Below are 144179 nucleotides of genomic sequence, written 5' to 3' on the forward strand. Positions count from 1 at the left end.
CTCAGGTATTCATTAATGCAAAATACCTACAAAACGTAAAAATGTTTGAATGGGATACCCTGATGTTGGTATGCATGAGACCCCTTCTGTTTCATTTGGTTTAAATCCCCCCTGCTTAACACTATTCTATTTACATAACCACTTCATTCTATTTACATAACCACTGTTAACAAGTTCCACTCTCCCTCCAGGGCATTTGTGGTTCAGTGATAGGATTCTTGCCTGCTCTGCCCCCTCTTTGTCACACTCTGATTTTCACCAGTCACTTTTCTCTCCACCCTCTCTATGTCACATCCTGTTTCCACCCTACTTCGCAAGTATATATAAAGACAGCATTGTGAGTTTTACGGTACTGTACTTTGAGTTTAACTTAGCTCATCTTAGATTGTGCTGCGTCCTGCATGAATAAAGAGATACTGCCTACAGCTCAACCATGAGTCCCTGGTCGTCTGTTACCTGCCCGTGAAGCCAGCCCGGCGAAAACAACATAACCCATCGAAAACAACACCCTGACTTTATAAATTACCCATGTGGTGTCATTACAAATCGTACACACAACTATGCATGACCTCTGAGTCATTTTACTGAGTGAAAAGTAGCCAGATTTTTTTTTTAATTTATATATTTATGTTCCCTTTTGTTGCCCCTGTTCTTTTTCTTTGTTGTAGTAGTTATTATTGTTGTTATTGATGTAATTGTTGTTGGATAGGACAGAGAGAAATGGAGAGAGGAGGGGAAGACAGACAGAGGGAGAGAAAGATAGACACCTGCAGACCTGCTGCATCACCTGTGAAGTGACTCCCACCAGATTTTTACATGAACTTTGTGCAACATCATCTATATAAAGTTGAAGAAAGATAAAACTAAAAAAGTTATATTTAGAAAAAACTTCTTAGGTTGTAATAAAAAAATATATAAAGAAGTGATTACCATGCAACTTTTACTAATAGGGCGAAGGGGAATTTCTGAAGTTGTAGTAGTGTTGTATTTCTTCATTTAGTTACTGAATATTTTGATTTACCTTATGCAATTCCTTGCTAAACTGAATATATATGTATACTAACTATATATGTATTTGCTGAACTGTCTTGAAAGTTTTTCAAATTGGAGGTTTTAAAACTAGGTTTACTCAAAACATTTAATAAAATGACAGAATGAAAAAATGGCAGAAAATACTTCAAGTGAGAATAGATCTTATATTTGAAAACTGCTTTATTTAAGATTTTCTTATTCAAGTTTCCTTATGAGATGACAACCTTTCTACAGTGTAATAAAAGTATTTTAAAATAAAGTTATAGAATAGAATTATTTAGAATGAAAGTTCTTATTTGGGAAGAATATTGGTCATGAAGCATCAAAGTCTCTTCAATTTCAGTAATAAACCAATTAGCTCTGCTCTTACCTGACTCAGCCCAGCAGAGAAGGCAAAGGGACTGAAAATGCTCATAACCCACACCAAAGCTGAAGGAAGTAGTCGGTAATATACGGTGAACCCTATGCTTCCCCAAAAGAGATTGAGGAGAAATATAACCAAGTTGGTGAGGACAGTTTTCTTTAGCAACACAGTGATGAGGAATGTTAAAGCCATCTAAAAGAGAGAGAAGACTGTTACAGCTGTTGTGTATATTTAGCTTGATAGGAATCACTGGTAACACAATAAAGGTCTTTATGTCATAACACATTTACATCAGTGATACTTTAATCAAAAACACTAAGTGCAATTATATACAGATCATCAGCTTTCAGCTCATTTGTAAAAAGGACTCCCCCTCCTCTCCCCAATAAAGAAAGAACACTCAAATACTCTTCAAAGGAAATAACCTGGAATGTGGAAGAAATTAAGGCTCTTGGTGAGAGAAGGAAGATGGGAGCGACATGGGTATAGCAATATATGACATTATAAAGAATAGGAGAGATGTGAAAAACTACCCTATGAGAGCTGGGCAGTGACACACCTGGTGTAATGTACCCATTACAGTGCACAGGGACCCAGGTTCAAGCCCTCGGTCCCCACCTGGAAGGGGAAAGCTTCACAAATGATGAAGCAAGGCTGCAGGTGTCTGTCTCTCTCCCTATCTTCCCTACCCTTTCAATTTCTGGCTGTCTCTATCCAATAAATAAAGATAACAAACAAACAAAACAACTGTATGACATGATTTTGAGGGAAAGGGATTATACAAGCCTCAAGAACCCTCATTTTTTCTAGAAAGCACTTAGAGTTTTTTAAAGTCAAGTATTTTTCTTTGTTCATCCATCCATTAATTTTTAATTTCTTCTTTTTACTAATAATTTAATATTGATTTAAAAAATTATGGGACAACAGGAGTATAATTCCATACCGTGCCCACCACCAGAGTTCTGTATTCCCAACCCTTCATTGCAAAGTGCAAGAGTTTTCCCAAGGTCACAGGTGTGAGTTAACTATTATTTCTATAATTATCTGTCTGTATTTATATACATTTGCCCATTTTTTCCTATGGTTCTGCCTTTTCTTCCTTTCTGAAACACCTCTACACCTATTACTACTTCTAAATGTCTTTTTTTCTCTTCTTTCTCTGGGCCCTGATGGAAATGGAGTTCAGAGCAATCTGGCCGTCTTTTCCTAATATTCTTATCCCTCTGGGAGTATGAACCAAAGTTCTATATGGAAAGCAGAAGATGGGGAATCTGGCTTCTGTAATTGCTTCTCCACTGTATATTTTGTTTGTTTGTTTTGTTTTTAGAGTCAACTAGCTTTCTTTTTTCAGTTTTAAGTGAAAATTTATTAGAAAAGGATAGCACATCCTTCAGAAAGGAAGGACAGACAGACAGTGGGCCTGTTCAAATATTTTTTCTTTTCTTATCTTTATTTATGGGATAGAGACAGCCAGAAATCAGGAGGACGGGGAGATTGGGAGAGAGACAGAGAGACACCTGCAGCCCTGCTTCACCACTTGTGAAGCTTCCCCTTGTAGGTGGGGACTATCTTTTCTTTTTGATGCATTACTACATTAGTGCAGGGTTTTATATATTTTTTTCACACAAATATAAACATACACAAGTAGACATGATGGAAAGTGATTGTATAACTTAATGAGTTATTAACTTGCATATATATATATATATATATATATATATACACACACATATATATATATATGATACACAGTAGATCATATATGATACATACAAAATAAAGTAGGAAAAATGAACTTACCAATGATAAGCCATATAAGAAAAAGAGTGAAAATATCACCATGAAACCAGTCATGACTATAGTTTGGGTTGCTGTGATTATAACTGAAATGAATATGGAAAAAATAAACAAGATGCCACCATAGAGTAAACCCCAGGAGAGCCTAAAGAAAGAAAGAAAAACCCAATTTCAATTCTCTCAACTTTACTGTGAAATTTTTTAAACACACACACATATGTTTAATTAATTAATTAATTTATTTATTTATCCTACAGGGTTATCGCCGAGGCTTGGTACCTGCAGACAAATCCACTGCTCCTGGCAGACATTTTTCTTTCCATTTTATTGGACTTGGACGGGACAGAGAGAAATTGAGAGGAGTGGGGGAGATAAACAAGGAGAGAGAAAGACAGACACCTGCAGACCTGCTTCACCGCTTGTGAATCAACCACCATGCAGGTGGGGAGCCAGGGGATCGAACTGGGGTCCTTGCTTCATACTATGTGCACCTAACCAGGTGCATCAAGGCCTGAGCCCCTATTTTTTTCTTTTTATCATTTCTACTGGAGACGTAAGTGGTTTACAGTGCAGTCATTGACACATGGGTATAATTTCTCACCTCCCTGCCAAAGTTCTCTGCAGAACACTCTCACTCACAACCTAAGTCCTTTTATATAATTATGTATCAGGACCACATGGTTCTCTTCAGCCCTTGCCTCCCCCTTCTCCAGAGTCCTTGGTTTGATGCAATACACCATGCTCAGTCCACATTTCACTGTGTTCTCCTCCTTGTCCCTACTTATATTAAGTCCTGTCTATAAGTGAAATCATTCATTATTAACATACAAAACTTTAAAGAATAGTGTAGTACTTACCACCTAATATCTACAATATTCCTGATACTATGACAGTGTAGTTGTTCTGTTGCACACTGACCAGGCAGAGCTCTGAATTCATGTATGATATAAATATTAGAAACATTAACTGAATAGTAATATCATGTAGATACGGTCTTACGCAACTCGCCTTTATCACTCAGCATATACAGTAGTACGTATGTACTGCTGGATAAAAGATCTCTGTATGAATACACCAACTAATTTTCTCAAGGGTCCTTAGCTATAGTTGCGTCCGATTTTTCTTCCTTTTCTTTTCTTTTTTTTATTTTCCCCACCAGAATTGTCACTGGGGCATAGTTCCTCCACAATGCCACTGCTCCCAACAGCTTTCTTTATAGAGGTTGAGAGACAGAGAAAGAGAGAGAGAAATACCACTCCATGGCTTTTGACATCATGACTAGACTTTATAAGTCTTCTAACTCCTTTCCAGTCTTGTTATTTCTATTCATGATTTCTTTATTTAAAATAAGCCAATTGGCACACATATTAACTTTTAATCAACTAATGATATTAAATTTGAGTGTATTTAATTATATTTGATCACATTTAATATAACTGCTACATTTAATTTATTGGCAATTTTAAGTAATACTAAATGTAATATAGCTGTATTGCTTTAGATGCGCCAGTATTCACACTTTATGAAGTTGTTATTAAAATGGAATTCAGTCTGAAGCAAGTATATAGAATGCTTTAATTCTGGGAGCCGAGTGGTAGCGCAGCGGGTTAAGCGCATGTGGTACAAAGCACAAGGACCTGTGTAAGGATCCCGGTTCAAGCTCCCAGGTCCCCACCTGCAGGGGAGTTGCTTTACAGGCGGTGAAGCAGGTCTGCAGGTGTCTGTCTTTCTCTCCCCCTCTCTGTCTTCCCTCCTCTCTCCATTTCTCTCTGTCCTATCCAACAACAACAACAACATTAATAACTACAACAATAAAAAACAGCAAGGTCAACAAAAGGGAATAAATAACCATTTTTTAAAAGAATGCTTTAATTAATGCTCATATTTTATAAGTGATTAAACTTCAGTCCCTTCAATAGTTAACAAATCCATTTAGAGTCAATAAAGCAAATCAATAACAAAGCTAGAAAACACCTGCAGGTCTATCATTCAGTCCAGAGTTTATTCATCTACATAAAATTATGTAATAAGAAATTTCATAGCTGGAGAAAATAGTAAAAGTGTTAAAACAAGGAACTTGCAACAACAGCATACCAGCAGAACATATTTGCTGCTTATTTGGCTCTTTTTTAGATGTCATACAATTGAAAGAGTTCAGACTATTTGAAACATCATCATTTTTGAAAAAGTATGCCACATTTGCAGAATCCACTTCCTGAATACAGAAGGGAACTGCTATAGGTAGGAATTTAAAATATTATCTAGGAAAAGGAACTTGCTGTAGGGACTAGTGCACAATGAAAAATGTTACTATACAGATGAAAGACTGCACGACAAAGAATAAGGCAGTTCAGATACCACATGCAAAGAGTGAAATCTGTTTAAAATGTATATTTATTATAGTAGGTGTTTTTTGTGCGTAAAATATGGTTGTTACATAATATCACAGATGCCCTGATTTTTATAAATACGTTCACTTTGGAAAACTTTAGGTTTTTTGTTTGGGTTTTTTTTTTTGTTTGTTTGGGATATGGCTGGGGCTTTGTGAAGGCACTAGGAACCCACAGCTCCAGGGAGCCACTTTGCCCCGTTTTTTTCCTACTTTGTTTGATAGGACAGGTAAAAGTTGAAAGGAAGAGAGAAAGAGTCAGATCTGCTTCACTGCTCATAAAATTTCCCACCTGCAGATGGAGAGTGGAGGTTTGAGCCTGGGACCTTGTGTGTGCTCAACTGGGTGGGTTGCTGCCCAGCCTTTAAGTTTTAGGTTTTCTGCATACTAAAAGGCAACAAACCTGAAAAGAAATCACATCCAAATATCCAGTGACATCCTGATTTTCACTTAAAATCGGAAAGCCTGATATATGCCTACTTGTTCTAGGTGTGGGCAGGGTTTCTGTTCCATGGGAAAAGCCCTGAACTGCTCTTTTCACACAGACTCCATCTTTCTTCTCTCCTTGTAAACTCCCTGTATATTTCCCAGAGTTCCACTACAAAAAGGCATTTATTATTTCTCAAACAAAACAGGGAGCATATCTTTTGTTGTGCCAGTCTCTCTGTCCTTGCTCACTGTATTCTGGGCTTTTTTTTTTCTGTCTTTCTTTGTTATTAGTCTCCCTGGGCTCAACACTCATTTCTATGCTAGCTTTCTGAAATTGTAGTTTCTGTTGTGATGGTTTTGGTAAAAGAGAACAAAGCTTGCTTGTCTTATGCCATCTTGACCAGTTCCCCCAAATTAAAATCTTCAGTCAGAAGGGGGAAAAAGTGACCCACATATGAAGCTTACACCACACTCTTTAAAACATTTGTTTTCTGATATTTAATTTTCCTGTACTGTGTTTAACTACTAGAATCACTCACCAGAATGCTGAATCTTGCAGACCCATCATTTTCATCAAGGCTTTGCTCCTTTTTCTTTCTTTTGTTACGTTCAGTGACACAAAATATATCAGTGGAGAAAAGTAAAGCAAGCAGACTAAAATAAACATTTCATTTTGGAAAAGGTCTTTAGAAATAAAGGGTAAGGTCCTCATAGTTGTAGCAGTAATTGACATCAGCTCTTCTGTCACAGAGTGACTTGTCATGACCTAAAGTAGGATTTAAATGAACAAAACCATCATTGAAAGTACAGAAACTGCTAATGGATGAATTTATTGGATTTCATCATTGTTGATTTCCTGGTTTTAATCTTGATCTATGGTTATAAAGGATATATTCATTAGTTTTTAAAAGGGGGGGGAGGTGGTGAGGCACCTGTTTGGGTGCACCTGTCACAATGCACAAGGATCCAGGTTTGAAGCCCCAGCCCCCACCTGCAGGGGAAGCAGGGCTGCAGGTGTCTCTGTCTCTCTCCCTCTCTTTCACCCCTTTCCCTCTCAATATCTATCTCTATAGAATAAATAAAGATAATTAAAAATTTTTTAAAAGTTCCTACAATCTCCTGCTACTCTCTTACTACTAGAAAACCTGAAGTTAACACCAACTTTTTTAAAAAATTAAGATTTTTTATTATCTTTATTTATTTATTGAATCAAGACAGCCAGAAATCAAGAGAAAGCGGTGAGGGAGAGGGAGAGAGAGAGACACCTGTAGCCCTACTTCACAACTCTCAAAGCTTTCCCCCTGCAGGTGGGGACCGGGGACCTAAACCTGGGTCCTTGTGCACTGTAACATGTGCACTCTACCAGGTGCATCACCACCTTGCCCCGAACACAAAATTAATGCATTCATTTATCTAAATCCAAGTTAAGCAATTGTGTATCTGCTTCATTGTAAACATATGGAGACATGGGTGTGTGTTTATGTAAGTATATAATTTTTCACAAAAATCTTGATGTTTCTGGAACAAATTTACATTCATATTAGAACTCCCCTTACTTGTATAATAGCAGCGTTAATTGCAGTTTGTACAGCCACAAATCCTCTATTCCAGTATTTTCCCAGTAAACATGAAACATATAAATTATTGAAACTCCAACAATGAGCTGTAAACACATGAAAGAGCACATTCAGTATTGTCAGGGGAAAGAAACACAGATCCATGAAAAAAACATTTTCAAGGGAGCTTTAACAACCAGAACTTTTATCTACAGAGGAGAGCAACTACATGCACGCTGTAGCCCTAACCCTGCTTTATCTTTGACTGCTTTTCTCACTACCTGCCACAGTATGTGGTTTTCCCTTTGGGCCTGGTTTAAATAAGTCAAGCAGTTTCTATCTTTAGTTCACTTTAACCCCCAACTGTTAACAAAAATGTAGATCTAGAGTAGATGTTCAGTGAACAAGTGGAAAAGAATCAGTTATATTAGGGACATGAATTCTGCATTTGGAAAGATCTTCAAATGTATTCACCTCTCTCCTGGTCAGTGGTCTGTACTCTGGTCCAGGTTACTATCAGCTAATTTTGTTGTTCAGTTTTTGTCCTTTTTTCCCATTCTCCACAACAGCTTTGTAGTACCTTCTTTGGCCCATATCAAGAATGTTCTCTTAGGATATATCCCCAAGAGAGAATTGCCTTGTCAAAGACTAGGTCTATTTCTAGCATTCTGAGAGTTCTCCAGAGCGCTCTTTGCAGTGACTGGACAAATATACATTCTCATGGAGTTAATGTTACAAAACAGTTGTTAACAGATGGGTACAATTTCTCATCTCACCATGATATGTGTCCACAGAGCACTCCTATTCCCAGCCTAGGTCCTCTTCCATCATCATGCTTAGGACCTCAAAGACTCCCTCTCACCCCTTACTAAAGTTTCCTACCCAGCATCATGGGCTTTTGGTGTAATAAGCCAAACCCAGTCTAAGTATTACTTTGTGTTTTGACTTTCTATTTACTGTTTCATAAATTCTGCCCAGGAGTGAGATCATCCTATATTCATCCTTCTCTTTCGGGCTTATCTCCTCTGACATGATTCCTTTAAAATGAAAGAGGGAGAGGGAGAGGGAGAGGGAGAGAGAGAGAGAGAGAGAGAGAGAGAGAGAGAGAGAGAGAATGATTCATAGATATATAGAGAGAATTCCCTTGGACTTAGAATTCAAATTACTTCTCTACCCAGATTAAAGTACCTTTGTGGCTCTCCTCCAACCTAGGCTCACAAGATACCACAGCATCTAGTCCTCGAGTAACTTCATCCTCAATCTCCAGTCAAATATTTTTAGTGTTCCCTGTTCAGTTATACTGATATTTATCCATGTATACTAACAGGTGCCCCCTCTTTTTTACATGAAAGTCTTCATCCCTCTCCTCCTGTCTGAAACACAATACCTCTATGTCTCACATGTGCTATTCCTACTATGTTAACCTCCTCCTGTCTGAAACACAATACCTCTATGCCTCACATGTGCTATTCCTACTACATTAACTTAAACATCCATTCCCTAGATAAGACTTCTCTAGTCGTAAACTTATTAGGAATCCCTGGTCTAAGTCTCCTTGGACCTTTCCATGCACCTGTTATCTGATCAGCGTCTGACTTTCCTGTTGAACTCAAGTCTCAGAGGCTAAGCCCTATTCACCTCGGCTACCACCTATATCCTTTGTAACATATACCTGTGAGTTTGTTCTATATATGTTGGATGACTTGGTGATTTTTTTTGAAAGTCATATTAATAATGTTTCCCAAAATCATTGGCTTTGGTATAAGTTCAGCAATAAAAAGTTCTTAGTTAATTTTTTCACCTGTGCCATTGAAAGTATCTCTGTTGTCCGACTCGACCTACAACTTCCATTGAAAACAAGGAAAATGCTATAACGATACTTTACATAGAAGTACCTGAAAAAAGATCTTCCTGTATGAATGGAATGTTATATCCTTGGAAAAACTTTAAACTATAAGAGAGAGGGTCTTTAAAAATGATTCCTGCCACAAATGGAAAATGTTCTATTAGTAAATTATCCATATCTTTTTGATTTGGTGCTCCGATAACTCTTCCTTCTGTAAATTACAAAGTAAAAACAGACATAGACTATTGTTACAGAGGTTGACCAAAATACATTATAATAAAATAAATTATAAAAATAAATATATATGTATATTTCATTGGTATTAAACAAAAATTCATTTCTATTAAATTAAAATAATCCAATATCCCAAAAGACAAGGAAGAACACTTACTTTAATTATTTAGCTTCTAAAACCTAGAGACATGCATGAAAAATATTATCTTTTAATAATGACAAATAGTAAACTAAGTTGAAGGAACATAAAAATATTATGCAATGATAAGTATGCTTGAGAGAATTTGTAAACAAAAATAGATAATTGTAGAAGGCCTGGTGGTGGCGCACCTGGTTGTGCAAACATATTGCACTGCACAAGGACCCAGGACCCAGGTTCGAGCCCCCAGTTCCTACCTACCAGGAGAAAGCTTTGCAAGTGATAAAGCAGTGTGGCAAGTGTCTCTCTGTTTCTCTCCCTCTCTACCATCCCTCCCCTATCAATTTCTAGCTCTCTCTATCCAACAAATAAATAAAGATCATTAAAAAAAAAACTTAAAAAAAGAGGTAATTGTAGAAGTCACTACATAGAGAACTCCAAATGGCAGATTTACTGAAACAAAATACCCAAGAAGATTTTTGCCTTATTCAGGAACCAAAACCACAAGGTGACTCTTTCTAACAAACAGAAACTGTGTCCATTAGAAATCGAAAATCAACCAGTAGAAGGCTGCAATTTGGTAGTGGCTGAGATAAAACAGCATTTTTTTTTCTCCAATAAAAGGACTAGAAGGCAAGAGTGTATCAACTTTGCTTGCAAATAAAATACATGATTTGGTCAGCTCAGTTATGTAGTAAGCTCAGGCATAATACAGAGCAGTAAGAATATTAACAAATGATACTGTATGCTATGCAAAACAGAATATCTTTAGAGTGCTCATCCTGGGCCTGGTGGTGGTACACCTGGTTGAGCACACACATACACATCCCCATGATCAAGGACCTGGGTTTTCAAGCCCCTAGTCTCCATCTGCAGGGGGACGCTGCATAAGCAGTGAAGCAGGACTGCAAGTGTCTGTTTTTCTCTCCTCCTCCTGACTTCCCTTTATACTCTCAATTTCTTTTTGTCCTATCTAGTAAAAAAGAAAAGAAAAAAATATAAAAAGGGTCACAGGGCAAATTCATAGTGCTGGCACCAAGCCCAATCAGTAACCCTAGTGGCAATTCAAAAAAGAATACCCATCCTCAGTTTTCACTGATCTAACATTGTCTAATGACCATGACCTAATTTCTTGTTTAGATGATTTTCAATGGATTGTAAATTTTAATCACTGCATTTTCACATTACAGAAAAACCCATGGGTATACCAATGGCATATTCCTTTTCATGGGCACTATTCCACAAATCTGAAATTATAAATCTATCATTGAACTTAAATCCCATCAGGAATGCTTGTCTTCCTATATCACACTACAATTTGAAAAAATTTAAAAGACTAATTTATGTGAAGAGAAACTAACCAAATATGTGTCATCTTAATATCTACACAATAGTATAGTCAACCACCATCATTTCGATTAGACACATATACATATTACAAAAATATCTAAAACAGTAGCAATAATTCATTTTTTGACAACAGTATTCATACCTTTCCAAAAAGAAGCAAATGCAGTATGGTTCATTATTTGCTGGGTTATATTAGTGATCGGTGTGTATATAAGATAAATAGTATCATTAAATTCATCTACTCTTCCAAAGTTGTGAGGTGACATTCCAGGAAAATGGATATTTTCTTTGAAATGAGCAAATAGTCCCATGTATAGACCTAGAAGTATTGGGAACAGCAATTCCTATAACACAGAAAGGAAAAATAAGAATGAATTTAAATTTGTATCCCTTTAAAGAGCTCACCCAAAGCCTAGGTATTTTCAAGACAAATTCCAATTTTTAGTGCTCTGAAGAACAAAGAGAATCCGATGAAAGTTACATACTTAGATAACAGTCACATATATCATACTCAAGTGCCATAACTTCTGCATATAGTATAAGCTGTAGAATTATTTGATCATAGGACTTACACAGATGACTAGTAGGATGAATATCTAGGCATGAACATCTGCCTCTGACATTTACAATACAGACATGCTAGTTGAGCTAGATAGATAGCAAATAGCAACATATATATATATATATATATATATATATATATATATATATATATATACATATATACATATTCCTTTTTGTTGCCCTTTTTTATTGTTGTAGTTATTATTGTTGTTGTCAATAACAATATCATTGTTGGATAGGACAGAGAGAAACGGAGAGAGGAGGTGAAGACAGAGAGGGGGAGAGAAAGACAGACACCTACAGACCTGCTTCACTACCTGTGAAGCGACTCCCCTGCAGATGGGGAGCCGGGGGCTCAAACCGAAATAGCGACATTTCTTTCAGTTGTCATAACTTCCTAATGAAATCAAAGGAAAAGAAACAGTGACAGAGACGGCCTAGTGGTTTACCATTAATAACCTCTTCCTGCATTCCACAATGTTAAGCTACATTCCCGACCTCTGGAAATTAAGCAAATTAAAAGTTGCTACAGGTACAATATATGGTCAAAGTTTGACTTACTTTCCTTTTATTGTTTTAATATGAGTAATAATTCTAGTCTTTGCAACTCTATTACTTTTCAGAAATGTCTGTGGATCAATTCAACAAGTATAACTAAAGGCAACTACAAAAATCAATAAATCCAGTTCACCATTTAAGATATAAACTGAGGGGGTCCGGCAGTAGCGCAGCCGATTAAGCGCACATGGTGCAAAGCTCAGAATCGGCATAAGGACCCTGGCTCGAGCCCCGGCTCCCCACCTGCAGGGGAGTCGCTTCACAGGCGGTGAAGCAGGTCTGCAGGTGTCTATCTTTCCCTCCCCCTCTCTGTCTTCCCCTCCTCTCTTGATTTCTCTCTGTCCTATCCAGCAAAAACAACAGCAATGGCAACAACAATAATAATGACAACAACAAGGGTAACAACAAGGGCAACAAAATGGGAAAAATGGCTTCCAGGAGCAGTGGATTCATAGTGCAGGCCCTGAACCCCAGCGATTATCCTGGATGCAAAAAAAAAAAAAAGATATGAACTGAAATCATCATTAGAAAATCAGTAAATGAATAGTAATAACTCTGGTAAGGGAAGACTTTCGAAACATACCATAGTGGTCTCTTTTTTCATCCTCCATTTCTTAAGAAAATTCTTGCACAGAAGTGCTTGTGTTTGCTGATACACACTTTTCTGCTTCATATGCATATATCCTCATTAAACACACAAGGGGAAACTAATCAAGAAATTAGAAAAAAATAAGTATATGAAAAACGCATGTAAGGGGGAGTAAAAAAGGAAAAACTTTGGTCATATTTTGAGGCAAATTATTTCCTACATTTGTAAAATGCAGTGTGTGTGTGTGTGTGTGTGTGTGTGTGTGTGTGTGTGTGTGTGTGTGTGTGATTTCAGTAAAGTGGATAATGGTGAGGAGAGCCTATTATCACAATTTTACAATAACATAGAGCATTAAAAAAAGGTTGTTTCAGAACCTGTAAGACATTTCACATTTTGACATTTTATAGCAGAAATTCAACTATATCAGTAAAGTAATAAAATTTATCTCCTCTAACTAATAATAATGTCATCCTTTACATTTCAATAGAAATTCAGGACTAATAAAAAACATAAAAATTCTGATTGATCTCATCTGAACAATTATATTTACTAAGTATAGCCCTAAAAAAATATTTACTTGCAGTATTTACCTTCTATTGACAGATTTAACAGTTCTTATAGAAGAGGTAGTCCATGACATAACAACCAAGACAGAAAGTATTTGAAACTTTAGTTCACTAAAGAATAAGAACAAAATACCATATCTCAAGTTTCTGAATTCAAAGTCCATAAATAACTGAAGAAACAAAGAAAGTAAATTTAAAAAGAAAAGAAAAAGAAACTCCACAAGAAGTTTGTTTTGCCTAAACATTTTCAAATAAAACAACAGATACTATTTTTGAGATTTCAAAATTGTTTTAGACTTGCATATCCAAATACTAAGAAAATTCTCCCTCAACTAGTAAAAAATTAACTTTACTATTTTCCTAAACTTTACTTTTGTGTGATATAATAAAGTTTTATTTGAAAAAAATAGAAAAATTTTATCACTAGTTCTGTACTAGAAAAGATGCAAATATATGGAAACATCTGAAAAACAAATTGATTTTAGCAAGGTCCACCCACATATTTGAAATAGCATAACAAAACAGAACTTTACTTACTGTCAGGAAAATTAGAACAAAGTACTCTGGACACACTGTCAAAGCAAAGTTCTCTTTTAGTCTATGACAACAATTAATTTTTTTTATTATCACTTTTTCATTTAGTCCATAAAAAGCTGCCTCCTCCTAACAGTTCTGATGCCAGGCTGCTTTCTGAAAAGGGTCTAGTCAACCAAGTTGCACATGATGAACTTGCTTCTCTGTCTTTTTTCCCGTAAGCCAATTGCTATGAAGGGATATAACTGTTCCATGGTTGGTTGGAAACAAAACAAACCCTCTGTTTGTGCACTTGGCCTTTCAACTCTGGGATGAGGGGGAGAAATGGTAAACAAAGAAAATTGAACTAGCCTACCGGACATAATGAGGCCAAGATGAAAAAAAAATACAATAAATAAGGAAAAAAAGTAAATTTGTATATGGAATCTAGAGACGCTTTCCAGTGTTAATGCAATGCTTTAATACTAATGCTAGTGGCATATCTAATTTACACTAACTGATGGAATGCACTAAAGTTGAATTTTCTTTGTACCTAATAAAAATAAGTAATTCATAATCTGTTTTGGAGAAACATCTAAATTGGACAAATAAAAAATTGTGATCAAAATTCCTTTTTCCTACTTTCTTAATAATGGGTGAAAGATGTCAAACATCTATTGATTAGAATATATTCAATAACTGCATAGACTATCTCTTTCAGAAAAGAGTTACAAACTCTTCTCGGCCTGCCAAAGCAAAAGGCAAAACAGGAAACTAAAGTCCAGAATTGGGAAATCTCAAATATTTGACATGGCTCCCAAGCCACAGATGTTAATAATCATAAAGTTGAAAGTTATTCTGGAAGAAAGGGGCATAATTGTTTTTTAAAAGCATTTAAAACCTTAATATTATACACATACATTCCACTAATTGGTAACTAATTACATTTTTTAAAACAGTCAAGAGTGTAATAATAGACATTTTGCATAAAAAAAAAATCGGCAAACACTAAAGCAATACAAGAAATCCTAAAGCCCTGGTGGTGAAGGGCTGTGGTGAAAGTCAAAATTCTGTATTAATCACACTTCAATGGTCCTACAAAACTTTGAAGGTTTTTGGAAGCTCTGAAAATATACTTTAGAATTTTAATGGTATTTTTGTTTGTTAGCCTCTATTTTTAGACTTGCATTTGCTCTGCCTTTCTTAGAATTTCATTAAATGCACACCTACAATATCAGTATTTAGAATAAGTATACCTTATTCTTCTCACTTCCTATTGTTGCTTCTTTTGTAAGCCTTCTGTTTCTCTTTATTGATTCCTTTCTTCTGATTCATTTGTACATGGGGGAGCACTGTCTTTATTTAAATCTGACTTCCCACATTTGGTAACCTAATAAAATGAGGTAGTGTCCAACTTCCACAGAGAAGCCCATTGAAATGGTAGGCAGAATATATCCTATAAAAAAAGAAGTCCAGGTACATAACTAAGCTTTAAAATAGAGGCAAAAGAAAAAGGAACTCAGAAACAGGGCTAATGAAATAGTTCACCTGAATAGTGAGCTCCCTTTATCATAAACGTAATCCAGATTCCAACCTGGCCTCCATAGCATTTAAGGAAGCTTTTGCATAGTAATCTCTTTCTTTCTCTCTTTCTATCGGAATAGTCATCCCAGAGGGATGAACCCCCGGTGACAACAAAATTTAAAACAAAATAAACAAACAAAAATAACCCCTCAGAAATCACTGAAGGATCAAAGAACAAAAGGAAGGTACGTCCACAGATACAAAATGAAAGAACAGAGGCATGAATGTTGTGTCAAAAACTCAACTGTTCAAAGCAGTGTTTTAATACCCTATGGCCTAGACTTGGTCCTCATAGGTTATGAAGTTGAACTTCAAATCTTTGCCAGAATCCATAGGTTCATAGGATTAATCCATACTAGAGAAACCATGAAGCCTCCCTCCATACAGGATGCTGAAATGGAGTAATCAACTGAGAAAATAAATGAATAGAAATGGTTGCTTAAAATTACAAGTGTTTTTGGACTACTATTTAGAAGTATGGTAATGTTTTCGTGACTACATCTATACAGAGATTGCTTAACTTTTGTTTATATCAATCAGTCCATGGTCACAGTCACAGTACCAAACTATCTATCATCAATGTTAAATGAGGATTTATTGTATAGTTATTGCTGTTATTGTTCCCATAAAACAGTTTTAACATCACTCCAAATAAAACACTCCACATTTCCCCACTTTGCTTCCTTCCTCCATCTAATAACTACCAGAGTTATCTTTTGTTGTTACTGTTGTTTGTTTTGTTACCACTGGGCTTTGCAGCTCCAGGATGCTTTGTTTTTTCTCTAGAAAGAGTCAGAGGGAATACCACAGTACCAAAGCTTCTTCCAGTGTGGTAGATTGGACTTGAACCTGGATTAAGTGTATTGTAAATCAGGCAGACTATCTAGGTAAATTATCCTATTGGCCCCATAATTTTCAGAGAGTCTAACAGTTTGGCTATTACTGTTTTTTGTTTGTTTGTTTGCAAGTTTGTTTGCTTTATACTGTTAAAGTTACATCTGAAAGACAAGGAGAAATTGGAGATAGCATACTCCCTGACTTCAAACTACACTACAAATAAATAGTAATTAAGTGGCTGGGCAGTAGCTCACCAGGTTAAGCACACACATTACCACGAGCAAAGATTCAGGTTTAAGACCACTGTCCCCACTGCAAGAAGGCAGCTTCATGAATGGCGAAACAGTGCTGCAGATGTCTGTCTCTTTCTCCCTTTATAGTTCCCTTCACTCTCAATTTTCCTATATCCTATCAAATAAAATTAATTAGTTAAGTTAAAAAAAGAATAGTAATGAAAACACTATAGGATTAGGGGTTGGGTAGTGGTGCACCTGGTTGAGCGCACATGTGCAAAGACCCAGGTTTGAGACTCCAGTCCCCACCTGCAGGGGGAAAGCTTTGTAAGTAGTGAAGCAGTGCTGCAAGTGTCTTTCTGTCTCTCCCACCTTTATCACTCCCTTCCATCTCAATTTCTGGTTGGATCTATCCAATAAATAAATAAAAATAATTAAAAAATTAAAAACACTATGGCACTGAAACCGTCTCAAAGATTTTGTAAGAACTATAGCATAGGTTATGGAATGTCACAGAACTCTGGTGGTAGGAACACTATTATAGTTTACTACTTAGTGTACTATTACCTCAGTTATAGTATAATCTTGTAAACCATTACTAAAACACTAGTATATTTTAACTAAAAAAAATATGGTATTAGTGGAGTAAAAACAGGTATTCAAATGAATACAATAGAATAGAGATCCCAAAAATAAACCCCAAAACATATTAACATATATAACAAAGGAGGTAAAACCAAACAAAGGCGAAGAGAACATCTCTTCAACAAATAGTGTTGGGAAAACCAAAGAGCCTTACATTAAAGGAAGGAAGGAAGGAAGGAAGGAGGGAAGGGAGGGAGGGAGAGAGGAAGGAAGGAAGGAAGGAAGGAAGGAAGGAAGGAAGGAATGGAGGGAGGGAGGGAGGAAGAAAGGAAGGAAGAATAAACTAGACAGTCACTTAACATATGAAGATTAACTCAAAATGAATTAGAGACTTGTATGAGGCCTGAACTATAAAATACATAGAAGAAAATATAGGTGGTATGCTCTAAGGCTTTAACATCAGAAACGTTATTTGGAGATTCAACCCCACTGTCAAGTTTTAATTAATGGGACTTAAACAAAGACACATTTAAAAAGCTTTTACATTGAAGGAAGCTATCAGAGAAATCAAAAGGAAACCTAGAAAATTTGGAAAACATTTGAAAACGTGCCTGACAAGGAACAGACAGGTAAGATACATCAAGAGGGTCATGGAGACTGAGCACTGGTAGCACACTAAATCTACTTACAGGAAGTCCCAAAGACCCCAGCTTCAAGCCTCATTCCTGGCATCTCTGATCCCAGAGTTGACAGGTTTCTATTATAAAATTCTATAAATAACTGAATAAAATAACTAAAAATATCATATAACTCAACAACAAAGAACAAGAAACCTCCCCCACTTCACTCCCCCCCAAAAAATAAAAGATCTGAATAGACACTTCTTTAAAGAAAAAATACAAATGATCTAGAGACTGGACAAAGTGCTTAACATCATTTATTGTTAGAGAAATGAGAATTAAAACCACAGTCAGATATTCCCTTACCCTGTGGCAATAGCGTACTAAAAAAAAAAAAAAAAAAAAAGATTGGAACAAGTGAGGATGTGAAAAAAAATGGAAGTCTGAGTAGGGAACCAAAGTAAAAACCCTGGGCTGAGGGTGAGGGTGGATGTTTGGCTTTATGGGGTAGGGGTGGTGGGGGTGAGGGGGGTAAGGGAGTGAGGGTGAGAGGTAGGATGGGACACAGTCTTTTGGTGGTGGGAATGGTGTTTATGTATACTCTTATTAATTTGTAGTCATATAAATCACTATTTAATTAATGAGAGGGGAAAAATTGATTGAATGTCTCAAACTTTTTAATGCACAGACTATAGGCCAAGTCTTTGATATGTTGACTCTCTTAAAAGCTTAGACCAGGGAGAACAGAAGCAACTGGTGGCACAGCTATATACAAATAATATCAAAGGACATAAATTATGGTGATGTTGTGTATGATATAGCAAATCCTAACAAAGGGATTTTTCAAAGTTAACCCCATTGCCAAATAATATGATTATTGCAATAACTAGCTATTGTCTTCTTAACCCTAAGACAGCAGGAACCTCCCACTTCCTCAATAGAGCCTACATTTCCCCAGTCCTGGAACCTCTAGAGTGGGGCTCACTTTTCTACATGCTTTTCTCAATTCACACCGCATCTGCTGATCCCAACCTAATCAACGCAACAAGTACCACCTCCGTAAGCTTCACTTCAGACTGTGTCCAGAGACGTCAGACGTGGAATGTTAACCTTTCAGCCTCATCACTCAGGTGAGACCTTTCCTTTCATAGGATTCTCTAATTCCATTGCAAGTGGTTCACTTCCTAACAAAGTTCCAAAACCTAGATATAGACCAGGTCCCTTAAGATAGGGCATATGTTCACATGTATCCATATATTAGGGCAAAATATATACCTGGAAGCAAAAGTACACAATAGTTTACAGTGAATCAGTATGAAGTTCCTAATGAAATAGTGTCTACTTAGACTTAGATACCCTCATCTATTTCCTATTATATTTCCCTCCCTCACTCCCAAGCTATCCTTATCAAAGAGTGGACTGCAAAAGCTGAATAAGGGCAAGAGACTGGCATACTTTAACGATGACTCTTTAGTCACTATCAGGCCATCCCAATCAGCTGGGGCCTTATTTGGGGAGTCCTGAGATTCCCAAAAAGACATGATGGGCTTAGACCTCAAATAAATCCCGCTCTCCATTGTTACTGGTCATCTCTATTAGGAACAACACAACACACTCCTTTGTAGGTCCCCCATAGGACCTTGCCCTCAACATGGATCAACAATGGTAGAGAATGTTCCATCCTCTAAAGGAAGCTGAACAACATACTCTATGCTCCACCTGAGGAAGATGGGTCCTCATATTGGGGCAGCTTGGAATATTCCTACTCATGACCACAGAATGTGAGCTCAGATCTACAGGGATGCAGAGGTCACATAGGCTCCTAAGCTGAATATAGGCCCCAGATCCGATCAGATCAAATCGATGGGGTTTACAGTCAATAATATTTATACACCGTTCCCATATTTGGGAGCTAATCTCTTCCCTGATCCAGCTTTCTGGTCCTTTTTCTAGCCATGACATCATCTCCTCAGACAATAACTTGGATCCACCTGCATATCAGAATTGAGGCTCAGGGAAAAAAAACAAAACAAAACAAAAAACTAGTAAAGCCACAGGTCCTTTGGAATATAACTAAAATATGCCTACTAGCTATCTATTAAACAGAGACACCCCCCACACACACTCTTCATCTGCACTATTCCAGCCTTTAGGTTCATGATTAGTCAACAACTTGTTTGGCTTTATATGTTAACTCTCTTTTCCACCACCAGGTTCCAGATGCTACGATGATTCCAACCAGACTTCCCTGGACAGACAACTCCACCAATGTTTCCTGGAGCTCCAATTCCCCAGAACCCTGCCCCACTAGGGAAAAAGACAGGCAGGCTGGGAGTATGTCAATGCCCATGTTCAGTGGGGAAGCAATTACAGAAACCAGACCTTCCACCTTCTGCATCCCACAATGACCTTGGGCCCATCCATACTCCCAGAGGGCTAAAGAATAGGAAAGCTATCAGGGGAGGGGATGGGATACAGAGTTCTGGTGGTGGGAACTGTGTGGAGTTGTACCCCTCTTATCCTATGGTTTTGTCAGTGTTTCCTTTTTATAAATAAAAAAAGAGAAAAAAATGGAAGTCTATACATTGTTAATAGGATTAGAAACTCATGCAGCCCCTATAAGAAACAGTATGCAGAGTCTTAAAAAAGAAGCCATGTCCAGCGGAGAAGCAATCACAGAAGCCAGAAATCCCATTTTTTGCACCACAAAAAGAATCTCGGTTCATACTTCCAGAGGGGAAGAGGTCAAAAGATTAGAGGGTTCTGAACCCTAATTCCATGAGGCCCCAGGGAGAGAAAGGGAAAAATAAATAAATAAATAAATAAATAAATAAAGACATTTTGGAAGTATTAATAGTTGAAGGTATGACTTAGAAAATAAGAGAAGGTAGGACCATAGGGGGAAAAAAGGGCAATTATATATATATATATATATATATATTGATTGATTGATTGACAGTTGTAGAAATTATAGTAAAAAAAATTCCCCAGAATGATTAAAATGAACATTCCCCAACCCATTTCCTATACCCCAATAAAGCCAAATTCACAAAACTACACAAATCAAAAAAACAAAAAAAAGAAAGAAAGGGATAAAAAGAAATGATAGCCAACCCATAGCTGTGACCTTGGGAGAATCACTGCAGTTTGCAATGGAGGGAATGGGGCCAACCTAGAACTCTGGTGGTGGGAACAGTGTAGACTTGTACCCCTGTTATCTTGTAATTTTGTAAATCAGTATTATATACTAATTAAAGTATTTTATGTATAAAACCCAGGCATATGTATACTAAAGGAGACTCGTCTAAATATAATGAATCAGGTAGATTGAAAGTAAATTGATGGAAAAATACACACATTTGAAGCACAATAAAGCAGACTATTATAATTTAAAGAAAAAAAGATATAGCATATAATTCAGCACATACTCAAAAAACAAAAGACAAAATTTAAAAGGATATGTGCATCCCTATGTTAATAGCAACACTATTCACAGTAACTAAAACATGGAATTAACCTAACTGCCCAGCAACAGATGGCTAGATAAGGAAGTAACAGCATATATAAGCACAAGAAAAATATTCATCAGTTAAAAAAGAACTCAGAATGGATGGGACTATGGGTACTTGTACTCAGTAGAATAAGTAAACATGTACAAGACATCTGGTAGTACCGGATAGCTTCATTCACATTTGAAATAACAAAAACGAGTTAACTTTCAAATGAATAATAACCAAACTGACTGATAGGCTGTGAAAACTGGTGATTATAAGAGGAAAGGAGAATAAAATAAGAGAAATGGGAGAGGGTTCCATTTGAAGTGATGGAACAGTAACTTTGGTAGTAGATGCAGTATAATGTGTGTGTGTGTGTGCGTGTGCGTGTGTGCGCGTGCGCGCGTGTGTGTGCGTGTGTGTGTACTCAATCTTGTAATATTCTAAGTTAATGTTAAATTGATTAAAAACATTGAGTGATGCAGTTGTGCTAAAATTAAAGATTTTATTTATTTATTTATTTTTGCCACCAGGGTTATTGCTGGATTCCCATGCCTGCACAACAAATCCACTGCTCCTGAAGGCCATTTTTTCCCTCTAATTTCTTTTATTTGATTGAACAGAGAGAGATTGAGAGAGGAGAGGGAGGGAGACACATGAAGCGTTGCTCCACTGCTTATGAAGCGCCCCCTGCAGGTAGAGACCTCCGGCTTGGCTTGAATTTGAATCCTTGCACTCTGTACACTTAATGGGATGTGCCACTGCCCAGCCCCCATTCAATACATTTTATTTATTTATTTATTTAAAACATCTTTTTTTTTGCTTTTTTCCCCTTTTGTTGCCCTTGTTGTTACTGTTGTTGTAGTTATTATTGTTGTTGTTATTGGTGTCATCATTGCTGGATAGAACAAAGAAATCGAGAGAGGAAGGGAAGAGGGGGATAGAGTATGCCTCTCCCAATCCATATGAAATAATATTGTATCTGCCGATCGCAACCTAATCAACACAACGATTGCCATCTCAACATGCTTCACTTCAGACTGTGTCCAGAGACTTCACGTGTGGAATGACAACCCTTCAACTTCATTACTCGGGTGAGACCTTTCCTTTCATAGTATACTCTAATTTCATCTCAGGTGGTTCACTTTCTAACACAGTCCCAAAACCTAGATATACACCAGTTTCTGTGAGAGAGAGCTTATGTTCACACGTATCCATAAACTACTGCAAAATATATACCTGAAAGCAGAAGTACACTAGAGTTTGCAGTAAGTACCCCCCTAACACTTCCTCTCCACTATTCCAAGCTTTGGGTCCATGATTGCTCAACAATTTGTTTGGCTTTGTATGTTAACTCTCTTTTCAGTCACCAGGTTCCAGATGCCACCAGGATGCTGGCCAGGCTTCCCTAGACTGAAGACCCCACCAATGTGTCCTGGAGCTCCGCTTCCCCAGAGACCCACCCTACTAGGGAAAGAGAGAGGCAGACTGGGAGTATGGACTGACCAGTCAACGCCCATGTTCAGCGGGGAAACAATTACAGAAGCCAGACGTTCTACCTTCTGCAACCCACAATGACCCTAGGTCCATGCTCCCAGAGGGATAGAGAATGGGAAAGCTATCAGGGGAGGGGGTGGGTTATGGAGATTGGGTGGTGGGAATTGTATGGAATTTTACCCCTCCTACCCTATGGTTTTGTTAATTAATCCTTTCTTAAATAAAAAAATTTTTAAAAAAGGGGGGGAGAGAAAGATATCTGCAGACCTGCTTCACCGCCTGTGAAGAGACTGCCTAGGGCTCGAACCGGGATCCTTAAGCTTGTCCTTGCGCTTGGCGCCACAGCGCCCAGCCCCCACAGCAGAAACTTTCTTAGTGAAGGGATGCTTATAAAGTGGCTTCATGCAGCAGTCAAGGTTCTTCTCACTGGTTCTAGACTACTTCTAAGATCATCGTATAGACACATAAATCCTAGTCTTTTTCTCCATTCGTAAGAAAAACCTTCCTTTTTCTCCATTCGTAAGAAAAACCTTCATATAAAATTATGCTGACTTCACATCAAATATGTGTCCAATTTGAGGGCCAAGGAAATAGCTCACTCCAGTAATGTCCTACTTGGACATTCGCATTAAGCAGCTTCAAGTCCAGCTCCCACCGCATTGAAGGACACATTGGAGTTGTGGTCTCTTTCATTCCTACTTTTTCTTTGCCTCTCCCCCTGTATCTATCATTCATATATAAATTTGATAGCTAAAACTTGGCACGTGATCACATATGAGGGATCATACACAAGATCTCAGACTTCTAAGACCAATGCTTTGGCTGTTGTGCCACCTGCTAGGTCATCCCATCTTTTTTTTTTTTCCTTCAGAGTCTTACCTGCTGTTACTTGGTGTCTGCGATTCCACCACTCCCAGAAAACTTGTTTTCTTTCCACTACTTTGTTTTTTGAATAGAAGGTGAAACACAGTGAAAAGAAAGGAGAAAAACCACAGCATTACTCCACAGCTCACAATTTACCTTTTGCAGAGTTTTCCAGTATGGTGGCTTGAAGCTCTGAAATTGAATTCCTGCACATGAGAAAGCGTGAGCTCCACCAGCTGAGCTATCTCTGGACCTCATGTCAAATCTTCTGTATGTAGACCATTTCACCAGTATGAAATAACACTGTTTTCATTTGCATTTCTCTAGTAAGTTATGTGGAGTATTTTTTTTTCCTGTCTGTGATTCATCTGTATGTCTTCCATGCAGATGTGCCTATTTATTATGCCTTTTGCACATTTTAAAATTAGGTTTCTTGTTTCTGTTCATTTGATAGGTTTTTCTTGTTGTAGAAATATGTGATTCCTTTATATATTTACAATACAAATTTCTTCAGCAACTTTATGATGTACAAATATCTTCTGCTTTTACGTTTTTTTTTATCTCTGTGTAAGTTTCATCTGATGTAAAAAAAACTTTTCAATTTTATGTAGTCCCATTTGTTTATTCTTGCTTTAATTTTCTTTGCCAATGGGGTTGTATACAAATATATATCATGTTAGAGAGTCACAGAGATTGTGTCCCCAAGTATCTTTATAGTATCAGGCCTAATGTCCAAGCTTTTAGTTCATTTTGAGGTATCTTAATGTAGGGTAGGTACTAAGTGACAGTCTAGTTCCGTTTTCTTTCAAGTGATGATTCATTATTCCTTCCTTCCTCTAGTGTTCGGTTCTGACTTCTTTATCATATACTAAATAACCATATACATGTGGGTTTATTTGTAGGCACTCCATTCCATTCCATTTGTTCCAGTCCCTGTTTTTGTCCCAACTCCACACAGTTTAAATTGCTACTTGCTTTATAGTATAGTTCGAATCTGCAAGTGTGATACCTTCAGAATTATACTTTTTTTTTTCAGAATTGTAGTCTTATGGCTCCACACAAATTTTAGAATTTTTTTCGTCAAATTTATATTAAGAATGGCATTATTAGGATTTTAATATGGATTGCCTTGAGTTCATATACTTTAGTTAAGATGGGCACTTATAACATTTATTATTCAGATTCATGAATATGGGATAGGCTTTCTTTCCTTCTTATGTCTTCCTTTTTTAAAATTTTATTTTAAAATAATGTCCTATATATAGTTCCTATTGTAAATGTCTTTCACCTGTTTTGCTAGATTTACTCCAGTGTATTTTATATTTGGCTATTGTAAATAAGGTCTTTTCCTTCATTTTCCTCCCTCTGACTTACTGTTTGTGTATAGAAATGTCAATGAGTTAAACATATTTTCATTTTACCACTTTTTAAAATTTATTGTTTCTAGTAGTTTGGGCGGAGTATTTAGGGTTTCTATGTATAACTTCCCTTCATTTGAAAATAATGACAGCTGGATGTCTTCCCTTTTCATTTAGATACCTTTCATAAATTTCTTGCTTGATCTATTAACAGCTTCCATAACTATGTCTAACAATAGTGGTCAAGTCCTACTTTGAACATCAAGATATAGTTAAAGAAGCTGGCAGAAATAACAGACCAGATAACAAGAGTACAGCAATTAAGTCAGTCTCAAGGATGTACTTGAAATCAAAAGTGTTTTCAAAAGCCTAGGAGAAGCACTGATCTCTATTATGAGTCACAAAACAAACGTATATACACCTCATAGTGTAGACAATCCCTGACTGATAACTAACCTTCTTACCTGAAAAGTATAATAAGAAGACTCAAGTTTGTCACAGTTTTATTTATGAGAAGAACCTGCATGTTACCAAAACATCAGCTAACAGTATAAAGATTAAGTAAAAAGCTATGATAGTACATCAAAGGAATGTAATATATTTGACATTATACAACCCAATATTAATATGACATGGAAAATTTTATCAATTATGAAGTGATCAAATATAAAAGTTACTATTCTCATAGACAAATTTGAAAAGATACTCATATAAATCACTTTGTGCCATGTGCGCTTAACCTGCTGATCTACCGCCCGACTCCCATATAAATCACTTTGACTATAGGCAAGTTAAATTTTTTAGTGTAATGTTTATTACAAAATAACATTTTCTTTGTCAACATAATATCTGCATATCCTAAAATTAATACATATCAGTTTAATAATCATAATATTTAAAGGCTATACTATTAAAAAGGTTTAAAGATTAAAGTTAAAAATGTTAAAAAAATTAAAAATAAAGTTTATACTATGTTATTTCTGTGCATTAATTTATTTATCTTATAGATAACATCACATTAATCTGGTACACAAGTAAATCTGCTTTAAAATGGCTATCATATTTACAATTTAGTAAAAAATTAAACATTAGTATTCTATTTGTAAAATATGCTTATCAGTCAGCCTTGTTGATATTAAAAGATCTAAAGTCCCATGATTTTAAATATTAAACATAAAATAAGCCTGTATGAGTAATTAACTAGTAATGTAATATCTGATTATATTATTTTTTTCTACTACTTTTCCTTATCTTTGCCTCTCTACTCAAAGATTTAAGAAGCCATTTAGAACTGTAGTAATTAGATGATTAGAGGCTCAAGATTTCAAGGCTCTTCCTCTGGGAGGAGCTCCGATCTATCTGTTGTATCAACTTCATCAAAATTTCCCAGCTCCTGCTCTTTGGAGAATTCTAAGAATACCTAAGTAGAAGATAAAAAGAACTGGTCAACAAAAATATTAGGACATTTCCTACAGAGAAGTAACATGAAGGGTACTCAGATGATGTTCACAGATTATTGAAAACTTACCTGTTCCAAGGTAGCTTGGGATAGGATATATTCTTCTAGGTTAAAAGTCTGTTTCACTGCATTTGGAAGAATTTGCATTAATGGCATATATATTTTGCCAGAAGTTTTCAATGTATGCAACATAACAGCAACTTCAAACTTATGAGATTCTTTAAGATACAGTCCATGTAGTGTAAAAGTCATGAAAGTTTAATGAAAGAGCATAGTTGTGGCTAATAAAAAGATAGTAAAACATGTCATATATATATATATATATATAAAATTATCCATAAACTTTCTCTATAAAGATCACCTTGTATCTTATTTCAATGTTTTGACTTTTTATTCTTTACAAATGTATGGTTTAGATTCCAAATCAACTGTGTATTGTTTTATCCTCTATTTACAAAATTATGGATTAATCCATTCTATGTTGGTTCTTTCTTTTTTTTAATCATTTAATTCTGGAATGACTCACAGTACAGTTGTTGAGGTATGGGTACAAGTCCTCACCTCTGCATAATAGTATCTACAAAACACCCTCAGCTCCAACTTAGTCCTTTGGGCCAGTATGCACAGAACCCCAAAGTATCCCCATCTTCATCTCTATTCAGTGTCACTGGAACTAGTTCAGTACATTCTAGCCAATTCTGACATGCCATGTCCCATCCCTATATATTTTCTTTCTCTAATTTCATATAAGGCTTCAATCATTGGTTTCATAATCTTGTTCCACAAGCCTTTGATTCTGATGTATACCATGAGGCCAACCGGACTTCCCTGAGCAGGAGACTCCACTAATGTGTCCTGGAGCTCCACGTCTTCAGAGCCCTGCCTCACTAGGTAAAGAGAGAGACATGCTAGGAGTATGGATCAACAATGCCCATTTTTAGCAGGGAAGAAATCACAGAAGGCAGACCTCCCACCTTCTGTACCTCATAATGTCCCTTGGTCCACGTTCCCAGAGTGATAAAGAATGGGAAAGTTATAGGAAAGTTATCAGGGGGTAGGATAGGATACGGAGTTCTGGGGGTGTACCCTCTTTCCTATGGTTTTGTCAGTCTCCCCTTTTCATAAATAAAAATTTTAAAATAAATAAAAATATATGGCTTGCCATAATTTACCTTCCTAACAGAAATTACATAGTATGACTTCATAGAAAAAGGTGTAATCAATAAAACAGTATTAAATATAACTGAACTTACCTGCCTCTAATTTGAAAAAGGCTTGAGATAATGGGTGAACACCTTCCACAGGTACTTTATATACCATCATGGAGAAATATCTGAGAGAAAAGGGCAGATTATGACTGAGTCTCAGTGCTTTAATATTGAGGATGACTTAGGAGCCAAAATAACAAAAGAAATTTTTGAAAATGTCCCTCAAATTAAAATGTAAATCATTTAATATAACAGATCATAAATGTGAGCCAAATAAGTAATCATAATAATTTGCTAGCAACAGAGATCCAACTGTCCCTAATTGAATGTTCAACATAAAATCTGGGGGAAAAAAGCTTTGGTAAAGAATATTTCACACTTAGCTTGCACTCTCTTTCTTACTGTGCTGTATTTTCTCATCTCAAAAGCCAAGCCTTCCACATGTTCCCTGGAACCCTGCTAACAAACTTGTTCCTCTACACTTAGTTTTGTTTTTTTATAGAAACTGTGTCTTTACGTATTGGATAGAAACCATCAGAAATCAAGAGGGAGAGGTCAGGTGGTGGTGCACCTGGTTAAGTGCACATGTTACAATGCAAAAGGGCCCAGGTTCAGGCCCCCGGTCCCCACCTGCAGGAGGAAAGCTTCACAAGTAGTGAAGCATAACTGTAGGATTCTCTCATATCTCTCCCCCTCTCTATCTCCTCCTTCCTCTGGCTGTCTCTATCCAGTAATAAATAAAAATAATAAATAATATTTTTAAAAAGTAATAAATAAAGATAATAAATAATATTTAAAAAAAGAAATCAAGACGGAGGGGTGATAGAGAAGAAAGAGAGAGACACCTGCAGCACTGCTTCACCACTCGTAAAGCTTTCCCTCTGCAGGTGGAGACCTGGGGCTCAAACCTGGATCCTTGTGCTCTAACCAGGTGTACCACCATCCAGCCATCTACATTCATTTTTAATTATCTTACGAGAACTAAAACCCTTGAACTCTCTCCTATTAAAAAAATCCTCCTTTGCCTCTAGTACTTCCCAGTACATTTGGCCATGACCTCCAGGTTGTATAATCCTATGAGCACTAATTTTGTCTTTGTAGACATCTCAAAAGCATCAAATAAAATTGTGTATATCCGGGAATTGGCGTATTGCACCAAAGTAAAAGACTCAGGGCGGGGGGGGGGGGGGGGGAGTTGCACAGATCCAAAAAGGATGACAGAGGACCTGGTGGGGGTTGTATTGTTATGTGGAAAACTGAGAAATGTTATGCATGTACAAACTATTGCATTTACTGTGGAATGTAGAACATTAATTCCCCAATAAAGAATTTTTTTTTAATTGTGTATATCTTCCTTATAGCATTCTCTAGTTTCCTCTCTCTTCCCTTCCCCTCTCTCAGTGTCAGTCCTGAGACTACACTTTCATGATTTTCCTTGAGACTCTTATAATGACTTTGTCTAACTATGTATATGTGATTATTTACATTTAAATGACTTACATTTAAATGAATTAAAATAAAACACAAAAGTCACATAGCTAGCCACATAAACCACATGTGAAAGTTCTCAGTCACCACATGTGGGTAGTAGCTGTACTTCTGTACCGAATAGACATGGAGCGTTTCACAGATTCTACTTGTCAGTGAGTTATGTAAGTCATACTTGACATCAACTTGGAAAAGACTAAAGATAGAATTAAATTATTTTTATCAACTAATTTAGGAAAGAGTTATTTTGTGAGCATGCATAACTGCACTATCATGCATAGACTGACATGCATAATTTTCAGTGTCTATCAAAAACATTAAAGTTGTGCTTTGTTTTTTACTTTGCTCCTAATCTCTAAATCATCCAACGAGTTATGCAAGCACATCCATCTACATTCAAACCTATACTTCATCAATCAGTTTAAAGTATGAGCTAGCCACTGAAAATAAGTTTTCACTTACTATCTTTTCTCTATACATTCTGCAACTCCGAAACAACTTGTTTTGCAATAAACAACCCAACCCAACTTTTCTATTGATGTCCATAGTAATACAAGACTAAATGTATGCTGGAAAAATCCCCAGATATCTTTTACCTTCTCTGCCAAGCTGCCTGTGGAAACAGTTTCAAAATCTCAGTGTTGAGAGGCTCCACTTGAGTGGGGTCCTTCATTTTAACTTCTAGTAAATAATCTTTACCAAATTTGCTTTTCATTTGTTGAATGGAACCGATGCACCTAGTCCAGGAAAGAAAAGATACTTGTGTCTTCATTTATCTCTCAACTGAAAATTCAGAAAAAGTTGTTTGATCATGAAGGAACCAAAGAATATTATCTGCTCACAGCGGACTGACATTCTCTGTGTAAGAACTTGGGGATCAAGATGTGACGTGGCACAGACAACCCACCTTAGCTTTCCAGATACCAGGATGGCCACACGGTCACACACAGCTTCAGCCTCCGCCATGTTATTGGTGGCCAGGAGAATTCCCCTCTCCTTATTCTTAACAGTGGTCCGAATTGTCTGCCTAAAGATAAAGGAATAGGAATTGTTTGCATTTTGAAAGTAATTTGGGAAAATAGATCAGCAGGGAAAAAAAACATGAAACTTAAATAAAATTATGTAAGGTTATAAGAAAAATCTTTGCTACAGAAAAAATAAAAATTATCCTGCTTTCTGCAAATACATGAACACATTAGTTGGTTTTTAGAGAGAAAGTAGAAGACTAGTAATACCTACTTGTTTTTATTTTGTTTTGTTCTTTACAAATAAAAGTTGGAGTATGAAGAAACATGTAGGATTTTCAATAACTAAAACCAAAGTAGAAGAGGCAAGAGGACCATACAGAAGAGAAAAATGTCAAATACATTCAAGCATCTTCTTGATTCTTAAAATGTACATTTTTCCTTTCTTAGGGAATTTTTAATATTGTTTCATTTAATCAAATAATAGGATGTGACCTCCAAGGTTAATGGAATAAATGTTTTTTAAAATATTATATATTCATACTATTGATTCTGACAATATGAGTCTCCTTACCATATCTGCTTCTGCTCTTTGGGGTCCATTCCCATGGACGGTTCATCTAGAAGCACCACTGAGGGGTTTCCCAGAATGCTCAGTGCAAAGCACAGCTGGAAGGAGAGGAGCAGCGTCTGGATCCTGTCTATGGAGTGCCCAGAGTAACCCTGTCCCTGTTCCTACCTTTCTCTTCACTCCTTTGGGTAAGGTCTTCATAGGAGTTGTAAGTTGTTCCTGGAGCTTGAGAATGTCCACCAATCTAAGCAAGAAACACTGCAACTAAACAAGAGGTACATACCCCTACCTAAAACAGTATAAGAAAATCCAAGATCGACCAATCTAAAACTAGTATATTTAAGGAACATTAACATCATCATAAATACTATATCTTTTAAAATTTATTTTCATTTACTTATTATTGGACAGAGACAAAGAGAAGCTGAGAGGGGAGGAGGAGATAGAGGAAAAGGGACAGAGAGATACCTGCAGCCCTACTTCACCACTCATGAAGCTTTTCTCCTGCAGGTGGAGGCCAGGGGCTTGAGTCTTCTGGGTCCTTGACACACACTGTAATGTGTACGCGTAACCAGGTGCACCACCACCTGGCCCCATAAATACTGTATCTTAGGATTTGGTTGCTATTCAAATTTCTGATCACTTTATTTGCATAAAAATGTAAATGTTACCAAATCTAGGTTCTTAGGCTCCCATGCAATAGAAATTGGTGAGAGAGGGGCTGGGTGGTGGCGTACCTGATTGAGCGCACATGTTACAGTGCTTAAGGATCCAGGTTTGAGCCCCCAGTCCCCACCTGCAGGGGGAAAGCTTGACGAATGGTGAAGCAGTGCTGCAGGTGTCTCTCTGTCTCTCTCCCTATCACTCTCTTCCTTCTCAATTTCTGGCCATCTCTAACCAATACATAATAAAGATATAAATAAGTATAATAAAAATTAAAAATAAATTGGTAAGAGACAAGTTGATTCCCAGGTAAGGTTTTTAATAAGTAGTCTGTATTAAAAAATAGGGGAGTCAGTGCAGAACAATAGGACTGCAGGCTATCTCCTGAAAGAGAGTCGGCTTTATGGAATTAAAGGAGGTATGACACGCAGCCATTAGATGAAGAGGGTCTTCCAGTCAGTATACAGACAGCGAGTGTGCTTAGATAAGCCTCTCCAGTCAGCACAGACAGCTTGTGATCAAGCTCAGTCTTCCAGTCATGACGCAAGTCATGTGCATGAACAGCATGGCCCTCCCAGCAGGAACTGTCAGTTCCACCAGACTCAAGGTGGACTGATATTTACCAGCTGAACTGTGCTTCGCAGCCACCAGGGTCCCTGGCTGGGCTCATGCACTGACTTCACCAGGGAAGCCCTCGGCTTCATTTGTAGGGGAAAAGGTGCTCAGAGATCAGAGACTTCCTTGTCTTAATTTATAGGATCTGAGTTAGGAGGAAGGAGTTGAGGTCTATCTTTATTCTGCCTCATAGTTTGTTCAGGGTCTCCTTTCCCTATCTGGCTGTGAGAATGCACTCTCCTTTCCTCCAGCTGCGATGTGAACGGGGCTTCTCTCTTTACCGTGAAATGCTGAGAGCAGCATCTTCTTTGCCCAGACCTCTGACTGCCGCATGTAACTCCAAGTGCTCTTTCACCGTAAAGTCAGGCCACAGCGCGTTCTCCTGAGGACAGTATCCCCTGAGCCTGAGGTGGTCGTCTGCCTGATGCCTGGGCGATGCTCTGCAGTCTTGTGAAATCACCTACACAAACAATGAGTGACAGGTCCGCATGGGCTTCTGTGCCAATTCTTATATTAATGGAGAGAAATGTGATCATTAAACAGCAATATTTTCTGATCAAGCGGGATATGTCATAAGTTCATTTATTTATATTTTTAAAAAATGTTTGATACAAATAATGTAATGACTGATATTTAAAATGAAATTTCCCCTGGCAATGAGGTTGGCTCCATCATAAGCTACCTACCATCCCTGCAGTAGGCTGTATGGCTCCAGCGATCATTTTAAGAGCAGTACTTTTTCCAGCTCCATTATGTCCCAGCAATCCCAGAACTTCCCCTGGAAGAGTCACAATGATTATTTGTTTGGTTTTTTTTTTTCTTCACAATATTATTTGTATGTTGAAGTCTGACTAGACTAAAACCCACTTATCTCAGTAACATTTTGATACAAAATAACATTTTCAAACAATGCTGAAATGTTGATGGAAAGATTCTGAATGAGAATAAGATGGTTTTTCTAATCCAAGATTATGTATCCTGTCTTTGAATTGGGTCAGGAATTCTGAATAGAAAGGTTGGTTTGTTTGTTTGTTGTTTTAGATAGATTCAGAAAGAAACTGAGAGGGAAGGGAGAGAGAGAAATAGAAAAAGGGGCAGAGTTAGAGGGTGAAGAAGGAGAAGGACCTGCAGCACTGCTTCGCCACTTACACAGCCCCCACCACAGGTGCAGACTAGGGGTTTGAAGCCCAGGTTTTTGTGCACTGTAATGTGTCCTTTCTTCCTTCTTTCCTTCCTTTCTTCCTTTCTTCTTCCTTCTTCCCTTCCTTACTTCTTCCCTTCCTTCCGTCTTCCCTTCCTTCCTTCCTTCTTCCCTTCTTTCCTTCCTTCCTTCCTTTCTTCCTTTCTTTCTCTCGTCCTACCTTTCTCTTTCTCTCTCTCTTTTTGTAATGTGGGCTTTCAACCTGATGTTCCACCATCCATCCCCCCTAAAAAGAGTTTATTGCTTATACATGACAAGTGCATTTACTGTCAGCCAAGATATATGTACAGACTCAAAGAATGAAAAACTATCCTTTCATAGTCTTAAACCTAGAGAATAAGTAACAGTCCAATAAAGAGAACATAATAATACAAACCTTTGTTGACACAGAAGGAAACATTTCTAATGGCTATTTTCTTCTTTCTTGCTGAAAAACAACTTTTCTTCTCTTTATATTCCTTGTGTAAACAGCTTGCCAATATGACTGGTTTCTTGAAAACATGATGAGACACAATTTCCTGTTAAATATCAGGTATTTTTGTGGACTCATATTATCTTTCCTTTCCTGGATTATGGATCTAGACAGATTTTGTGCCAATTATAAGTGTATTTTTTCTCAAAGTATCTAAATAAATATATGTTGCCGATAAAGACTACTTTATTAACTACTTGTAAGCCTAACTCCTAGTCAGATGCATTTCTTCTGATAGTAGGAGAACATTTACTGTTTAGTCCCTTTCTTGTTGATTTTAATATAGTATAAATTCACTTATTCTCTTTATTATTTGCAGATATAAACATTACAATTTCAATATAATGTAAAAAAAGTTACAACTTTTGCAAAAGTTGTGGGATTTTACTTAAATTGATAAAAATTATAAGAACCTGAATTAGACTGATGAATGAAATTGGACTAGAAAAAGTATAATGGTAAAGAAATTTCAAAATACAATGATTTGAATATGGAAGTCTTAGACAAATGAAATAAAATTTTCAAAACTACAACCAACAGCGCATCAACTTCACAGGACAAGCTAACTATGTCGGTATTTTATTTAGCCTCTAGTCACATGTTTTTTACCTCATTCAAACTTGGAGTACTTAATTCATTTGCTGTTTTCATCCTTTCAGCTTGAACATCTTCATCTTCTTCCTCTAGTTCTTGTGGATTTGGATGATTTTTCCTACTTTTTGGAGAGATTCTACAGGGAAAAATAAAATTATAAAATGAAATTCTAACTGAACAACCATTAAGGAAATGTTAGCCTCTATAATTAAACTGCTATTCATTGCTTTAAAAGAATATAAAAGGATACAATATTTTTTCCTTAATCAAATTGGTATATTTCAGAAAAGGATCATCTGCCCCAAGCAGCAGAGAAATACCAGAACTCTGCATTCCGAGCCTTTGTGTAGAGGTTAAAGCTTTATTTTACAGTCTGTGTAATACTGAAAACACAGGTCTTCTCTAAAAGTGTTCTCCTTCTCCTCATAGCTTTTCTTTTTTCTTTCTTTCTTTTTTTTTTTTTTTTATTAACTCTCCAGGAGGGAACAGAGCTAGATTACTGGGACTCAGACTTCTTCCATCCTATGGTATTTTCTATTTCTCTCCCACCAAGGGAAGGTAGAGAATGTCTTACCCATCGTTAGTTCCTCCCTAAGAATGTCAACCCACTGAAATGTGCCATTTCTATAACAGCGTGTTTAGTAGCTGAGCTTCTGGAAATACTCTGAGTACTTTTTTTTCCCATTAAGGTCTTTCATCTTACTTGTCAACTAGCACCCTGAGTTCTCTAAACATTAATCTTTTGAGCCTGTTGCTGCCTACATACTGTCACATTATATCATAAATGAAAACCACAATGGCTTCTCTTGCCTTTCCAGAACATTCCACACACTTATACTAAACAGAAATTCATTATTATCTCTTCTGTTCAGAGACTGATACTTCCAGTGTTTAATGTTACTTATTTATTTTAATGAGAGATACAGAGTGAGAGACCAGAGCACTGCTCAATTCTTGTTTATGGTGGTACTGGGGGTTGTACTTAGGACCTTTGGTGCTTCAGACATGAAAGTCTTTTGCGTAATCATTAGGTGGTTTCCCAGCCCTATGCTTTCCTTAAGCAGGAGAAATATAAACTTTGGTTCTTATAAAGATGCACAGGACAAAAATCCACCTTATCTGAAACTAGCAAGATCCATGACTTCAGAACTAAGTATCCCTGCACTTAGTCTAATTCTGTCTGGTTTTTTTTTTTTTTTTTTACCCAGATTACAGTGTGTCTACTGGAGAGTTGGATAAGTATCTTAAAAGGTTGATACCATTCCTTTGTTTCATCTTGAGTGGAGTTAGGAAACATCATGGTAAGTAGCATAAGCCAAGAACAAAGAGCAAATGCTGGATTGGTCTCACTTATAGGTGGACCTTAAAAAAATAAAATTTAATTACTGATTTAAAAAGAAAAATATGACAAAAAGGGAAAATACAAAGCAAAACTTGGACTAGGTGGGGAGCACTGCACCAGAGCAAAAGATTGGGGAAGTAAGGGATGGGAGGAGGTAAAGATGGCCTTGGGGTCTCAATGTATGTTAAAATTTTTTAAAAATTAAACTGATGTTAAATTTGCGACCATAAATATTAAATATTTAAATTATATTCAGTTGTTAATGCTTCCCCAACCTGAAAATTGGATCTTTCCGTGTTGTTTCTTTTCCATATTTCATTTCCAGATATCTTATAACAAAAATGAAAATGGCACAGTGTAGGTACGGCTAAAAGCAAAGAGAAATGAACAGAATTAGCATCATCATGTACTTTGAGCTTGGTGAGGAGTACTTGCACTTTGTCATAGAAGATATGTTTATCTTTGTATAAACTTTGGGAAAGATCTTATACAATATTTCTCATAATGAGTTTATCTAACCAACTCTACCACTGAAACAAAACAAAATAAAGAAAAAAAATTTTGAGTTTATGTTTTTTAAACAGAAAATCTGACCATTAGAATATATTAGGCAAAATCCAGTGAATGTCAGAGACAGGCTGAGCAATGAAGATGGCAATAATAATATTCATGATTATTATAATAAAATCCTCCCTTTTATAGCTCATTGGATAGACGGACAGAGTATTATGCTCAATGAAATAATCCTGTCAGATGAAAAACTGATACTATGATTTTGTTTATATGTGATACACAACAAAATAAAACAAATGACTTGATCAAATAATACAAAAATAACAATTTTAGTCTGAAACCAAATTACTAAAAAGGAAGGAAATAGAATGGGAAAGTAAATCAGGTACAAGGGGTCAAGTGTAAGTTGAAGGAATTCAACTTTGGCAGTGAGTATAATGTGCTATGTACCGATGTTTATATGTAATGACACTCACCTGAAGCTTACGTATGTTATTAAGGACTGAATATCAGTAAAATTTTAAGTAATTATAGGTGAAACATCTCTACATATATTTATAAAATCCACTATTAAAAGGTTTTCAGAAGAAGATATAAGATTTTGTGCATTAGTACAATTTTAGGAAATTTTCTCCATTAAAAAGCTGATTTTCTACCAAAAGAAAGAACAAGTCATGCAGTTCACTGGTTTTGCACTGAAACAATGAGCAGCAGCCTAAGAAGCCATGTGTACAAAAATGATGCATATTTTTATTTAATTATCTCCTCCCACTGTAAAATTCTACTTAATTTGTCAGTTCTTCATTGTTCAAAGTAACTTTTAAAAAATTCATTATTTAGGTGATTTTTGCCACATAGCATCAGTGGCACTTCATAGGAACCGCCTCACATTTGAATACATATAAATAATGTGTGTCATGATTATAGCGATCAAAGCTTTAGAGTGTCCAGGATACACTGCATGGTAAAAAACTGTACAGAAAAATAAATTCATGGGGGGGGTGGGCAGTGGCACACAGGGATAAATGTACACAGTACAAAGTTCAAAGAACCCAAGCAAGGACTGGTTGGAGCCCCCAGCTCCCCACCTGCAGGGGGGTCGTTTCACTAGCCGTAAAGCAGGTCTGCAAGTGCCTATTTATGTCTATCTCCCCCTCATCTCTCAATTTCTCTCTGTCCTACCTAAAACAATAAGTAAAAAAAAAAAAATTCAAATGGCCTCCAGGAGCAGTGGATTAGCAGTGCAGGCACCGAGCCCCAGCGATAACCCTGGTGGCAAAAAAGAAAGATATTATGGATTTAATGTATTGTAGTGCCATTGTTCTAAAAAACAATTTGTTTACTCTGATATATTACAAGTATTATAGTGATGTTCTTGTTTATAAGAGGTCTTTTAGTACCTCTTTCAGGGCCGGCTTGGTGATGGTTGCCTCCTTTAACTGTTGTTTGTCTAAGAAGGTTTTGATCCCTCCATCTAGCTTGAATGAAAGTCTAGCAGGATATATTATCCTTGGTTGAAACCCTTTTTCATTCAGGGCTCGATAGATATCTTGCCACTCCCTTCTGACTTTTAGAGTTTGAGTGGAGAAGTCTGCAGATAATCTTATGGGTTTTCCCTTGTATGTGACTTTTTGTTTCTCTCTTGCAGCCTTTAGGATCCTTTCTTTATCCTTACTTCTTCTCATTGTGACTATGATGTGTCTTGGTGTCTTCAGGTCTGGGTTGATTCTGTTTGGTACTCTCTGGGCCTCTTGAATCTTGATGTCCTTTCTGTTATTCAGGTCTGGGAAGTTTTCTTCTATTATTTCCTCTAGAATGTTTGCTTCCCTATCCTCTCTCTCTTTCTCTGGCAGGCCAATTATACGAATGTTACTTCTTTTGAGATCATCCCATATGTCTCTGTTGTTGTTTTCAGTGTCTCTCAATGTCTTTTTAAGCTCTTTCACCTCTTTCTTCGTTTTCTCTAACTCATCCTCTGACTAATTCTGTTTTCTGCTTCTGTTAGTCTACTTTCCCTTCCCTCAGCGTTTTCTTCATTACAGCTATTTCAGCTTTCAGTCCTCTAATTGCCTCAAGATAATCAGTATTTTCCTTGGGGGTCTCAACTGTTGTTTCCCTAATACTGCCATTCCTTTCCTCTCCCAATCCACTTCAAATAATATTGCATCTGCCGATGGCAACCTAATCAACGCAACAATTGCCACCTCAACATGCTTCACTTCAGACTGTGTCCAGAGACTTCACGTGTGGAATGACAACCCTTCAGCTTCATTACTCGGGTGACACCTTTCCTTTCATAGTACACTCTAATTCCATCTCAGGTGGTTCACTTTCTAACAAAGTCCCATAATCTAGATATACACCAGTTTCTGTGAGAGAGAGCTTATGTTCACACGTATCCATAAACTACTGCAAAATATATCCCTGAAAGCAGAAGTACACTAGAGTTTGCAGTGAGTATCCCCCTAACACTTCCTCTCCACTATTCCAAGCTTTGGGTCCATGATTGCTCAACAATTTGTTTGGCTTTGTATGTTAACTCTCTTTTCAGTCACCAGGTTCCAGATGTCATCAGGATGCCGGCCAGGCTTCCCTAGACTGAAGACCCCACCAATATGTCCTGGAGCTCCACTTCCCCAGAGACCCACTCTACTAGAGAAAGAGAGAGGCAGACTGGGAGTATGGACCGACCAGTGTTCAGCGGGGAAGCAATTACAGAAGCCAGACCTTCCACCTTCTACAACCCACAATGACCCTGGGTCCATGCTCCCAGAGGGATAGAGAATGGGAAAGCTATCAGGGGAGGGGGTGGGAAATGGAGATTGGGTGGTGGGAATTGTATGGAATTGTACCCCTCCTACCCTATGGTTTTGTTAATTAATCCTTTCTTTTGTGTGTGTGTGTCCTATATTTTTTCATTTTATTTTATTTAAGTGGAGAGGAAGTGTTAGGGAGGTACTCACTGCAAACTCTAGTGTACTTCTGCTTTCAGGTATATATTTTGCAGTAGTTTATGGATACGTGTGAACATAAGCTCTCTCTCACAGAAACTGGTGTATATCTAGGTTATGGGACTTTGTTAGAAAGTGAACCACCTGAGATGAAATTAGAATGTACTATAAAAGGAAAGGTCTCACCCGAGTAATGAAGCTGAAGGGTTGTCATTCCACACGTGAAGTCTCTGGACACAGTCTGAAGTGAAGCATGTTGAGGTGGCAATCGTTGCGTTGGTTAGGTTGTGATCGGCAGATGCAATATTATTTGGTATGGATTGGGAGAGGCATACGGGTAAGTGGGCCCTATCCAAGGGTTCCAGGACTGGGGGAAGTAGGGGCTCTATAGTGGAGATGTGAGGTTCCTGCTGTCTTAGGGTTCAAAAAGACATTCGATAGTTAATGTTATCATCACATTATTTGTTAATTGGGTTAACTTTGAAAAGTCCTTTTGTTATGGTTTGCTGTACAGTATCCAGTATCTTGTATATAGCTGTGCTATTGGATGCTTCTAAAATTAATCCTTTCTTAAATAAAAAACAAAAGAAAGAAAGAAAGAAATTTGGGTTTTACTGCTCTTGTATTTCAGTGTAGAATACAAAGTGGGTATTTTAGAATATTTAAAATGTGGGGACTTCCAGAGGTGTATCTATGGAGTAGGGGCCATTTCAGACTGATCTCCTGTCAAACTAGAAAAAGGCAACAACTCACCTGAAAATTCAACAAAATCACAATGAGGATTTCTTCAGAAACTCACTAAGCCACAGCCACCAAGTTGAAGATGTTACTATCATGCCATCCTGAGCTCCCTAGGTAGAAGACCTTACCAATGTGTCCCACAGCCTCACCTCTCCATATCCTTACCCCACTAAGGAGAAACAGAAACAGGTTGGGGTACTGGATCCATCTGTACATGCCCATGTCCACCAGAGAAGCAATTACAGAAGCCACACCTTCTACCTTGTGCACTCCATAAAGAAATCTGTTCCATACTCCCAGAGGATGAGAAATGTTAGGAGAAGATGACTAGAGGGCTCTGAACTCTAACTCCATTGGAACCCACAGAAGAAGAGGAAAAAAGAAAGGACATTCAGAAGTAGGAATAGGTGTAGGTATGACTTAGAAAGGAAAAGAAGGCAGGACCAAAGGAAAAAAAATGGGCAAATATGTGTAAATAGAGACAGTTATAGAAATAATAGTCGACTTGTATCTGTGGCTTTGGAGAACGACTGCATTTTCCAGTGGAGAGAATGGGGACACAGAGCTCTAGTAGTGGGAACAATGTGGAATTATACCTGTTATCTCATAATTCTGTAAATTAATATTAAACCACAAATAAAAGATTAAAAAGAATACTTAAAATGTCATTCTATGAGTAAGCTAATGCTGACAATACAGGTTTAAGTTGTACACATGCATATTAAGGTAAAAGAAAAATCTTACTACTAGGATTGTTAACAGGATGGTTTCACTTTCTTCATAGATTTCATTTTGCAGATTTTCTGAGTTCATATCCAAATAGGTTAGCTGTTGAAGAAAAAAAAACGCAAAATAATTTTTCCTGCTTTATGACTACACAATTTACACACTCACTATGCTTACTTTGTACTTTTATTCAGGTGATTTTTTTTTTTACTTTATTTGAGAATGGATTACAGAATAGTTGTCTCATGGGAGTACAATTTTTCATCTCATTTTGTGATAGGTGTCTGCAAAAGATTCTCACTCCCAGCTCAGGCGTTTTTCCACCTTCATGTTCCAGTACCCAAACTTCTTCCCAGTGCTGCCTTCCCCAGCCTTCCCTAGAGCCCTTTGCTTTAGTGAAATACATCACACCTAGTCCAAATTTTACTTTGTGTCTTTCCCTTCTGTCCTTGTTTCTTAGTTTCCACCTATAAGTGGCATCACCATTCTGTACTTATGTTTCTCTTTTAGTTTTATTCCATTTGACGTGATTCTTTCAAGTTCCATCTAAATTAAGGTGAAGTATATGATTCAATTTTCAACAGCTTAGTATTCGGTTGTGTACATATACCATAATTTTCTTAGCTATTCATCTTGTTCATTGGATATATGAAATGCTTCCAAGGTTGGGCTATTAAAATTTTGATGCTGTGAACATAGGTGTACACAGATTTCTTTAGACAGTTGTAATTGCTTTCTTTGATTATATTCCCAGGAGAAGAAATTCTGGGTCATAGAGTAGGTCTGTTTCTAACATTTTGAGAATTTTCTAGACTATTTTTCACAAGGGTTGAGCCAATTTGCATTCTCACCATCAGTGAAGAAGGGATCCTTTTCTCAAGTATCCTATCAACACTTGCTGTTTCTGTCATTTCTAACATATGACAGATGGGAGATCTTTATGAACATACATCATACATCAGCCAATTTTATACTTTATGTGCCATGGGATACCTGGAAATGTCTCACATATTTAGATAAGACCACTGATGAGCTGGCCTTCTTCCTTGTCCCCAACACTTTTTGTTTTTTCATTCTATGTAGTCAAAATTTACACATTTCTCTTTAGTAGAAGTGACAAAGAATAGATCTATGAGTTAACCATCATTTCACAACAAATCCTCCAAATACTCTTTTTTTTAAAGTGGTAAATAATCAAAAAAGGACACTATGTCCCACTTTCCACACAGTTCTATATTTTAAGAAAACATAGACTTAAGCAAAATGAGAATTTCTTTCATCAAAATTGAAATGGGGAATTTCTACCTTATGCCAGATGTTCTCTCCTATAACCATCCCTGGATTTCATAAAACAATATTGATTTTCTTGATACATTTCTAAATGAATTTCCTGTGGTTGTGAATAGATCTCTCAGTGAACATGATAACTTTCATCTTCATATGGATTTTAAGTAGTAGTTTCATAGCTTACTTAATTAAGGAGCTTTAACTCTGAGCAATGATTTCATTAATAGGCTACATGGCCAAATTCAATGATACAGTAGATAATATTGCTTACCTCTAGCAAAATAAAGAGAGACTCAATTGGAGTGAATATAGGCACAAAAATTATGCATAAAACTAAGCTTTTTTTTCCAAAGTAAGTCGACACCAGAATCATCATTACAAATAGTGAAATCTAGAAGAAAAAAATTCAGAGGTGTTATAATTTTCTTAGTTACCACTAATATTTTTTAATGGTTTCTAGGCGATATGTCCATTTTTAAACTTTCACTTAACATATAACACAATTGATAGTATTTCTTTGAAAGTAACCATGAAACTATCATTATAACTATAATATTATAAGAAGCGCTGATATATATCTACAAGATTTTGTAGTCTTGGCTATAAGCATATAAAACATATAATAAAAGGATGTAAAAATCAGTTACTTTGCTTATTACCCTAAAAACTCATATGTCTTTAGTGCCAGGAACAATTTAAGAATTATCTAATGGGGCTAGGCAGTAACACACACAGTTGAGAGCACAGGACTCAAGTTCCAACCTCCAGCCCCTAGCTGCATGAGAAAAGCTTCACAAGCAGGGAAGCAATGCTACAGGTATCTCTCTGCCTCTTTCTCTCTTTATCATCCCCTTTCCTCTCTATTTATCTCTATCCTGTCAAAAAAAAAAAGGAAAGACTATTTAAAATAAAATTACCTGGTAATGACTCAAGAACTTAGAAAGTTAAAGGGCAGATGAAACTTTGAAGTATGTACTTACTGTCATTTTAAGCAACAAGTTAAAATGAGAGGTATCCATTTTAATACTCAAGGTAGACACATTGAAATGAACAGGGAAAATAGTTCAGTTAGCAGAGTGTAGGACTTGCACATATGTACTCTCCAGTTTGATTATGGCACAGCACACAGCATGTAACAGGGTGGTGCTCTGATTTCATCTTTCCTTCCTCCTATCTCAGGTGAAACTCCATCACACACTAGATGATTTTTTAAAGGAATATTGAAAAGTCTAATATATGGCCAGAGGAAAGTCATATGAATAGTACTCTATAGAGCAACTTATATCCTCATTCAAGATACTTTAGTAGCTTAGTTTTTAGTCATTTTATTATTAGAAAAATAATGGTATGCAGGACAGTTGTTGACATTTTTAATAACAAATAAAATTTATACAAAATGAAACACTCTTGAGAATTCATCTGAAATTTAATAACCTTATGGCAGAATCTCCTTGAAGATTTATTTAATTGTTAAAGGTATGGCTTTAAAAACATAATGATTTACTATATTTTCTTTTTTTTTCTCCCTCCAGGGTTATTGCTGGGCTCGGTGCCTGCACCATGAATCCACCGCTCCTGGAGGCCATTTTTTCCCCCTTTTGTCGCCCTTGTTGTAGCCTCGTTGTGGTTATTATTATTGCCATTGTTGATGTTGTTCGTTGTTGGATAGGACAGAGAAATGGAGAGAGGAAGGGAAGACAGAGAGGGGGAGAGAAAGACAGACACCTACAGACCTGCTTCACCGCCTGTGAAGCGACTCCCCTGCAGGTGGGGAGCCGGAGGCTCCAACTGGGACCCTTACGCGGGTCCTTGCGCTTTACGCCACATGTGCTTAACCCACTGCGCCACCGCCCCACCCCCAATTTGCTATATGTTCTTACAGAGAACAGAAGTTATACTTTTCTAAATATAACAGTAAAAAGATATCACTAACTTTTGACAATCTTACTTTCCCTTAATCTGTTTTTTTATTTTCCTAGATCACTATTACCTATGTGACTTATTTCACCCATTAGGAAAAACAATAATAAAAAGAACCTTTTCATTAACTTTCGCTTCTGGAAAACAGCAATAGCAACATTTTAGCAAGCAGTAAAATGCTTCCTATTTCTTTTCTAATTTTATTTTCTACTTTACTGGACAATTAACAGATTACACCAGTCTTGTTGATACATGGGTAGGGTTTCTCATCTCCCCGAGTTAGACGGCTGCAAAACACTCTCACTCCCAATTTAGGTCCTTTCCACTATCCTGCACCAGGATTCAAGGCCTCCCCTGTCCCATAACCTCTCTCCTCTCTCACCTCCTTCAACAGAGTCTTTTGCTTTGGCCCAATATGCCACACCCAGTACACGTTTTATATCCCCATTCTATATTTATTCTTCTGTCTGCTATAAGCCAGATTTTGCATCCTTTGATCAGCTTTGAAAGTGAGTTATGGACTTCTGTATGTAGAAAATGTAATAATGGATTCCTTAAAGAACCTTAAGCTACATCATATAATTAAGTTTGAAAGAAATTGGAACAAATGTTCTTTATTTGTTAGTTGTTTCTATTTGTTCTTAAGATTTATATTCATGGGGAGTCGGGCAGTAGCTCAGCAGATAAGTGTACGTGGCATAAGGATCCCGGTTCAAGCCTCAGGCTCCCTACCTGCAGGGGAGTCACTTCACAAGCGGTGAAGCAGGTCTGCAGGTGTCTGTCTTTCTCTCCCCCTCTGTCTTCCCCTCCTCTCTCCATTTCTCTCTGCCCTATCCAACAACGACAATATCAATAACAACAACAACTACAACAATAATGAAAAACAACACGGGCAAGAAAAGGGAAAATAAATAAATATAAAAAAAGATTTATATTCATTATTTTTTATGAGAGAAGAAAGGAAAGAAACTAGAGCACAACTCAGCTCTGGTATGTCCTTACGCCAAGGATTGAAACTCAGGCTTTCCACATCCAAGTCCCACATAAATTTTCTTTGAAATGTGCTGTAAGCCTCGTGGGGGAAAGAGGAAGTGAAGGAGCTTCTCAAGAGCATAAATAAAGCCTAAAACCTAATTTGAACCAGCAAGAGATCTGGAAATAAATGTAAAATGTCCATTATAATGTCTGAATTCAGATGTTTAAGACTTAGACCTTTCTTAAGGCCCCTCCTTTCAAGTATTTCTTCAGAGAAATAACATGAAGTCCTCTTTATGGACCTGCCTTGCAAATCCCACATTAAGACACAGTAGTTTTGAAGGGGCTAATGCAATCCTAGGTTCTTCTGTGCACTTCTTACCAAAGTGACATGCCGGAATTTCTACAGATACTGCTTCATTCCAAATAAAGAGATAAAGAGAAACTGTAACGGTCACAAAAAAAAAAAAAAGAAAGAAAGAAAGAAAATGAGCCCAAAATACCTTAACTATGAAATTTGTCTATAGTGGATGTAGAAAAAAAAAAAACCTTGTCTTTAAAAAAATAAACTTTTAAGAAAATGTACATGAGTGTCTACATAGAGATACTTACAACAAAAAAGCCAAGACCCCAAAAGCCACTACGTTTTTTCCTCTTGCGAAAGATAAACGAAATCATATACGTAAGGAATATAATTGACACTGCACAGCCAGCTAAGCAAAAAGCCTGCAAAGAAAGGAATTAATTGTAAAATTAAAGATGACAGGCAGTTCACGGAAGGGGGGAAGAAAGAGTAAGATCATAAAGTTCAGCTAATTTTCGTGTATGTGACTTTTGCTAATGCCAGTGCATTGCTGTCTTCTCTTGCTTCCCTTCTTATTAGAATGTTCTGAGAAATACATGAAAAATTCATTTCATATTATTTTTAGCACCTATTCTTTAGCCATCAGATCTGAGTAGCTGTGGTCATCTGTGTCTTTCCATAAATTGTTTCTACTCCTGCAATGTTCTCAAGCCCGTATCCAAACTTAGCTAGTTTTCTCTCTTCCTTAAAAAGTTACCTGCCTTTGGGCTAGGAAGAAATTTCAGAAGAGGAGTTCACTCTTGTATGTTGAGGTCCCAGGTTCCACCACCAGCTGAGTGGCTCACTGGTATCTCATAAAAATAGTCAAGATCTTAGATGTGATTTATCTTCTCACTCCATAACACCTTTTACCTCCCTACCGCAGATGTAGCTCATGGATAGACGGCATACTTTACATGTATGATGCTCTGGAGAGTTGAGTCCTCTGACTCTAGTGTGGTCTAACTGCACATTCTGTGTAAACCCAGTGGTGTTTCCTACAAGTCATTTGTCTTGATTCTACAATGGCCCGGAAAAAAAAAAGTAATCACTTACCAGAGCAAATACAAATTTCAATGGAAATTTGAATTCAGAAAACATGAAATTGATGAATAAATACACTGAAATCAGAATCAAGTAGTATAAAGGAATATCCACCAGAGCCTGTCCACACCAGTATGCTGAAGGAAAGAGGCCTGAAATCCGTAACTGAGACTGAGTTTTTTCCTGATAAAGAAACATAAGGGATACAGAGGGGTTTATATCTTTGGTAGAAAGATTTTTACAAGAAACATAGAAATTTTTATTAAACTTTAGAAAGAGCAGTGGAAGCAACTGGTTTTTTTTTTAATTCTGTACATTGTTTTACATAATGAATTTGCTCTTTAGTCACTTTGCAGCATAGTTTTAGAGAAGTGAGTCGTGAGACAACTAGGACACCAGTACCGTTTTCAAAAAAACCAAACAGTGTATCTGTGACTGGAATTTAGTATTCGCCAACATATCTGCCATTCAGTTTGGGAAGGGATGCACACTGACTGTGAAATGCATATAAAGCTGATTTACCTGTTGGTATATAGATAACAATAACAATAGTATAAATTTTTAAGCTTAGTGTGCAAAAACATAGTGGAAAGTATAGCAATATAACTTATCTTATGGGTCAGGCTTTTTTATACTTTAAAATATAATTTTCCTATGGAGTTGTAAAATTACTACATGCAATCCAAATGTCTGTGATTCCTTTAATAATGCTGCTTGATTTTTAAATTTATTTATTTATTTTTTTATAGAGACAGAAATGCAGCAAGGCAGAGAGAGTAAAAGAGACCACTTGTGGAAACCAGACTCAAAGGTGGGTTATGCATGTGCAAAGCAACACACTACCCAAGTGAGCCATTTTGCCCGTCCTGATAGCTTTAGTGTTAAGATGATTTTTATTGCACTGGATAGAAAACTTCCTAATCTCTCTGATATCATGTTTAATCACTTAATAGACTCAATAATGAGATCAGAATAACAATTTTATTCAAGACTAATACTATATACATATGTATACATATAGATGTAGATAAAGCAATGGCATTCTAATTTCTGAAGATATATCCATTTCACTCATTTCCCCACCCCTTTTCCATTCCCCTCTGTACTCTTACTTTGTAATCGCTGACGCTGCTCATGCCAATGTAAGGGGAAATAGAGTTTACAACAAGCAACAAAATTGTGGCTCCATCAAAAAAACCAATGCCCAGTTCCATGTCATTCTGGAAATTCAAAACACATCTTTAATCCATTGAAATGATCACAAACCATAAATTATCACAAATCTAATTATAATGCATATCTAGGGAAAATAGTGAAAAACTTATCATGGAATAATATAACTGTTCTATGAAGGAAACTAAACACATTTGTTTTTACTTCATGTTAGGTTCCATCCCAGAAGAAAATAATAGATAGCAAAAGAAATTCAAAATCCCAATCTTATAAGCATATTTTTAGAGGACATGAAGAGTTCTTCTTTCATGTTAGCACCTATTAAATATTAATAAAAACATACTTTTGGAGCTTCATTTATTGAATGTAATTTATTGTTCCAGTTTCTTATGTCCAAGTAGGTGAATAATTAATAATATACTCTAAAACTAATTGTAATTGTGACAAATCCATTTTTGTTTTTGTTCTCATAGCAAAATGTAGAGAAAAGCAAATATTTTCTGCATAGCATTTTTTTAATCTTTAGAAATATTTAGATATACTTTGAATAAGAAGGAATCCTACTACAAACCTAAGTTGTTTTCCTGACAAGATAATTTATCTACTAGACTTAAAAAAGAAGTACAGAATCAGTAACAGTTTTGTGGGTTTGTTTGTCTGTTTCTGTGAATGTAGACAGAAATGGGAGGGCAGAGAAAAAGCACTGGAAAAGATATCAGGACTGGGGGCCGGGTGGTAGTGCAGCAGGTTAAACACACATAGCACAAAGTGTAAGGACTGGTGTAAGGACACCAGTTTGAACTCCTGACTCCCCACTTGCAGGGGGTTTGTTTCATGGGTGGTGAAGCAGGTCTGCAGGTGTCTATCTTTCTCTCCCCCTTTCTGTCTTCCTCTCCTTTCTCAATTTCTCCCTGTCCTATCCAACAACGACAATAACAAGGACAACAATAACAACAAGGGCAAAAAAATGAGAAAAATGGCCACCAGAAGCAGGGGATTTGTAGTGCAGGCACTGAGCCCCAGCAATAACCCTGGAGGGATAATATATATATATATATATTATCAGGATAGACATGAGTCTGAGTTTCTCAGTGATGTTCTTTCTCCTCTTGACTGAGTCTATGAAGTTATATAATTATACAATTCTAGATAGACTGAATCTTGCTCAGGACAACCTACACCTTTTACCTTCTGGTACTTTCTCAGTACTCTTCTTTCTCAGTGCTCTGTGACCTCAACTCCATTGTAAAGGCTCTAAGTGTGACTCACATCTGTTTACTTCTCTAGGCTCTATTCTTACTCTGGATATTTTACAGGAAGAGGCTACTTGAATGTAGATTTCATGTCACAGAATGTACTAGAAATAAAATATCAAAACCTACAAATAGACTTCCCTTTTAAACTTCCTTATTTTTATCAGGCGTATTGTGCAACTTTCTTAGCAATAAAGCAGTACATCTTGGATGATTCCTCCCTTTTCCTTTCCTTTTTTTTTTCTAATCTGCTATAAAATGCCACTGTTCCTTAAAGTTTACAGTGGTATTTCTTTTCTTGTTTATCCTTTCTGTATCCTCTTTATTAGCCTCAGATACTTGACTGGTACTTAAGATGTAAAGTGGAAATTTGAATATGAGCATGGTAAAAGACGATGGGGTCATATATATAGACGGTTGAAATAAACCAGTAAGACATTCTTGGACAGAGATTCAATACAGATGCTAGAATCCCAAAGTTGAGCATATGACTAGTGGGACTTAGTAACCTGTGAATGCCCTGTTTGTGTAACTCAGAATTTTGTAGCCACCCCCCACTGTCACTGGTTATGTCCATCAGGAACAACACAATGGACCCCTTTGTGGGCCCAGATAGGGCCTTGCCCTCAATGTGGATCAACAATGGTAGAGACTGTTCCATTCTGCAAAGGGAGGTTGGATAACATACTCTATCTACCACCTGAGGAAGATGGGTCTGAAATTGATGCAACATGGAATGTTCCTACTCATGACCACAGAATGGGAGCTCAGACCTGCAGGGATACAGAGGTTACCTAGGCTTCCTAAGCTGAATATCAAATCAGATCAAACCAGATCAGATCAAACCGATGGGGGTTACAGTCAACAATATTTATACACCTTTCCCATATTTGGGAGCTACTCTCTTCCCTAATCCAGCTTTCTAGCCCTTTTTCTAGCCATGATATCATCTCCCCAGACAATAACTTGGGTCCATCTGCATATCAGATGTCAGGCTTAGGAAAAAAAAACTAGTAAAGCCATGGGCCCCTTGGAATATACCTAAAATAGACCTACTACCTTTTTCCAAAATAGAATATTTGCCCAAATCTTCACCTGCAATATTCTTGCCTTTAGGTTAATTATTAGTCAACAATTTGTTCTGCTTTATATATAACTCTTTTTCAGCTACCAGGTTCCAGATGCTACCATGATGCCAGCCTGACTTCCCTGGGCAGACGACCCAACCAATATGTCCTGTAGCCCTGATTCTCCATAGCTCTGCTCCACTATGGAAAGAGAGAGACAGACCGGGAGTATGGATTGACCTGTCAACACCCATGTTCAGCAGGGAAGCAGTTACAGAAGCCAGCCCTTCCACCTTCTGCATCCCATGATCCTGGGTCCATGCTCCCAGAGGGTTAGAGAATAGGAAAGCTATCAGGGGAGTGGGTGGGATGCAGGGTTCTGGTGGTGAGAATTGTGTAGAATTGTATCCCTCTCATCCTATGGTCTTGTCATTGTTCCCATTTTATAAATAAAAATTATATATATGTATATAATAACTGAAAAAAACCTGAAATTCTTTTCAAAAGAAACACAATTTCTACAAGACATTTGAAAAGATATTCAAGAGGAAACTGAAGAAAGTGATAGGTTCCATCTTTGGATGTGATGTTCCAATAAGGATGAGATTGCTACATAGATATAATGGGACCTGAGGGGGAAAAAAACCTCAGATCCAGAATTGCAGAGACAGAAACAGAACAACACTTGGAGCTAGAGTTCCTTTAGTTATTTTCTTGTAAGATTCCTTTCAGTAATTCTTGGTGGTGGTAAAGCAAGGCACACTGGGGAGTCATGAAATGGGGTGTCTAGGGGGGAGGAGGGTGTGGGTCCTCAATGGGGTGTGGAGGGAATAAGAGTATGTAGTGACACCTGCTATGCAGAGCTGGGAAACCTTACACATGTAGAAACAAATGTGCTGTACTTCATTAGCCCCCTCCCAAGGAAACTGAGACACACTACAACACCAAAACTTCCCCCAGTGCTGCAGTGTCAGGATTCACACCAGAGTGGTGTGCATGTCAAAGCAGGAGTGCTCCCTCCTGAGTTATCTCACTAGCCCGATTAAGACTATACTTACCAAAGGAAATGCGCTTCGCTCTGTTTTAATAAGCTCCATAAACTTAAAAATTCCAAGAAGGGCATTGCTAACAATTCCCATAAGTACAGGATAACAATTCACTTTCTTGGTATTACATGCAACTGAAAATCTGTAATCCTTTAAAAATAAAAAAAATGTTCTAAAATAAACAAAATATATCTATTGTACACATTATATATTACCAAGGGGAAAAAACTTTTACTTCTTTTAAGACTTCTGTCATATTGAATTGATACAAGAAAATGAACTATTTTGTAATTCAAGTGAATTATTCTATAAATGAAATAGATTTAAGATAGACTAGAAATAAAATTGTATTAATCCTTTAATACTAGTTCAATTTAAACAATTTCAAATAATGTAATCATTCTATATCTTGTATTTTTATCAAGAAAAGAATTCAAAAGACAATTATTAAACTGCTTATATAGAAAAATGGATGAGTGAAATATTGAATCCCACTTTTAATAGTAATTGCTTTTTTCAGCTTAACCAATATACAATTGATGAATCTTTAAGACATTTAAGTGTACATCCTATTTGATATACACATACATTGTAAAAAGGTTCCTATCTAGTTAATTCACATCTTCATCACTGCTTTCACAAATGTATCAGAAGATTTAAGTTCGACTTTCTTAGCAAATTTCAATTATATAATTCAATATTATCAATAACTGCCATTTTACATTAGTCTCAGAGCTTATTCATCTTACAATTGAAAGTTTATACCCTTTTAGCAATTTCTATCTCTCCTAACCCTAGTAGTCACTGTCCTACTCATCATTTTTAAGAATCTGAATTCTTTACTGAGGAGATGCTAACTTTCGTTGTCACAAAATTACATTTTCACATTTCATCCTGATGCAAACCATTATCCTATTTCACCATAAGGAATTAGATCTCTAACCTTGCTTTAGTAACTCTCCCTTCCCCTTCCTGAGCCCCTAAGCTGCTATGACAGATCATAGTCTATAGAGGGATCACCCTGTATTGCACTTTGATTTCTTTCTTAGAGCTCATCTGTGAGTTTCCGTCCACATACAAGTCAATGCCATATAGCATTTATCTTTGGTTTATTTCACTTTGCAAAATGACCATGTGGTCCATTTGCATTATCACAAAATATACATCATCTTTATAACAAATAAAATGACTACTTAAAAAAAGAATTCTGAAAAAAGTAACTGAAGAAAATAAAAACATAATCTTTTAAAAGACTGAAATTTTATACTTTACTCAAAAAAGATCAATGTGGCATATAAAATGGCCAGTAGCTATTCTGTAGATCTGAAGTATTAGAATGTGACAAAAAAAATAGATGAACCACTGGCTAGACTTACCAAAAATAATAAATAAATAAATAGTTTTGATGAAATCAATCAGGAATATAAGAAGTGAAATCACAATTAAAAAGGTGAGATACAAAGAATCATATAAGAATATTATGAACTCCTCTATGCAAATAAACTAGACAACATAGATAAAATGGATGAATTCCTATGTTTGTCCCACTTGACAAATTTAACTCAAGAGTAAATTGTTAACTTAAGCAAACTAATCATTATAGAAGCTGACTCAGTAACTTTTAAAAAATCAGTTATAAAAAATCTTCACACATGAATTCTATATGACTTTCAAAGAAAAACCAAGGGCAATTCTCCTTAAACAGTTCCAGAAAACTGAACAGATGGAAGAACTCCCTAACACATTCTACAAATTAACATCACACTAATCCCTAAAGTAGCAAAGGACGCTAAAAAATAAATTACTTACTTACTTACTTAATTTAGTTAGTTAATCAATTAATAAAACTATAGACATATCCATGATGAACATTGATGCAAAAATTCTCAACAAAAATTTGGCAAATTGAATTCAACAACATACCAAGAGAATAATTCACCAAGAACAAGTGGGATTCATCCCTGGGAAGCAGGATGATTCAACATTTGCAAGTGTATCTGTAACCAACCACATCAACAGAAAGTAAAAAAGAGAGAAAGGAAGAAAGAAATAAAGAAAGAAAGAAAGAAAGAAAGGGAGGAAGGAAGAAAGAAAGAGAAGAGACAGTCATATCAAATGATGCAGAAAAGGTATTTTACAAAGTCTAACACCCATTTATGATAAAGACATTCCAGAAATTGGGGACAGAAGGACAATTCCTCAGCATAATAAAGTCCATATATAATAAACCCATAGCAAATACCATTCTTAATAGGAAAAAACTGAAAACTTCTCCCTAAAATCAGGAACTGGACAAGGATGTCCATTACCATCATTATTACTCAACATAGTCCTAGGGCCCTCACCATTGCAATCAAGCAAGAAAGAGATAGTAAAGGTATATATATACTGGAGTGAAAAAAATCAAGCTATCACTATTCATTGATGGCATGATATTATACATAGAGAATCCCAATGATTCCAGTAAAAAACCCACTAGCAATAATTAACAAATCTGGTAAGTAGCACCCATATAGAATTAATGCCCATAATCCCGTGGAATTTCCACATATAAATAATAAATAAGAGGAAAGCACATTGGAGAACTTAATCCCATCTATATTCGAACACTCATTAAAAAAAATAAAATACCCTGGAGTCAAACTCACAAAGCAGGTAAAAGATCATTATAGTGAAAACTATAGGATACTGTTACAAGAAACAGAAAATGACACAAAGAAATCAAAGAGTACTACTCTTGGATTGGAGAATAAACATTATTAAAATGGCCAACCTACCAAAAGAAATCTATAGTTTCAATGCGATACCTATCAATATCCCAATGGCATTTTCTATGAAATCAAAAAACTTGCTGAAGAATGTGTGTGTGTGTGTGTGTGTGTGTGTGTGTGTGTGTGTGTGTAGAAAAAAAAAAGTCATGAAAAGCACTTCAGGAAAAAAAAAAGAATTATCACACTCCCTAAATTCAGTCTATATTACAAAGCAATCAAGACAGCATAGTGTTGGAATAAAAATGGACACAGGGATCAATGGAACAATATTGAAACCTCAGAAGGAAGTATATATATCCACCCAAAATATGACAGAGAGGTGAAAACCATTCAGTGGTAGAATAGGCCTTTCAACAGATGGTACTGGAACAACCAGAGAGGCACATGTAGAACAATAAAACTAGATCATCATTTAACACTATGCATCAAAATCATATAAAATAGATCAAAGATCTGGATATTAGACCAGAAACTGTAAAATATAGATAAAATGTCTGTGAAACATTGCAGAATCTTATCATCAAAGACATATTTGGAGACTTGAGCCCATGGGTATGTGGAATGAAAACAAGAATAAATAAATGGGGCTATATCAAATTGAAAAGCTTCTGTAGATTAAAAGCAAACTACATAAGGGTAACTAGGCAACCCAGTAATTGAGAAAAGATATTTACATATGTTACATCAGACAAAAGATTTATATCTATAAAGCACTGGAACAGCTCAACAAAAGGAAAAAAAACATAAAAAATTTAGGCCAAAGAATTGAATAGGCAAGAAGAGATACACATAGCCTACAGACATATGAAGAAATGCTTTACCTCACTTCTCATCAGATAAATGCAAATCAAAAGATATTCCATCTCAGCTGTGAGAATGGCCTCCATCAACAAAACAGGAATTAACAGGTTGTTGGCACAGTTGTGGAGAAAGGAGAACTCTATTACACTGCTGTAGCCCCTCTGAAAGACTGTCTAGAGAGTGCTTAGACAAATAAAAACTACCTTATGACCCAGCAACACCATTCTGAGGTATTTACCCAAAGGACATGCAAACACCGAAAGGGGTATTTGAACCTCTGTATTCATATCTGCATTATGAACTGTAGCCAAAGACTGGAAGCAGCCTAAATGCCCCTTGATAGTTGGCTAGTTAAAGAAGTTACAGAATATATATATATATACCATAGAATACTACTCTGCAGAAAAAAAAATAACTTTAAGATCTTGTGAGAATTATGTTGCTTACCACCAGAAGGGTGAAGACACAGAATTTTGGTGGTGGGTAGGATGTGAAACTATACTTAATACCTTGTCACCTACTATAAGTGACAAAAAATTAAATAAGTGAATAAATAAATATTTTAAATGGAGACATATCAATAAACCATATGTATACTCTGTATGTTAAGATACAAATATGTGGGTGTCCGGCGGTAGCGCAGCGGGTTAAGCGCACGTGGCGCAAAGCGCAAGGACCGGCATAAGGATCCCGGTTCGAGCCCCCTGGATCCCCACCTGCAGGGGAGTCGCTTCACAGGCGGTGAAGCAGGTCTGCAGGTGTCTGTCTTTCTCTCCCCCTCTCTGTCTTCCCTCCTCTCTCCATTTCTCTCTGTCCTATCCAACAACGACGACAACAATAATAACTACAACAATAAAACAACAAGGACAACAAAAGGGAATACATATAAAAAAAGATACAAATATGTAGCTAAAATTAAAAGAAAGAAAAAAGGAGAGGAAGAAAGGGAGAAGAAGGGAAGATAGAAAGGAAGGAAGGAAGGAAGGAAGGAGTAAAAAAAAAAAAGCAAAACTCATTCATCATAAAACAGAACACAGAAGTAACCATACCTTCTGGTCGCCAGACACTATGATGGCTCCATTGTAGGAAGGATCATCTGAACCATTTCTATTTCTGAAGTCATCTATTTCCAAAATGATATCCTGATGCTTCAATGACTGTACAAGGTCTTCAATATTTGATCCTAATGTAATCAGTAAAAAAAGGAAGAATAAAGCAAACAAATCCACATCAATACTTTAAGATAAAAATGACTTCCTACAGGCTGGGAGTACGGATCGACCTACCAACACCCATGTCCAGTGGGGAAGCAATTACAGAAGCCAGACCTTCCACCTTCTGCACCCCATAACAATCCTGGGTCCATACTCCCAGAGGGATAAAAAACAGGAAAACTTCCAATGGAGGGGATGGGATATGGAACTCCAGTGGTGGCAACTGTGTGGAATTGTACCCTTCTTATCCAACAGACTTGTTGATTATAATTAAATCAATTTAAAAAATGGTTTCCTCTGAAAGCATTCCCACTTAGTACAGTGTTCTAGACAAGGCTGCCCACTGGCACCATTACTATTATACATAGTATTGGGAGTTCTTGCCATAGCAATTAGCCAAGAAAAAGGAATTAAAGGGATACAGATTGGAAGAGAAGCTAAACTGTAACTATTTGCAGGAGATATGATAATATATATAGAAAAACCCAAGGAATCCAGCAGGAAGGTCCTGGAAATTATCTGGCAATATAGTAAGATATCAGGCTACAAAATTAATATACAAAAGTTGGTGGCATTCCTTTATGCAAACACTAAGTCAGAAGAAAAAAAAATCCAGAAATCAGTCCCATTCATGATAGCAGCAGAAGCAATTAAATACCTAGGAATAAACCTACCAAAAGAAATGAAAGACTTGTATACTGAAAATTACCAGCCACTAGTCAAGATAACAGAAACAGATATAAAGAATAGGAAAGACAGGTAGGGGATCAGAGTGTTTTGTAGAAAAATGAAAAATTTTATCCATGTACAACAACTGTATTTAGTGTAAAACATTATTCTCCTCAATAAAAATTAAAAATATATTTTTTCCTTTCTGACCAGCAACATAGCTCACTTGGTTAATACACTTACTTTGTCACACAAACAACCCAGATTCAAGTCCGTCCCTTACAGCAAGAAGGAAGTTTCAGAGCTGTGGTGTATTCTCAGTCTATCTCAGTCTCTGACTTTCTATTTAAAAAAAAGCAGCATGGAGTAATGAAGCTTCAGTGGAAACAGAAAAAAAAATGAATTGAAGAAAGTATTGGTGCTCTCATCTCTCTCTCTCTCTTCATCTCTACCTCTTTGTCTCTATAAAAATAATAAGGAAGTCAGGCGGTAGCACAACGGGTTAAGTGCACGTGGAGCGAAGTGCAAGGACCAGAGTAAGGATCTGGGTTCGAGCCCCCAGCTCCCCACCTGCAGGGGAGTCACTTCACAGGTGGTGAAGCAGGTCTGCAGGTGTCTATCTTTCTCTCCCCCTCTCTGTATCCCCTCCTCTCTCGATTTCTCTCTGTTCTATCCAACAACAACAACAGCAATAACCACAACAATGATAAAAAACAACAAGGACAACAAAAGGGGGAAAAAATGGTCTCCAGGAGCAGTGGATTCGTGGTGCAGGCACCGAGCCCCAGCAATAACCCTGGAGGCAAAAAAATAATAATAACAAATAAAGAATAAGAAAACAACTAATACATACAAAATACATACCTCATAACTCAGGCTGTTCTAATCATGCAACATAAGCCTATTCATTATGTAACCTTGCAATGATTACACTCATTATCCATTCAAATTATCATTATGAAATGAAGTGAATTGGATATGTTCCATTATTTTTCTTGATCTGAAAATGAACCTGTTTCTATAATTTGAAAATAAAGCAAGCTTAACATACCACTTTCCCCCATTATCCCTCATATTGTTTTAATATAGTTATTTTTGTTTACCTCTTAAGTTTGTGTTTCCTAAAGGTATTTGGTGACTATATAAGACAACATTTAATCCTTAATTCTCACCTGTGTTATTAATGATCAACAGACTGGTAAGAGAAGTTTGTGGGAGTTTGTTTGGAGAAAGGAAATACAAACTGGGTGACAGCTCCCAGTGGTGATTGGTACGAAATATCATATATACTGCCTTTTCACATATGATGGGAATAAAAGCAATTCCAAGTACCAGTAACCTAAGTAAAAAGAAAAGCAATATAAGGGTCTAAAGTCTTTTCATTAAAACTATACAAGTCACAGAAATATGATAAAATGCCAATCTACAGAAATTCAACATACAAATAGGTGTTCAGTTATATAAAATGAAATTTAAGTGAAATTAATCTGAAAATAGTCTTGTTTTCTGGCATATTTTATACCACCTTGCAAAGTATCCAAGGACAAGAGAATATAAATGATATGGTGAGATCCAAGTAGTTTTGAAGTAAGAATTTCAAATAAAAGTTTAACTTTCAATAAGCTGTGTTTCACATATATTTTAATGTTTATGAAACTAGGTATAGAACCCAGTACACTATACTCAGATCCTAGAACTCATTCCACTAATCCAAACAATAGATGAAACTTTTCCAAGAAAACTTTCTACTCTTTTCTAACATTCCTTATATAGATAAGTATATTCTTCTTTCTTTAATGCTTCCAGAGCTATCACTGAGACTTGGTGCCTATGAAGAATCATCTACTGATCACTGATCCCGGTGGCTATTTTTCTATTTTTAAAACATATATATGTAAAATATAGAGAACAGGGGAAAGGAAAGATAGAGAGGGGAAAGAGACACCTGCAGCACTGCTTCAGCACTCAGGAAGCTTCCACTCGGCAGGAAGGGACCCAGGGTTTAAGCCCGGCTGCTTGAACACGTTAACATACGCATTTTACCAGGTGCATCACCACTTGATCCCAGTAAGTCAATTCTTTGCAATGACTTCTTATCATATCTCAGACTCTATCACCTTTACACTCTATGCCTTACGATTTACATTAAGAATAAAATGATGCCCATCAAAGAAAGTCCCTCTGCTCTCTATTATCACCCAAATAGAAGTAAACATATACACAGATGCATTTACTTCTCCATTCTTTCCTTCCGTTGTAATAATATTTATCTTTGATTTTATCAGGGACAAGTCTTTCTTAATATTACTCCAGTTCCTTCTCGCCTTTCTTGAGATTTCTCAGTCAGTTCATCTGTCTCTTTTGTTATTAATTCCTTCCATTTTACTGACTGGATCCCACCTTGACTGAAGCATGTTCTAGTATCCCCCAGTCATCAATAAATAATTTTCCTCTTAACTTTAATCCACTTACAGCTACTGTTCTATCTTTTTGATCATCTCAAATGGTTCAGCACCTCAAAAGAGTTGTCTACTTTTGCATTTTCTCTTGATAAAATCTTTAATGTCTTCTCTTTTATCAAATAGACACCTTCTGCTCTGACCTGTTATTCTTCCATTCATACTTAGTACTCCTTTTTTTTTTTACTCAACTGTACCAACTTCAATATGTTCAGGAGCCAAAACAATTCAGATTCATATTAAACTCCTAATTCTTATGTTATATAATCAACCATATAATTTAGTTTTTATATTTACCCCACAACCAGAAAGGAGATATCATGAGGAGGATACCCCTCTATGTATGTCTTTTGTGCTCAGCAATGTAACCAAAGCACCTAGGTCAGTTCCTAACACATATGAAGGTTGGACACAGATTCGTGATATGAATAATTTATTTATTGAGTAAATATTTAATTGGTACTGTTACATATAAGATACTAAATCAAAAGGCTTTTTCAGCTTTATTAAAATTGTGAAGTAACACTCAAAAATTATAACATAAATGAATTAAATTGCATTATTTTCATATTGAACTTTTTGTACAGAAGACCTAAAGAGATTTAAAGTAGATCGATACTTACAAGGAAAAAAGAGCTTTCCTTTCACGTCTTAGCCTTAAGAAGCGAAGTCTTGCCACAGCAAGGACTTGTTGTCTCCAAAGACTTCCAGAACTGGGGAACTTGCTCATTTCAGGAAGAGAACTAAGAGTCAGTCGGGTTTCAGACTCATGTCCATTCTCTCTTGTATCCTCTTTCCAAGTGCTAAAATCTATAGCCATGAAATAAATCATCATAGTGGGTCAGTTATTTGCATTCCTCATTAACAAGTTTGAAGTTAATGGTGGAATATTTGAAACAATGCTTCTAATAAATTAAGCTACTGATAGCCCTAAGTCTTGCATTCATACTGTTCTCTTCAAACTGATGTAATGGATACAATTCCACTGAGTGAGTAAATTGAGCTTTAAGGATGTTTAAAGGTTCTTGGAAATATTTATTCTTTCATACCAATAGCAACAGCTCTTCACCTAGAATTTTGGCCAAGCAAACTTTTTTATATAAATAATAATTTTATTGGGGGGTTAACATTGGGTGGTCTAAAAAGTCATGATATATTTCCTGTTTTTATGCAAAAAATTATGATGACTTTTTTTTTTTGCCTCCATGGTTATTGTTGGGGCTCAGCGCCAGCATTATAAATACACTGCTCTTGGCATTATTTTTTCAATTTTTTTTATTGGATAGGACAGAGAGAAATTGAGAGTGGGGGGAGACAGAGTGGGAGAAAGAAAGATAGACAGCGGGAGTTGGGCAGTAGTACAATGGGTTAAGCACACAAAGCACAAGGACCTGCGTAAGAATCCCAGTTCGAGCCCCCGGCTCCCCACCTGTAGGGAAGTGGCTTCACAAGCGGTAAAGCAGGTCTGTAGGTGTCTATCTTTCTCCTTCTTTGTCTTCCCCTCCTCTTTCGACTTCTCTCTGTCCTATCCAACAACAATGACAATAACAACAACAATAACTACAACAACAACAACAAAAAAAACAAGGGCAACACAAAGGGAATAAATAAAATTTAAAAAATATAGAGACACCTACAGACCTGTTTCACCGCTTGTGAGTTGCCCCCCCTGAAGGAGGGAAGCCGGGTCTTGAACCTGGATCCTTGTGCAGTTCTTTGTGCTTAGTACTATGTGCACTTAACAGAGTGTGCCATCGCCCGACCCCCTCATAACTTTTCCAGTAGTTTATAGTAGTTACTGACAGATGGGTACAATTTCTCATCTCCCCATGATAGGTGTCTTAAATATGCGCTCACCTCCAACATGTACCAGGACCCAACACACATACTCCACCCCATCCTTTCCTTTTCTTCCCCAGAATCCTTTGTTTTGTTGTAATAAACCACATCTAGTGCACAAAGTAAACAAGTTTTATGCATGTGCAAATGAATATTTGTTTAGCAGACTTTCTCAAGATCTCTGTCTCCAGAAATCTCTTGAAGGATTAGTTCATCATTGATGTGTAATATTCAAGTGATGACTTAAGACTCTTAGGGTCTAACATAATGGAAATCCATGAGGCTCTATTGCCTGAATTTCATATATACAACTAGTTGCATGGCTTCAGCTAATCACTCTCATTTTGTTTTATCACATATCTAAATCTTCTTTCTTGAGTGAATCATAGTTATTATGGAATCATGAGCAATATAATCCAACAGTTAAGATGCTGCCTAGCACATAGGAGACTCCTAAATGATATGAATTATTTTTGTTACAAAATGAACTAAAAGAAGATGACATTTATATCTAATTCTAATACTTCAGTTAGAAGCAATTTATCTGACAAGTAAAAATATATTTTTATAGGAAATGGCAATTATGGGAAAGAACTCATGACATTTGCAGAAAATTATCAATAGAGGTGAAAACTAAATATCAAAGAGATGTGACTATCACTGATAAGAAGTCGACAAATGTTATAGGATAGTTTGTTTAGTAGCATGTCTGATTGTGCCAAATATAAAGTAACTGTGATACTTTTAAACGCACACAACACTGTTTTGTCTCTAATATAGATTCTAGACACAATTACACAAACGCCTACAAATAAGGGTTACTACATGATCCTTTATTAATTTTCTGTTAAACATGTTATTATACCTGGATCATCAGTTGCTGATTTGCCTTCTAAGTTCAAGAATACTTCATTCAAGGTTGTCATAGAAACTCCATAATTCATTATACCATAGAGAGAACACTTATCAAGGTCACTGAAAAGACCTACAAGGCAGATAATAAAATGATGCAATGACAATGGTAACGAGTATACTAAAGTCCAAAAGATTACTTAGACTAGGTAATTGTAAAAAATAATTTTAAAACTGCCACAAAAAATACAAAGAAAAATATATCTCCAGGCCAGATGGTGGCACAACTAGCTGAGCAATTATAATAATGTGCAAAGACCCAGGTTCAAACCTCTGGTCCCAATTTGTATGGGGGAAGCTTTGTGAGTGGTGAAGCAGTGCTGCAGGTGTCTGTCTCTCTCCTTTATTTCTCCCTTCCCCCTCAATTTCTCTTTGTCTCTGTCAAATATTTGTGTGTGTATCATGTTAAAAAAAAGAAATATATCATAAGAGGTTTTTTGTCACCCAAATTCATTTTATTATTTCATATCTGTAATTGGTTCCATATATTTTAGAATTTCTGTATCAGAGACTGGGCAGCAGCACAGCAGGTTAAGTGCACATGGCGCGAAGTGCAAGGACCAGCTAAGGATCCCAGTTTGAGGCCCTGGCTCCCCACCTGTAGGGGAGTGGCTTCACAAGCAGTGAAGCAGGTCTGCAGGTTTCTATTTTTCTCTCTCCCTCTCTGTCTTCCCCTCTTCTCTCCATTTCTCTCTGTCCTACCCAACAGCTATAACAATAATAACAACCTCAACCACAACAAGGGCAACAAAATGGGGAAAATGGCCTCCAGGAGCAGTGGCTTCCTAGTGCAGGCGATGAGTCCCAGCAACAACCCTGGAGGTTAAAAAAATTTAATAAATAAATAAATAAATAAAAATTTCTGTATCATTATGAGCATTTCCATGTTTGTATAAGCATGCTACTGCATGCCATTTTAAGAAATCATTAGATAGTAAATAAATTAAATTTTGTTTCATGTGTTTTCTACATTTTCTATACTGAGCATGTTGTATTATATCATTAAAATTAAAATCTACAAAGATTCCATTGAGCTACTTCTGAAGATTTTTTTAATTTTAAACTTTATGTATTAAACTTAAATATGAAACTCCTGCTCCTTCAGAAAAGAGGTACTTCAAATGTTCATTTAATGCCAATGAAAAGAGCAGATCTGAGTCTTGAGTGAAATACAGACATGAAAACTGTAGTTGTGTTCATGCTCAAACCAAATCAAACCAGCCAGGAAGGTGGTTAAGCTCAAAATGTGTAAGCAAAAGTTTCTGAATTTTGACCCTAGCAGATATTCTATAGTGGTGCTCTGTTTTTTGTTTGTTTGTTTGTTTTTACTTTCTCTGTTAAATAAACAATTAAATAAACAAATAAAACACAGTATTGGGCAATACTTTATATTGGAAATGAGAGGCAAAGAACTTATGAATAAACATCCCCATGCATGTTACACTGTAAAATTCATCTGATAATACAATAGAAAATAGCATCGAATTAGTCATGGATCTTTAGCTGTGTTCTATGTGACTATACATTAGTTACCTGGAAATCTGTTCGTCTTGTTCAAGGGCAAGCTATAGACAAGTTGTTCTTCACTTTCTGTTGTTAGCTTTGTATCAGGAATATGCTTTCTAATAAGAGCTGTGATTTTCTCTGAATCACACATTTCATTCCTGTGTAAACTTATGTATCACAAAAAACCAAAAAGAACGACCTTTAGAATGCTTTTCAACATTACTGTTCATAAGAAGACTGGCTCAGGCAAAACTAATTTGTACATATTGTAGCCACATTCTACTAGCTTTGGAAATCAGTTCCTCCAAGTCAAATGTTCTGCTTTAAATTGTTAATTGGTAGTCCTCATTTCACATTATTTTAACTGGGAAAGGATGCAGTATATTACATCAATCCAGAACTAATATTACATTGAAAACATAAATAAAACAAATTAAAATATATAGACTTGTAGTTCATCTATGTTTGTATACACACATGTGTAATGTGTAGCTAATAATAATATGTAGCTAATAATAGCCTGTAGTTTTATCATGGAAATATATAGATAGTAGAAGCTATGTGTTCATACTTAAAGTAAAATATTAAGTACATGAAACCTTGCTTTTGGGTTAATTAAAAATTTCTTTTAATAAAAAAATTGCTTTCTCTGCAGCAAATAGTCTCTAGTCTCTTTAATGCATCAACAACTATATATGTACAGCTCTTTATAAAAAGTGCTTTTTTTTTTTTTGCTGCCTCCAGGGTTATTGCTGGGACTCGGTTCCTGCACCATGAATCTACTGTTCCTGGAGGCTATTTTTTCCCTTTTATTGCCCTTGTTGTTTTATCATTGTTGTGATTGATGTTTTATTATTGTTGTTACTGATGTCGCTGTTGCTGGATAGGACAGAGAGAAATAGAGAAAAGAGGGGAAGACAGAGAGGGAGAAAGATAGACACCTGCAGACCTGCTTCACTACATGTGAATCGACCCCCTTACAGGTGGGGAAGGGAGGGGGCTTGAACCGGTACCCTTATGCCAGTCCTTGCACTTTGCACCATGTGCGAGCTTAACCCACTACGCTACTGCCTGACTCCTAAAAGTGCTTTCTAAAATATCCCATAAGATATTCTGACACTTTGTGAGGTAAATTTGGAATACAATTTCAGACCTTTGGAGGAACTTTTTATTTAAAAAAAAAATCAATTGCATTTCGGGGACATAAATATAAAATTTTCTTTCTAGATATTGGCCTGAAGTGCTATACTGAAAGAGACCTTTATGATGTGTGTATTTAAAGCCAAAGGCTAACCAACAGGAATTTCTAATGAGAAGTATATTTTGTATAGATTATTATAAATCAATTTCCACCAAAAACTAAATTGTCTTCCCTATATCTGTACAAGATTACATTTAATATACCTTGTAAGAATGCACTCCTGGGGGCCAGGTGGTAGTTCATCAGGTTAAGTGCACATGGCATGAAGTGCAAGGATCCTGGCTCCCCACCTGCAGGGGGTTCGCTTCACAGGCAGTGAAGCAGGTCTGCAGGTTTCTTTCTCTCCCTCTCTCTGTCTTACCTTCCTCTCTTGATTTCTCTATGCCCTATCCAACAACAACGACAACAACAACAATAACATTAAGGGCAACAAAATGGGGGAAATGGCCTCCAGGAGCAGTGGATTTGTAGTGTAGGCACAGATCCCCAGTGATAACCCTGGAGGCAAAAATAAATAAATTAAATAAATAAACAAACAAATAAATAGAGCACTCCTATTAAAGACAACTATAGGGCCAGCAAGATAACTCCCCTGGATAACGCACCTGCTCTGTGATGCACACTACTCTGGTCCAATCCCAACCTCCACCACACTGAAGGAAATGCTTCTGTTGCAGTATCTGTCCCTCTTCCCCACATCCCCTCTTTCTTTCAAAAAAAAAAAATCAAATCAAAGCTGTGAAGCTCTGTTGACCAAAAAGACAGAAGAAAAAAATAAAACTAAATAAAAATAATGGCATTCAGAATACTTTACCTTAAATGATATCCAACACCCCATTTTTTCTTCAGAAACAGAGAGGACCCTGCACATTTCAACTTCCCATTAGAAAGAAACACTTTCCTATCTGAATGGAGAGAAAAATAATACTTTAATCTTTATATGGGTATGTCTTCTACTCTGAATACCAAAACACTGAATGGATTGTAAAGATGAATGTAACCTTGATATAATTTTCTGGGCGTGCTCAGCTCCACCCCTGCCCTGCAGCAGACATTTCCTGAATCCCTCACAAGCAATACAACGGCATAAAACATTACAGGGCAGTCCAAATCTTCAATTCTCTCTAGTTATATGCTTCCTAAATGCCCCATTCCACTCTTTGGCATGTTGCTTGCTATGCCAACGGTTGATTACTACAAGATACTAGCGAGCAAAAGCTTAAAATGTGTTTATGCAATACAACGTGTTCTCTAGAGATTCAGGCATCGCTATTCGAATGTGACTGAGGTAACAACAGATTTTACAGATAAAATACACCTGGAGTGGGCTGAATCACTTAAATCACAATGGCCACTGTATCTTCAATCAGTACCCCAAAATTTCTATAGGTAAGCCCACCCTCAAATATCAGTTCCCCAACTCATGTTCTCAACAAGTAAATTCACAGTGACATAAAGCACTAAGTTCAGAAATGATCTGTTAGCATTAATGAGGCAAGAAGGAGTTAATTAGCATAACAGATTCAGAATATTTTGCCTCAATTTTCATGGAAGAAAACTAGAATCTGTGTTTAAATTTTATAGGGGGGATGATGATTTATAATACAGTTGTTGACACATGGATACAATTTCTCATTTCCCTTGTCAAGCGTCTGCAAAGCATGGTCATCCCCAACTTGAGGCCCTTTTCTCCACCCACTGTGTTTTAGAATTTAGGATTATGAGTCTACATACAAGACAGCAAAACCCCTCTAATTTCAGTGTTCCTCTCTGACTTCATTTTTCCCAGATCAGATTTTACTTCTATGCAACTTGTTCTTGCCTCACTAAACACAGTCTTTCCCCCCACCTGGAAACTATTTCTTAGGCAAAATAAAAATGGATCCAGTGTGTTCCACCTGTAATTCTCCAATTCTCAGGCCCAACACTGCACTCAGTTGACAAAGAAATCAACAGAGGGTTGTAAACTTAGAATGACTGTTCCTAATTAAAAGTTTTCCCTACTCAACACAAGACCTGTAGATAAAAATGAATAGTAGTTTTAAATTTAAAATGTACATATACTTGTGATCAACGTCAATCCAAAAAGTTACAAGCAAAATGTTCTACGATATCATATCTAAGAACTCAAAGAAATTAGAATTGTTCTGAGGCAAAGTACACCTTTGGAATACAGTTTCTAAACAACTTGTTATTCTCTTAAAAAATGGTTTATAGGGACTATTTCTCCTGTTAAATCTTTAACAACTAGTTACAATAAAGCCAAGAATTACCAGCCAGGATGTCAGCTTCATCCATGAACTGAGTACTCAAAAGGATCACATGATTGGTTTTACACTCCTTGAGGAGATTCCAAACTTGGTGCCTTGAAAAGGGATCCAGTCCAGCTGTTGGTTCATCCAATAGCAAAACCTACAGAAAAAGAAGTGTACGGTATCCTTTTCCACTGCAAAATGAATATCTTCAGACAATAGTGTGGGGACAAAAATGGTTTCTGGATTCAAATATAATCTTCCACCAGACCCTAAAAGTTATGCATAATTTTATTTGTTTGTTTGTTTAGTGGCTGGGACTTCATGTCTGGTATTTCCACTATGCTTGGTGGATTCATTCTGCTTTTCTCAGTAGAGAGTGATATAGAGAGAGAAGAGACAGAGAGAGGAAGAGAAAGACCACAGCACCACTCCACTGCTAGTGAAGCTTCCCTTTACATTCTAGCTATATGATAGCCAGGGGTGCTAACCCAGTTTCTTGAACATGTCAAAGTGGGTCCCTGCAAATGCCTTTATTATAGACTTTCTCTCACATTTGATAATTATCAACAAAATACTTTAAAGTTTAATAATAGTTTTACATACTTCAATGTAATTTATCTTTTAAAAATACCTTCTTTTTAATGACAGAGAGAGAGAGAGAGAGAGAGGAGAGAAAAAGCCCCAAGTACTGCTCAGCTATGCCTTATGGTGCTTTTTAAAAATTTATTTATTTAAGAAAGGATTAACTAACAAAACCATAGGGTAGGAGGGGTACAATTCCACACAATTCCCACCACCCAATCTCCATATCCCACCCCCTCCCCTGATAGCTTTCCCATTCTCTATCCCTCTGGGAGCATGAACCCAGGGTCATTGTGGGATGCAGAAGGTGGAAGGTCTGGCTTCTGTAATTGCTTCCCCGCTGAACATGGGCGTTGACTGGTCGGTCCATACTCCCAGTCTGCCTCTCTCTTTCACTAGTAGGGTGGGTCTCTGGGGAAGTGGAGCTCTAGGACACATTGGTGGGGTCTTCAGTCCAGGGAAGCCTGGCCAGCATCCTGGGGCTTGAACTTGGGACTTCAGAGTCTCAGGCAGGAAAGTCTTTTGCATAACAATTATGCTCTATCTCCAGCCCACAATACAAATATTAATCTTAAGAAAATTTTTCTTTTACCTGAGGATCTCCTAAAATGGCAATCCCAAATGTTAGTTTCCTCTTTTGTCCATCATTTAACTTTTGAGCAGTGACATCTTGAATGCTTTGTATGTCTAGTTCCATGATAATTCTTTTTACCTACCAAAAAAAATAATATCAATAAAAAATATTTTACCTTAAACAGTCTTAGTCTTTGACATCAAAAGAAATCAACCTAGATTTTCATCACTTAGCTTTATTCATTAAAGAATAAAATAAGAATGAAAGAAAGATATGTTTGAGAGAAAATTAAGAAATTCTTCCCCAGTCCATTAATCCTAATAATATGAGCGTCTACCTCTTGTTCTACTTCCTTTGGGTGAATCCCTTTTATTTTAGCGAATAGTCTGAGGTTCTCTTTCACAGTAAGAAAGTCAAATTGAATATTGAATTGTGGACAAAATCCAATGTCCTTTCTTTTTTCTTCCATGTTAGGTATGTCAGAGAGCTGTGTATTATAAATAGTAACTGACCCTACAAATAGAAAATTTAAAACTGTTTAATACCAGAATAGCAACTCTAACCAGAATGCTAAAACAGGACATTACTATTATTTCTTTTTAGGAAAGAAAGTATCTTTACAATTGACACCAATAGTTGGAGAAATTTCACATTTTTCAACTATACAATGAATGCATTGAGAAATACAGATGATTTACAACATAAATATCAGTATGAGCAGAAGTAAAGTATACATGGAAAAAAAAATAAGGACCAGATGGTAGCACACCTACTTGAATGCACATGCTACAGTGCTTACGGTTCCGGATCCCAGTCCCCACCTGTAGTGAAACAGAGCTGCAAATGTCTCTCTTTCTATCTCCTCCTTCCCTCTCGAATTCCCTCCATTTTTATTCAATAAATAAATATTTTTTATTTTTTTAAAATTTTATTTATTTTCCCTTTTGTTGCCCTTGTTGTCTTTTTATTGTTGTTGTAGTCTTTATTGTTGTTGTAATTGATGCTGTCATCATTAGATAGGACAGAGAGAAATGGAGGAGGGGAAAACAGGGGGATAGAAAGACACCTGCAGACCAGCCTCACCTTTTGTGAAGTGACTCCCCTGCAGGTGGGGAGCCTGGGGCTCCAACTGGTATCTTTAAGCTGGTCCTTGCGCTTTGCGCCACGTGCGCTTAACCCGCTGCGCTACTGCCTGACTCCCAAATAACTAATTTTTTTAAAGAAAGGAAGTAATAGTACAGTGGAGAAAATATTTTCATCATGAATTCCAATGACTATGAAATAAATATTTCCTGTTTTTAACTACTCAGCCGTTTTAAAAGCCGACTTCAGAGAGAAAATTTTCCCATTATATAATCAGTTTGAAACCTGCTTTATCAAGTCAGATTGCTTTGTAAAATTTCTTCTCACCTTTTGTAAGGACAGACAGCCCGCTCAGAATATTCAGCAGCGTTGATTTGCCAGCTCCGCGATGTCCAAGTATCGCAGTGATTTGCCCTTCATATATGTCAAGAAAAATGCCTGTTTTAAAAAACAGCGTGAAAATTGGACTTGACATTATGTTGAGATTGGATGGAACTTTTAAAAATTGGAACAGTAAAATGTATCCAGCATTTAAATTCTTTGGTATTGGATTATATCCTCTATAAAATCACATTTATATTATATTATATTATATTATATTATATTATATTATATTATATTATATTATATTATACTATATTATACTATACTATACTATACTATACTATACTATACTATATTATATTATATTATATTATATTATATTATATTATATTATATTATATTATATATATATTTGTGCCCATCAATTTCCCTGGGGAGATTCTATCAAGATTGGGGATACAAATTTTTACTTTCTCCTTGTCCAAAATTATTTCAATCTTAATGGACATATATATTTAATATTTAATAAAGCCAAGAATTCAAGGGATAAAAATAGTCAACAGAATATTTATTTTCAGGCTTAAGAAAAGCAATGTGATTGAAGAAACTGATAGGCAGGTGCTGGTACACTGGGTTGAGCATAAGTGTTATAATGTGAAAGGACACCTGCAGGGAGGAAGCTTCTCAAGCAATACTGTAGATCTGTGTGTGTGTGTGTGTGTAACAAGTAATATTTATCTTAAAAAGAAGAAAGAAAAAAAGAAAGAAATTGGTTCACTGAAGCTCCAGATCTAAAGACAGAAAGGTCAGATATAACAGGACGGTGGGGGTCGATTTAATGTTAGGTGGGAGAAATGAGTGGTTATGGAATGAATGGTTGCTTTCCTTGCACTGATCACTGTTCTCCTATATGTGACAAGTGTAAGCATGGTATACAGAGAGCTGCTTTGGGAGGCAGGACAAGTAAGTCACAGGCAGTTTTTATACAGTCATGCATAAGACTTAAACATTTTTGTCTTTAGTATTTGAAAAGTACTTATCTGTGCTGGAAAACAGCAAAGAATTCCATTACCTCCACACCCCCCCAAAAAAAAAAATACCAGGAAGTTCTCTGAAGATAGAAGACATGTGGAATTACATTATCAGAGAATCAAAGTAAGGTAAGCCCTAAGTCAGATAATGGGAATTATTTTTTAATTTATTTATTCATTTTCCTTTTTTTGTTGTTGTTGCTCTTGTTGTTTTACTGTTGTAGTAATTATTGATGTCATCGTTGTTGGATAGGACAGAGAGAAATGGAAAGAGGAGGGGAAGACAGAGAAGGGGAGAGAAAGACAGACACCTGCAAACCTGCTTCACCGCCTGTGAAGCGACTCCCCTGCAGGTGGGGAGCCAGGGGCTTGAACCCGGATCCTTACGCCGGTCCTTGCGCTTTGCGCCACCTACGTTTAACCCACTGTGCTACCGCCAAGAGGGCCAACCAGAGAGCTGTCCTGGGTAGTGCACTTGTTTTCTCATGCACATAACCCAAGTTTGAGCCCAACCAACCACACTGAAGCAAGTTTTGGTGCTAAGCTGTCTATCTTTCTCTCTGCTTCTTGCTATTTAAACATTTGGGCCTGGACCAGTGAAGCCCCATGACAGTCAAAACAAAAAAAGAAAAACAAGTAAACAAACAAAGCCACTGATATTCTGAACTCAGTTTTGACAAATTCAGATCAGAGGTTAAAAATCAGTATAATTCTCTTTTTAAAATGTTTTATACATACACATTGAAGAAGATATATGACTGGTGATTAGCTCTCATAGTAGAGTGTATCTTCTCTTTTTCTTTATATGTATTTTCTGTTTTTCCACTATGACCACTTATGTATTCAGGAAACAAAATGTCTTTTAATTAAAAACAGCACAAACTCATGAAGTGGTTTGTTTTTGTTTTTACCTTTCAATGCTTCTACTTCTTCAGGCTTTCCGTTATATTCTTTCTTAACATTTCTGATTCTGAAAAAGAAGCAATATTTAGGCAAATGTTTTTTTCTTAATTTTACTTATTCATGAGAAATGCTAGGAGAAAGAGAGAAAGAACCAGACATCACTCTGGTACATGTGCTGCTAGGGATTGAACTTGGGACCTTGCGCATGAAAGCCCAATGCCTTATCCACTGTGTGCCACCTCCCAGACCACAGGCAAATGTGTTTTCTAATGATATAGTTATGTTAATTGCCAATACAACAGTGCATGAGTGCTACACCAATCTGAGAAAGACTGCCACATACCTCCTCATACTTTTATCAAGCTTGCCATTTCATCCGTTGCAGCGATTTCTCCAAGTTAGAAAATGAAGGGGTAAGCACAATAGAAAGAAAGAAGAGAGTATGGCCATCCTATCCTTAATGTACCTTATTCCACAGGATCTGAGAAGTTGAGCAGGCGTGGACCTGGTTAATATCTGAACTGAAGATGAGGGGAAGAAGCAAAAGAGGAAGGGGCAGGGGTTTTCAATAAACCCTTTACCTCTCTTGGCTATTATGCCGTTGCTCAAACAGCCTCTATCTTTATTTTTCTTTCTCTACCTTACAATTATTCCCAGCATAAGAACAACATAGCTTCTGACTCTGCCACTCCAGGAAATTATTCTCAACAAACTCACCATGGATGTTTTAATGACTGAATCTAGCAGACACCTTTCATTCATTGCATAATACCTCATCACTATATTAGACAGCTGCTTAGTCTTTTCTTTTTTTTTTCACCAGGCAGATAATCACCTGACAGCAATTTATTATTTAGTTCCAACCTTGGTAGACTACTCATCTTCAAAATAAAGTATTGTTTATCTTAATAGGTTCTTCTTTATTACAAGTATAGCAATTTTTTTTCTTTATGGATGGGTTAATGGTTTACAGTAAAATACAGTAATTTGTACATGTAACATTCCTCAGCTTTCCACATAACAATTCAACCTTCACTAGGTCCTCCTGTGCCATCATGTTCCAGGACCTGAACCCTCCCCACAACACAGCAACCTCAAACTCTTTTCTTCTTTTAATGCTCACACATATACCATATGTATGTATGTACACATATACCCATGTGTGTACATTAGAAGACAGTGCAAGGAGAAAATACTAAGTAATGGGGATAGAAATAGGAGATGAAAGGTAAGAAATTGAATAGGGATACTGAATTTTGCTGGTGCCAATATCAAAGTTATTTACTTTTAAGTTGATGAAGAAAATTGCATAATGATACAGAAAAATACCTGTTCAAAAGAACTGTTCAAAAATACATCAGCTATTGCAATATTTGACCTGTGGTTGGTTATGTCTCCAATTAGTTTACTGAATTATTTATTTCTGAAAGTGTGCATAGTCACACGTTCTGTTGTTTACCTTATGGCTTCTTTTCCATGAAACTCTGGTGACACGGGTTCAAAGAAGTCTTCAGGGAATAGACTCGAATCTATTTCATTCTCAAAGACTTCATGATTAGTATTTTGATTTTGGAACCAAAAGGATGACTTTAGAAAAAATAATGGTGATTGACAGCGGCCATCTTCATCTAAATAATCAAAATTCAATATTGAGTCATAGCCACATTTGTAAAGAATTACATCTTCCCTCGTGTGACTTGATATCAACTTTGAACATAAGCTCTATTGAAATTTCTACTCATAATGTGAAAATTAAAGTATTAAAGAGATAGGAGATTTAAGACAGTGTTTTGGTGACCTAGTATACACGTAAAGGGTAATGCCCTGGGTTGAAGCCCTAACACTACATGGGAGAACCATGGACAGCACTGGTGATGGTAGAAGAAGACCTATGTTGGAGGTGAGAGGGCTTTGTAGACTCCTAATTATGGTGAGTTCTGAAATTGTATCCATGTATCAATATCTATCCTATAAACCATTAACCTCCAATAAAAAAAAACTTTAAAAGTAAATACATTTACATAAAACATGCTCTAAAATGTTAGTTTTAAAGATAGTTATAAAATTTAGATTCAATAACACATTGTAAGCAAACAAAGGCAAATGAGACTGAATTAAGATGAAGAAAGAAGAGAGTTTCATTTCAAGTTGATAAAAAGAGTTCATTCTTATAACAAATGTTTGGTGAACAAATAAATATGCCCTGTGCAAAAACTGTGAGGCCAAGTACACACAAATACCTTTAGAAAAAAAAATTAAATTAAAGAAACCAAGTTATTCTGAATTACAAAGTAATTCCATTTAGATCCCAAAGAATAAAATTAAAATAAGAAAATTCTGTTCTTTTGAAACTTTTTCCTTTCCTCTAAAATTAGAAATGGACCTTGAATTACAAGGAAACAAATATTAGAACATTATCTTATAATAAAATTCACCTTTAACTATACTGTTACTTACCAGGCAAAACTCTCTCAAAATATAATGTTAGTATCAGGTAGAGAACAGTATCAAACACCAAAATGAAGAAAGTAGCTATCATGATATGTGACTCTCCAGAATGGTCAGGAAAAGTAGCCCCAATTAGGTAATATTCCAGACGTGAAAGCTGAGATTTAAGAAGAAAATGAAAATTAGATGAGTCTGTCAAACTTAGTTTTTAATGATGCTACCTAGAAATTTTTAATTCAAATGTCATATACAATGTGAAGGTGTTAGTAGTGATGTTGCTTTCTAAATGTTTATTGTCACAAATGTGGGAAACATCCAAGAAAGTAAAATCATTGAAGAATTAAATTAACTATATAATTTTTCCTTTACCATAGAACCTGTAAAGAAAGGGACTTTGAGAAGTGACTAAACAACCAAAAGTAATAAATTCTGAGAAAAGAAATACAGAATGGGAGTGAAATTAACAGGTATCTGAAGAAAACATAAAGTTACTCAATACAAGATATTATAGAAATATTAAAATACTAACTGTTAAAGCCCTGGGTTTTTATGAAAATGAAAGATAGAAAATATATAATAAAAACAGTTGCTATTCACATAGCATGTATCAGGCACTGTCTCAGCATTACACACATTATAGCAGCCCTTACATGGCCCCTTTGAGCTGGTTACCCTGAGATTCCCTTTCTACAGGCAAAGAAAGTGAGGCCATTGAGTCAGATGATTTGTCCAAGGTCACCCAGCTGTCTAAGTGAAAGCTGAGCTTTATTCATACCACTTAGCTCCACTCACTTCTCATAATCTTCAGATATTTTTGAGTTATCAGTTATATCTCTTCATTAATATTCAAGCTTTCCCCCAAAAGACCAAATTTATTTTCCACTTTGAGACAAAACTTTAGCTTTTTCAACAGAACTTCTTAAAATACAAAGTGACTGAGCATCAGGTTTCATTAGACATCGAATCTCTTTGATAATTGTGGAAAGTCGAATAAATTCACGTGATTACTGTGTTCTTACATGAACCATTCCAGAAGAGAAAGCGAAAGGACTAAAAAGACTTAGGATCCATCCCAAGGATGAAGGAAGTTGTCTGTGTAGTACAATGAAACCCAAACATCCCCAAAATACAGTGAAGAGAAATCCAACCAAACAAGTAAGGATAGGTTTCTTCACCAATACACTCAGGAGGAAAACCAATGCTATCTGCACAAAGAAAAAAAAAAAAGAGTTACAATTGGTATATTTTCCTTTGAATGTCCTGAATAGCAGTATTAGTTCTAATATTTCACAATGTCAAAACATACAAGCTACAATGTAGAGTTAGCCACTATATTATACCAATATCATGAAAAAACATTGTTTTATTCTCATGTATCTGATGCTTGAAACAAACAAACAAACAGAAAAATATTTAGCCAACTCACCAAAGACAGGCCATATAGGATAAAAAGTGTAAATACCACCATGTAGCCAGTAATCAAAAAGATTTCTACAGATGTTATGACGAGAGTCATAGAAGTGGACGTAATAAAAATGAAGCCAGAATACATCAATCCCCAGGAGAGCCTACCACAGAAACATGTTGTTAATTCAATATGCCATGTATGTGCAAATGTCTGACAGTATGGCAAAGACCAAGGGAATTTCAGTAAGCACTCTATGGTACCTGAGCTAAGCCGGTGAAACATATTGCTCACCCAAAGAAGATGTTTATTAACTAGCTACATGAAATACCTTCCATAATATTATAGAAAGTGTTTTACTGTTTCCATTCCTTTCTCCCCACTTCATTTCCAAGAATGGAGAATAATTCCCCATATCATTGATCCTGGGCTTCTCTCCATGGTGTAAAAGGTACACACATGTTTGTCCTTTAACTTTATGCTTGTTCTAAAGGGTTTTCTTCAGGAATGAGAAGAGCAGAAGGCAGGAAGATGTTTGCATGGTGTGTGTGCTCTTCGATTAACTAAATGAGAAGCTAGCCTACTAACCCATAGAATAAGAACCAAATGAAGTAATCTAGATGCAACCTACAACTTGAATTCAAATTCAGTCAAACATAGATCAAACCCACTAAAATTCCAGCAACACCACAAACAAAAAAGAAAGAATAAATAATTGTTGTTCAAGTTCACGTGGCTTGTGGGTTGTATTATGCAGCATTTTTTTTTTACTGGCAGTAACTGATACAAACATATTTTTTCTTGGGGCCAGACAGTGGCACACCTGGTTAAGTGCACAAGGAGCATAGGAGCACAGGGATGCAGGTTCAAGCCCCTGGTCCCCACCTGCATGGGGAAAGCTTCACAAGTGGTGAAGCAAGGCTGAAGGTGTTCCTCTGTCTCTTTCCCATTCTATACCCCCCTCAGTTTCTGTCTCTATCCAATAATAAGTATATAAATAATATCTAAAAAAAATAAATCTTTAAAAAACATTTTTTCAAGTAAAGAAAATATAAACACAAACCTTATTTTTCTACTGTCAACTTCTTAAAGTTTAACATAGGTAAGCAAGTTGTACTGAAATCATGCAAGAAAAATTTATGAGTGCATATGATTTTTTCTAAGCTAATGTGTTTATTAGCATATGATGCTCAGGTAAAATAAAAACTTACCAGAATGCTGACTCCTGGAGACCCATTATGGTCATTGCTTTCTTAAATTTTTTTCTTTCTCTTGTAACATTTAATGATGCAAAATGTACAAAAGAGGAGAAACAAAGTAAACAAGTAAAAATAAATAATTCTTTTAGAAGTCCTGTCCATGAAATGAAAGATGGCGTCCTCATGTTTATTCCAACAACTGATGTCAGTTTTTCCATTACAGAATGATTTGTTGTGACCTACATTGGAATGTTAACAAATTTATTACTAGCCACAGAAAAATATATATTACCATATAATAGTTATACATAATATAATTAGTATATATTATTATATAACTATATAATAGAATATAACTAGAATAATATAATATCAATATATTAGGCCATATATTTCCTTTCTCTTGCTTTGTAACATATATATAATTCTATAATTTTGTGTTATCAGAAGCTATTCATATATCAGTACAGTTTTGATGACTTTAGGTATTGATTAACACTAATTACAAGCATCATTTGAGAAACTACTAAGTGTCTGTTCATATATAGTATACAAGTGATGAAGAGACAGTAGCGATCCAGTCAGAAATCTAGTGTCACTCCTCACTCTCATGCCACTTGACATTTTATGGTGGAATCAGAGAAGGAAGAAGAGACATTAACCATCTCACTGCACAAGTATTTGCTTAATTATCACTGATCTGTTACATTAAAGGAGACCTAGAAAGTGCTATGAGAATAAAACCAGAGAAGGCTTTTCTGAAGAACTGGCATTTATACCAAGAGCTATGGACCACAATCTGATTCAAGGGATGATGTGGGCCAAACTGAGGATGGAGAAGGGATTTCTGAGTAGAGGAAGCCTCATGTTCAAAAGGAAGGGGCATGACAGACTGCAGATATAGACAACAGGTTCCAGAGGGTGTCAGTGGCAGAGGGAGCTGCCTCCTATGTGTGAGGCTCTGGGCTCCATCTCCACAGATGCTGTGTTGATTTCTGTCTACCTCTCTCCCACTGTCACTCAAAAAAAAAAAAAAAGGAAAATATGAAGCATGAGTCCCTGAGTTCCATGTCTACTACAGAAAGAGAGAGGGGAAGAGAAAGGAAAGAAAAAGGAGAGGGAAAGAAGAGGTGGCGGGGGTGGGCTGGGGTGGAGGGTGATGAACTAAAGTATTGGAAGAGAAGGGAAGATCTCCTGCCACAAAGACAGGGTTAGAAAGGTAGACTTGACTTCAACTTTAAATTAAACTGTTAAAGGAAAGAGTTTACTGCACTTTTTTGAGGAGTATAAGTAAAGACATATTGAGTTTAAATGAATAAATTAATATTTTAAAACTTCAGTGTTTTGCACCAAAGTAAAAGACTTTGGGGTGGGGTGGGGTGGGGAGGGTTCAGGTCCTGGAACATGATGGCAGAGGAGGACCTAGTGGGGGTTGTACTGTTATGTGGAAAACTGGGAAATGTTACGCATGGACAAGCTACTGAGGAGGACCTAGTGGGGGTTGTACTGTTATGTGGAAATGTTAGGCATGGACAAGCTACTGTATTTTACTGTCGACTAGAAACTATTAATCCCCCAATAAAGAAATTAACAAAAAACCCTGATGAGAGGAATCTTGTTAAAAAGAAGAAGTTAAAGAAAGCAGACAGAGATAGTAAATTCAATATGTGATTACCCTGGAAATACTGGAACAACAGGTTCTAGACTATGAATCCAGAAATGACATTGGGAATGAGGTGAAAAGACTAGGAGTTGGGGGATATGCCATCTGACTACTTGTGTTTTCTTTGAGAATTAAAGCAGTAAAGTGTTGTCAGGGGCACAGTGGGGGAGGCAGAGACTGAACACTGAATGAGAGGGAGAGTACAAAACAAATAACATAAATCTTTCAAGTTAGGTACTTGCTTCTATAATTGCAGCATTAATTGCAGTTTGGAAAGCCACAAACCCTTCTTGCCAGTATCTAGTCAAGGTACAACTGAAGTCATCATCCATAAGCCAACAGTGCGCTGTAAGAAGAAAAGCATTCCCATTGGTACACAATAAAATTAATCAACAGAATTAAATCTTTAACTTTGGATTTAAAAAAAATTAAATACCTCCTTAGAGCCCTTGAGACCTAGAGTCTAGGTGATTTTAAAGCACTCTGCAATACTGAAGAGAGATTATGACTGAATGATTGCTGAAATAATGATTATAGCAGGCCAGAAGGGGGTACAGTAGACAAAGCATTGAACTGTCATGCTTGAGGTCCTGAATTCAAATCTAAGTATCAGATGTGCCAGAGTGATACTCTGCCTTCTTTCTCTCACTTCTCTTTTGCTTCTGTCTCCCTCCCTCTTTCTTTCACACACAGACACACACACACACACACACAGACACAAGCACACATGCACATTAAGAAGCCAGACATTCCACCTTCTGCATCCCACAATGATCCTGGGTCCATACTCCCAGAGGGATAAAGAATAGGAAAGCTATCAAGGGATGGGATGGGATGTGTAGCTCTGGGGGGTGGGCACTGTGTGTAAATGTGGCTCTCTTATACTACAGTCTTGTCAATATTTCCATATTATAAATAAAAATATATATTTCTCTAGAAACTGTCTACTTTCTAGAAAAACTAAAACTTATTACTAAAAAGCTTATTAATGCTTTTATTCAGTAATTTTTCTATTAGTCATTCCCAACATGGGCTTTGATGATGTCACAATAAGGACTAGAAACAATTCTCATAGAATTACCTGAGTGTTCAGCATGTTCTTTTATAATTGGCAGTCTATAGCCCCAATTAAACTTCAGCGTATATGAGAAGGCATTATTAAACACAACTCCCACCACTAGAGAGTTGTTATTGGGGTGCACTACATTCATGGTTTCTTCATCAAGAGTCCCAATGATTTCTGCTCCTGTCATGTATGAAAAAATATAAAAATAAATATAAACAGTATTAGAAGACACAATCAAGCTCAGTTGTTAAGCTTTTCCTAAAAATTACTGGTGCTAGATAGAAACAGGGTGGGGGTATAGAGCAACTGGCCAACACCCATGTCCAGGTGAGAAGCAATTACAGAAGCCAGAACTCTCACCTTATGTACCCCATAAAGATCTTTAGTCCATACTCCCAGAGGGATAGAGAATAGGGATGCTTCCAATGGAGGAAATGGGACATGGAACTCTGGTGGTGGGAAGTGTATGGAATTGTACACAGTTATCTTACAATCTTGTTAATCATTATTAAATCACTAATAATTTTTTAATTCTTGGTGTTACATACTTTCCTTTAATAAATGCCTCTGAGTTAAGGACTAGAGGACTTAGAGACTGATTTTTCTGTTCTCTTAAGTCCAGAATAAATATATTAACATAAGAAGATGTGAGTATATTTTTAAAATATTTACTTATTTATTTATGGGAGACCTCTGGCATAAGCAGTCCCGGGGACCAGATCTGGGGTCTCACACTTGCAAGCCTCTTTGGCTGCTTCCAGTTTTTAAAGTATTTGTCAGTTACTGTTGTTGACGCTGTGGTGGTGGTGACACTAGAGAACAAACCAAGGGCTGCAGATGTGCAGTGCCACTATTACGTAGCCTCCCTGGACCAAATGAGTGTCTTCATTCTTCTTCTTATTTTTTTCTTTTGATAGAGACAGAAATCAAGAGGGAAGGGGGAGATAGAGAGAGATAGAGAGACAGAGAGACCTACCTGTGGCCCTCTGCTTCACCACTAGCAAAATTTACCTCCTGCAGGTGGGTACTGGGGTCTTGAACCTGAGTCCCTGTGCATTGTAAAAAGTGTGCTCAACCAGGTGTGCCACTGCCCAGCCCCCTGAGTGACCTCATTGTTTATTTTAGAAACAGGGAGAGACAGAGAGAGAGGACAAAGATATCACAGCACTGCCCCACCAAACAGCTATGGAGCTGCCCTTGGTGCTGTTCAGGGTCCTCCCATGTGGTTCTAGGGCCTCTTGCATGGCCAGGAGCTTGCTTTATCAAGTGAGCTATCTCCCCACCTCATATGCATATTGTTTTAAAATCAAATCTGCGAGGGATAAGGAAGCAGTTCATCAGCATAGTATATACCTGGATCCCATTCTTGATACCTCAAAAAATGGCAGAAGAATGGTTTAGTCTTTCGAAATTAGAAAAAATTGTGGCATATTTTATTGTATTCCTATTTTAAGAAAGAAAACCTGAAATTCTATGTCTATATAATATGGAAACATGTGTCTACATATATGACCACTTGCATGTAGAAAGGGCAAAAGATTTACGAGATTTGAATGGAAATCAGAATATTTAACTGTGTATGAGTGTGTACACTATTCCACAAAATACACAATTTAAATAGGAGCTGTCGTAGGGGAGAATTTAATGCAAAATATTATATTATATAGATATTAGATTTGTGAGGTGTATACTACTTTGATGACTAAATTTTTAATTAGAAAGAAAAAATATTTTAAATAATCAATAGAATTACCTGAGAATTGGGGTTCTTTTTTTCTGCCATTTAATTGTATCACAAGAAAATTTCAGGGTAGTAAAAAGTAAATTGCACATAAGAATCAGTATATAAAAATCAGAAGTTGAAATTCACCTTTGTAATCTCAAACACTCTCTAAGAATTAAGTTGTATATAGTATACATAATGAATTTCACACCCTACAGAAATAATCCACCTAGGGGCCATGTGGTGGCGCACCTGGTTGAGCACACATGTTACAGTGCACAAGGACTCCAGTTCAAGCCAACAGCTGCCACCTGGGGGGGTTGAAAGTTTTGCAAGTGGTGAAGCTGTGTTGCAGGTGTCTCTCTGTCTCTCTCATCCCCTTACAACTGGATTTCTAGCTGTCTCTATCAAAAAAAAAAAAGTCAACCTACAGTGGTAAAGCAATAAGTACAGGAAGGGAGGGAGGGAATGAGGGAGAGGGAGAGGGATGGGCAGGAGAAAGCAGTAAGGAAGGCACAGAACAAGAGGGAAGTGAAGGGAGGGAGGGAGGGAGGGTTCTAGTAGCCCTGAAACTAAAGGGGCTGAAAGCAGTGAGGAGCTCCTATTGTGTGGGCAGGGAGTGAGTCCCTGGGCTTCCGAAAGCATTTCCTGAATTAAAAGGAAATGAAATCAGTGAGCATATAGCAGAAGCCCGGAGAGCCAGCTGAGAGCAGAATTAGCACTGGAAGGGACAAAGCACATGAGGAACGTGGACCGGGGAGCCAGGCAGCAGTCAGAGCCCCAGAAGCGGAAAATTACCACAGAACATCTTGTGAAGAAAAATAAATAAATATAAATAGAATCACAAAACAGGCCAGGTATGAAAAGTGATATTAACTATCATAGAATGCAACCTTTTATTTTCCCTATCCCCCCCCCTTATGGCGTGGGGTACATATCAGATTCACAGTAGTAACTACAGCTGCATAGATTTCAAGGGTGAGGGAGTGAAGGTTATGTAAGCTGCTTAAAAATTCCCATTAATTCTATTTTTCTTCTCACCCTGTCACCTTCACAGATAGCGCAAAACTGAATACTGTGCTATGTATGAAGTGACGACTCTTATCCCACGGAGAACCACGAATCCCTAGGCTATATAAGCACAACTTGTTTAAAAACAAACAAACAAGGAGGTGGGTGGAAATGCAATGGGCTAAGCGCACATGGCGGGAAGCACAAGGACATGTTCAAGCCCCCAGACCCCCACCTGTAGGGGGGTTGCTTCACAAGTGGTGAAGTAGGTCTGCAGATGTCTCTCTTTCTCTCCCCCCTTGTCTTCCCCTCCTTTCTTGATTTCTCTCTGTTCTATCCAACAACAGCAATAACAACAATAACAATAATAACAACAAGGGCAACAAAAATGGGAAAAAATGGCCCCCAGGAGCAGTGAATTTGTAATGCAGGCACCGAGTTTCAGCTATAAACTCAGAGGCAAAAACAAAACAAAACAAAAAAACAGAAACCGACAAACAAAACCCCTTCACATTAAACAGATGTAATTTCCATAAATAATGAAGCAATGGTCCTGGAGAACAGACCTTTCATAAAAGGTGCCAAAGCCATTTTATCCATTATCTTTCGTGTGGTGTTAGTGACAGGGGCATATGTCACCAGTATATTAGACTCGTTGAATTGATCCACACGTCCCAGGACATGAGGAGGTTGCTCAGGAAAACGGAAGGCTGTAAAGTCCGAAAAGACACTCAAATTCAGCATTAAGAGCAGCGGTATTGTCCATTCCTTCAACACAGAAAAGAAAGAGAAGTCATGTTATAAAGCGGTGCAGATGTTAGTAACATCGTAAGTTATTCGTGTATTACATTAGAGTTGAGTATAATTTCACATCATTGACTTTTTTTTTCTTTTTCTAATTACTATCGATCCTTAAAAAAAAAAAGCACAGGGAATAGGGCGGTAGCACAGCGGGTTAAACGTACGTGGTGCAAAGCGCAAGGACCAGACTGGTTTAAAGATCTGGGTTTGAGCCCCCGGCTCCCCACCTGCAGGGAAGTCGCTTCACAAGCGGTGAATCAGGTCTGCAGGTGTCTACCTCTCCCTTCTCTGCCTTCCCCTCCTCTCTCGATTTCTCTCTGTCCTATCCAACAACGACGACATCAATAACAACAAAAATAACTACAACAATAAAAAATAGCACAATTTTGAGTAATATCAAGTACATCCAGTGAGCTTAACACAGTAATACAGTACCAATACTAGTCGGGCCACTACTGATTATAGCCTAAATGAACATTATACCAGTACATATGATATATTTCGTAAAAATGTTTAACTTAAGTTTTCCACCTTTTCAGATCTAGCTTTGTGTTTTTCAAAAATGTAGAAGATAAAGGAATAAATTAAACATCAGCATAGGGCTGACAAGATAGCTCACAAGAGACTCAGCTTTCATTCTGTCACAGGCCTGGCCCAGGTTCAGGCATGGCCCCCGCCCTACCATAGGGAGTTTTAGAGCCATGATGTCTTTCTCTCTATCTCTCTAGACATGTCTCTTTCTATCTGGCCAGACACAGTGAAGCTATTGTATGAATGAATAAATGGATGAATGAATAATAAACAATCTGTTAAGTATAAGACATTAGTCAGCAAGATAACTGCTGTTTATTCTAGCTTCTAGATTGAACAAACTCACTTTGAGAGACGTTGGGAAGGGCGTACTTAATATTTGGACATAGGATTGGAAAGTTATGTCAAATATGTCCTGCAGCTCTGTAGATGTCAGCCAAAGTACAAAGCAGTAAAATATCATCATGAGAGAGAGAGAAAGATAGATGAAGTAAAGACGGCAAGATGCCAACAGTTGTAGCACATGATTATGGTGAATAGGATCGTGCACAGCGTAGTCATTGGTTGAATGTTTCTATTATTTTAGAATTTACAACATTTTAATATGTTAAAAATTCTATGGATGATCTTTAGAAATGAATCTTTCATCAAGTAACTAAAAAATTTATCGTTGCATTTTCTCAGGAGCTACAAACAGATTTAAAAGGATAATGTGAAGTTGTCTAGCTCCTACCAAAATCTTTTTTGCATTTTTGTTAATTGCCACCAGAGCTATTGCTGGGGTTTGATAGAGGCACTGTGGATCCACCACTCTTGGCAGCCATTTTTTTCTTTCTTTTAAGTGAAGGGGTGGGGATGGGGAGAAAGACTTCCAGACCTGCGTCATCACTGCTGACCCCCCAACCCCACATGAAGAATAAGAGCTTGAACCTCAAGTCCTTGTTCATGGTAAAGTGTGTGTATTCAACCAGGTGGGCCACCACCCCGCTCCCTTTTCTGTAATTTTTTTTTAACAGACATCAGACCCACATAGATCTATGTCACAGGAACAGCAAATTTCTTTATCCTAATGTCCATGTCTTTATACAAAAAATTCAGAGAATGCAAGTTTTGATAGTCAGATATGCCTCCCTGAAGCCACTCTGTGAACAAACAAACAAAAACTTAGCCTTAAAAAAGATACCCCCTAGGAGTCAGGCGGTAGTGCAGAGGGTTAAGCGCACGTGGTGCTAAGTCCAAGGACCAGCGTAAGGATCCCAGTTCCAGCACCCGGTTCTAGACCCCGGCTCCCCACCTGCAGGGGAGTCGCTTCACAGGCAGTGAAACAGGTCTGCAGGTGTCTGTCTTCCTCTCCCTGTCTCTGTCTTCCCCTCCTCTCTCCATTTCTCTCTGTCCTATCCAACAATGATGACATCAATAACAACAACGACAATAACTACAACAATAAAACAACATGGACACAAAAGGGAAAATAAATAAATAAATAAATATTTTTTTTAAAAAAATACCTCCTAAAGAACTCTCCTACATGGTAGGTGGGAATGTAAGTTAGTCCAATTCCTATGGAAAACAGTCTGGAGACTGCTAGAATAAGGCCTACCTTACAACTTGGCATTTCCTCTCCTGGGGATTTATCCAAAGAAAACAAAGACACCTATCCAAAGTTAGCTGTGCACACCTATGCTCATAGCCGCACAATTCATAAGAGCTCAAAGTTGGAAGCAATCCAGATGCCCAATGACACATGAGTGGATAAGAAAGACAGTGGACAATGGAATACTATGCATATATTAAAAACAACAAAGTCATCTTTGCTATATCTTGGGCAGAACTTGAAGGTATCAAGATTAAGATAGGCCAGAAGGAGAAGGAGTGCTATCAAATGATCTCTCAAAGGGGGAATGTAAGAAGCAAAGACAGTAAGGGAAAACCTAAGGTGAATCTTGAATCGGGCATGGCCCATTGCGCCAAAGCACAGGACTCTGGGAAGTTGGGAGTGGGGTGGGCAAGAAGGGTCAAGGCTGCTGGTCTGTGGTGGTGGAAAAGAACCTAGTTGTGGGAGAGAGTGCCTTACAGATATCTGTCCTGGGGAGGTTGTAACTACGTGTCAACAGCTATATTATAAATCATTAACCCTCCAAAATTGTGAGGGGGGAAAAAAAATTCCCCTTTGGACTAGGCATGATCTGCTGCAGCCAAAGCAAGAACTGGGGGTGAGGGAACAGAAATTGAATCGGCACTGGAGACCAAGTTGGTTGGAGGTGGGGAATGGTGTGCAGAGACCTGTGGAGAGATGAGACATTGTACCTATGTGACAACTATCTTATAAATCATTATTTCTCTCATCAGTTTTTTTTAAAAAGATATCCCCTAGTTTACATGGATATATTTCCCCTCCTATCATTATGATTAATGAAATTTTGATCATACAATGTACCTATCACAGAGTTAGTTATGGTTTACTTATTTTTAAAAATATTTATTTATTTATTTTCCCTTTTGTTGCTCTTGTTGTCTTTTTATTGCTGTTGTAGTTATTATTGTTGTTATTGATGTTGTCGTTGTTGGATAAGACAGAGAGAAATGGAGAGAGGAGGGGAAGACAGAGAGGGGGAAAGAGAAAGACAGACACCTGCAGACCTGCTTCACTGCCTGTGAAGTGACTCCCTTGCAGGGGGGAGCCGGGGGCTTGAACCGAGATCCTTATGCCAGTCCTTGTGCTTTGCGCCACATGCGCTTAACCCGCTGTGCTACTGCCTGCCTCCCTTGGTTTACTTATTTTAAAATCTATTTCATTTTGCCTCAGTTATCTCCTCCTCCTTTCTTAAAAAAAAAAATCCCCTACCACCAATTTTTGATCCTGGGCAAATTAGACTGATTCCACACGTTTCAAAGGAGTCAGTTATCTGGAGAATGACTAGTTCTAATCAGTTAAAAGTTGGTTTCTTCTTCAGGAGCTAACATATGAGTCCTCTTATTAATGTTACCTTTTATTACAAAGGCTATATTATTCTTAAATGTGTCATTCTGTAATATTTGCAAATTATATTTAGTATGTCCAAACTAACCAGTAAACCTTGTAAATATAAGAAGTAACAGAGATAGCATAGTACTAAATTATGGCTTTTTATTCACTAATACAAAAGTATATCTAAAATGAACCATACCAGTAAGGTCTCTTTTCTCAACCTCCATTTCTTAAGAAAATTCCTATACAGAAGGGCCCGAGTTTGTTGATACACACTTATCTCTTTTTCAATCATTGTCCCCTGTTCATTGAGAGGGTGAATTAGATGTTGTACAGCAATAACTAGAAGAAGGAAAAAAATCCAGTTACAAAACACACTTCTGAACACTGAAAGAAAATCTTCATATTTAGTTATTGGGCAATATAGTAACATATTCAACAGGATTTTATTTTTAGAACATAAAGATTAAGGAACATAAAATATCCTGTCAGCTGATACTTCTCTTCAATCTCTTAGTCATGACAAAAGTATGAGAGGCTTCTTCTGTCCTAAAATTGCACTTTTTTCATTGCCAAATATTATCATTATAATAGCCTAATTAAATTAGTGAATGAAATGTTAATCTTATGAATCAAGTGCTCTCACTTAGCTTTTTTTTTTTTTAATGTAACAGGAGCAAAACCATTTCCAGTTTCTTAGTGATTTATAAGAGATCTGAACTTTGATGGTATTTTTCCCATGTCTATTTACCATCTAGGTCACCAGTAATAAAAATTTTAAAAAAAGAAAGGTGACTAGGCTCAAGAGATAGCTCATCCTGTAGGGTGCACACTTTACATGCCTGAGAGCCTAGGTTTGAACTTCTGGAACCACCTAAGAGCATCATATAGAAGTTCCATGACTAGTAGAGCATAGCGGTCTTTCTCTGTCTCTGTTTTTTTTTCTCTCTCTAAAATTAAAAGAAAAAAGAAACAACAAGAAAAACAGTCCACCAGGAGTAGTACACATAAGCATGAGGTCCAGGTCCAGGTAATTATTTAAAAAAATTAAAAAACAAAGTTGAATCACATTATCATCATTTTTAGAATCCCAAAGACAGTACTTCTCTATCCTGTGTTCCCTTTTGAAATCAAGTCTTTGAACAGGTACAAATAAAAGCAAACAAATCATTCGTTAGCAAATGTTACTTCAGTCATTGACTTGTAAATCATCATGTGAAACAGTGATCCTTCTGTGTTTTCTGTTTCAAAGTCCAAAACTATTTGCTATTATAACTCTGAGTACTTAAATTTATTCAAATAAATGTTAAAATTAAATATAAATTACAATGCTTAGAGAATGTACTGTATTTCATTTTTATTTTACTAGAAGTAAATACATAAAACACCCACCCACCTACTACCATCCCAAAATTCAGAATTCTAATTTGAGTAAGTTTCTAAAGTAAAACATCCTTCTTCACCTTGTCTGTTTGAATAGCTCAGTAAGCAAACTACATTTTTAAAGGAAAAAAAGAAACATGGAAAAGCAACTAGTCCTGATGCCTACAAATTCCTAGGAAGTAAAACCTTGTGTATTTTCACTAGGCTATCTAAAAGAAGTATCAGTCATTTTTCAAATAAGAAAAACAATCATATTTATATGCACTTCTGTGTCTATTGATCTTTCATTTTGCACATTAGAACTCTACAACAGAATGATTTTAATTCACTCATTATGTCTATAAATGTAACACATACTCTATTTTAAAATGATCAAATAATACGATTTTTTAAAAATAACACGATTTTAAATATACCCATCAAGATGCTTATATGTAGCAAATACTTTATTCCTTAATTACCTATGCAAAGTAAAAAGTGAAAACAAAATTGACTTACTGTCAGAAAAACAAGAGTGAGGAATTTAGATGCATTTGGGGTTCTGTGGTCTCTTTTTGTTGAGGACAACAGCTGAAAAAGCCTTCAAGAATTTTACAAATGTCACCTCTTTTAAAAACCGTTTGCATTCAGTTTGTCTTCTGGAAAGGATGCAGGGTCTGTGGGTAAAAAGCCTGCCAAAGATATTCTTTCCTGGATGTGTCCTGCTTCCTCCCTTTTGGTGTGGGTTTTGGGTTTTTTGCTTGCTTTATGTTCTCCTGTCTGTCTTCTTGCCCAATTACTCAGAAGGGAGTGTGTACTTACAAATGATTGGTTTATCCTGCCTTATAGTGTTTGCTTATTGCTGCTGTGCTCACGTGTGCAAAAAATAAAAAAAATAAAAGACACTGGATTCAAACAGAAAGGAAAAAATCTACAGACCCAGATAGCTCTACATTAGCTTTTAAGGATTAAAATTTTGAAGGTAACCCTCAAAAGAGTAGATTAAAAATAAAGCAGGGCCTAGGGAAAAAACATAATGGTTATGCAAAAAGACTTTTTATGCCTTTTTTAGGCAACAAAGGTCTCAGATTCAGTCTCTAATCTCCAGCACCACTGGAAACCAGAGTTGAGCAGTACTCTGGTAAGAAAGAAGGAAAAGGAAAAGGAAAAACGAAAAGAAAAAGGGAGAAAGGAAAAGGAAAAGGAGAGAAAAGGAGGAAGATAAAATAGAGAAAAGAGAGAGGGAATAGGGGAAAGGGGAAGGAGGAGGGGAGGGGAGAGGAGAGGGAAAAGGCCAGTGCAGGAGGGTAGAGAAAGACTTAATTACTGGTGGAAGTGGTGTGCAGGCAGGTAACATGGGGGAGATGACCAAGTGTACCCCAGTATTAGCAACCGTCCTATATGCCACTATTTCCGTAATAAATTAACAACAAATGCCAGCCTCTAGTCAACAACACATTACAGATGTGTTCACTAGTAAATTGTGCATGTAGCAACTAAACTAGTGGACACAGACTTGTTTACCTTAGAGTAAATCAAGTCCAGTAAATATAGGAACTGATTGGTACCTATGGCCTAAAATAATAAGATCCCAGTAAATTTTCCAGTATAAATGTAAGATTTGTGGCTAGGGCAAAAACAATAATCACACAAAAAATATCAATTTTATATTTGCTCTGCAATAAATGAAACCAAGCCAGAAAAACAAAACATATTTAGGAACATGAGGATCATCTCAGAAATAAATTATAAAAATTAAAATATTGGTATGAAAAAGCAGGGGAGACAGCATAGTAATTATTATGCAGAGAGACACTCATGCCTGAGGCTCCAAAGTCCCAAATTCAGTCCCCTGTACCACCATAAACCAGAGCTGAGCAGTGCTCCAAAAAAAAAAAAAGAAAGAAAGAAAGAAAGAAAGAAAGAAAGAAAAAGAAATTGGGGGGAGGAGGGCAAGTGGTGGCACACCTGGTTGAAAGCACATATTACAGTGCACAAAGACCCTGGTTTGAGCCCCCAGTCCCACCCGTAAAGGGAAAGCTTTGTGGGTAGTGAAATAAGGCTGCAGGTGTCTGTCTCTCCTCCTCTCTATAACCCCTTTTCCTATACATTTCTGGCTGTCTCTATTCAATAAATAAATAAAGATAATGGAAAAAAAAGAAAGAAGAAATTGGTATGAAAAATTTTCACCTGAGACTTAAGCGTACTTCAATGAAAGGATTCTTTGAACTGATTCCTGTGTATGGGAAAATGTGCTAAGAGTACAAATTGTCTCATCATGCAGTAATCAGAGCAAGCCTATTGTTGTTGGTTCTATTTTTATACTCATTTTACATTTTTGAAAAATGGAGCTTATAGGTGAAGTTACTTGGAGATTCTGAAATTAGAACAAGCAATATCTTAATCCAAAATAAGGCCTGGACTCCAAGCCTTCTTATCCAACTACCACAGTGGAAATCATGCAAATCAAAATAATGATATCTAGGGCCTGGGAGGCAGCATAATTGTTAGGCAAGAATACTTTTATGCCTGAGGTTTAGAGGTCTCAGGTTCAATCCTCGGCACCACCATGAGTCAGAATTGAGTAGTTTTCAGATTGAAAATATGGTGATGCCCTTCACAGGTAGTGAAGCAGGTCTGCAGGTGTCTTCTCTGTCTCTCTTCCTCTCTATCTCCCCCTTCTCTCTCAATTTCTCTCTGTCTCTATCCAATAACAAATAAATGAAATTTAAAAAAATTTTTTTTTAAAAAAGGGAGTCAGGCGGTAGCACAGTGGGTTAAGCACACATGGCGAAAAGAGCAAGGACCAGTCAGGATCCCAGTTCAAGCCCCAGGCTCCCCACCTGCAGGGGAGTCCCTTCACAGGTGGTGAATCAGGTCTGTAGGTGTCTCTCTGTCTCTCTTCCTCTCTATCTCCCCTTTCTCTCTCAATTTCTGTCTCTATCCAATAACAAATAAAAAATTTTTAATAAAAAAAATATATGGTGATGATAATGTTGATGATATAGATAATACCTAGTAGCCTGGGATGTAACTGAAAGGATAAAACCCATTCTTATAAGTTTGAAGCCCAGCATCACATATAATGAAGGGATGTTCCATTCTCTGTCTAAATAAATAAATAAATTTTTTAAATCATATTTTAATAGTTTAGATGGGCAGAATTTTTATGATTTTATACTACATTTTAAAGGTGTGACTAAGTCGGACATTCTCAAAACTGTAAATAACCACTATTAACCCTGAAATTTTTCATGATGATTTTTATTGTAAGTAGTACACTTCTTGGGCTATATACAGAAATTAAAACAATTCATGAGTGAACCAGCAGAGAAAAGAAACTATTCAAATGATTACCATTTTCATTAAGACCATGAAAGTAGGGCCAGCAAAATAGGCTCACCTGGGAAGGCACCTGGCTTTTTCTCTTTTCTTTTCTTTTCATTTCTTTCTTTTCTTTCTTCCTTTCTTTCTTTCTTTCTTTCTTTCTCTTAAATCTCTTTATCCAAGGGTACTGCTCAGCTCTACTTTATGGGGTCTAGGGGAACTGAACCTGAGACTTTGGAGCCTCATGCATAAGCATCTCTGTTTTTATTTTAATTATCTTTATTTATTTATTTATTTATTGGATAGAAACAGCCCGAAATCAAGGGGGAAAGTGGTGATAGAGAGAGAGACAGAAAGACATCTGCAGCACTGCTTCAACACGTGTGAAGCTTTCCCCCGGCAGGTTTGAACCAGGGGCTCAAACCCGGGTCCTGGCGCATTGTAATGTGTGTGCTCTCCAGGTGCGCCGCACCACCCGGTCCCTTGAGCATCTCTTTGATAACCACTATGCTATCTCCCCTGCCAGCAGACACAAACTTGACCCCACTGCACTGGGGGAAGTGGCCATGCTGTGGTGCACTTCCTCCTCTTTTGATTTTCTATTTTTCTCTTTTTTAGCTGAAAAAATCTGTCCTAAGTGGCAAGGCCTTAGTGGTGGCAATAACGAAAAGAATGTGTAGGCAAACATTCTCTTTGACGTGAGTCAAAATCCCTCCCTTGTTTTAAGTGACACCATTCTTGCTGTTTTCCCTGTCATTTCTAGCAGTCCATGAATGGAAGAACATTAAATATCTAAGTTGGTTCTAATACCAAACACTAATGACAATATTTATTTTGATGTGTGGATAAAAACAACTAAAGAGGTACATCCATGTTCACAGCAACTAAACTGAATGGATAGTTTTTCTCCATAACTTCAGGGATTTTCATCACAAATAGGGCAGTGAGATAGATGTTTACAGGCATAGACCAGATCTGTCACTCATAACTGTATACTACCAGTCACATAAAACTCCTAGCTCTTCATTTCTAACAGGGTTAGTCCATTTCTGTACCAATTCATTGACGGCAAGTCCTGTGCAGTTCTACTACAGAGTCACAATACAAAGATCCCACCCCAAGTTCTTATGAATGGCAATGTTACAGAATGGCAATCCAACCCTCATCACCTTCACAGAGCATGCGTGCATGCGTGCGTGTGTGTTAAGTTGGAACCTCATGCATTCAAGATTTCACCTCTCCGCCTTTTTGTTTAAATTGAGAGACAGAGAGAGGAGGAGACACCATAGTATAGGAACTTCTTTCTTCATCATGTGATGCTACTGGGCTTCAAACACAGGTCACACACCTGGCCAAGGAGAGCCCTATTACCAGGTGAGCTCTATCACTGTCACCAAAGATCTTTTTCAAATCTTCCTCATTGCCCCTGGGTCCTTAATCCCACTTCTTCATACTTACTTTCAGCTTACCTGTTTTTATCATTTTACAGAGAATTCAAAAACCATTCCTAGGCAATGTTTTCTCTTCACCTCTACTTCATACTTACTTCCCAGAGGAAACTGGGTTGACCCTTACTGAACACTAGCTCTCTCCATCTATTATCATAACCTAATTAAAATCTGGCTATTTTGTTAATTTCTAAGATAATACCTTCCTGTTGTCTTTTTGTGTGTGTGTGTGTGTGTGCTGTGACTAGTATTAGATATAAATACTAATCACTCACAATTCCTTTTATAAGCTGTGTTATAAAAACTAAAATCGAAAAATCAAGAAGCTGATGAACAGAGCAAACGTTCTGTCCTAGTGGCGGATAGTTGCTAGCAATTCTCCTTCCTTGCTCTGATGCACTGATGCTGTACACATGTGTATGTATGTCTTCAGAAGGCCTTCCCTCGTTGCTATCCCCCACCCCCACTTCTTACAAGGGTACTCTTCATATTAAGAAACTATGGATATTCCCTACTCTAGTTTGACTTTGTTTTAACTTATATATTAATTATGTATACAAAGACCCACCAAGTTTGCCAATGGCTCATGCATGTTAATATCTTCAGTAGTTTTCTCTTTTTCTTGTATTCATCTTCTCTGCAGCATTTCATACTGCTGAGCCCCACAGCAAGGAACTCTATAATACAACTTCCTGTTTTCTCCTGTGACTTCTCTGGTTCTAAAATACCTTAGTTGACTTATGTCTATGACACTTTTTAAGATTTTCAACTTTCCTTCAGTAATATTCATTCACAGCTTCATTGCAGATCAGCTTCAATTCTTGTATTAGATCTTTCTATGGAATCCATCTATTCAATTTTAACACATTAAAACTCAAATGTTAAGCAGGGGTAGACAGCATAATGCTTATGTAAAGATTCTCATACCTGAAACATATCCCAAGTTCAGTTCCCCACACCATCATAAACTAGAGCTGATCAGTGCTCTGGTAAAAAACAGAACAAAACAAACAAACGAAAAACAAACTAAAACTAAACCTAAATTCAAATTTTATCATTTATGTTCCCGATAAACTCAGCTCACCTTACAAACATCTCACTGAAATTTTTATTATTATTGTTTACCTTCTCCGTAACTAATATCAGTATAATTGCTGAATGTTTTTGGCAATTAAGGGTATTTTTTTAATATCCCTAGAAGTGACAATGTTGTTTACTAGTGTTGTTGAATTAGTCCTTTTCATGAACTTTAGAACTGATTAAAAAAAACACTACTCTTCTTTTATTTAGCTTTTCTTGGTTATACTAAGAGAGAGTTTTTTGACTCTTCAGTTTTAGGCCAACTAGTGTATTTTAAAGACTTGTTTCATTTCATCTGAGATATAGAGTCCTACGAGGGGAAGAGCAAGAAGCCAGAGCAACACTCTAGTACATGCCTCACTGGAAAAAATACTTCAAGCCTCAGGCACGCAAGTCCTATACTATGTCACTGAGCTACTGCCTCAACCATTATGTAATCAATCCTTAAGCTCTTCAGTGAGCTGTATGTTTGTTTTTTTGGATAATCAAAAAGAATTCTCATTTTGTTACATAAGTAACTATAAAAATAAATCATTTTCTCCCTCTCTTGTTCCATAATATGGATGACTTGATTTATATTACCATTGATCTTCAGGGGAAAAAAAAAACTTTAGTTTTAGTGACAGGATCTATTATTTTATTTTCACTCATCAATATATTTACTCTTATTATTATTATCTCTTCCTTTTATGAAATGTCTGAAAAAAAAAAAACCCAGAATGTAACAAGATACCACATATATTCCCCCAGACTTAAAAAGTGTTTTGTCACATTCAGTTATTTAATTGAGAAAGTCTGTTTCAAGTAGCCATCGTAGCCATTTCCCAGTGTCCCGCTGCTTTTCCTATCCTAGGGCGTTTCCTCACTTTTTTCCTTTGCCATCAAGGTTCTAGCTGGGCGTGGTGCCTGCATGACTTGATCATTCTCAGTGGCTCTTTTCTCCTTTTCCCTTCTCTTTTTCTGTCCTCTCCTCTCTCCTTCTTTCCTTTCCTTTTTTTCACTTTATTTCTTGTTCTTTCTGATAGAGGGCGAGAGACAGGGATAGAGAAAGAGAGGAAGGAGAGGAAGGGGAGGGGAAAAGGGAACATAGAGGAGAGAAACCTGCATCACTGTTCCACCACTAATGAAGCTTCCTCTCTTCAGGTGGGGACCGAGGGCTTAAACCTGGATCCTCACAGTACTGGACCTCCACCCAGCCCACTTATTTTTACTTTGTTAGCTATTGATTCTTAAACAAAATGCAGCATTATCTTAAGTGTTTTTAAATTTATAATGAGGGAGTCAGGTGGCAGCACAGCAGGTTAAGCACAGGTGGCGCAAAGCACAAGAACCTGTGTAAGGATCCCGGCTCCAGCCCCCAGCTCCCCACCTGCAGGGGAGTCGCTTCACAAGTGGTGAAGCAGGTCTGCAGGTGTCTGTCTTTCTCTCTCCCTCTCTGTCTTCCCCTCCTCTCTCTCTGTCCTATCCAACAATGACAATATCAATAACAACAATAACTAAAACAACAATAAAAAACAAGGGCAACAAAAGGGAAAATAAATATAAATTTTAATTTAAAATGTAAATCTATGTATCACTCTGCAGTTTACCTTTTTTCACTATTACTTTATGTATATCTTCTATATTCACATCCACACAGGTAGATGTAGTTAATGCTTTAACTTCTTAGTTATGTACTTACTGAATTTACATGAGAGAAGGAGAGAGAGAGGAGACTAGAGCACTACTCAAGCTTAAGCAGTGCTGGGGATCAAACCCGGGGCTTCTAGAACACAAGTCCTGTATTCTATCAGATGAGCTGACTCCCCAGTCATTTTTTTTTTGAACTTTCAGAAGAGTAAGTAAAACATAACTTATTTGAAACTTACCTTTTGTTGATCTGTTAGGTGGCATATAGTGCTCCACTCTCTCAACAAGCTATTCTGACCTTGTGCCATGTCATCCTTCGTCACAGAAATACCTTCATATGAAGTGTTTTCTACTGGCAAGAATTGTTTTCCTTTTTAAATTGTTTAAAAGAAATGAAACTTAGTTTTGACTTATCATTAGATTTTCATGACACTGTTTATATGGGACAAAAATAAACTGAAATTTCCCAATTATGTATCACTAGTTCCACTATTGGAAGTAGAACAAAGGGGAAGTTATAGTAATCACCTAAGAGACTGATTGCACCTTTCTTAATAAAAGTGACACACTAGTAGATATATCACTGCCTGAAAGAGTAAGTGAAAATGTCCATATTCTGTGGCCCTTAAAAGAAACAGAGGAATTAAAACAGGCAATGTAAAACCCAGCAGTAAGCTCTTGTCTACCACACTGTTTCTGTCCTTCGTGTACCTCTAGCTGTTCTGCCTTCTTCCATTTGACAACTGACTGGCTCAACTCTCATTTCTTATTGTTTGTCCTGATATCTGAACCCTCTTATCTCCTATTTCCCAGATGAACTAGCACAAAGTTGACCCTTTGGTAGAATGTAACCTCAGCTTTCGAGACCGCCCTACTCGGTGACTCTAGGCCACTCCTTTTCAACTGCCAACGAGAACCTTGAGCACAGCCCTCTGCTGCCACCCAGTGCTCACTGCAGTTCACATTCACCCTGTTTCTATCAGGCACTGCCTGTCTTGTGCTGTAGTCAACTGGCAGAACTCAACCTAAAGACCTATCAACAGATGATTGGATAAAAAAAGACTATGGATTTTTTTTTAAAAAATTAAGCTAGTGGATATTTCATTGGGATATCATTCCATTAAAAACTCTGCTACACTGCAAATCACTATTAAATAGCTAATAAAAATTGATTCTGCCATTACAAGAACTAAACTGTGCTTTTAGAGATAAAATGGATGGAGACTCAAAGTGATTACACTACGTGAGATAAGTAAAGGAGTGGAAGATAAGCACCAGATGATTCCTCTCTTCTGAGCTAGAGAAAATGACTTTGCTTTGTTATCTTTATAACAAAGCTCTCAGGCTCTGTGAAAACTATGATGTTTATTAGCACAGGTGGGGAGGGGATAAAGAGTGGATATGTACAAGATTATCTTTGGTATGATGGTACTGGAACTTTGGTGGTGGGAATGATGAATCATAATATATATATACACATATATACATGTGTATTATGCACACAATTTTTTGTATTATAAGTCAATATAAATGTTTTAATTGGTGTGTCTCCTGGATATTTATGTGACCAAATATACATACTAATTCAAAATATTTGTACTTCCACGTTGACTGTATCATGGTTTATAATAGTCAAGAACTAGAAACAGGGGAGTCGGGCGGAAGCGCAGTGGGTTCAGCGCACGTGGCCGTGGCACAAAGCGCAAGGACTGGTGTAAGGATCTGGGTTCGAGCCTCCGGCTCCCCAGCTGCAGGGGAGTCGCTTCACAGGTGGTGAAGCAGGTCTTCAGGTGTCTGGCTTTCTCTCTCCCTCTCTGTCTTCCCCTCCTCTCTCCATTTCTCTCTGTCCTATCCAACAACGATGACATCAATAACTACAACAATAAAACAACAAGGGCAACAAAAGGGAATAATAGAGAAAAAAGGTATTAACATTTTTTTTTAAAAAAAGAACTAGAAACAACCTAGTGCCCGAAGGTGGTATACGTACATATTTCGGAGCACTAATCATCTATTAAAAAGATGACATTTTGCCATTAGTAACAACCTAGAGGGTTATCACAGTAAGTGAAACCAGCCAGATGGAGAAAGAAAAACAGGATTTCACACATGTGTGATATAGAGAGAAGACAAACAGGTGAGCTAGGTAAAATCTCTGGATACTAAGGCAGGTTAGTGTGACCAAAGTCTTAAGCTTGTGAGCATCAATCAGAAGAAAGGTGAGCAGAGTAAGGGGGAGAGAGTGGGGAGGGAGGCGAGGGGGAGAGGGAGAAAGTGGAAGACAAGGCAGGGCTTGGTGAAGAAAAGAGAAAGAGAAAGGAAAGAAGGGGGTGAATGGGAAGGATGAAAGAGACAGAGGGAGGGAGGAAGGGAGTCAGTAACAGAAAACCAAGTAAACTTAATAATAATGTGGGCAAAATATTTGTACAATTCTCCAAAGACGTATTGATATTCTGCATATGGGCATTTGAAAAATGTTCTAGATTCATTTATTACTATGGAAAAGTACTTTAATACCTTAGTAAAGGTATCATCTCTCACCAGTTGAGAATGGCTTACATGAAAAAGACTAGAAGCAACAAGTGTTGGTAGGATTTAGAAGAGAAAGGAACCCTATTACTTTGTCGCTGGGAATTCAAACTGGCACGATCCCTATGAAAACGTGTGGAGAATCCTTACAGCTATACAAGTGGAAATATCTTACATTAAATATCTTACATTAAAACACAAATTTGAAAGGATATATACACCCCTAGGTTCGTGGTCACACTATCAAAGTAGCTAAAATATGGAATCAACCTCTACCAACAGTTAAGGGATTAAAAAATAATCTGTGTAATATAATCTCAATGAAATATTCCATGGGGAAAAAAAAAAAGCTGTGATTAAGAAACATGACATTGTGTCTTTTGTGATAAAATGGATGGAACTGATTACACTAAAGAAAAGTATAGAAAACTTTATAACTGAAACAAATACTGGATGGCTTTATTCATATATGGAATACACATAAAACATAGGAATTTGCAAAAAAAATGAAGAAGAAGAAGAAGAAGTAGAAGTAGAAGAAGAAGAAGAAGTAGAAGAAAAAGGAGAAGGAGAAGGAGAAGGAGAAGGAGAAGGAGAAGGAGAAGGAGAAGAAACTCCTAAGAATGAAAACTGTGGTGGGAAGTGGGGAGAGGTGGGAGGAATAGCATAGGGTTCTGGAAATCTGTTGTTAATTTTAATAATCCTCCCAAATGGAACGGTATGAAAATTGCACATAGCAGCATGTGAAGAAACAGGTCACAAAGCATAATAGGACATTTGACTTTTTTTTTTGCCTCCAGGGTTATTGCTGGGGCTCAAACCTGGATCCTTGGCGGGTCCTTGCACTTAGCACTATGTGTGCTTAACTGAGTGTGCCTCCGCCCAGCCCCCTCCAATTTGAGACTTCTGAAAGTGCCGATGTTGTCTTGTGGAAAGGGGCCAAGAATGCTACTGCTAAACATACACAATGCACACAACAGTCCTCCCACCCTAAGATGTCAGTGGCATTGAGGTGACAGTCCTCTGCATTAAGCAATAGCATCTTTGTGAAAATCAACTGTGTCAGGAAAACCCTGTTTGTCTGGGCCAGTAGAGAAAAGACAGTTATCATTCTCCATGAGAATACTATTTGCATTGCAATTTTATATATCCTCTCTGCATATCTTACTGACATATACTAATATAGTATTCACTTCTTGTTTATCGAATCCATGATATTCAAAAGTCATGCATGGAAGAATGTCTAGCTTATCTGAGTCTCTGGAATATACTGAGGTGGGCAGACACTATTTCTAACCTTAGGGCAAGATAGAACTGCATCCATCAGTGCACAGGTTAATGCAAAATATCCGATTCACTTTCTAACTATAGTGGAAAAGAGGGATTTGCCAAATTGAAGTCTGAATACAATGTGATTAAAGCTGTTTTTAGTCTACTCTTGGCCAAAAAAAAAAAATAGTATTCCAGTTAAACTGCTCAGAAAAAGCTATTAAATGGTTGAGTTTATAAATTAATACAATCTCCCCGATGTCTTATTTTTGCAGGGGCAAGTTTGGTGTGTGGAAGATATAAAATCCACCCCACTTATTTATTTCACTTCTTGCATTCTCTCTACATCACACATTCCAGAAAGAAGTATTTTGTTTCCTATCTTGGTTGAGGAGAGGGCAATGTTAGAGGCTTCCATTCTGGATTTCTCACAATGTACTGAGTTGAATTATGGCCCCCTGCATTCATATCCTTCATAAAACCTAAAAGTATGACATTCAGAAATAGTTTCTCTGTAGCTACAATTAAGACGAAGTCGTATTTGAACAGACTGAGCCCTAAATTCAAAATGATTGGTGCCCTTAGAAGAGAGGGCGGATTCACAGGGAAGTGTCTACATGGCCAGACTAGAGTTGCCAAGTTGCAATCTAAGAGGCTCCAAGGATTTCCAGCAACTACCTGAAGTCGCATGGAATTGATTCTTCCTTTGTGTTCCGAAAAGGAACCAACCCTGTCAATAGCTTGACTTCTATTCTCCAAAACTGTGGGAGATGAAGTTTCTGCTATTTTAAACTATCCAATTTGTGGTACTTTATAGCAACATCAATGTAGGAAACTAGTATGTCCACTATCAGTTTTATCCCTCCTGCAAGAAAACAAAATGGTAAGTTGGGTCAAGTCATATGTCTACTCCAAATATAAAACTATGGACTAGAGACATGCAAATCACATGGTTTTGTAGACAAGGAGACTCAATATTAACTGAACCCAAATCACAGTTTTATTTAGTGCTTGGTCCTCAAAATGCCCCCACTATGACAGTCACCATGATGCTCTTGAGTCTCAATGCATCTTTCATTCTGAGTTCAATAGGTAATGATATTTTGGGTCATCCTTCTGTTTCCAGTCTATACTTACTGGGGATACTTGAATTAAAGGAGGCCTGGAGGAACAGATTCCAAGTATACATGTCTCAGTGTTTGTGACCTGTGAGTCTAGTATTCAATAATGGGTCACCATCCATTCATGACAGTTACCCGTAACTTTACAGTGAAACTGGTGTGTCCTCTCACTAGTACTTCCCTGATTTGAATTTATTCCACTACTGTCTTATAACACACCTATTCAAGCATTTTACTTTCTGTTCCCATCCTTTCTTATATTATGTGCCATGGCTTTAAACATTTATATGTGATATCATATGGGTCACTGTTTTTTCTATGCATCTAGAAGCTAACTTAGCAACATAGTCACACCATCTTCTAAAGGTGTTGCGTAGGGATTGACCATCTTGGGCCCCAAGAGGACTCCCAAATTAATAAGAAATCTTTCTGGTCAATGTTACACTTGGCACTACTACTAGAACAAGAATCTACAGAATTCAGTCCCCTAGGCAGGCACTCCTTTAACTCCTGTGGTAAATGTAACTAGCTCCTTCTGGCCCTGGGTGATAGTTTGGTTCTTTAATAAGCTTTGCACAACACTGAGCAAGTTATTTAATTACTTAATCCTTCTTGTTAATCTAATAACCAGGAAGAAAGGGGAAAGAAGATTACTAGAATAGGGTGTGCCTTCATTTCCTAGGGCTGCCTATAGATTAGTATTATTACTATCATTGTTATTATTTTAAAGCTAGCAGAGTTATCACTGGGGCTCAGTGCAGGCACTACTAAGAATCCACTGTTCCCGGTGGCCATTTTTTTCTTCTCTTTTTTCCTTTTTTTAATTTAATAAGAGAGTGCATTGAGATGGGAGGGTTAGAGGGAAGAGATAAAGACAGACGCCTGCAGATCTGTTTCACAACTCATGAAATATTTCCCCCGCAGGTGGGGAGCACTGGCTCAAATCGCCGTCCTTGAGCACATTAGTAGGTCTGCCGGCAAACGCTAGAAGAAGAAGAAGTAGGTCTGCGTAGCCGAACGCTCCAGTACCTGGCCCCCATCACTATTTTCTAACTCAGATTTCTATAGAGATCTGAAAGCTGACACCTGCTTTCAGGCAGATTTGCCAGTAACAAGAAAAACAAACAAACGAGTCAATTTCCTAAAATGAAGATCAGTCCTCACACAGCACTGAGTGAGCTGTTCTCTGGGCTAGGAGTGGAGTGAGTGAAGGCTTTGGAGTAGCTAGAGCGCCCTACTGGTGGCCAAATGAGGTGACTTCCTTAGCGAATTGTTCCATGTGGTGAGACTCTGATTGACTTCCAACTCTCTCTTCAGGAGTCCGCTTTATTTCTCTTCATTACTAAGTCTCCAAGGATAGTTCCCTTTTGGGGGCAGGATTAGATAGCATAATGGTTATGTAAAGAGGCTCTCAAGCCTGAGGCTCCAAAGTCCCAGGTTCAGTCCCCTCCTCCACACCACCACCACCACCACAAGCCAGAACTGAGCAGTGCTCTGGTTAAAAAAAAAAAAAAAAAAAAAGGACCGGTGTAAGGATTTTGGTTCGAGCCCCGGCTCCCCACCTGCAGGGGAGTCATTTCACAGGCAGTGAAGCAGGTCTGCAGGTATCTGTCTTTCTCTCCCCCTCCTCTCTCCATTTCTCTCTGTCCTATCCAACAACAATTACATCAATAACAATGATAATAATAACCACAACAACAATAAAACAACCAGGGCAACAAAAGGGGAAAAAAATGGCCTCCAGGAGCAGTAGATTCGTGTTGCAGGCATCAAACCCCAGCAATAACCCTGGAGGCAAAATTAATTAATTAATTAATTTGTTTGGGGCGGAGGTAGATAGCATAATGGTTATACAAAGAGACTCTCACGCCTGAGGAACTGGAGTCCTAGGTTCAATTCCCCACACCACCATAAGCTAGAGCTGAATAGTGCTCTGGTAAAAAGTAAAAAAAAAAAAAAAAAAAAGCTTCTGGATAGTTCCCCTTTAAAGTTGTCTCCCCTCTTTCCCAGAAATCCAGTCTTATGCACCTTACAGCCTTACTTGTATGCAACTGTAACCAACCAACACTTTGATCTCAAGTTTGTCCTCAGAGTTTTCTTACTGTCCACTGGGTCTTTGCCATATAGCTGCACCCCTTACCCTTATCCTTTCATCTCTGCTTTATACTCTGCAGCTACACCCACTTGATTCTCAGGTTAAGACCAAGCTCCAGAGATAACTGCTTCAGAAGTCAATTTTCTGTCCACTGAACACCTCAAACTTAAATCTAAAACCAACACCTGATCTTTCTGCCACATCCGAAAATCTGAATTTTCAAGGTCTTCGTCCCATTTAGTGAGACAAGGAGATGGAGTCATATATAGGACATCCACACAGTTTCTTTGAGATCACTGATTTGCTTTGATTAGTCAAAATGCTGGTTAATTAAATTTGTAGGAGTTAAAGAGATGCTTAGGAAAAAAATTGCTCATTCAACGTAAAAACCTTGATAGAAAGGCATTTTAAGATGTTTGAGCAGAATGATACTGCACTCACTTCCTCTCTGTAGTCACAGCATCCTTTTGAAACAGAGCTGAGCAAACTAGATTAGCGTTTCTACAACAACGAGCGAAACAATCCCAATGGTACGATGTGCATAGCCTTACTAAGAACACTAATATCTAGCACAGACAGTCACAGGTGGAAGGTCTTAAACACAGAGCTTTTCCCTGGAGAATGGTGGGCTGGCATCCTACAGTGAGTGCCAAAATGCTGGGAACCAACCAGAGAAGGAAGCCTACATCCAACTGTAGAAAACAAGGCAGCCTTCACTAAGCAGAATAATAGAGCTGTTGAGAGCACAGGCTCTTCTCACAGAGCTAAACAAGGTCCCAGAAGTTTGCAAAAGAAGCAGTTTGAAGTGTACCTGGATCATATCTAAAGGCTTTCCATTTGCTAGAATACATAGTTAAAATGCCATGGATAATCTCCTTGCTATATTCTTATAGATGTTTCTGGGACTCAACTACATTAAGGAAAACAATAATAATGAAAAATGGAACTACAACAAGCAAATATTTCTCTACATCAAATCATCATAATACTGAAAAGAAAATCTACTCAGTGGGGGATGAAAGTCACAATTCACACACGTGGCAAGAAATTAATATTGGGAATGCATAATGAGTTCATACAATTCAACAAGCAAAAAACCAAACAACTTGATTAATAAATGGAGAGTTGAGGATCTGAAGAAAGCTTACCCAGTAAAGTGCATACTTTCCCAAGTACAAGAACCCAGGTTTGAGTCTCTGGTCCCCATATGGGAGCATCATGAAAAAGGGAAGCTCTCCGATTCACTGTCTCTCGGCTCTCTTACAAAAAAAAAAACAAAAACGCCAGAGTGGTGGGATTTTTGCAGGGGAAAAACTTTTAGTCTGGAGGTAAAAATATGGACAGCAAGTCTCAATCTTCTTTTCCAAAGAAGATATATAACCATGGTTAACAAGCATGTCATAAAATGTTCATTATCACTATCACTAGGGAAATGCAAACTAAAACCACAATGAACATCACTTCTGTGAAAATGGCTTTTAATAGAAGAAGAAAATAAACAAGTGTTCATCAGGATGTAATGAAAAATAAACCCTCAAGTAGCACTGAGGAGAATATGAACTGGTGTAGTCACTATGGAAAACAAATGGACAGTCCTCACAAAATTAAAAATTACATATAAACGCCATATGGTTGAGCTATTCTATATCTGAATATTTACCCAGAGGAAATAAAAATAGTAATAACTCTTAGTGATATATACACACCTATGTTTGCTGCAGAATTCATTTCAATAGTCAAGATAAAGAACAAAAAATACCTACATGTCTATTAATAGATGACTAGATGAAGAAGGTATGGAATATATAGGTAACAGAATACTACACAGTAATTGAAATTAAATAAAACTGTCAAATGGAACAATATGGGTAAACCCAGGAGCTATTAAGCTAAGTGATATAAGTCAGATGGAGAAAGACAAAGCAGCAAAATAAAAGAACAACAACAACAAAACCCTCTAGATTAAAACAATGCAGTGGTTATCAAAAGGGAATGCAAAAGGTGAGTGGGTAAAGTGGATAGTGTATGGTGATGGATGAAAACTAGATTTGGTGGTGCTCATAATGGAGTATATACAGATGTCAAATTACAATGCTGTGCACCCAAAACTTGTACTTTAAACTAGTATTCAATCAGAAGATTGTTTTAATTGATGCTTATTTGTTGAGAGAATAAAACTAATTTTAGTAATTCTAGTGGGTGGGAAGGCGGCTTAGTAGGTAGAAAATAGAACTTACATGTGTGAGGTCCTGAATTCAATCAGGCACTGCATGTGCAGAGGGGATGTTCTACTCTCTCTCTCTCTCTCTCTCTCCCCCCCCCCACAGACATAAAATAAATAACATTTTAAAAAATCAGCTGGGGCCCTATTTGGGGAGTCCTAAGATTCCCAAACAGACATGATGGGCCTAGAACTCAAATAAATCCCTCTCTCCATTGTTACCGGTCATTTCTATCAGGAACAACACAACAGACCCCTTTGTGGGCCCCCATAGGACCCTGCCCTCAACTTGGATCAACGGAGGATGGACAACACTCTATGCTACACCTGAGGATGATGGGTTAACATTGGGGCAGTTTGGAATGTTCCTACTCACGATTGTGAGCTCAGTCTACAGGAATGCAGAGGTCACATAGGCTCCTAAGCTGAATATGGGCCCCAGATCACATCAAATTGATGGAGATTACAGTTAACAATATTTATACACCTTTACCATATTAAGGAGCTACTCTCTTCCCTGATCCAGCTTTCTGGCCCTTTTTCCAGCCATGACATCATCTCCCCAGACAATAACTTGGATCCACCTGCATATCAGATTTTAGGCTCAGGGAAAAAAAGAAAACAAAAAACTAGTATAGCTACAGGCCCTTTGTAATATAACTAAAATATACCTACTAGCTAGCTACAAAATAGAGGACCCCCAACTCCTCATCTGCACTATTCCAGCCTTTAGGTCCATGATTAGTCAACAATTTGTTTGGCTTAATATGTTAACTCTCTTTTCAGCCACCAAGTTTCAGATGCTAGCATGATGCCGACCAGAATTCCCTGGACAGACAACCCCACCAATGTGTCCTGGAGCTCTGCTTCCCCAGAGAACAAACACCTCATCACAGACCCCTGCAAGCGTCAACCCGGCTTTGACCTAGCACGTTATGATCAGGCCCTCCTCAATCGCTATCGAACAGGCCATGGCCGGTGCGCCGCTATGTTCCATCGCTGGGGAGCCAGAGACGACCCGAACTGCCCCTGCGGCTCCAGACAGACTATGACCCACATAGTCAATGACTGCCACCTCTCCAGATTCAAAGGAGGTCTCGAAACTTGACATCAGGCTCAACCTGACGCTGTTGACTGGCTACGGAAGAAGGGCAAACGCTAGAAGAAGAAGAGCCCTTCCTCCCTGGGGCAAGAGAGAGGTAGACTGGGAGTATGTCAACCTCCATGTCCAGCAGGGAAGCAACTACAGAAGCCAGACCATCAACCTTGTGCAGCCCACAATGACCTTGGGTCCATGCTCCCAGAGGGTTAAAGAATAGGAAAGCTATCAGGGGAGGGGAAAGGATACAGAGTTCTGGTGGTGGGAATTGGAGTTGTACCCCTCTTAGCCTATACGTTTGTTTCCTTTTCATAAATAAAAACATTTTAAAAATCTAAACTATTAAACAAATAGTGTCAATTATCTGGGAAAACAATCTGAGCTTTTAATTGTAATAAAATATAAGTCAAAGTGACTGCTTTATATTTCCATAAAATATATTTGAGGTAAATATATAGGAATATCTAATTAAATTTAAAAGATGAAGGTGAATTAAAATACAAGTTAACTATCAATGTTCCTAATGTATTTAAAAGCTCTCATAACACTTATTATCAAGTTTTTCTCATTTTTAATATGTCTCTCATCCACTTGTCAGTAGTTAACAAAGTTACTTAACTCATTTCAATATACAAAATGAAGAGTTACTTTAAATTCTTCAGTTCTTAAAGATTACTAGTAATAGAATCATACTTTTCTTAAAAGGTAGCACTAAGGATTACTTATATGTTAACATACTGTGAATAAAAATTAAGTAAAATTTTACCTTATAAGAATAGTTGATATAAAAATTATTCACCTGAGAATTAAATCTTTCATTTTATGTAATGTTATTTCAGGAAAAAAAGTTAAAAACCAATTATTATCAGTATTCAAAATACAACAAGGATAAGCATTTTTCTGAATTAATGCTTATTTATGAGTTACATGAAAATAAACATATTTCATTGAAGTCAGAGCACAATCAGACTGAAATACTGTATGACCATCAAACAAGAAAAACAAACCTTACCTCAAAATTGTTCTCTATATAATTTTTCTAGTAGATATGCAAAGCTTGTGTCCTATTATTACATTACAGAGAATTATAAAAGTATTTATCTTCCTTCTAGAAAACTGTAAAGGTATACAGGGTCAAAACTGAAATTTATCTTTCCATGCAAAGAATCAATTGTTTAGAATAGTCACTGAAATATTGAATTAATCACTGTAAGAAAATATTTTAACAATTAATATTAAAATATTGATTTATCATTATTTGTGTAAATCTAAAAGAAAAATGTTTGAAAGAAAAATCTAGTCTTTTACTTAAAAAAAGCTATACAATAAGTCAACTCATTATATTTTCCTACTATTTTGATCCTAATAACTCCAAAAAAAAAAAATCTGTGCTTTTAGTATATAGTCACAGTTACTCAATGAAGTCTAGCCTTTACTTTTAAAATCTGAAAAAAAAAAAACTTTGCCTAATATACAAATTTACATTTATTTGTAATGGTACAAAAAAGCTTGGAGGTTAACAATGTATTTTGAAATAAAATAATACATGTTTTAGAACATGAACTATACACTAAATAAAGCTAGACCTCAAGCTTGATTTTCTCCTTTACTTCCTGTCCCGCTTGACTTTGTTTTATTGAGTATTAGCTCAGTTACCTTTCAGGATAGCCAACATTTCATTGCTATGCAAAAAGGAGCAGAACATCTCCACAAACAATTTCATACTCATCAAACTGTACTCACTCTTAGAAAGTCAAAAAATAATAATTCAAGTATCTTCTTTTGAACACTACCAAAACAATAATAGTCATGTGAATGAGTGAAAATAATAGATAAGGGTCTTGTTTTGACTAGTATGGCTAATTTCAAGTTTTCACTTTGCAGGGGAAAAGTTACATTGTATTGGTGATACATCTGCACGTAAAAAGTGAGCATGGCAATGTGCAAAAGCAAGTAATGTTCTATGTCAGTCATGCTCTTTTCTAAAACAATCATTCTTGGTACTGTCAAAACTCTTTTTAAAAAAATCTACCTTTTTAACGAAACCCTAGAAACTACATAGGGAGAACTGTTTCCTATACTGAGTTTAAATACTTAAGGTAATACAACAACATAAACCAGAAGAGAAGCTGCTGCTATGTATGTAAATATTAGCTACTACAATGCCTTCAAATTCATGATACCATGTAGCAGTGATGTGCTTAGAAAAATGCAATGTGCGATTTATTAATTTACCTACAAAGACAAATATTTTCTTCCAAATACATCTTGAATTGTACTCATCATGCAGTACTAAAATTTCATAAAAGTGAAATCTTCAAATAAAGAATCCAAAAGTTTTGTATCATGAAGCAAGTAGTTTGATAATGAAGAATTAAAAACTGGTACCAATTAAATTTTACGTGAAGATGGCTTAACTGTGGTTGTAAAAATCAAGCAGACTGTAACATAGCTTATTTAAATAAGACCAAAGATCTGTGATAGTCAAGTGGGTATCTTTAGGATTGCTTATAGTAACAGCCAGAGCAATAGAGGAAAGTATCAGGTGCCTTGTTTGTACTAAGACTGAGAAAGGAACGCTATTTTAAGTCAGTTATTAGAGCCTAAAATCACAGCTATCTTATTATACAGTGGTATTTGAAGTTTATGAAGTTCTATCTATGTTGAATAGTTCATTTCATCACAGCTAACTTATTATACAGTGGTATTTGAAGTTTATGAAGTTCTATCTATGTTGAATAGTTAATTTCATCACAGCTATCTTATTATACAGTGGTATTTGAAGTTTATGAAGTTCTATCTATGTTCAATAGTTAATGTCATCAAAGGCTTTGATACTTAGAATGACTTGGTATCAAATCCTACTGTTGTTGCTGCTGACTCTTTATAATTGTTACAGTCACACTCTCAATATATTTTCTTATTTCTCCAGTTAATACTTTAATTCTGTTGAAAATGTCAATTAGTGCTTATAGTCCATACATGAGTCGTACACGAAGTGTTTCTAAGATATGTTAACCAGACTTTTTTTTCTTTACTTCAACACTGTCACAAGTGAGATTCTGGTTTCTTATTAACGATGTATAATTTACTTTTCATCCCTTATTTAACACCCCATACATTATTTATATCCCAATACATTCCAAGGTGAAATCTGAGGTGAATTACTAAATAAAATTACACATGGTATTATACTTAAAACTCTATGGAAAAATATTCATATAGTCAGTTTGACAATATAAATTACTCTAAATAAAGTAAAAAGTGGTCTTTGTACACAAAAATTTTATCTGCCATGAATGATGAAAGAGAATAGTTTAATTTTTCCAATTCTACAGATACTTGTCAAGACTATTTTTGTATTTGAAGCTTCTATGTGATTCTAGAAACTCTTCTTTAATTAAAATAAATAAAATAAGCATCTCTGCATTAGCTACAAAGAAAAGAAATAAAGTTTAGTGACCAAGTTACATGTGTGTAAAAGTATCTACTAGAATATGGTCTAAGTGCATTTATGATTGATGAGTGCCCCCTAGTGGATATCATTTCCTGTAAGGCTTTGTCTGTGTTGATACTGTGTTTGTTTTATTTATGTTTTGCTTCAGCATTTCAGGCCAACTTCCATTCAAAGTTTTAGAAATTAAGCAAGTAAAATATTTTCTGCTTTGTGATTCTTCTCTATGTGTATGTTAACTTATGTAACAACATTACTTATGTAAAATGGTATAAACTTATTATAATTATTCTACCATTATTTCTTTAAATTATACTCTCAGAAGCTCTATTATTTAGAAAGGTGAAAAGTAAGCATTCAACTTTGCCTACATATTATGGTATTGTATACTTCAGATACGAACATGACGTTTTAGTTCATTATACAGAAGTTTTATTTAAAGAAAAAAGCAGAACATAAAACAACAGCACCTCAATAAAGGAACCTAAGACATCCCAAGTGCTTTCATGATTCTTCAGTTAGCACTGAAAGAAGAAATCTTTAAAAACAAAGTCAAAGTAAAAAAATAAATAAATATGGTAAGCAAACTGAACAATACAAATTCAAAATACTACTCTGTCTTCCTGTGTTCTTTCCCACCACAGCGTGCTGTTTAAAGTTCCACAACTATTATCTTCTTCCTCTTGTTCTTTAGTGAGCTCTACAAAAACCTAAATAAAAATAAATAAATGAATACAGCATTCTGTATTACAATGATCTCAAATAATTCTTAAATAAATCAGAAACAGTACAAATTAACTGGGTGCACATCACCAGGCCCCAACAGTACAAATCTGTATCTAATCACATTAATCACTCATGCGTCAAGAGACTTGCTGCTATGAATACTTAAACAGAACAATCTAATATGGATATTAATGTCATTTTAAAGAACTGCTTTGACTGATCCACTTACATAGCATTCGCATAAAAATAATGTATGGATATCTAGACAACATATTGCCTGATATGTTAATATGAAATGCTACAGCCATGGGCCATTCTCTCTATGAAACTCAAAAATAATTTAGATAGTCAATTTAAATATATGAAGAAGATTTTTTGATAATACAGATTTCAAGGATATTCTATAACAGTTTTTTCTAGTTCATAGTCTTCCTCCCTCTCCAATACAAACCCAATAATTATTTATTAAATACTTTTCTCAAAGTAATTTTTAAAAATTCAACTTTACAGTACCTGTTCCAGTGTTGCTTGTGAAAAACTATATTCTTCAATGGCAAAAATATGTTTAGCTATTAAATACAAAAACAGTTTTTTACTTATCACCTTATACAATGGTAACTACTGACTGAAAATGTTTTTTTTTTAATCATAGTGATCAATGAACTTAAGTCTAGAGCTGCTAAAACATGTTATTTCCCTTTATTTTTTACCACCACACAAGTCCTCTATATCCCTAGTCACTATATATATAATATTACTTGCCTTATTCACCTTTTTTTCATTATTAATCCCTTGCAAGTTTCTCTCTTTTTCCTCCCTTCCTCCTTCCTTTCGCACCCTTCCTCCCTCCTTTTTCTTCCAGACCCAAGGATTGGTGCATGCATGGTTTCATCACTCTGGGCCACTTTTTCATTCAGACAGAGAAAAGGGAAGATACTATAGCGCTGGAGCTTCCTCCAGGTCAGAGTACCCCCAAGTCACCAGGGCTCAATCGTGGGTCTCACACATAAGGCACACATTGCAAAATACTTGTCCTCCCTAGTGAGCTGTCTCTAGTCTTGTGAGCCTTCTTTTCTATCTCCCATGCCTTAATTCCAAGACACTTTATTCTTGACTGCTGAAACTGGATTCTGGATATTGATCATTTGGTCATGTCCTTTAACATTTATTTCTACTATCAAGTTTCTGATTTTTCTCTTTATCCCTTTAATTCTCCTTAGGTGTTTCCGATACGCCCTTTAATTGTCAAAATAACACAAGCAGAGGCTGGGTGGTGGCACATGTGGCTGAGTGCACATATTACCTTGTAAGGACCCAGGTTCAAGTCTCCGCGCCTCACCTGCAAGGGGGGGGCTTCACAAGTGGTGAGGCAGTGCTGCAGATACCTCCTCTTTTTCTTTCTCCCTCTCTATCTTCCCTTCCCCTCTCAATTTCTCTCTGTATTGATAAATTAAAAGTAAATAAATATTTTTAAAAATACACAAGTATTTGCTACAACACCATCTATAAATACCATAAAACAACCTGCAGATGAATTCCTGCTCCAATAAGGAACTTATCTCTTCCTAAGTGCCAGCTATGTTCATTCTGCTATTTATTGTTATTCCCAGATTCAAATATTTTTAGGAATGTCTACATTCCTGCACTATGCATTTTCTTCTTTTTCTTATTGCCACTAGAGTGACCACAAAGGCTCAGTACATACTAAGGATTCAAAAAACTCAATGTCCCTCCTTTGGTAAGAAATTATTAAGAACTAAGGTGAACTTAAAAAAAAAAAAAGTGAAAATCTGATGTTTACTAGACATAGTCAAGGATTTACACTACAGTGTAGTAGATCTAAAAAGATCCTATAGAATTAATATTTACATCTATCTTAAATTTAATCAATAAAAGACTATCATTTTATTTATCAGAGTTTAATTTCTATAGTAAACTGAGTCCTACCTTGTAAGCATTTTTTTAAACTAGGTCTCTGCTCAGATCTGGTTTGTGGTGGTTCTGGGACTGAAGCTGGGACATCAGAACCTCAGGCATGAAAATTTTTGCATAACCACTACACCCCTTTAAACTTTTAAAATAAAATTCTTTACCATGTGAATGTGCCTCACAGTAATTCTCAAATATTACTTACCTTCTTCCAGCTTAGAAAAAGACTGTGAAAGCGACTGAACATCTTCCTTAGGAATTTTATAAGCCAAAATGGAAGAAAAGCTGAAGACAAAGAAGAGATAAAATATAGGAAATATTTTTTTAAATAATCACTATTTTCTAAAGCCGAAGGTAAAAATATTTATGTTCAAAATGAAATCAATAGTGAAAACTTTAAAACTTTCTGTGTACAATGAAGCAGTTCATTACTACTAAGAATTTTTAACTTTCAGTCGTTGAACTGCATTAGTTCAATGTCAGGTCAAAGTCACAGAGATTTTTTCCCAGTTTTTTTTTTTTTCTTCAAGATTTGATTATTTTTATGTTAGAAACAGGCCAGAGCACTGCTCTGAGCAGTTCTCAGCACAGGAAGTACTGGGAATCACTGGTCTCAAGCACATAAATGAGTCCTGTGCTCTAACATGCTGACTTGTCTCCTGTTTTTATAACCAACTTTATAAACTTATAACCATATTTTAAAAATAATGTTCTACAAAGGAATAAGACTACTTTTCTTTAATTCTTTACCTTTCCTGACGACTTGCATTTGGGAAAATATACAGAATTTCTCTTTGAAGGCGGTCTATTTCTAAATCTTCTATCCAGTCCTTTAATTTAATTTCCAAAAAGTAGCCTTTTCCAAATTTACTCTTCAGATGTTGGACTGTCCCGATACATCTGTAGTAATTTTTAACAGAAAGTTCATATGTAGAATCATTTGATTCTAAGTTTCAAAGAATGATTTCTTGCTTAAACAGTGCTTTAAATAAAAAGTTTATACTGGAACATTTGTAACATTATGGAACAGTTGCAAATATAATACAAAGACCGTTTATATGCCCCCTCACTTAGTTTCAGCTTTCCTAATATCATCTATGGTATAGTACACCGTAGCATATTTATCCAAATAAAGAAGCCAACATTGGTACAATGCTATCAGCTTTCTTTGGATTTCACCAGGTTTTTTTTTCATGGGTGTATTTTTTCTTTTCTAGGATCTGTCCAGGATACTACCCCACACTTATTTTTCTCCTCTCTTTTCAATTGTGGGTTTCTTACTCTTTCCCTTTTCTACAGGACTTTGGGTGTTAAGCAGAGAACTAGCTGGGTATTTTAGGAGGCTGTTACTCAAGTCAGAGAAGTATGGTGTGTTTCTCATGAGACTAATTTAAGGACAGTCAGAGATAGTAGGGCGCCCAAAGCATCTTTCTAGTTATATTTTATCAGAGAGGAGATAACGTCTAAGTATATCAAGACTGCATTTGGGAGGTGGGAAACAAAACTTCCCTTCCTAGAAGAGATAATATCTACATACATTATGTAGAATCTTCCTTTAAGAAATATTTGACACTTCTCCCACATTTACATTTTCATTAAATCATGTACGTATGTCCATATAAACTCATGTATCTATTTTATACTTGGGGCTATAAACTAATCTTAAGGATTTTTTTTTTTTTTTACAATTTTCATTTCCCCTTAATTTTTTAATTTCTTTATTGGAGGATGAATGTTTTACTTTCAACAGTAAATACATTAGTTTGTACATAACATTTCTCGGTTTTCCACATAACAATACACCCCCCACTAGGTCCTCTGTCATCCTTTTTGGGCCTATACTCTCCCCGCCCAAGGGAATTATTTAATGTAATAAATATTATGCCTAAAAATAAAATTCCAAACTGTTAAATTAAGCCAACTTCACATGCAAAGTAGCTTAGCTATTTTTTTTAATAATGAATATTACCAAGTAATTCTACATAAAACTTAACTGATTCAAAAACCCAGACATGGAAATATGATCTTAAACATCTAAATCAGTAATTCTACATAAAACTTAACTGATTCAAAAACCCAGATATGGAAATATGACCTTAAACATCTAAATCAATGTGTATTGTCAGTTTTTTAAATGATGGAATTCAAGACCTATCTACACCTCTGCTGTCCTCAACTGAGTTTGTTCTGACATCCACCTTAATTGTCCAGACACCATGATGGCAACTCGATCACAGACAGCCTCTGCCTCCTCCATATAGTGAGTGGTAAGAATAGCAGCCCGCTTTTTGTTTCTAAATGCAGTTCGAATTGCTCGCCTATAAAACATAAATGAAATATAAAGAGAGAAAAGCATGTGACTGTTAATAAAAAAAAAAAAATAGTTGGTTTCATAAACCAACTATTTGGTCAACTGATAATTAAAATATCAACTGCAGTTGCTATCATATTGTTCCCAACTATAATTTCTCTATTCTCTTTTATTCTTAAAACATTGGACAGAAATTCCATATTTTAGATAATTCCATGTGTTGAAAAATTAATAAAGTCATAATAAGACAGCCAGAAATCATAGGGAAAATTTAACATACATCAAAATTGACCCTTATATTTTATAGAAATGACAATCTATACTCAAAAGGCTAGAAAACTAATTATCACTGTGACTTTCTAGACAGAATTCCAATATAAACCAAAGATAATAATATTATGATAAAGAATTCACATGCTAAATGACTAGAAAAACACCTAAGAATTATTCAGACGGTAGTACTCTATTATTGATACTTTATAAAAGGTATGATCATTTAAAAGTTTTGGAGAATGTCTAGAAATGAAAATATCTCATTTTTAATTATTATAGGATTTTAATTCACTATGTATATATGACTCATATAAAACCATCATTATAAAATGTCACTATATTACAAACTATGATACAGTGCTATAGTGTGTCTCAAAATATCTTAAATATCATACTCACCACATGTGTTGTTTGGCTTTAGGATCCATACCTGTAGATGGTTCATCTAGCAGAGTAATCTGAGGATTCCCCAGCATACTGAGAGCAAAACACAACTAGATGGAAGAAATAAAGGGAAGTCTTTCAAAAAAGTATCACATACTAAACTATTAATGAAATACCTATTTGCTGATAAATAAAAGTACCTTTCGCTTGATTCCAGCTGGTAGTTTCTTCACAGTTTTCTGAAGATGTTCTTTTAGATCAAGCGCATGTGCTATTCTGCAAAATAAATAATAAAAGATGAATATATTATGAAGATAGAAACTGTGATCATTAACATTCTTTTTTTCTTAGAATATTCCACTGACATTTACAACTAGACCTCAAACTTATATACCATTTTAAAGAAATCAATCTCTTAAGAATGGCATACTTCAACTTAAAATTAGTTTCATGACAGCTATAGGTACATTCATTCTGTAATTAGAATTCAAAAAACCATTTTTACTACTCATAGTCACAACAATTTGGTAAAGAATATAAGAAAAAGAATGGCTATTTTCCATGAAGATTATGATTCTATAACATGCCTATTATAAAACTTTTTAATATGTAAACTGTTTTTTAGGTGTTAAAAAAACTCTAAATTTTACCGATTTATGACTTCGTTCACGTCACTTGAACTCATTCCTTTCACAGCTCCATAAATTTCAAAATGTTCTTGCAGTGTAATATCTGGCCACAATGGGTTTATCTGAGGACAGTATCCCATGCACTTACAAGAATCATCATCATGAACTGTGCCTGAGGAATAATCTCCTAAAAACACCTAAAGAAATGCCAATTTAAGTCAACTAGTTTTTATCAATTTACATTGTGAAGACAGTGGCAAATGGATTAATTCAAACCCCTACCTAGATCCACAAATATGTATATGAAAATATCACTTTGAGCCTTATTTTCAGATAACCAAGATCACACTTTAAGTCACACTAAAAAATTAAGAACATGAAATTTAAGCATAAATATCCTAAATTTTATTTAAAAATTTACTCTAACTAGAAACACAGACTATAGTCAACATAATCCACAATGATTTGTATCATACCTGGCCTGCAGTTGGTTCAATATCACCAACGAGAATATTAATAATTGTGCTTTTGCCTGCACCATTTGGACCCAATAGCCCCAGGATCTCTCCTAAATGAATTAGAAGAAAAGTAATATGTAAATCAAATTAAAAATGAAAATTACTGTTTTGGGAGTTATTTTAAAAATACTGAACACTCACCTTTTTTCACACAGAAAGAGACATATTTTGTTGCAGCTTTCTTTATTTTTCTTGTAAGAAAATCTTTCTTGTTATCATATTCTTTATGTAAATTGCTGACCATAATGGCTGGTTTCTGATAAGAGAAAAAAAATTGAAAAAGAGAATTATAAATCAAATATCTATTAAGAAATTACAGATTACATACAATTCCTGTCCATATCATAAAAATCAAGTTGATAATATGTATTATTATCTAGATATATATTATTACTGTACTTTTTTCATAAGTAAATGAGCCAAAGTATTTTTTTAAAAAGTGTTTTATTCCAGATTGATTCACATGAGAAGAAAACTATTTTTCAGTTCCATTTCTTTTTTTTAATATTTATTTTATTTATTTATTCCCTTTTGTTGCCCTTGTTGTAGTTATTATTGTTGTCGTCGTTGTTGAATAGGACAGAGAGAAGTGGAGAGAGGAGGGGAAGACAGAGAGGAGGAGAGAAAGACAGACACCTGCAGACCTGCTTTGCCGTCTGTGAAGCGACTCCCCTGCAGGTGGGGAGCCGGGGTTCGAACCGGGATCCTTATGCCGGTCCTTGTGCTTTGCACCACCTGTGCTTAACCCGCTGCACTACAGCCCGACTCCCCTTTCAGTTCCATTACTATGAACAGGGCACTAATCAGTCTTGCACATTTCATTGACTCAGCAATAAAGACTAAATCACCTCTTCACAACACTGGCAGCTCATTAGCTCTTTGACTTTTAGTCTTTCAGCTTTGACATCTTCATCTTCATCCTCATTAATTGGTGGTTCAGGAAACTTCCTGTTTTTGGACTTCATGGAAAAAGTCCTAAGTAAAAAAAAAAAACAGTAGACTTTCAAACAATTGAAATAGTAAGAAATTCAAGCAGAGAAAATAGAAAAATTATGCTTTAAAAATGAGATCTGTGGTTAACTCTGAATGTGTGATTTATAAAGCCATTTTTTTTATCTACTGATACTATTCGGACATTATCTTAATCCACTCATCTATTAACACTATTTATGGCCAGTATATGTCAGCCACTTTTTTACAAAAAGATGTTGTTTTTTTTTTTTCCATCAGAGGTATCACTGTTATTGTTCTTTAAGATAAGAGGCTGACAGAGAGAGAGGGGGGAGAGGGAGACAGAGAGAGGGAGGCTATTAAAGAATACACAACACTAAATATGGTCAGTGTGGCTGCAGCCAGGATCCAGCCTGGGTCATGCATGTGACAAAACAATACCATCCAAGTGAGCTATTTCACTGGCCCTCCTAGTCTTCAAAATTGAAAGGCACAGAAAGAGAAAAAATGACTAAACAATACACTTAAGTGGAAAGAACAAATGAAAATTAGGATATAGGAGTCTCTGGGGACTGAGAAAAGCAAAGAATGCAGATGTAGATAAGTATAAAAATTTTAATTTACATTAAAGTAATTCTGTTTTCTCAGATAGTAAGATTCTACTAAGAGACATAACATAAACAGGTGAGGTGAAATTGGGAATCTAAGTAAAAAAAAAAAAAGTTTGGAATAAGTGATCAAGAAGAAAGAGGTAAGAAGGTGTGAACTAGAAAAAAATGATAGGCTTATAAAACAGTGATATAAACAAAGGTGGGGCTGAGGAGAGACAGCATAATGTTATGCAAACAATTCTCTGAACTGCCAGGTTCAATCGCTATCAGCACCACAAGAGCTAAGCAGTACTTTGGAAATAAATAAGTAAATAAATAAAGCCTGGAGAATTGTACCCATATGTCAACAGCTATACTGTAAACTGTTAGCCCCCTAACCCCAATAATTAAAAGAGAAGAAGAAGGAGGTCCAGGGGAAGGGAAAAAGGAGAAGGAAGGAGGAGGGAGTCTGGCCAAGAAGATACGAAGCAGCAGTGCATCTAAGTCACATGTCTGAAACTGGATTATCTGACAGGACGAAGAAACACTGAGGGGAGGGGGAAAGTAGGGAGAGAAAGAAAGACAGATACACCTGCAGACCTGCTTCATTGCTCATAAAGCATCGCCCCTGCAGGTGGGGAACAGGGACTTGAACCCAAGTCCTTGCACATGGTAATGTGTGCACTTAGCTGGGTGCACCACCCCACACCTCAGCCACCTAGGTATAAGGATTTTGTGAAACTGACAGATCAAACAATTTTAGCTTGTGGTGATGGCTTCACTTTACAAATATTTAACACTGTTAAATCACTTATAAAAAACCTTAAACTTGAAAAAAAAATAAATAACTGACCTGAAAAGTGGATCCTTTCTTAGTGATCTGCCTCCATATTTTTTTTCATTGTACTGTAAGAGGAAAATCCACAGCACAAACTGCACATAAGGCTAAAAGAAGAGCACAGAACATTCGTGACTGAACTATTCAGTTTAAGAGAAACTCAATGGGAAGAGTGAGAGGATGGGAGAAAGAGACAGCTGCTTCACACTTGTGAGGACCAAGAACTTAAACTCAGATGGGAACCAGGGGCTTAGTATACATGTGAGCACTGCCTAGTGTCTATATTTTTTATATCTTTATTAAAGTCCATTAGAAGTCAGTGTCTTAAAAAAATTGTTTTGTTTCTTAGAGAAAGGCAAATATATTTAAGTGGGCATGTTACCAGCCCTCCAAAATATACATTACCTAGAACTAACTAACATATTTGAATTTTCATGCACATTAATTTTTAGGCAACAAGATAAACAGTAGAACTAAAAATCATCAACTAAACTTTTTAAAGGTAACATGCTAACACAGAAGCATTTGTTATTTCTTACCGATATAACAGCCACAAAGAGCCTATCCCATGAATTATAGGTGTCCTCATTATTCTTCCAAGAAATCTAGAAATATATATATTATGTATTTATTTAGTGGTTAAAGACAGAAACAAATCGACTGAGTGGGAGGGAAGGGTATGACAGAAAGGAAAAGACACACCTGCAGTTGTTTCACCACTTGTGAAACCTTCCCCTACAGGTGGGAACTGGGGGCTCCAACCCAGGTCCTTGAAAATTGTTAACACGTGCAATCAACCAGGCAAGCCACTGCCCAACCTCCCTCCTGAGAAACCTATAACGAACATCTTTTAATTTACATATTGCTCTGATGTTGTGATAAAACATTTGGTTTCTGACTCAGTTTCCTGCAGCATAACCTTTAAAAATTTTGGTATTTCCTGATAGTAGTAATAGAACTATCTTTCATGATGTAAAACAAGTCCCTTTCAATCAATATTGGGTTTATGATAATGAAATGGCATGGAAGATGCAACTGGTTACCAGAGAAGCCAAGTGGTTAGAATGTTCACTGCCATGAACATGCCACCAAGAAGGTAGGACTCTGATGCTGATTCATGCATACAGTCTAAGTAATGGAAGAATATTGTTAAATACTCTAACCACAGAATTTGGAGAACTTCTGGGCAGGTGAGTGCAACCACATGTTAGGAAGTTAGCTCAATTCAAACTCCACAAGGACAAAAAACTCTCGTATTAGAGAACCTTCTCTTATTCTATATTTGTTGTAATAAACCAATATCAGTAAATAAATGGTTCTTTATGCCATTAGAAAATTATCTTAAAAATAATAATAATACATAGAAAAATACTGAAACCAAGTAAGGGTTTATAAGGAATGCTGAAATTATATTTAAATTAGATAGCATTGTATGTAACATGGTTACACACTACTTATCCTGGGCATATAAAGTAAAGGGAAGTGAGAAAATTAACCTCTGGGGTCTATGTTAACTCCAGTAGTTAATGACAGAATGCTTTGTGTGGGGGGAGGGGATTACACAAATTTAAAGTCAAAGTATTTTGAGTAGTAATTTTATTTTAGCTCCAATGCACAGGATATTACACTCCCCAAATCGTACACATTTTGTAAAACACTGTTAAATCACTTATAAAAATTTTAAAAAGGGAAGAAACATATTGTTGAGCAAACATGTATTATCTAAAGCTAAGCTACTTATTGAAATTCCCATCTTCAGATATTTCTTTTAAAAGCTATGTATTTGCAGTGAGTACCTCCCTAACACTTCCTCTCCACTATTCCAAGCTTGGGATCCATGATTGCTCAACAAATTGTTTGGCTTCATATGTTAACTCTGTTTTCAATCACCAGGTTCCAGATGCCACCAGGATGCTGGCTAGGCTTCCCTGGACTGAAGACCCCACCAATGTGTCCTGGAGCTCAGCTTCCCCAGAGTCACACCCTACTAGGGAAAGAGAGAGGCAGACTGGGGGTATGGACCGACCTGTCAACGCCCATGTTCAGCGGGGAAGCAATTACAGAAGCCAGACCTTCTACCTTCTGCATCCCTCAACGACCCTGGGTCCATGCTCCCAGAGGGATAGAGAATGGGAAAGCTATCAGGGGAGGGGGTGGGTTATGGGGATTGGGTGTTGGGAATTGTGTGGAGTTGTACCCCTCCTACCTTATGCTTTTGTTCACTAATCCTTTCTTAAATAAAAAATTAAAAAAAAAAAAGCTATGTATTTATTTATTTACTGGATAGAGAAAGAGAGAATTGAGAGGAGAGGGGAGACAGAAGGGAAAGAGACTGAGAGACCTACAGCACCACTTTGCCGCTGGTGAAGCTTTCGCCCTGCAGATGGGGACCAGGGGCTGGAACCTCAGTGCTTGACAATATAGCTTGTGCACCTAACCAGGTGTGCCATCACCTGGCCCCTAATTTTTTTTCTTAGCCTTTCTTTGTACATAATCCTAGTCTTTAAATTATAGTAGGTCTTAAACAGTCCCACAGATATATTTACTAGTTTCAGCATAAGAAGAGCTTAAAGATTAGTCAGTATTTATGCTTTTTAAATATTAAAACACCCAACAGACCTACCTTTATGAAGCAAATCAGACAGCCTAGAAGAGGATAGACTGGAACAACTATGCAAAAGATATAGTGAAGAATAGCTGTAGCTGTGTATCCCAGAAAGGAAGTTATTTCAGTGATGGCAATGCAAGCCAATGCTGTCTAAAAAGAAAAAAAGAAAAAAGAATAAGTAAAAAGAGTTCAGAAATTTCATACAAACAATTTTAAGTCTGGGCCTCACAATACAGCTATGTTTTTAATCCTCTAGTAAAAGCTGAGCCTGAAATGATTATGCAGCCAGGAAGCATCAGTATTGTGATGCAAGTTTACAGTTGGTATCTTTGCCATACTGTTGTTAAGTATTTTCAAATCATCCCTTCATAGACTGGGTGATACAGATGACATATAGATAAATACACAAAGATGATAAGAGCTATCAAAAAAGTTCTAAATTTAGAAGAGAAACAATATTAATATGAAAGGCTGCAGAATTCTCAAATAAGCTGCTTTGAAAACTTGGGGTGAAATAAAATGTGACTTACCACAGAGTAGATAAATGACCAAAATTCTTTGGTATTTATAATTTTTCTAAAAGTGAAAGAAGTAACATACGTAAATAGAACAACTGATGGAACATAGCCAATAAGGCAAAGAACCTGTAAGACAAAAATGTGCATTTTTATATGTAAATATGAAAAACCAGAAACAGATATAATCAAACACCAGACACATTAAATCCTTAAGAAGATTTTATTGCTGAGTAAGACATTCTAAAACTGATATTGTGATGGCGTAAGAAAAGGAATTACCATACACAGTTCTCTGAAGTGAATACAAATTTATGCCTTAACCACTGCTGAATACTCATTTAACTCAGTAGCATTTATAGTTCTTTTTTCATACCAGCTAATACATATTACTACTTTATTATAAAACTAGTATAGCTGGTTGAAAATTATTTTTCTCAATCAGTTACTAGCCATAGCACTTAATCTATGTTGTAAATTTTTACATGCTATTAATAGTAGGTTATAAGATTGTAAAGATTAGAGCGTATAGCTCCACACCACACCCACTACCAGCTTTCTGTATCTCCACCCTCTCATGTCCCAACAATAATAACCACAATTCTCACAAGCCTTAGAATCAGTTTGCTTGCTTCTGAGTTTGTTTTTTTCAAGTTCATATGTATTTGACCTCTAGATTCCACATATGCGTGAAACCATCCATTAATTGTCTTGTTGGACATTTTTTTTTGGGAAAAGCATTTACTAATTTACAAGGCAGAGATTAATATATAAAGGTCAATGGATTCTCTAGAAAAATTGATGAGCTTACTTATACCAAGTTCAGCCTGAACAGGTGTGCTTTTTCCATTTTTCTAATAAAATCATTTACATGAAAGGACCTATTGTCAGTCATTGATATTTAAAAATAAAAGAATCCACACTCTTCCTTGGTATGCATGACATATTTTAAACTATGTAATAAGAGAGCTTCTTTCCTATAAAATTATTTTCAGTAATAGAGGCAAGGAAGCATTTTATGGAATAACTATTTCTGACTACATTCATGTAGACAGTCTACATGAGGGAAAAACCTCAGTATCAAGAATTGTTCTGATAGTATCTGTTTTTACATTTATTATGATAATATAAATTGATTGATCATAGGTAGCATTACAATAATTAAAGATACAGGTGTCATTTCCTATAAAAATTAATATTTAAATTATTCAATCGGTCAATTTCCATGTTTATAGAAGCAGCTTTTTAAAATTAACTTTCTGTTTACAAATCGTTAACAGTACAACTTACCACAGAAATTGATAACTTACCACAGAAAGGAACTTTACAGCATAAAAATATAATCCATAATGAAATGCAAACAAACTTGCTAACATCAAAACAAGAATAACAAAAAATAAGGGGATGTCAACAATAGCTTGTCCAATCCAATATGCAGATGGCAAAAGGCCTGAAAGTTTAAGTTGTGTATAAGCTTTGATCTAAAATTTTAAAAAGGGAAAAATTATTACTATGATTTTATATACTTTATAAATAAACAAAACACTCTAGAAAATATTGTAGAATTCTAAATTTAAACCAAAAATTAAATTTTATATCACATTCCAGGTCCATAGATAAAGCAAGTGCACCTTAGAGATCAATACAAATTCCATTTAGCCTTTATTTCATTGTCTCCAAGATAAAATTATAACAAAATTCTTCAAAATCAGAATATAGTGCTGCTATGAAACACTAAAACACACACACACACATATATATAAAAAGGTCATGGGAAGAATTTCTGTGTAAATGCTAAGTAGTGAAAACACTGCTGCTTTAAAAAAAAAATATATATATATATATATATGAAAATGTATGTTTAACCAGAAAAAGAATTATTTTAAAAAATATTTTATTTACTAGAAAGATAGGATGAGAGAGAGAAAAAACCAGACATCTCTCTGGTACATGTACTGCCGGGGATTGAACTCAGGACCTCAAGCTTGAGAGCCCAATGCTTTATCCACTTTGCCACCTCCTGGACCACCAGAAAAAGAATTATTATTTTTAGATACTGATATTTAAAAGTTGCTAAGTACACTCTGTGAATTAATACAGTGTTTTCAGTCTCCACATGAAACTTTATCCTTGACAATACATTAGAAATTTTATATCTATATCACTGATAAAATATTTTTTTATAAAAGATGATTTTGAAAAACTATTAATGTGCTGATTTGGGGAGTATAAAAGAATCATCTACTTATACATTACTCATAGACTCTCTTCTATTGTTGTCTGGTAATAGATAGGCAACCTTCCTTGCTTGATTCGAGGGTAGGTCACAGACCAAGACAAATGTGTACTCATTTTGTTTTAATGTTTGCTTTTTTTCTTCAAAATTTATTTTTTCTTAATGTAAAGACTAATGTCTGAAGTAGAATTTTAGTTTCTCTTTCCTTTTTCAAGACTAGAGAAGTATGACCCCTTGATACCATTATTTTAAGGCTACTACACATACAAGTTGTCGTAAAAATCTCTTTTAAACAGCTAGTATGCTCAAGAAAATTGCTAAATTACAGCAATTAAAATGCAGTTACCATCTTACTTCAAAAAGGATGTAATTTGGCTTCCAAGTTGCACTTTGTAAAAATGCAAAGACAAAAAACATTTATATACTCTTTCAAGTACATAAAAGATATTATTATCACAAGTAAAAAGCATTTCATGTGTACTTATAATAAAACTAAAAAGGATTTCAGAATGACTACAACTTGCCTCTTACACTCTCATTATTTAATTCGAATTTTTAAAATCTTTGTAAATCTAAATGCCATTTTTATTCAGTAGGTTTCACCATCCACTAAAGGTATCTACTTTGAATAAATGAAGGTAATATATGAAAGAGCTAGCCAAAGAGTAAAATAAGAAAAACATAGCATAAAAATATAGCAAAGAAGCAAAAAAAGAATGAAAAAATTTTAGTAAGAACAAAAATACAGGTTCCAGTACAAGAACATAAGCATAAATCAAATGAAATAAAATTATTTTGAATAATCCATAATGGTAACTCAAAGCATATACTTTGTCTGACAGTCTGACAATTGCTTATAAAACTAACCATGCAATCATCATACAACAAAGCAAGTGACCTCCTGGGACAGGCTCTGATAGTGATGATAACTTTATAGAAACAATTTAGCAAAGGAAAATTTTTTTCCACAAAACCAAATTAAGTGCTTTATATTTACAATGTTTCCTATTTCATGGCAGCTTAGGATATTGATAAAAAAACATTAAGGATCATCAATTAGTTGCTAGATCCAGTACTGAAACCACTTTAGTCAACCTAACCACATTTTAGCAACATGTAAAGTGATGGGTAAACTGACAATATTGTGAGAATTAAAGTATATAACTTCTAAAGCACAAGACAAGGACTCAAGTAACAAATATTAGTTATTATTCTTACCATAGTAGATTAGAATCAATGTAATGATACTCATTGACTTCTAAAGAATAACCACAAATACTCTCACAAAGCAAGTTATTCTTCATACAAGATTTCTTATTAGCAAATTAGACTCATTACCTTATGATTTTCTGCATTTTCCATAGCAAAGTAAGGTGGCATTGCTGTAACAATAATCCCAAGTAAAGCTGCTTGAAAATAAAGCTCAATTTTAAAAACTATGTCTGTAATTTCCTGGAAGACAACCACAGAATAAGAAAATGGAAGTGAGAATCACTTTATATTATCTTAGTACTTTCTACCAAAATCTCTGAAGCAATACATTAGGTTACCTATCCTAGGCATGTTGTATATGAAAGTTCACAGAGTTACTGAGCTACAGTTTTAACTTTGCCACTTAAAGTAGCTTCATGATCCTGAAGAAATCTTTTTACTTACATACTCATCTACAATATATTCTAGTACATAGTTTAACTTTACCATTTCCTTTAAAATAATAATGAGCACAAAAAGCTGCTATGTTCAGCAATGGTACTATAATGGTCATGGTCATTAGAGAATGATCTTTAGGGGCTGGGAGACAGCTCTCACAGTTGAGCATATACTTTATTGCTCATGAGTCCCTGGGTTCAAGCACCTGCAACACATGGAAGCACCATGGAAGCAACAGAGAAAGAAGCTTCATGCGTGAGACAGTGCTGTTGTGTGTTGTGTCAATCTATCCCCTACCTATTATCTATGTAATCTATGTCTCAAACATAAAAAGTAAAAAGTAAAAAAAAAAAAAATTAGCACAGGGAAGCCACTCAATGGGGGGAGTTGTATTATGTTCAAGGTTTGGGCTCATTTGTAGTTGAACATAAAAAAGTGAGTTTAATCTTTGATGCCTTTATTTGTTGTTTTGCTTCTGAGTTGACTGGGATTTTGGAGTTCTTTCACCACTGAGAAAAACTATATGCAAACTCAGTTTTCTATGGAACAAGAAGCTACTTCTTCCCAACACGGGGCAGTCTCACCAGCCTCAATGATAACTAGCTTGACCTAAGGATCTTGATAGAGACAGCAAGCTTTCCAGATCGTCCAGTAAAGACATGGTGCTCCAAATGCAGAATGCTTGGGACTCTGTGTATTTCTCTAAAAAGATATGGCCATGGGGCAAAGAAGATACAGTATGTACACTAGAAAAGAACACTATTATTAAACAACTTCCCACACATATTCCCATGCTTATTTGTCTGATTCTTCCAAAAATACTTCAAATTTCTTAGTCATTTGTTTACTGCTACAGATCCCTAATGATAGGTATGAAAGTCTCTTTTCATAAATATCATGTCTTATCATTTGATATCACTTGGGCCTTATCACTTGACTTTTAATCATTGTTTTACCACACACACACACACACACACAATTGGTCTGCTTACATGAAAGAATGGGGTATTCCAGATCTGGATGCTTTCAGTCACATTTGCACGATAAAGATAGTAGTTACTAATAATATTCATCAATACAGGTAAACAGTAAACCATAGTACTATTGAAAACAGCTGTAAAAACATAGTCCTGTAATTTAAAAATAAAAACTAATCACTACATAAAAAAACATTATTGTTACATACATAGCTTTCTCATCAGCTAAGCTATTTTAAAATTTTTTTATTAATATTTATTTATTCCCTTTTGTTGCCCTTGTTTTACTGTTGTAGTTATTATTGTGGTTGTTACTGATGTCATCGTTGTTGGACAGGACAGAGAGAAATGGAGAGAGGAGGGGAAGACAGAGAGGGGGAGAGAAAGCCAGACACCTGCAGACCTGCTTCACCGCCTGTGAAGTGACTCCCCTGCAGGTGGGGAGCCAGGGGCTCGAACAGGGGTCCTTATGCCAGTCCTTGTGTTTTGCACCACATGCACTTAACCTGCTGGGCTACCACCGGACTCCCTAGCTACTTCTCACTGTACTAAGAACTGGTTCACAAGTCACAGAAATACTTAATAGATAATGTCAGATAAAGGTAATCTGGCTAGGAATCTATAACCATTTTAATAATTTAAATTAAAAATCCAACATTAAATTAAAATTCCTCAAAGCTTTGTACATAGTTCATCCATCAAGACCAGCTGTTTCAAAGAGCATTATTAATTATCAACTAGTGAAGTCAAATCAGCACATAATTAACTTTAGAGGAACTATCACCCCTTTATACCTCTCAAATGGGCAAACACTCAGACATATTACTCGTACCTTTTCTGCAGACATCACATTTAAAGCTGCACTATGAGGAGCAGCAGATACATAGTCACTGTCATTGAACATTGTCACCAGTATGTTCTGATTTGTCAAAAAGCTAATAAGATCAGTGATATCGGAGTCTGAAATTAGAAAATCAATTATAATTAGTATAAACGAGGCTTTTAATAATAATGGAAAGTACATTCCCTTTTTTGTAAATCAATGTTCATTAGATAATACATGAATAAGAAAATTGGTGCTAGAGTTAGTCAGCCTACATTCAAATCCAAATCAATACAAGAATCTTTTTGTTTTATGGTCAAAAACTAAAAACAACTTCAACATTCATAAATAGAAGAATGGGTATGTATTTTCTTGACCAATAATGCTAACTGTGCATCAAAATGTTATGCACCTCTTCTAACACTTTGCACAGAAACACACAGACCTTAAAACAGAATCTGATAGTCATCCTGCAAATTTTAGCTACTGGTGCCACTGTAGTATCATGTAAAATTTGTTTAAATGGTGAGAACAGAAATATATTTGCCAATTTTATATTATAACTTATACCTAACTCAGAAATGTAGAAACTATTTCTGACTGTTTTGAACAGAAAAGTTATTTTGGTTTTTTGTTGTTGTTTGGTTTAGAGACAGAAGAGAAAGGCAGAGAGGAAAAGAGACCACAACACTGAAGGCTCCTTCCATGCAGTGGGAGTCAGGCTCACTACTCATGTGAGCTATTTCATCTCCCCTGAGCAGAGGATTTTTATAAATGGCAATTCCTTTCACTGCCTAAAAAGATGAAATATATATAACCAGGTCTCTATTTATACTCTATTGGGAACCAAGGAAATATTTTATATTTTTTATTGAAGTTTAAATCTATACTAATATATCTAATGAGTAGCAGCACTTTGCCTTCAACTGTCACAAAAGCTAGATTAAAAAAGACAGTAATACTTAGACAGAAATCAAAACCAAAGGAAAATATTACCAATAACAGTGTATAATAGGACCTGTCAGACACAATGTGAAACTTAAGTATCAGAGAATCCAAAATATACAGGCAAATCCAAAATATACATTAAAACATAATATATGTAATAAATATTTATTTATTCTAATTCTGCAAATACATCTTGACAAATTAAACTTTTTAACTTAATGGGTAAGTACATAAACACTACATGCTATAACTCTATAAAGGCTTTTCAACTTTTACACTAATCTTCTTTCTCATAAATGTTGGGATTAAAAACTACTCTGAGAATATCTTTAATCAAAATGAGAATTTTAATGTAATTGAACTTTTAGTGATAAATTTAATATAGATACATGGTGATGTTTAATGATACACATACCTGAAACATAATTCATTAATGGTTCACTAAAACAAGTAATTTTTTTTTAATTATTGCTATAAGGTGTATAACTCAGAAATTTTTAAAAATATCATCTACACTTAAAAATATTCTCTGCCTGTAATATGACTCATCATCAATGAATAACTTATTTAGATGTACATTTTTAAATTGTTATCCAGTTTAAAGAGTTCCATTAATTTAGACATACATTTTTTTTAAATCATTATCTATGCTAAAGCAAAATTTCATTTCTGTAATATATTATTAAGCAGCAATAAGAAGTTTTATTCAATTAGCATTTTACAGAGAGACCATACCTTTACCTTACATGTATTTCTTTTTTTTTTTTTTTTTTGCCTCCAGGGTTATCGCTGGGGCTCAGTGACAAACCCACTGCTCCTGGAGGCCTCTTTTTTTTTCTTCCCATTTTTGTTGCCCTTGTTATCACTGTTGCTATTGATGTCATCATTGTTGGATAGGGCAGAGAGAAATGGAGAGAGGAGGGGAAGACAGAGAGAGGGAGAGAAAGATAGACACCTGCAGACCTGCTTCATCACTTGTGAAGGGACTCCCCTTGCAGGTAGGGAGCCAGGGGCTTGAACCAGGATCCTTACACCTGTCCTTGCGCTTTGCACCACGTGTGCTTAACCCACAGCGCTACCGCCTGACTCCCCTTACATGTATTTCTAAAATCCAAATCTCTGACCTAAATACCCATCAACCCCATGCCCCAATCAACACACATTCACAGACCTTCACACACTCTCACCAGTAGAATTTTGAAGAAGCAGACTTGTTTTGTATTTATGAGGTTTATCTTCAGGCTTTAAGAAATATAAGTCTGGAACAAGTTTGACAGGAACCACAGCATTTTTAAAAGAGCGATGCACCAGATACATAAAAATCTGAACTGCAAGGAATATTAACAACAGAAGCAACCTGAAAGGACAAAATAATACTTCTCAAGGCAAAGTAATAGACACATTGTTTTTTCCAGTTCTCCCTTCACCTGGGGCTAGGCGACGGTGCACCCAGTGGAGCACAATCCTTTCTATGTGCAAGGACCATTTCAAGCCCTAAGCACACCCCCCCACCCGAAGGGGAGGTCTCATGTGTGGTCGAGCACATTTCCTCTATCCCTTCCTATCTGCCCACCCTTTCAATTATTTTCTGTCCTGTCAAATGAAAAGGAAAAAAGAAAAAAAAGCCACCAGGAGTGATAGATTGAATCTATCGGTTGATAGATTCATTACGTAGGCAGCAAGCCTCCAAAGATAACCCTGGTGGCAAAATAATAATAATAAAGTTTTTTAATTCACCTTTCACCTGACAGATACTTTAAAATGTAAAAGCGAATTAAGCAACACTTTGCTCATAGTGCTATCCTCCTATATGTATTACATTATTAAAATGATTTTTAAAATACTGTTTCAATTCTGTAAATTTTTTGCTAAAAATGGGCATAGATCATACATAGAACTATGTATGTATCGCCATCCCCAGCCGCTTAGTGTTAAGTTTCTCATTTTCAAAACTACTGTAAACTTCACAGAATCTTTACTGTACTAGAATAAAAAAATCAGGTAGTCTAGGGACTAGCTCTCCCTCCCCAACCACGTCCCTCAAATCACCATGCACTTCCTGATGGAAGGATTTTTCTATAACTAACAGATTATTTGCTATATCTATTTTTTTATTTTATAAAAAGGCAACTCATTCATATATAGATATAGCAAAGAAATTAAAGAAACACTGAATATTTGATATCTCTGAAATTTCATCCTTACTACACTAATTTACATTGCTCCTCTACAGAAAAAGAACAAAGAGTTTACTAAACCTAACCAAAAACAAAACATATATATATATATATATATATATATATATATATATATATATATATAATGGGCATTGACACTGGCAGAACCTTCACCAAAGAAGAGATCCAGAAAGCTAACAGGTACCTGAAAAAGTGCTCAAAGTCAATGATTGTCAGAGAGAAGAAAAAAAAAAACACCAAGGAGATAAAAATTTACACCCCCTGAACACCATATATTAGAAAGAACAGTAACAGCAAATGTTGGCTAGGATGCAGGATGCAGGAGTGGGTTCTAGTGAGACACACTTCTACACAGCTGGTAGAAATGTAAATGGGTCCAATCCTTGTGAAAAGCAGCCTGGAGATTTCTCATAACACTATAAATAGATCTACCCTTTGACCCAACAATCTGTCTCCTGGGGATTTACTCAAAAGAAACAAAAACACCTATCAGAAGAGATTTATGTACACCTATGTTCATAGCAGCACAATTTATAATAGTCAAGACTACCAAGGACAAATGGGTGGCTAAGAAAGTTGTGGTACATATATCCAATGGAATACCAATCAGCTGCTAAAAACAATGAAGTCATCTCCTTTGCCCTATCATGTAAGGAACTTGGAGGTGTCATGGTAAGTAAGACAAAGACAAAAAAAAAAAAAGACAAATACTTAATGGTCTCACTTATAGGTGGAACTTAAGAAATAAGAAGAGAGAGGGAAAACACAAAGTGAAACTTGGACTGGGAGAGGTATACTGCATCAAAGCAGAGGGCTCTGGGGTGTGAGGGGGAAGGAGATAGTGAAGAGATGAGGGTGTTACATGAGGAGGAGTGTTCTACAGAGAACTTTCACAGGGAGATGTCAACAACTTCACTATAAACCATTACACCCCAACCTGGGGTAATGAAGCCCCTGGAGATGGAGAAAAAAATTAATACAATGATAGCAGTTTAAAAGTTCTACAATTATAAACTGCTATTTGTTGGTGACCAGGAGATAACTCAACCAACACAGTGGGTCTCTTAGCATGTCCAAGGCTCTAGGTTGGGGAACCAGCATGACAAATGAGCACAAGGGATAATGCAGGGAAGCTCCATGGAAGGTGAAAAGCTGCTATAGTTTATCTTCTATCTTGTTTCTTTTCTTACATTTGTCTAAGTAAAAAATGAAAAAAAAAAAATGGTCCCAAAAGGTTTATCACTAGTATTATTATATATTTGTGAGACACTAGGTTTATTCTCCAAACCTACAGTATTTTTTAATTAAATACTAGTTTTAAAAAAAGAGTAAGGCACTAATGGAATCTGATAAAATTTCTATAAACATACTTTTCTCTTACATTATAAAATCAGTTAGTCTTTCAAAAATTATATTGATGTTTACATGTCTATTTTAATTATTAAAATGGTAATTTCTATTTTTATCCTTAAAAATTAGGCAGAAGAGTCATTATACTTACACTGATCTCAATGATTTACTTTCACGTTTCAGGGTGAGAATATGAAACTTTGCCATCGTAAACATCTGCTGTTTCCAAAGGCTCATGGTGCTTATCAGAGAAGCTTTGGTTTCAGAAAGAATAAGCAAACTCTGTTCCATCTCATCGAAAGATTTTGAATCCATTTCTTCCTCTTGTGGTTGCTGAGTAAATACACTATAATCTATTTGTGAAAACAAAACATAAATACATAAATGACGGTACTTCCTTGAAAATGATGGAGATCTTTCTGAAGCATATAATTGTATTTATTTACTTATTTGTCATGAGGATTATCACTGGAGATATTCTTTTTTTGATAGAAACAGAGAAAAAGAGGGTAGCGAAAGAAGGGGAGAGAAAAAGAGGCTTTAGCACTGCTTCTCTAGCCAAGAAGCTTCACTCCTATAGGTGGGGAACAGGAGCTTGACCCAGGTCCTTGCACGTGGTAATATATGCACTCTGTCAAGTGTTCCACCACCTGGTCCCCTGAAGGAGATAATTTTAAAGAAGTCCCATGTGGCAGTGAAGGAGTACAATTGGGACAATCATGCACTTTAGCAGTAATATTAAAACTGACCCTAGAAATGTCTACTAGGTATAAATCCAACAGAAATATGTACACAAATTCACCAAAACATATATACAAGACTATCCTGACTGCCCTATCTAGAACAGCCTTAAGCTGGAAGAACTCTAATGTCTATCAGTAGGTGTATGAATAAGTTGTAAAATACTTTCATAATTCACACTTTACACCTTAAAATAAACCAATGCAGCTCTGCTCTTTACCACAGCACTAGAGCTGTTCCTATCAGTCACTATGACCTTCCATACTACCAAATTCCTCACTGCTTTCTAGTTATCAGAAACAACTTTCTATTCATTTCATTTTTCAGTTATCAGTAAATAACTGACTGTCCTCTTTTCCTCTTGGCTTTTGTACAATCTTTTGTGAAGGAAGAAAAAAAGAGAAATCATGGCTGCTTCTCGTCCCTTTTTTTGGCTTTTCATTGCTCAATGTCAGGGTTTTCCCCCTCTAACTCTGTTTTTGTTTGTTTGTTTGTTTTTTGTTTGTTTCTTTTTTTAACAGAGCACTGCTCAGCTCTGGTTCATGGTGGTGCTGGAGATTGAAACTGGAACCGTTGGTGGTACAGGCATGAAGGGTTTTTTTGCATAACCATTATGCTATCTCCTCAGCTCACCCCTTCTAATCCTAATCTGTCTTTTCTACCTAAGTGATTTCTTTCAACCTCAGATCATTGTTTACCGGTAACTCCAGTAATTTTGCCTTCAATTCTAACACTTTATTTATATCTAAATATACCAATCTACTGTCTACATACAGTAACACTCCAGTTGGCTTTCCAATAGCCATCTCAAATAAAATAGCCTGGATTAACTTCATTCCTCAATTGTCCAGGAAATGGCAATTGCATTCCCACTTATTAAACCAAGAGATTGGGAACTGTAGTCCAAGAGATGGTGCACTGCATATAGAATTAGACTCTCAAATCATTAGGTCCCAAGTTTGATCACTGGCATTATATGCGCCAAAATGATGTTCTATTGTTGTTGTTGTTGTAGGTCCCAAGTTTGATCACTGGCATTATATGCGCCAAAATGATGTTCTATTGTTGTTGTTGTTGTAGGTCCCAAGTTTGATCACTGGCATTATATGCGCCAAAATGATGTTCTATTGTTGTTGTTGTTGTAGGTCCCAAGTTTGATCACTGGCATTATATGCGCCAAAATGATGTTCTATTGTTGTTGTTGTTGTAGGTCCCAAGTTTGATCACTGGCATTATATGCGCCAAAATGATGTTCTATTGTTGTTGTTGTTTCTCTCTCTCTCTTCCTATCTCTTATAAGTAAATCAAGACCTTTGAAAAAAAATATTGAGAATCTTACTTATTAATAATTTTTAATTGCTTTCTCTGCCCACCTCGAACACTGTCTATCACCAACTCATTACCACTACGACTAACATAAGCCAAATTTGTTTCTCCACTATCACTTCAGCCCCATTACAAGCTAAGTTTAATAGTTGCCCGTAATTAACAGATCTTCTCAATTTCATATTTAATTTATAATCATGTCATCACTCAACAATCAGAATGTTTCTTAGAAATGAAAATCAATCATGTTACTACCTGGCTTTAAAACTCTCCAACAACTTGACATTGTTTTATGAAAGCAAACCATTTGCCCCCTTAACAAGCCCTCAGACTTCACAAAATACATCTTCTTCATTCACTGTGTTCCACCCATATGGTCATTTTTTTTTTTAAATCAAAGACATCAAACTCATTCAAGTAACAGTTGTGCAGTTGCAATTTCCTCTATCTGAAAAATCTCTACAAGAAAATCTTCAGCTACTTAGGTCTTTGTCTTCCGTATGTCAGTAATGTATCAGTTCAACTACATGCTGCTTAAAAAAATACAATCAAAATTATTTTATCTCCCAAGATCATCCCATTGTTTCCTTCATAACACCCATCACTATCAGTAAATACGTGACTTGCATACCTATTTATTTGTCCTTTCTTCCCTAAAATATAAATTTCACAAGTTTACATAATTGTATGTCCTGGTCACCTGGCTCATTGCCTAGAACATTATTTATTTTTACCTGCTTGGTCAATTTCTGCTTCAACTTCTAGCTTTAAGAATACATCTTCCAAAGTTGTCATGGAAACTCCATAAGATATAATACCCAAATTTGAATGAGTGTCTAAAGCAGAAAATAAGCCTAAAAGAAAAGAACATTTGTGATAATACTATAATGAACTACACTAAGCATTATTTTATAAATATTTTATTTATTATTGAATAGACACAAGGAGAAATTGAGAAGGGAGGAGGAGATAAGAGAGGGAGAGAGGCAAAGAGACACCTGAACCCTGCTGTATCATTTGTGAAGCTTCCTCCCTGCAGGTGGGGACCAGAGGCTTGAACCTGTGTCTTTGTACACTGTAACATGAGCATTTAACCAGGTGAGCCACTGCCTGGCCCCAACCATTCTTTTTAAATAAAATCTTATTAAATTTAATCTGCTAGTAGAATGGTTCTCAAATTCAGGACCTCTTTAACATTCTTATGAATCACAAAAGATTTCAATGAATGTGTGTTGAGGGAGATACATCTACTAGATATGTATCACATTATAAATAAACATTAAGAAACATTTTACTGATAGAATAATAGGTTCATTATATCAAACTGGTATATACAATCCATACAGTTAATAATTTTTTTCTTTAATATCCAGTTAAGATAACATTGAAATACAATTTCAATCTAATTATAAATAGTATTCTATACAAATATCTATTGATACATCAGCAATATTCCTATGGTTACTAAGCAGTTCCTAAGTAGACGAAAGATATTGAGTTTGAGTTCCTCATAAAGAAATTAAAATAACCCCACTAGCCAAATAATTCAATAATTTATCATTTAATCGTATGATTTTTTTTTTCTGAGAAGCCCAGGCCTTACACAAATGCAATTACATCTCTCTAAGTCACTTTCAACTCAGAGACTGAGCTAGAGATAGGAGAGACAACATAGCACCAGAATTTTTCCATTGTCTCAGTACCTCCCATACAATGCTATGCCTCAAATCAGGGTCACACACAGGACAAGGCATGCACCCTACCTGGTGATCTATCTCTCTTATCTGTTACTCGTGGCTTTTATGGAATCATAAAACTGGAAAATAACTTGTGGACAGAGAAACAGTAATGATATATGTGGTTGTATACAAACATATAAATGCGTCTGTGTGTATACATATAAATAAATATGTGGATACACATGCACTTTATTACCAGAATGTTATACTGAACAACTTTTTTTTAACACCAAAGTAAGCATGATTATTTTACCTATGTTATGATGCTATTTACAATTTTTACATGTTGCTTAATTCTAGCATGCAAATATTATATAGTAAATAAAGGAAGCCTAGTCCCAAATACAAGATGCTTTTTCAATAACCATGAAACTAAAAGTAGATAATACCTGAAAATTTATCCATGTCCTTGAAAGGCAAGCTATACACAAGCTGTTGGTCATTCTGTTGTAATAAAGCAGCTCCAGGTATATGTTGTTTAACCAAAGAAGAAAGAGATTCTGTGGCACAGTATCTGTCTATGTGCATGCTACAGAAAATCAGAAATCATAATTGACTCAGCAGACAACCAAAAGTAAACTCGGAATTCTTAAAGTTAGGGACATGGAAAAAATCAAAGCATACTATGTCAAAATCTATTTATACTAGGGAAAGATAGAAATAGGCTAGGGTATTGGATCCACCTGCCAATGCCCAAGTCCAGTGGAGAAGCATTTACAGAAGTCAGGCCTTCCACCTTCTAAACCCTACAAAGAATTTTGGTTCATACTCCTACAGTGTAAATGTTAGGGGTAGATGACCAATATGCTCTGAACTTCAATTCCATCAGGACCCAGGGGCGTGGGGGGGGGGGGGAGACAGGACCATAGGAAAAAAATGGTCAAATACACATAAATATAGATAGTTACAGAAATAATAGTCAGAACATATCTGTGATATTGGGAGAACTAATGTAGTTTCCAGTAGAGGGAATGGGGACACAGAACTTTGGTGGTGGGAAAGGTGTGGAACTATACCCCTGTTATCTTATAATTCTGTAAATCAATATCAAATCACTAATAAAAAATTTGAAAAATCTATATATAATAACAGAAAGTTGAGAATGTAATAAAGGACAAAGTCAACAGAGAAAAATAAATGATACCTGAGGCGGTAGCCAATCCCCCATTTACTTTTGAGAAAAATTGAAGAGCCAATACATTTCAACATCCCTTGTGATATCACAGCTTTCCTGTCTGTAAACAGAGATTTACATTTCAGAAATTTGGTAACATCATTAATAGCTGACATTCATAGTTTATGAATTGCAACATAAAAACCTAGTGTTGTATTTAACACTCATACCATCACAATCACTTTTGTTCAGAAGGTACTAGATTATCATCATCTGGTTTTGTTAGATGAGAAAACTGAGGCAAAGAGAAAACATACATTTTGCCCAAACTTCTAAGCATCAATACCAGGACTTGTAACTAGAAGTGTCACTCAACAGTGAACTTTTTAATATTGCTCCCAAATATCTTGGGATCTTCATAAAAGGCTAACTAATGCAAACAATTTCACTATTTTATTTATAACTAAAAGTGCAATTAATGACAAAAAAAGATAAATGTTCAAAAATTAACAGCATATTCTATTGGACTGTACTTTGCACAGAAAGAGCTTTCTTTAGAATTTCAAACTCTTGCATTGTGTCAGTTATTCATGTGCTGACTTAAATCTGAACTCTATATAATTACAGATAGCCTAAAAATTTGCAGGCTTCAGTTAGTAATAGCCAGTGACTGTTAATTTTATATAGACTTGCTAACAAGGTTTAGGGGTAGAGGCTTGACAGATGTCTGGAAACCTGGAGTTTAGAAGATTCACACCGTTCCCAAAACAAATAAAAGGTGTTACTGCACCCGAGTATCAAACAACACAAATTATTCTAAATACCTGCTTCCCTTTTGGGGGCATTTGAAATTCTGACACATGCTAAGCAGAGAGAATGTGTAAGACCCATTAAAAACCCTGAGCACTCTAATGAATTCCCCCAGTAGACACCAGTTCACACACGTTTTTAAAAGAAATTAAACACATGTTGTCTGACTCCACTAGGAATGGATCTCAGAACCTTGTGTGTAGTTCCCTTCAGACTTTGTCCCATGTGCTTTTTCCCTTTGTTGATTGTCCCTTGTATTCTTTCTGTTTCACTAAAGTAAACAATACCCATGAACAGACATATACGAAGTTCTTTGAGTTCTCCTGGAAATTTTTTTTTTAATCTGGGATGATCTGTGGAATTCTGCTCACAAAAATACAAAACTATTTTAATTTTTTAATGTTTTTATGAAGAGCATATACTTTCTTCTATTCCTCAGGATTTAGTAACTCTAAATGTAATCTACTGGGTACCATAACTTCTTATTTCAAAAAGAAAATCTCACCAGCAAGAATGTCAGCTTCATCCATGAAATGAGTACTAAACACTATAACCCGATTAGATTTTCTGTATTTTAGAAGATTCCAAACAATATGACGAGAACAGGGGTCCATTCCAGCTGTTGGCTCATCTAGCAATAGTATCTGTGTAAGGAGGGGTAGAGATACACAGAAACTCAAGAAACTAAGATATATGAAATTTATGTAGATATTGACAATTTTCCCTATTTCAAATAGTTGTTTTCTATAAGAAATATATTAGATCTTAGTTTTTCACTTAAAAATTAAAAACTAGCATACTTAAAATATCAGATATTATGAATATCGTTTCCTTAACTAAATTAGGATAGATATCTATAACATATAAGACATAAATAAAACAATAATCAAATATAAACTAAAAAGCAAGACATTCATTTTCTTTATCTGAATAAATAAATTTTGCATGTTGGGCTGGGTGGTGTGCACCTGGCTGAGCGCACATTACAGTGCGCAAGGACCCAGGTTCAAGCCCACAGCCCCCACCTGCAGGGGGAAAGCTTCACGAGTGGTGAAGCAGGGCTGCAGGGGTCTCTCTGTCTCTCTCCCTCTTTATCTCTCCCTTCCTTCTCGATTTCTGTTGTCTCTATGCAATAAACAAAGATTTTTTAAAATTTAAATAAATAAATAAATTTCGCATGTTACTACTGCTTGTTAGAGAGCTATGTCCTACATTAGTTAAAGGGAGAAATTCTGTTTAAACATTAGCTGGTGAGGATCAATGGGCTCCTAGCTGTAGGCCTTGACCTGAAGGCATTCTTGCACTTTATTATCTGGTTCTGTGTTTATAAGTATAAAGCAGAACAAAACAAACACAAAATTATAGCTGCAGGACAATGAAAACTTGAACTATTCCTTTTATTTTGTTCTAATTTTAAATGTTATTAAAATACAATTTAAAACAAGTAACAGGATAGTATAACTATAGATATCAGCACTAAAATGTAACAAAAGTCATTTTTGTCCATTATTTTCATCAGGTCTGTTTAATTTCAAGGAAACAAACCACTGCATATGTAACTGAAGTCCATCCTTTTCATTCCCTTTTACAGAGATAGCTACTGAGAGAACGATGTGATGGACTGTCTAAAATTATACATAAGATCTTATTATGATAATTATATTCACAATGGCATAATGAGTTTTTATAGATGCTAAACATTACACACATATACCATTCTACAATCTGCACCTTAGTCCATAGAAATTCAAATTACCACACTAATATTTGCTTACCTTTGGATTCCCAAGAACAGCAATTCCTAAAGACAGTTTTCTTTTTTGACCACCACTTAATTTTTTAGCCTGATTATCTTTGATAGCTTGCATGTCTAAATCCAATAAAACCTTCTGCACCTGTAATTGTATGAGCAATGAAAATAAGTGTGAACCATGTTAAAGTTGTATCATTTTCATAATTATCAAAATTGGTTTTTAAGTTTTCTATATTAATACTAAAATGTTCTTATAGTAGGTTAAATATACATGTGCATCTCTAATACATACATATATATATATATATATATATATATATATATATATATATATATATATACACACTCTCTCTTTTAAAATAGAAAATAGGAGCCACATCATGGCACATCTAGTTAAGCATACTCATTACCATGCACAAGAAACTAGGTTTGAGCCCCTGCTCCCCACCTGAGGGGAAGCTTCACATGCAATAAAGCAAGTATTGCAGGTGTCTCTCCCTCTCTATTTCCCCTTCAACCTCTCAATTTCTCAATATCCTATCAAATAAAGAAGGAAAAAAAGCAGTGGATTTGTCATGCAGGTACCAAGCCCTAATGATAACCCTGGTGGCAATCAAATAAAAATATAAACATAAGTAAAAGAATAGAAAACAGGCCTGATGGAAAAGCCTATTTTACTATTTTACTTTTTTGTGCTTTCCTGGGTAGTGTAGAAGCAATGAATGTGAATATATATATATATATATATATATATATATATATATATGGAAGAAGAGATTAAGGAGAAGGCTAGCTCTCTTTAGGTGAACAAGGATTAGTTTATTAAGTTAGTATTATGTACTAAATTATTTACCCAGATTCAAATTCTTTGCAATAACTTTCTGTTTACCAGCTAGGAGAATAAAAGTAAATATTTATGTATGAAGAGCATAATTCCTGTGTTAGGGCTGGGTGGTGGTGCACATGGTTGAGCACACATTACAGTAGGCAAGGACCTGGGTACACGATCCTGTTCTTACCTGCAAGGGAGGAAGCTGTACAAGTGGTGAAGCAGTACTACAGGTGTCTCTCTTTCTAGCTCCTCTCAATTTCTGCCTCTATATTAAATAAATAAGTAAAATAAAATACTTTTTTTTAAAAAAACATACCTCCTGTATTATATTATTGGCTGGTATTCCTTTGATTGACGCCAAAATAGATAAGTTTTCTTCTACTGTCAAAACATCAAAGTGTATATCTAATTGTGGACAGATGCCAATCATTTTTCTTGCTTCAAACATTTCATCTATCTCTGAGACTCTGTATCCATAAATTGACGCAAAACCTAAAATCAAGACATATAAATCACTATTAAAAAGAATTATTATAAAGCATGCATGCTTCAATATATACTATTAACTTAGGCCTGTGTACATAACTGATAAGATGTAGTTAATAAAATTCAGGAAACACAATATAACCTTATTTTTACATTGCTATTGATTTGATTCCACTATATTCCGATCTTATTTTCATACCACTTACATACTAGAAAGAACAAGCTTCAGGTAGAAGTTCATCACCAAATATATTTATTTGCCAATGCATTATTCATACTTACCTTGCAGTAGCGACTTTCATTTCCAGGCATTTTACCATAGTAAACAAAAAATGGAACAAACATTTTCCCTTAACTATCTATGTGAGCTTGAGAAAAAACACTGAATCTGATTTCCAGCTACTCTCTTCTGTGAACTGAATACTCATATGTCCCATTTTAAGAATTGTTAAACCAATGTGAATAATGTGTAGAGAACTATTTATTTTTATTACTAGAGATAATGCTAGGCCAGCACTACAAACCCACCACTCCTGGCTGCCACATTTTCCTTTATTAATTTTTTTCTTTCATTCTATTTTATAATATAGAAAGGAAAGAAACTGAGAGAAGAGGAGGAGATAGAAAGGGAGAGAGACGCCTGTAGGCCTGCTTTACTGGTTGTGAAGTATCCTTCTTGCAGGTGGGGAGTGGGGCTTTGAACCCCAGTCCTTGTGCATTATAACATGTACTCTTAACCAGGTATGCCATCACCACGCCCCTTCAAATACTATTTCATAAATATAAGAATCCCAGTCATCAAAGAATGAAACAATTGGGATAAGTTAAAAATCAAACTAATTTTAAAAGTTAAACTACAGGGGACAGGTGATGGCTCACCACAACTTTCTTAAAGCAATTCTGACTCCCAACAACAGAAGAGTTGTTTAAAAAGTTGTGGTGTATATACACATAATAGAATGCTGGACGGGGGTAGATAGCAAAATGGTTATGCAAACAGACTCACAAAGTCCCAGGTTCAATCCCCTGCACCTCCATAAGCCTAAACTGAGCAGTGCTCTGTTAAAAAAAAAAAAAAAAAAAAGATTTACATAATAAAATGCTACTCAGCAGTTAAAATGGTGAATTCATTCCCCTTTGTTTCATCATGAAGGGAACATCAAGGAATCATGTTATGTGAGATAAGCAAAAAAGAGAAGAATGAATATTGGATGATCTAATTTATAGGTGGAACTTAAAAATAACAAGGACAGAAAAGGAAAACACTTGCTTGGGTGTGGTGTATTGCACCAAAGCAAAGGACTCTGGGGAAGGTGGAGAAGGGAAGGGGCAGGGCCAGGAAGACTTCAGGGTCCTGGTGCGTGATGGTGGGAAAGAACTTGAGCTTGAGATGATAGTGTTTTGCAGATAACTATAACAGGCAGTAAGAAATTGTACCCATGTCTTGCAACCCACTATGCCACAATAAAAAAAAATAAGCAAAAGAAAGGGGAAAATGCAACAAATAGCCTCCTACAACAGTAAAGCCATGTTGCTGCATGTTTCATATTGGTTTGGTCTCCTTCCCCCCACCTCTGGGAGAAATTGGTTTGGCCCTTGCTAGTTTCGCGCCTTACTTTCTCCTCACCCCCTATGCTAGGTAGTTTGAGAGTTCTTGGCTCGGCCACGTGAGAGGATGCAGGAGAGATCTGTGTGGTGATTAGTTTAAGGGTCTCTCTCTGCCGCCAGAGGAGAAAGACAGGAGAGCACATGTTTGTCCTCTCGTGAATAAAGCCTCTCTGCCCAGCCGTGTGTCTCTGGTCGTCTCTGTCTACTGCCGCAAAGCTAGCCCGGCCTGCTGGAGCCCCGAACTCTAACGACACCATGTAGGTACCAGCAACAATCCTAGGTGACCCCCACCCACCAAAAAAAGAAAAGCACTAAACTACATCCTACAGGACACCAATATAATATATGAAAATCTGGCCTTTTTAAAATAAAGTATTAATTTTATTGCCACTCTGGTTATTGCTAAATATGGAGTGCTATTATTGATCTCTTGTCTATAGGGAAGTTCAATACATAAACATTATGCCAGAGGAATAGAAAGGATTCAATTTTAGGAAACAGTGTTGATATTTATCATTCTGCTCCTCTGAACTATTGTTATATATTGTTTTATACTGAAAATCTCTATTTTTTCAACCTGAAATAGCCACAGGTCTCATTTCATTTTCATTTAACTACTGACTTATCCTTCCTTTAAAATTAAAAATAACTAAACACATTTGCATAAAAGGTCTGATAAAATGGGTACAAAAGCACTCTTAATTTTTATCAAAAATGTTTATTTTTCTATTGACACAAGTATATAGTCAAAAAGGGACACAATACCCTTTTAGACAAGATATCCCAAGTCATTAACAATAATCTCATAGGTGTAGCTGAGTGGTTACCATGTGCAAGGGCCCAGGATCATGTTCCCACTCCCCACCTGCAGGAAGGACACTTCATGGACACTGAAGCAGGTCTGCAGATGTCATCTTTCTCTCCCTCTCTCCATTTCCCCCTCCCCTCTCAATTTCTCTGTGCCCTATCATCTACAAATAGAAAAAAAGGAAAAAAATGGCTACCAGACGTGGTGGATTCCTTGTGCTGGCACCAAGCCCCAGCCCCTGTTGGCAATAATTTTTTTTTTAATCTCAATAGGCATTTCATGGAAAATTATATTGTATTATCTTGGCTAGTGGCACTAATGAAGAAAACTTTAAGTCAGAAAACTTACCATCAGAAGGTGGGCATAGTCCACAAAGAATATTCATCAGTGTACTCTTTCCTGTTCCACTGTGGCCAAGTAATGCAGTGATCTGACTCTCATATATGTCAAATGACAAATCTAGTTCAGGAAAGAAGAAGAATACTTGAGGAACCTTGGATATGCTAATAAATTAATAGCATGTATATGGCTGCCAGTCTATTTGATATCATAGCATAATATTAGTTCTATTATAGCCAACAGTATGAAGACCATGGAAAGCAGACTGATTACATAGTATAGTGGGTCTGACAAAAAGCCTTCATGACTGAGGCATCAGAGGTTTAGGTTAAATCCCAGTGCCATCAGAAACAGTGGCAGGTGGCTCTGGTGGAGGGGGGGGAATTAGGGGCCAGGTGGTGGAAGAGCTGGTTAAGTGCACAATTTACAGTGTGCAAGGACCCAGGTTCAAGCCTCTGATACCTAACTGCAGAGGGAAATTTTCATTCATGAATGGTACAACAGGACTGTAGGTGACTCTTTCCCTATCTTGCCGCCTCTCAATTTCTCTCTATCCAATAATAAGTAAATAAAAACATTTAATTTTTAAAAGAGTATGGAAAGTAATATAAATAATTTTGTTAGACTAACATATTTAGAGAATTCCAAAATTGCAAAAAGAGCTTACTGCATACCCACTGTCTAGAAATGCAAAAAAAAAAAAAATTAAAACAAAGAATCAGACAAAATATGTTCCTGTTAGAACTTTGAGGCTTGTAAAATATATTGGCTATAAATCAGAAATTAACCAACAGCAATGAGAATAGTTATATAAGCAAATACTTGAGAGATTTAAATTTAAAAGTCAGAATAAAGAAATGCTAATGGATACGGATGAGCAGATGTGAGACAACATAGGAGGCATTTTCAAATCACCACTAGTCTCTGATGTAATGAAGGTGATCTGAAGTTATTAGTATCCCAAGAGAAGAAAAAAAATATATCTCTCCAAAGGAAAAAAGAATAGCATACCATCCAGAGCATCAAATAAACTCTAGAATTATTCATATGCAATATGTAGCATTCAAAAGTAACCAGGCAGGTCAGGGTTATTCAATTGGGAGATTTCAGGACTTGCATTCATGTTTAGTTCAGTCTAATGGTCTATATATTAGGGATGTGCCTAGCTGTAAATCAATTTCCCAGGTGCATGCACATGTAAAAATCTAGAACTAACAAATAGTTCCTCAACCAAACATTATAAAATGAAGCTTATAATCCATACATAAAAACTTACAGTAGAAATTATAAATATATAAAACTTAGTAATAATCAAAACAACCTTTCAAGGCTTATGCATGTAGCTGAAGTCATGATTTTAAAAAGTGTGCATGCCTATTCCAGCCTTTAGGTTCACGATTAGTCAACAATTTGTTTTGCTTTATATGTTAATTCTCTTTTCAACCACCAGGTTCCAGATGCTAGGAGGATGATAAACAGACTTTCCTGGACAGACAACCCCACCAGTGTGTCCTGAAGCCCACTTCCCCAGAGCCCTGCCCCACTAGGGAAACAGAGAGACAGGCATGGTCTGGAAGAGGGGAGGGGGAAACTACTGTGGGCTTATAGAAAGAGGAGACAAGAATTGCAACTTGTGACGATTACTTTTATGTCATTTGGCTAAAGCTACTTACTACCCAGTTATTTGGTTAAGCATTATAATTGATGTATGCTGTGAAGACATTGTGGGGATGATTAACACCGTTATCATCAACTTACTTTATGGAAAGGAAATTACTTTCAACAATACTATTGATGCCCATTCAATTAGTTGAAGGCCTAAGAAGCAAAATCTTAAATTATTCAAAGAATGAATTCTGCCTCAACACTGTAGAATAGGCTGACTGCCTGAGTTTACAGTGTACTAGCCTCAATGATAATTTCAAACTCAAAACTGCAACAACTGTTGTCTGAGTTCCTGAGTTAGTCTACTCTACAGATT

General features: G+C 36.3%; 3 protein-coding genes across 8 annotated transcripts in view; all 3 read right to left on the bottom strand.

Annotated features, from left to right (window-relative positions):
• Window positions 1-14159, bottom strand: part of ABCA6 (ATP binding cassette subfamily A member 6) — a 67457-nt gene extending 53298 nt beyond the window's left edge. The window contains exons 1-8 of one of the 2 annotated variants that reach the window (XM_060202643.1): window positions 13951-14159; window positions 12842-12965; window positions 11279-11480; window positions 9463-9624; window positions 7568-7674; window positions 6551-6777; window positions 3197-3338; window positions 1403-1588 (exon numbers count right to left, since the gene is read on the bottom strand). In XM_060202643.1, the coding sequence (XP_060058626.1) occupies window positions 1403-1588; window positions 3197-3338; window positions 6551-6777; window positions 7568-7674; window positions 9463-9624; window positions 11279-11480; window positions 12842-12937 (1122 nt within the window). In that variant the 5' untranslated portion in view covers window positions 12938-12965; window positions 13951-14159. Of the gene's footprint in view, window positions 1-1402; window positions 1589-3196; window positions 3339-6550; window positions 6778-7567; window positions 7675-9462; window positions 9625-11278; window positions 11481-12841; window positions 12966-13947 lie in introns of both variants that reach the window. The other variant, XM_060202642.1, reaches the window with a different exon arrangement.
• Window positions 14160-25484: 11325 nt separating this feature from the next.
• On the bottom strand, window positions 25485-87674 carry ABCA10 (ATP binding cassette subfamily A member 10). Of its 3 annotated transcripts, XM_007524423.3 has the most exons (39): window positions 87436-87673; window positions 85754-85896; window positions 81821-82022; window positions 78536-78700; window positions 77697-77800; window positions 75804-76030; window positions 74614-74755; window positions 74207-74392; window positions 73197-73344; window positions 72199-72367; window positions 70748-70806; window positions 68809-68919; window positions 67736-67911; window positions 67417-67536; window positions 66261-66399; window positions 64802-64892; window positions 62814-62953; window positions 61234-61353; window positions 59153-59339; window positions 57243-57409; window positions 55237-55370; window positions 50628-50765; window positions 47189-47296; window positions 46089-46259; window positions 45302-45415; window positions 42066-42185; window positions 40526-40609; window positions 35852-35943; window positions 34250-34370; window positions 33545-33659; window positions 32654-32745; window positions 32249-32427; window positions 30858-30933; window positions 30693-30787; window positions 30061-30180; window positions 29750-29890; window positions 27711-27790; window positions 26527-26582; window positions 25485-26418 (listed from the first exon to the last, which is right to left on the bottom strand). In XM_007524423.3, the coding sequence occupies exons 2-39, from the start codon at window positions 85847-85849 to the stop codon at window positions 26323-26325; spliced, it is 4881 nt and encodes a 1626-aa protein (XP_007524485.1). In that variant the 5' UTR covers window positions 85850-85896; window positions 87436-87673; the 3' UTR covers window positions 25485-26322. The 3 variants fall into 3 exon arrangements, with proteins under 3 accessions (XP_007524485.1, XP_060058633.1, XP_060058634.1); XM_060202650.1 differs by lacking the exon at window positions 47189-47296; XM_060202651.1 differs by lacking the exons at window positions 25485-26418; window positions 26527-26582 and adding an exon at window positions 26594-26738 and having other exon boundaries at window positions 87436-87674.
• Window positions 87675-107641: 19967 nt separating this feature from the next.
• The window catches only part of ABCA5 (ATP binding cassette subfamily A member 5), a 64250-nt gene continuing 27712 nt past the window's right edge, over window positions 107642-144179 (bottom strand). For 2 of the 3 annotated variants that reach the window (XM_007524435.3, XM_060202652.1), the window contains exons 12-39: window positions 142208-142318; window positions 139274-139449; window positions 138148-138267; window positions 136878-137016; window positions 135593-135683; window positions 134838-134977; window positions 133444-133563; window positions 130794-130995; window positions 128282-128451; window positions 126156-126283; window positions 125339-125476; window positions 124035-124148; window positions 121771-121941; window positions 120476-120589; window positions 119961-120095; window positions 117877-117942; window positions 117353-117444; window positions 115807-115933; window positions 115100-115214; window positions 114917-115008; window positions 114462-114637; window positions 114012-114087; window positions 113827-113921; window positions 113042-113161; window positions 111594-111743; window positions 111049-111128; window positions 109428-109483; window positions 107642-108898 (exon numbers count right to left, since the gene is read on the bottom strand). In XM_007524435.3, the coding sequence (XP_007524497.1) occupies window positions 108791-108898; window positions 109428-109483; window positions 111049-111128; window positions 111594-111743; window positions 113042-113161; window positions 113827-113921; window positions 114012-114087; window positions 114462-114637; window positions 114917-115008; window positions 115100-115214; window positions 115807-115933; window positions 117353-117444; window positions 117877-117942; window positions 119961-120095; window positions 120476-120589; window positions 121771-121941; window positions 124035-124148; window positions 125339-125476; window positions 126156-126283; window positions 128282-128451; window positions 130794-130995; window positions 133444-133563; window positions 134838-134977; window positions 135593-135683; window positions 136878-137016; window positions 138148-138267; window positions 139274-139449; window positions 142208-142318 (3422 nt within the window). In that variant the 3' untranslated portion in view covers window positions 107642-108790. The remainder of the gene's footprint in view (window positions 108899-109427; window positions 109484-111048; window positions 111129-111593; window positions 111744-113041; window positions 113162-113826; window positions 113922-114011; window positions 114088-114461; window positions 114638-114916; window positions 115009-115099; window positions 115215-115806; window positions 115934-117352; window positions 117445-117876; window positions 117943-119960; window positions 120096-120475; window positions 120590-121770; window positions 121942-124034; window positions 124149-125338; window positions 125477-126155; window positions 126284-128281; window positions 128452-130793; window positions 130996-133443; window positions 133564-134837; window positions 134978-135592; window positions 135684-136877; window positions 137017-138147; window positions 138268-139273; window positions 139450-142207; window positions 142319-144179) is intronic. The other variant, XM_060202653.1, reaches the window with a different exon arrangement.

Source organism: Erinaceus europaeus, chromosome 12 (genome assembly GCF_950295315.1).
Source record: "Erinaceus europaeus chromosome 12, mEriEur2.1, whole genome shotgun sequence".
Lineage (NCBI taxonomy): Eukaryota > Metazoa > Chordata > Mammalia > Eulipotyphla > Erinaceidae > Erinaceus > Erinaceus europaeus.

Bases quoted from the DNA above. Each gene is read 5' to 3' on its own strand.
- ABCA10 (XM_007524423.3), bottom strand. From the start codon at position 85,849: ATGATTGAAAAAGAGATAAGTGTGTATCAACAAACTCGGGCCCTTCTG. The intron at 67,537-67,735 runs GTAGACGCTCAT...TTTTTTTGGTAG, and splicing joins CAAAGGAAGTAGAACAAGAG to GTAAAAAGAATTATCATGGA. The intron at 32,746-33,544 runs GTTTGTATTATT...TGACTCTTCCAG, and splicing joins TTCCTTCTGTGTCAACAAAG to GGGAAGTTCTGGGATTGCTG.